General features: G+C 37.8%; 3 protein-coding genes across 3 annotated transcripts in view; 2 read left to right on the top strand and 1 right to left on the bottom strand.

The window, feature by feature from the left end:
• ASB15 (ankyrin repeat and SOCS box containing 15) overlaps positions 1–8,278 on the top strand; it is a 19,363-nt gene extending 11,085 nt beyond the window's left edge. The window contains exons 6-9 of the mRNA XM_021699405.1: positions 1–147; positions 1,781–2,351; positions 2,871–3,024; positions 8,106–8,278. The exon at positions 1–147 is cut by the window's left edge and continues 25 nt beyond it. Coding sequence (XP_021555080.1) covers positions 1–147; positions 1,781–2,351; positions 2,871–3,024; positions 8,106–8,278 — 1,045 coding nt within the window. The remainder of the gene's footprint in view (positions 148–1,780; positions 2,352–2,870; positions 3,025–8,105) is intronic.
• A 15,691-nt stretch (positions 8,279–23,969) lies between these two features.
• Positions 23,970–30,032, top strand: LMOD2 (leiomodin 2). Its single transcript, XM_021699299.1, has 3 exons — positions 23,970–24,242; positions 28,140–29,480; positions 30,006–30,032. The coding sequence occupies exons 1-3, from the start codon at positions 23,970–23,972 to the stop codon at positions 30,030–30,032; spliced, it is 1,641 nt and encodes a 546-aa protein (XP_021554974.1).
• Positions 30,033–46,251: 16,219 nt separating this feature from the next.
• Positions 46,252–113,485, bottom strand: WASL (WASP like actin nucleation promoting factor). The gene is given in 12 exon segments (XM_021699287.2): positions 46,252–48,868; positions 51,411–51,519; positions 54,949–55,158; positions 55,160–55,470; positions 60,757–60,910; positions 62,151–62,193; positions 63,448–63,616; positions 70,076–70,099; positions 73,404–73,500; positions 74,918–75,004; positions 77,133–77,267; positions 113,007–113,485. Coding segments are annotated over 12 exon segments (1,518 nt in total). The 5' UTR covers positions 113,124–113,485; the 3' UTR covers positions 46,252–48,806.
• Between the last annotated feature and the right edge of the window lie 30,694 nt (positions 113,486–144,179).

The raw sequence follows: 144,179 nt of genomic DNA on the forward strand, positions 1-144,179 counted from the left end.
TGATGGGGCATCAGTGTTGTTCGAGGCAGCAGGAGGGGGCAATCCTGACTGCATTTCCCTCCTGCTGGAATACGGAGGAAGTGGAAATGTACCCAACAGAGCAGGCCATCTTCCAATACACCGAGCTGCCTACGAGGGACACTACCTGTGAGTAATAAACCGTAAGATGATCGTTTTCAGTTGAAAAATACAAAATTGTATATAGTCTCAAGTCTATCTATATAATACTTCCCAAAATCTGAAAAGAAAAAGACAGTATAAATATTGGTTTGATTTTTTCCCTTTCTTTTTATTTTCACCTACCTCATGAAATTTCATGTGTTATTCCTAACTGCCCTGGTCCAGGGAACATTCCTTATACTACTTTTATAATAAAAAATTTTTCTTTCAGAAAAAAGTAAGTTACAACTGAACATTCTTCACAAGCCACCCAAATACGCCTTTCTGTTTTGTTTTGTTTTGTTTTTCAATGTGTTTAACAAAAGGCTACAGGGTTTCTAAAACTTTTGCCTTTGGCAAAGGATCTTGTGACAATATTACCAGTATTACTCCCATTTTTACTAATACCTACAGATATTATGATATGATGTCAAATTTATCCTTGACTAGAAAAGTTTCATTATAAGTTCAGGTTTCTTTATTCGAAAAAAAAAAAAACAAAAACGTTGGATAGATTTTTAAATCACAATATGTGCCACAATCAACACATCAGTTGAAGTCTATAATCACTATATTAAGCTACCCACCGTAAGAGGACAGCTTTAGGCAATTAAATATATTTTATAAGTTTAAAAACTTTGAAATCATTAGGCTTTATCATTTGCAGTGGCCACATTGGCTAAGTGGCCAATGACACATAATTGATGCTAAGTGACATGTTGTTAAAGTTTACCTGGATTTACTCCCAGCGTTCATAAATTCACACATGGTAGCTCTGAATTAGGCACAAGAGATCAAGTTTTCCTTGCCTGTGGCTCTCATGTGTGTCTAGTTATTCGGTCAAGTGTGAAATTCACAACTGTTTATCACAGGTTCTTAGAAACATAAGCTGTGGTTAGTTATCCCCATTGGACTGATAAAGATTGATGGAATAATACTCTTTTTTGTGGCTGGTAATTCAATTGCAAGTTTATGGAAGCAGGCAGGACGTGCATGGCCACTCCTGAAACATAGACTACTCAGGAAGCAGTGAAAGAGAAGTGAGGAATGAGAATTCAAAAGGCCTAAACCCTCATCCTTGCTCCACATCCAACTGTGTGACCTTGGACAAGTCATTTCACCCCTGCAGACTTCCTGTTGCCCCTCTGTTAAATGAGGGGTTGGATTGAGCAATGTCCAAGGTCACTTCCTGTGACTCCATGATTCTCATGGTCAAGATTATGAAGCATTCTTCTATGGCATCAGATGCTCCTATCGTTCTTTTATATTTTTTCCACTAAATAGCTTTGGTTGTTTATAAGTATCATGTTGTTCCGAAAAGGACTGGAAGACGGGGAGGGTTCCTGAGGAACCACAATTCTAGGACCAAATATAGGACCTCCAGCATGTTCCCCGGGAATATTTAGAATGGGAAACTAAAAACAAAACTAGATTATACTAAACTAAGTAGTCAGCCAATGGACAAAGGTTAAATATTACATGTTTTTGTATGAGGTTATCTAGAGAAAATAAAAGAAAGTAAACAACCTGCATTCACTTGTCTAGTGAGGAAGCTGGTTTATTTAAATTCTTCATTTTCTTCAGGCCATGAGGGTATTTGACTTTTTTTTTTTTTTTTTAGTGCGCTGAAGTATCTTATCCCAGTAACATCCAAAAATGCAATACAGAAAAGCGGGCTAACACCAGTCCACTCCGCAGCAGATGGACAAAACGTGCAGTGCCTCCAACTGCTCATTGAAAGTGGCTTTGATGTCAACGCCCCGCTCGCGGACCACATTTCTGGGAGCTATGATGACGAACGGAAGACGGCGCTGTATTTTGCCGTTTCTAACAATGACATCCAGTGCACAGAAGTCCTTCTGGCTGCAGGTGCAGACCCAAACCTAGACCCCCTCAACTGTCTGCTTGTGGCAGTGAGGGCCAATAACCATGAAATTGTCCGGCTGCTTCTCTCCCACGGAGCTAACGTCAATTGTTATTTTATGCACGTGAATGACACGCGTTTCCCCAGTGCCATTCAATATGCCCTAAATGACGAGGTGATGCTGCGCCTGTTGCTGAATAATGGCTACCAAGTGGAGATGTGCTTTGAGTGCATGCATGGGAACATCTTTGGAAATTCATTTGTGTGGTCAGAGATAGAAGAAGAGGTACTACCGGGGTGGACATCTTGTGTAATAAAAGATAACCCGGTGAGTTATATCCTTTTCTTCTTCCTGTTGGGTCAGCATCCTAACATTTGCTCATTTAGGGATGTTACAAGAAAAGAAAAATCAACTCTCATATTTTTCTTATTCTTGAATTTGGGTTGGCAATAATATGGGGATATAAGCATAAAACTAGGCAAACAAGATTTCTTCTTTTTCTTGAGCTGGAAATTGAATGTGGAAGCATGTGAAAATGTATGCAATTAATAATTTATGCTTCTTTGGTGGAATATTGGGTATGGAAACATGGAAAGAAGAATCATGGAAAGAAACACGATTCTTCCAGGTTATGTTGACTGCAATAACAGCAGAGTCCTGCATATAGCTTCAGGGCTCATAGTTTCACAGATACAAGCAATTTATTTTTCTTTTTCATTCATTACAAGGAGGGTACTTTATTTTCTGTAAAAAGACAAAGACAGTAATTTTTCATAACAAAATTGAGTGCTTATGTACATAGTATAATAAATGTATTACTAAATTAAATTTTATCAATTCTCTCAGTTCTGTGAGTTTATTACAGTTCCTTGGATGAAACACTTGGTAGGCAGCGTTATTCGTGTATTAATCGATTACATGGATTATATTCCTCTGTGTGCTAAGCTGAAGTCTGCATTAGAAGTACAGAGAGAATGGCCAGAAATCCGTCAAATACTAGGTAAAAAAAAAAAAAAAAAGGTTTTGCCTTTGAATTTTTTTTCCTGAAGAATGTATATAGGTGAAGTGTCTCAATGTCATCATTGTTACTTTTTCAGTGCTACTTCATTTTCATAATTATCTGGGTTTTTAAATCATCCTTAGTACTTCCTCTGATATAAGATGCTAATTTTTTGCTTTTCTTGATACTTTCCAACTCTTTAATTGTGTAATGAGTACTACTAAAACTATATTAACATTTTGGCTAGAATTCATTTTTTAAAAGGTTACTCTTATAATACCCTAAGATACCTGGACTGTAGTCTCCATGTGAACAGGCATCTATTTTGTTTATTTTTGTATTCTCAAGGCTTTGCATGATACCTAGTGAGTAGTAAATAATAAACACTGAGTAAATGAGTGAATGGAATGAATTAGAGTTATCCTTTTTGATATGCTCTCTCTCAGGTGTTTATTGACAAATTCTTAACAAAAGTTTGTCTTATAGGCAGGCCATTTTCTATTCTCTAGTTTAAAGTTCAGTTATAGTCATAAAAGTGATTCATACTATAAATACAAAACTAAGGCTGAAGGCAATTACAAAACAATCTGGGCCCTATAAATTCTTCTTCTTTTTTTTTTTTTTAAGATGTTAAGTGATTCTGAAGCTCACTAATGTTTGGGAACCAATCTTTATTTTTTTATTAAGTAAGCTTTATGCCCAACGTGGTGCTTGAACTTACGATCATCCCAAGATCAAGAGTCGCGTGCTCTACTGACTGAGCCAGCCAGGAGCCCCTGGACCCTATAAAATCTTGAAGCTGACCTGTCAAGGCTCCCTTTCTGAGCCACGGCCCGCAATGGGAATAAAATTGAAACCATAGGACAGAGTCATGAGAAAGTCCACATAAAAGGAGAGGCAGCAAAGAGAACAAGGCAACTTCAGGCAGCAAGCCACTATTTTGGATCATTACTAGAAGATAACAGAATAGGGAGTTCTGTAAAGTCAGAAGAGCTGTCTTGGACCAAGTATCCTTCTAAAACTTCAGGACAACTAACGTCACATCAAAATGAGCAACAGAAAATTATCACAGTCAAGTCTCATATAAATTTATTATAAGAAAATAAAGAAAGAGGAACAGAATAACATCCCCACAGACCAGAAAGCACACCAGAAAAGCATATCCTTAGAACAGATGAAAACTAAAAATTTCATTTCAAAACAAGCTAACCGGCATAAGGAAGATGATCCAAGATATGAAAAAATACAAGTTCAGAATTATAAAGATTCAGAAATGAGGTAACAGAACTGAGGGAAGAATTAGAAATAAAAAGAAAAAAATAATTTCAAATTTAAAGACTGAACTAGAATGAAAGCAAGAACTAATAATGCAATAGATAATATCTTCAGAGAAACAGAAGCTGAAATGGAAGGAAAACGTTTAAATAAAATAGAAATGAAGGAATAGATCAAAGGATTTGAAAGACAGTGCCAGACATTGAAGACAGGCAATAAAGAGTGAAGAAATGAACAACAGGATTCCTTAAAAAGGAAAACCAAATTGAGGAAACAAAACAAATACAAAAACCTATATTACAAAAAAAATCTGTGATAAAAAGAAAAGGCAAAGCTACAAATTACAAATTAATATGTCCTTTGATCATGTAGGCAAAAGGAACAACTGACTTATGAGGGAAAAAATCAGATTCCCTCAGACAATATTGTTTCTCTGATTGCCTTCTGAAGAATCCACTAGAAAATGAGCTTCAGACAAACCAAAATAACTGGAGAAGTAATGACATAAGGACTAGTACTGAGCATTAGACAGAAGACCAAGACCAAGTGTGAGCTAAAAGGGAGGAGATACCATATGTAGGGTTGCATGGTCAGATAATGTGCATATGACACAAATATTTTAAAATGGGGAGAGCACACACAAAAACATTTTTTAAAGATACCAAATTATATGGTGGTGGCATCATATTAATATTGTTATCTGAGAATGAGAGGCATTCAGTAAGTGAGTGATTGTGGGATATTCTAACTCTATTATTCTTTGTATCCTTGAGAATACAAAGGATTGTCAGTGTGGAAGAAAGGAAATACAGATGTAATAGGTTAAAGAAAAATCTTGTAGTCCTGAACTTGAATTGGAAATATCAATATGAACTCAAGCTATTTTACCTGGGTATGTCTGTCTGTCTACAGTAAAGTCTTAGAAATAATGGCAAACTGAGCAGCGATCAACATCCCCAGACTGTGGTCTTCAATGACCATTTCCTAGAAAAAAAAAAAGAAAGCATGATTTCAGGTCTCAGGAAGGAATGTGCAAGATGAGCCTGGAATATCTGTCATTCTACATTGCAAAGAAACTGTCTACCAGAGCATGCCAATAGAATTTAGGAGCCAACTTGAAGAAGCTCCTACTGGCCAAAGATGGGACAATTCAGCTTCCAAAGGGTAATTATTTTAGTGAATTGAAACCAACTAAATATGCTTAAATATGATATTTAAAAAATCAGTCTGCTCTAGAGAATAAGAAAATCAATTCATTATCTTGAAAATTGATAAAGGAAAAGATTTGAGCCTTTATTCTGCCTTACCTGTATGATTTGTGCCACTAGTAACCAAAGAGTAGATGAGCAAAGACGTCTCTTTATAAAAATATTCCAAATAATAAATGAAAAAGAAATGGATGTCACCACTTTGCAGCCCCCAGTCAACTAATGGACATAATCATTGAGCATCAGCTGCTCCTAATATCTCATTATGTGGCCCCTGATGAAAGAACACAGCACCAGCTATAGTTTTGCCAAAGAGATCAAACCTGAGTCTGCTCACGTCTCTGGATCCAGCCATCAATTTGTGAGAAATAGAAATGGCAGTGAAACATGGAGCTACACCATGAAAGGCAATCAATCAGCAAAATTTAGGCTGTGGGAAAATGCAGGGCTTTTTGGTTCTTCAAAGATGAATTGAAGGAAAGAGAAAGGGATGGAGAAAAGAACCTGTGGATTAAGAGACTTAAAGGTCCTAACAGATTTTTTTAAAAAAAATATTGTCAATACAATACAATATAGGGATAGAACACTTAGATGTTGGAGTTCTAAAGGAAGTGATTACCTGGGGTGCTGGCCTGGCTCAGTCAGTAGAGCATGCAACTCTCGATCTGGGGTTGTAAGTTTGAGCCCCGTATTGGGTGTAGAGATCACTTTTAAAAAAACAAAATCTTAAAAAAATAAATAAAAAATAGAGATGACCATAAAAGTCCGAATAGTGGTAACTTATAGGGGAGGAAGGAATGAAGATTGCAATGGATTATGGAGGGAATTCTTGGATGACTGGGGAAATTCTTCTATTCATGGCCTGGCAGGTGATTAAAGGTCTTCATCTCATAATCACTAATAATAATTCATGAAGCTATGCATGTATGTAGTTACTTTATATATATATATTTTTAAAGATTTTATTTATTTATTTGACAGAGAGAGACACAGCGAGAGAGGGAACATAAGCAGGGGGAGTGGGAGAGGGAGAAGCAGGCTTCCCGCCGAGCAGGGAGCCCGATGCGGGACTCGATCCCAGAAGCCTGGGATCATGACCTGAGCGAAGGCAGACGCTTAACGACTGAGCCACCCAGGCGCCCTGTTACTTTATATTTTATTTTGCAAAAAAAAGGTTAAAACATTTTGGAGATTATAAGAGGAAAAAAAAAAAAAAAAAACAACAACCCAGAAGTCTTAAATACGCAAATTACCCAAAGTTACAGACCTAGAAAACAACAAAGCAAAGATTTGAACCCTTGTCTATCTTACTTCAAACCACTCTCTCCAACAGCACTGTGCTTCCTGTCATAGGCAGAACAGAGTTTGCTTCTAACTGGTAATCAATTGTCCATGTGTTTTTATTACAAAAGAATAACCAATTCTGATAACTGTAGAAAGGCGATCTAAGGAAGAAGAAGACCAGGAAGTTGTGATATTGTTTCAGTCATCCATTAATGCAACTGGAGTGGAAGTCCGTTGAATGCTGTGAGTGTGATTAACCACTGGATGTCAGGATTCGTCCAGACATATGTAAGGCCATATATTTGTTAAAGAAGAAAATAAAATGTAATTTTTTTAAAAAGATGGGCTTATTTTGCCTATTTCAGTAACAATAATTTTGCCTCCATAGTTTTTGAAAAACATTGTTTTGTTTTTTTTTTAAGATTTTATTTATTTATTTGACAGAGAGAGAGTTAGCGAGAGAGAGAACATAAGCAGGGGGAGCGGGAGAGGGAGAAGCATGCTTCCTGCGGAGCAGGGAGCCTGATGTGGGACTCGATCCCAGGGCCCTGGGATCATGACCTGAGCCGAAGGCAGACCCTTAACAACTGAGCCACCCAGGCACCCCATTGTTCTAATTTTTTAAGAAGATAATTTGTTTATAATCACAAAGGCAATGGAAATATGATGTCTTTTATTACTGAATTGAGTGATAGTTCATATTATTGAGTGGTTACAAAGTGCCAAGCAGTTTTTCACTAGCTCATACTGCTGGGATAATATGTCAGTGTTGTAATATAGATAAAGTAAGAGTTGAGAATAAAGACTAATATCAAATATTTAAGTAACATTAGATTTTTTTTTAATATAAAATGTTTGGTGTCAGACACTGAAACAAACCTAAGATTGAATCATTTCTATCGCGTTTCCTGGATAATTATGCATTAGAAATATTGGTAGACGATAGAGGAAGTAAATAAATAAAACTCTATAGTACTCAATTCTAAAACATAAATAGGAGATGTGAGCATTTGCTTTCTTAAGTCAATTCCATTCATTCATTTAACATATCCTGGCTGAACACCCACTATGAGCCAGGCTCTTCCTGACACTGGAAGAAGCTAAATGCTTGTCTTCATGGAGACTGCATTCTGGAGGAGGGGTCTGGGATGCTTAATTACACTTTGAATTTCTTTTAAAATCGCTAATTGCTAATGGGTACATACCTGTTTTTCAGAATGACACTATTAATGTTATTCTAAAACAGTCTGTATCTTACAGGTTAATCTACTAATATTGTTTTTATTTTTTGCTTATTTTTTCCCAACATTTTAGAGAATCCTTGCTCATTAAAGCATTTGTGTCGGTTAAAAATTCGAAGGCTTATGGGACTCCAGCGACTCCGCCAGCCAGCCTCAATGAATAAGCTCTCTCTACCACCAACCATCCAAAGATATATATTATTTAAAGAGTATGATCTCTATGGACAAGAGCTAAAATTGCCGTGATTTAAAAGATAATATTTTAAATGTGATTTAAAAAATATTTTAAAATGGGGTTCATTCAGAATTTCTTGGAATCATTTTACATCCTTAAGTGTATTTAAATCCATTAACAATTTTATAATGATTGTGTGTTCTTATCGGGACACCATATTTTACATCTTTAAAGACTTTACATTGTGATGTTTTTAAAGCTGGTCAATATTTTGTATGTGAATTTCTAATAATTATCTTCACTTCCAACAAGTCTTCAAATTATCCATCTCTCCTGCATTTATAAAACAATGAACCACTTTCTCAAACCCCCATCTCCAGCCAGTTGCTGGCTCTTTCTTTTCTTTTATACCCACACCGAGCTCTTTCCAGCTTGCAGATGCACACATGGTCCTCGGGCTTGGGCTCCCTCCACTGCCTTTCTCAAGGTCTTTAATAATTGCCTTCTTGCTAATTTCAATGAGCATTCTTAGTCCTTTCAGCTGAATCCTGCGCATCTGGCACTGCTGTCTGCTCCCTCCTTGAAATGGTGTCCCTTTGTTTTCAGGACACCTTGCTCTCTTGGCTCACCTCCCCTACTGAGCGCTCTTGTCTCTGGCTTCTTTCTGTGTTGCTTATCTCCTGCCAACCCGTTAGGATGTCTTAAGCCCTGTTTTCTTCTTATGCTATGTTCTCTGGGAGAAATGTCATCCACATCTATGGTTTCAATAACTAACTGTATGCTATTGGCTAGACAATTTATATCAGAAGTTCAACTCTTTCTCTCATCCTATGTAAACAAGTGTTCTAATGGACTTTTGGTTTTTTTCTAAAGATTTTATTTATTTATTTGAGACAGAGAGAGAGAGCACAAGCAGGGAGGAGAGTCACAGGGAGAGGGAGAAGCAGACTCTCCACTGAGCAGAGAGCCCGATGTGGGGCTCAATCCCAGGACCCCGAGATCACGACCTGAGCCAAAGGCAGATGCTTAACCGACTGAGCCACCCAGGCGCCCCTCTGATGGACTTTTAAACACAAAGGTACCTCAAACTCAACATGTCCCCAAATGAACCCACTACCTTCCTCCACAAAGAGGCTCCTTTCCTACATTCTCTAGCTCACTAGTTAAGCCCAATTATGGTCAGTTCAGTTTCTTAAGAAAAAACCTGAACGTCGGATCTAACCATCCCATTTTTCTTACCCAATACAGCAAATCACCAAATCCTGGTTAAGTTTGTCCCTTGAAGACATCTTCTTCTACTCAGTCTTACTGATTTGGCCCTAATTCTAGCTATCTATTATCTTCTTTTTCCTGGGATACTCTAGTGCTGCCTAACTGGCCTTCCTTCCTGTTGTCTTGTTCCATCCAACACACAGTCTACCCACAACATCCCAGAGTGATCTTTTACAAATCTAAGTAGAGTTTGACTCCCCTGCTTAAAACCATTCCCATTGCTCTTAGGATAAAGTCCAAAGTTCTTCCTGGCCCTTCCCTATCCAAATCCCTGCCTTCCTCCTTAGCTTTATCTCTTGACTTCTCCGTTTTCCCTCTCCTTTAACCATATTAAACATCAGTTAGAAGTCTGTTCTTTGAACAGTGATTCCCAGATTTTCAGATTTTCTACACCTGTAGTTTTTGCTTTGCTAATTTCAAAAATAGGGTCATCTATTTTTTAAAAATCTATCATCTACTATCACTGTCATTTTATAAAAGAGGGACCATCTTAATGCCAGAAAGCCAGTCGGTCTTAAACCCAGTAATTAAAATTGAATGACTTTAGGTTTGAAAAGACTTACCACACTGTCTTCATTTCCCCATTGATGGGTGAAAATTTCATTCTGCCCCAACAAATATCTGAGGTCCTTTGGGAACCACTGTTGTAGCAATAGACCATGCTCTCTTATACTTCAGGGTCTTTGCATTTCTTTCTCTCTGTGCCTGGAATCCTCTTTCCATCCCCTGTCACCCCTTCTCCTCCAGGTCTCAGCTTAGACGATCCCTCCCATGGGAGGGGAGGCCCCAGCACAGCACTTCTCAGGCTGAACTGGAACCCTGATTCTCATCCGCCTGCCCCACTAGACTAGAAGCTCTACGAGGGCAGGATCTATGTCTGTTGTTTTCCAGTGTTTTCTTAGAGCTGAACACATTCCCTAGATCACAAAGTTCAATAATTATTTGTTGAATATAAAGAATGAGTACATTTTGTATAATACCCAGACAAAAGTAATCAGTGACCTCATCACTATCATGGTAAATTGATAGTTCTGAATCTGTGAATTGGCTATGTAACCTTAATCATGTAATTATTTAGATTTGGTTTTCTTAGATTTTAATAATGTGTTTTTCTTATTTTATTTTTATCTTTAGAGTTACTGTATTTTTCCAATGGCTGATTGGTTTGTGAATTTTTCACATTATATTTAGCTTCAGTTATCTCTAAAAGATAAATAAGCATAAAAAAAAAAAACCACCCTGTGCAATTAGAACTATAGTGTAAACTTCCTGTGTTCCCTAGAGGATATATTTTTATATAAATTGTAATGTATTTAATTCATAACCATAATGTTTTGTGTATAGTATTGCATGATTCCTCTATTGTTCTCCTAGTTGTGGCTAAAGACATTGTTACCTATAAGTAGCACTCTAAGTAAATAAAAACTAATACTGGGGATATAAGTCTGCTTTCTGATGTTTCAGATATTAAATAAACCAAAGCACTGACACTTTCTTTAATGTAGTTTTGTGTAAGTACATTCAAGCTGCTTCATATAGTAAATAAAGTCTACTACACTAAAGCTGTGACATTTTTCTTTAATGTGTTTTATGTAAATATATTCATGAAACATTTGAATGTAAAGATACAAGTTCCTGGCGTATGTTAGCGGTTTTGCAAATGGGTCTTCTGTTACTTGTGAAGCAGGAGAGAGATGTTTTCTATGAACCTGACACAATTGCTGTATCTGAAATGCATTTGATATTTTGTTCTTATATTTTGAAGTTTCCTAATTGTGCTTTTGTTTGTGTGTGGGCTGGGTGGTAAGGGAACTAATTATCTCATTAGGGCTGTCTCTCCCAGAATATGTCACTTTATCCGGGAGAGGACAACAGCTGCTTCTCCCCACTGAGCCGTAGGAGAAGCCAAACATGGTACCGTGGTGCCTGTTGAACCACTGTGGGATTGATGTGCTAGAGTTTTGATGACATCGCCCCACGCTGCCAAGATGTGCATGGTTGTTTGGGTCACTGGGAATTTTGTTTTATGTCGGACAGACAGCCTGCATGCAAAGAAGCAGCTCTGACCTCTCATTTGAGTGTGTTTCGTTTAGTTTTTCAGGAGGCAATCTTGAAAGAGTATTTACATTTCTGACTTAAAATAATTTTATAAGCACATTGGAACCAAGTGCCTCCTGAAGACTGTGGTTCAGTCATTTCAGTTGGTCACAGGACATGTTTCTAGGCAATAGAATGACAGTGCAAAAGATGGGAGAAGGAGTGTGTTAAGCAATGCCATACAGCAAACTTTCATAGGTAACACTCCCTTTGATGCAGGCTTTTGAAAAATCTGAACATATTAGTCAGACAGCATGGAAACTACAAAGAAGATGGAGTTTTTTATGACCCAGAGAACACACTTAAGCCTTGTCATTGACTTTTGCCACACATTCCTATCCAAATTTTGGTTTCAAGTCACATTATTCTCATGTATATAGTCACCTTTCAAGTCAGAAATTATGTAGGACATATAAAAACTCTCAGCTGCTTCAAGTTTTTTTTTTTTGTTTTTTTTTTTTTTTTAAAGATTTTATTTATTTATTTGAGAGAGAGAGAATGAGAGACAGAGAGCATGAGAGGGAGGAGGGTCAGAGGGAGAAGCAGACTCCCTGCCGAGCAGGGAGCCCGATGCGGGACTTGATCCCGGGACTCCGGGATCATGACCTGAGCCGAAGGCAGTCGCTTAACCAACTGAGCCACCCAGGTGCCCCAGCTGCTTCAAGTTTTTAATGGGTCAAAAATGAAACACTATATGCCTATGTCCATACTTTCAACACACACACAGTACATCTATGTGACATATACACATATATTCTACATACATACATGAGTGCATTGTAGTGTGGTATTTTCGTGCCATATAGTGCAGGAGGTGGAAATATGCACCTTGTCGTCAAACAGACCTGAGTTTGAACCAGGCTCCACCAATTATCAGCTGCTTGATTTTGAACAAGACATGACATAAGTATACAAACACCAGATCTAACCTAGAGTGAGTGTGTGTGAAACTCGAGTTCTCACCATTATTACTACAGAGTGGCGGCGTCAGTGCCAGACTTGCAAAAGCCAAGAACCTTGGCCTTAGGATATGTCTGCCAATTGTCGTGCTTGCATGTGAAAATATGAAAAATAATGTTAGAGATGTATATGACATCTCACTATCATCTATAAATACTTTGAGAAAATTCACAGAATGAAAACTGCAGAGGATTGTCCCAAGCACATAACACCCCACCTCTGCTTTTACTAGGAAACCCCTGGTCATCAATCGTTGAAACAGAAAGAAAGGTTTCTCAGGGGAGAAGATGTGTGGAAGGAATACTTATCTGACCTCAGTGGCCCATGTTTTGCAACCTCAGGGAGTGCTAGAGATGTCTGGGGATTTGCTGTTTTTGGAAGGGGACAGTCTAGTAATTTGAATCTGGGCACTGGGAGCGCCTGAGTTCTAATATCAGATTGGCTCGGGATGCCACCCGAGGCACTTGATGGGTACTCACATTCTGTGCTTGAGATTCCAGTAAACTGGGGACAGCCATTTCTCTGGCCTTGGAAGTCTTCCATCCCAGATCTCCCAATGAGATTTAAGATATAACTCCTTGGAAGCAGCCCATAGTGTTGAATAAGGTAGAAGGTGTGGAGGGCGCTATAAGTGATACTTACCTTGGGATTGAGTGGGTGTGAGAGAACAGTATCTGGTTCTTTCTGTCTGAAGTGAAGTCGGCACTGGCTTCTCAGAGGAAGTTTTGTTTATTTGTTTTTAATGCTTTGTAGAAGTCAAGTAACTAGACAGGACATTCAGTGGTCAACAATCTACATTCCCGAATGTCTGAATACCCCTGATCTAGTTACCCTAACTGGTTTAATATTGTTTCAGTGAAGTGACAATTTTAATCCCCTTTGACTGGAGGATGATAACATTTGCTTAAGTTTGACTCATGGGAAGGCCCTCAACCTGGCTCAGCTCTGCTCCCAGACCTTTCATCAGGGCTCTGCTCTGCACTGGGACCAGAAGTACCCAAGAGGCTATATTGAATTGTGGATTGGAGCATTCCCTGATCAAATCTGACCTTCTACTTTACTGAGTCCGATTTCCTACAGGGATTCTAGGATGTCTGCAAACCCTCTCTTCAACAGGAAACACAACCTTTTGTTTGACAATAAAAAGTAAGGTTTAGAATGCAAGTAAATTTAAGAGAAGTGGAATGATATTAAAAGCCTTTCTAAGTAACAGGCTTTAGTGAGGAAAAGATGGTGAGACCCCCAAGTCTATAGAAGGAAACAGGTAAATATTTCCTACAGATCAAAAGTTTAATCATTTGTTCTATGAATGTGGAAAGAATCTTGAGAAACAGCTAATTTATTTTAATACATTCTCGAAAGACGACTTCAATAACAGTGCCTTTCATTTTTTCGGTGTTTTACAGCTCACAAAGCATTCCACAGATCTCATCTTACTTGATTCTTACAACTCTTGGAAGAGCAGGGCAGGGAAGGCGTTAATTATCTGCACTAAGGAAAACAATCTTAGAGTTAACTAAGGTAGTAAATACCAGAGCTAGAGCTCAACCTGAAACTCTTGACTCCAAATCCCAAGCTCTTACCACCCCATCATTTTTAGTTCAGATTAGGAGGGTATTGTTCATAATAGCCAAAAAATGCAAACAATCTAAATGTCCATAAACTGATGAATGAATACATATAACATGGGGCATCTATACAATGGAATACTATTTAGCAACATGCTACAAACATGGATGAATCTGAAAAACATTAGGTTAGGTGAAAGAAGTCAGACACAAAAGAACACTTTTATATGATTCCGTGTATATAAAATGTCCAGACAAAACAAATATATTGAGACAGAAAACAGATTCGTGGTTGCCTGGGGTTGGGGGTGAGAACAAAGGTTGACTGCAGAGGGGATCTTTGTGGGGTACTGGAAATGTTCTAAATTTACAACTTGGTAAATTTACTGGAAATAATCATTGAACTTTAGACTTACAGTGAGTGCATTTTATAGAATATAAATTAATCTGAATAAATTGCTTTTAAAAAACAGGAGGCACATATCTCTCACCGACAGGTGATGCCACGTCTACAATCTCACTGAGGTAGCTCAGCTAAACAATGGAATCATCTGGCTCAGAAGCACTTGGTTCTTGTGCTAGCAGCACATGATTTATTAGTTTTGCTCTGCTGATAAGACCATTAAAAGCAGATGACACAGCATTCAAGGGCAGCACCATGCTTGCCGCCTTCGCCAGTCTTACTGGCCCTCAACCCAGGCAAATGTAGCCTTTCTGCCAACCTCTGAGATTTCATGCTGATTGTAATACGACTTTCCCATCTTTTTTAAATTGTTGTCATTGTTCTTATTGCTATTACAAAACGTAGAGAAACATACCAATTGGAGAGCTAAAAATGAAGGTTTCCTGTTCTATTGAGGGCATGAATTGGCAAGGAATTGTGTTACCAGTGGGTTGGGGCTTTTGTCACCCCTGAAAAACAGCTCCAATTCCCGGGGGACACCGTGGAAAGGGCAACAAGCAGAAGGGGGGGTGGCATTCAGAAATGAGGGCCAGGGGAAAATGAGGCAATCACTCAAGATCTCAAAAACACAGGGGAGCTATGAAGGTAAAAGTCAGTGAGGATCTGTGAGTCTGGGAAAAGACAGTGCCTTTGATTTGATACAACTGCAAATGAAAAAGCTCAGTAGCCAGATAGCAGCTCTCAAGCAGGAACTGGCCCGTGTTTGGGTACACCGAGTCGCCATATTCCTGTACTCTCACTCTGAATTTACCTTTTGAGCCAATCTTCATAGCAGGATGTCAGCTTTTCTGCCCTTTAAGATACCACTTCCCTGCAGGACTTGTCATGAACCTGACAGGGGAACCATCCCAGGGGAAAGATCCATGTCTTGGGAGCCGGCCCTCCATCTACATCATTCTTTCTGATACGACAGTGAGCAAATCTGTCCAGAAGGGCAATATCAACACTCGAGGTAACAAATAACTAGGTCCTGAAATGAGTGGAAGCTTCAGACCTTCCAGGACACCCCAAGGAAAATTTCCTTTATTAGAACTTCATATAACATATATCAAATATATCAAATCTGCTCTTGCTTTGCAAGTGCAATTCCATACCCATGATCTGCAGCTTAAAATGAAAGACCTGACTGATGAAGTTCAGCTGTTCAGTCCTCATTTTGGAATTTTTTCTGGAAATCGGTTTTTTGCCTTCACGGTTTTCACATTATCAGTGTATCTGTCCATCTGCTTGCATGGGACTCATGTCTACATGTTCGAATTAGTTCAACAAACGAAAATTGGACCTACTCTGCATAAGGCAAAGCACCAGATGCTCTATTAAAAATGTCTGTCTTTCATCCCATCTGTCCTTCATTTTGGTACGTTTTGAAATGACACGCGAGTAAATCTCAGTACGAGAAGCAGCTTGGACTTCTGACACATAACCACAGTACCTCTTACTAGCTGGGTATGCTTAAAGAAGTTTTTGGAACCTCTCAGAGCCTCAGGACCCATTTCCGTCCTTCACGAAGTAGAAGTAATGATACCTCTTTCAGCAAGGGCTGCCTTACCCGCGGTAAGTGGGAGCAACACACAATGACTCTGCGGAGACTGTATTAGTACATAAGGCTGCCTTGCACATTGTATGCAAAAGCATGTTGTGAACTGCAGATGTTATACAATTGCAAGATATTATTTTTATAAATAGCTCTAATAATTTTAAATTTGACTCATGCTCACTACCGTAAGCTGGCATCGCTTAGAGATTTGTTTGGCCGCCAGGCCTCAGAGAGAAGACTTGATAAGGGTATTGCCAGTTCTCAGCTGAACCCTGTGGCCTGTTGGGTTGTTGTTGCACAAAGCCTGACCTTTGCCTGACATTCCCCCCGGGGAGCTAATCTGAGACACTCCGGCAGACAGACAGGGAAGTCGGAAGCTTCACTTCCTTAGGGGTCATTACACTAGTCCAGGACCCTTGTGACACACCGTCTGTAGGAAATGCTGAAAACCCAAATCCTTCTGTGCAAATATAAAATATGTTAGATCGAGTTCAGAAAGCGATCTTGCACCTGTACATTGAAAGGGGTTAGATAAGCCTTAAAAGGCGGGAGGCAAGCGTGGAGGGAGGGTAGAAGTGAGGAACAACTTGTTAAAGAGTAGAGAGACCCTTGGCATTTGTGAGAATAAGAGAATTGCCAGTTTCCCAATTTGGCAAGTGACACGATCATGTATGATTTCCATGTTTCCTCACCGGCAAATTGAGGACAATTTAAATAAGAAAGGTCTCCATGAAATGAGCAGGAATGCCATTCTGAGATATGAACACTTCTGTGGCTAGCTGGGCTCGTTCATTAGTTGGAGACCACACTCAGAGGCAAACTGGCCATAAAGCAGGAGCTTCTGTGCCCCTGTGAGTATTGGGGTTCACAGGAGGAGTAGGGTGTTGTGGGGGGCCGGGGAGCCGAGGAGCTGGGTTACAATTAGGCAGCCCTCTTCTATAAGCCTTTTTGATAAACTGCTTAAAGAGACCTCAGAAGAAAGCAGCTCAGATCACCTAAGACCTAGAAGTTCGTCATGATTCTATTATTGTTTCAAATATAGCCTCACTTTCATAACTAATTTTGTATTTATAATTTTATATTATTCTTCTTAAAGAAGGCCTTAACACTGGATAATCTTCAGGCTCTGTAAGACTTGGATCCACTCCTGCCTATACCGTAATTCATCTGGTTTTTTTTTTTTTTTTTAAAGATTTTATTTATTTATTTGACAGAGAGAGAGATAGCAAGAGCAGGAACACAAGCAGGGGGAGTGGGAGAGGGAGAAGCAGGCTTCCTGCCGAGCAGGGAGACCGATGTGGGACTCGATCCCAGGACCCTGGGATCATGACCTGAGCCGAAGGCAGACGCTTTAACGACTGAGCCACCCAGGCGCCCCTGGTTTGTTTTTTTAAACATACTTCTTGAACACCTAATAACTATGCAAAGCCTTGGGGACAGTGAGCGGGGCAGGTGTGGCCCCTCCCTTTGGAGAAAATGCCTTTAGGGCAAAGACCAAATTGAAACAAGCCATCCTAAGTGGGATGCTGCGGAATGCAGTCTGTGGGAGCTGGGAAAACTAAACTGGACTCCGGCATCAGGAGAAGCCTCTCCTTGGGAGACGCACTTAAGACCTGAGCCTGGTAGAAGAGGCAAAGGCATTCCGGGCACAGGGTGGAGCATGGACAATGGCCTGGGGATGATGCAGCAGATGTGGGGAGTTCAGAAGCCCAGTGTGAGAGTTGCAGGAAGTGACCCCAGCTGAGAGTTGTGATGTCAGCAAGGCCTGGTGCTGGAGGGGCCAGAGGGCACAGTAAAGATTCTGTCCCAAGGACAATGGGAGCCATTCAAGGATTTTAAGCAGACAATGACCCAAGGAGATTTGTGCTTTTAAAAAGTTACTCTGTTAAGAGTACACTTATCTTGATGAGCACTGAGTAATGTACAGAATTACTGAATCACTATATTGTACTAAAATAATGATTGAAACTAATATAGTGATTGAAACTAATATAACACTGTATGTGAACTATCCCGGAATTAAAAAAAAAAAGTTACTCTGTCTATACTGTGGAAAAGGGAAAATGTCAGTCTTCCAAGAAAATGAGGACAGCAGCTTACACTCAAGTTCAGACAAAGAGGAATAGTCAGAAATGAAGCAGGAATTCAAGGGTGGTTTAAAATCCAGGAGTCCAGACCTTGTGATTGAATATGCCCAGGTTGGCGAGAGAGGGAGCCAAAGGTCACACACGGGCTCCAGCAACTGGGGAGCGGGGGAGGGCTGGAGGGGGGATGGGGCCATGAGGATAACACTTTCAGAAATGAGGACGTCTGCGTGTGGGGTAGGGGAGGCAGAAAGAGGGAATTCAAGGTACTGGTTTGGGACCAGTTGAGTTTTAGGTGCCAGAGAGACACCCAGATGCAGATAAATTTTAGCTCAGTAAAATAACATAACACCTCACTGTAAATCTGGATTTTTGAAGTCCTTTCACATCACTGAAACTACTCATATGAAATCTGTGACTGATAAGGTCCAATTGCAGAATAAAACAGAGGACCCGCGGAAATGAGATTTTTATTAAAGAGATTCCTATCATGCATTCATTTCACTCTGTTATGTGGTTATAAATAGAAATGCGTATATATTTTGACATACAAACTATTCCTAAAATGACCAAGTTCTTCCAGCAATTTGAAGGTTATTAGAGAAAACACAGAAACAATCGGTAGGGCCTCACAACACTTCCAAACATCCGATGACTGCCTACAAATACTATTTGCTGAAATACCAGATCTGCTGGCAGGACGGGTATTGCTGAGTTTTGAAGATGCTGATGAATTTTGCTCCTGTTGAGTTTCCATTAATATTAAGACACTTGCTGGGATTAACAGTTGCCTGTATTTAAGAGGGCAAACTATGGCTCGGGCATAACGTCAAAGACTTCCATTTAACAGTAGATGATAATGAAGTCCAAAACTCCTTGACATGGCCTTTCAAGTAAAAAGTATCCAACATCTTTATGCATCTACTGTGATGCTGTGGCTGTTAAAAAAAAAAAAATAAGAAGGGACGTCTGGGTAGCCTAGTCGCTTAAGCATCTGCTTTCTGCTCAGGTCATGATCCCAGGGTCCTGGGATGGAGCCCCACGTCGGGCTCCCTGCTCAGCAGAAGCCTGCTTCTCCCTCTCCCACTCCCCCTGCTTGTGTTCTCTCTCTCACTGTGTCTCTCTCTGTCAAATAAATAAAATCTTAAAAAAAAAAAGAAAAAGAAAAGAAGTAAGGTTGGGGGGCAAGATACCAAGGCATTCTATTGGAAATAGTCCATGAGCCAGGGTCAGTTTCTGCCCATCCCCACCCCGATGCGGAAGAATGCCCCAGGTTTTGTTTTTATTTTTGCTTTCATACTCCTATGTGTTTGTTCAGAGGCTGCTATCTCTGCCTGGAAAGCTCTTTATCAGCTTCTGTGCCTTCTCCAACTCCCCCCACATGGGCTGCTTTGCTTCTTCCTCTACTCCACGTCTCTCCTTTTGCTGGCACTTTGGCTGAGCTGTCCCTGCACTGTGTTACTGTCAGCTGTCTGCCTCTCTCCCAGGAGTGTGAGCTCCTGAGGGCAGGGACCAGATCAATTTCTATTTTTCTGTTTGTAATCCTAGCTTCCAGCACAGTACCTGTCCACACAGCCGGCGCTTGGTAAATGTGTGTTGAATAAACAAACAGATGATAGCATTTTCAAGAGGATACCAAAAGAGAAAAAAGATTCAAAGGGCCAACTCTGTTTTTACTAAAAAGGAAATCGCTGATATAATGTGAAATCGTGTGTATCTGTGAATCAAGAACCATGAAAATAATTCTCCCCAAGATAGATATTTTTTAAACAAAAGATGCTAATCATCAAAAGGCTTTTTATTATTGACTCTAAAAACAATTCAACCCCCAAAACAATGTAATCAAGTAAAAAAAAACTCCTGAAATAGAAAATGCCGATGCCTGGAAGACATTTGATTGGATTTTTTTCCTCAAGGAAAAAGGTTTTTTTTCTCAAGGTAGACAAAGTTGCAAAGAAATCTAAATTATTCATTATATTTAAGTCTGGCCAGGCTCAGGTAGTCATGTTTAATTGCTCAGCAGAATTTCATCCAATGGATTTAATGTTTGTGGAGAATACTTAGAGGGGATCCACTGAACTAAGATCATCCATGAATTATAATTGTTATGGTAATCAGAGTAATTTGTAACATATATACTAGGATATCTAAGGACCATTGTTCTGAAGGTACTGTCCTTGAGAGGCCATAATTTTTTTTTTCAGTGATGCTGTCACAGAGCAAAACTCTTCCAGATTCATTTCCAAAGTCATTCGTCAGCCATCCAAGATTTGAGAGAGGAAAGTCACGTAAGACTACATTTATTCTGGGTTGTTCCAACGAGAAAATTGAACTATATGGGGTGATTTTCAGGAGATCAGTTTCAACACAATAGAAAAAAAATTTTTTTAATGATCTGAGCTATCCAAATAATGAAATGGATTTTTGCTAATGTATAATTTTCACTGGAAGTATTCAAGCAAACCCTAGATGACCACTTACAGAAGTGATAGAAGATTAATGTACTTCAAAGTCCCTTTGAATCCTGAGAATCTGTGATTCCAGGAGTATTTAACTGTTTGATAGTCACACTAAATGTATATTATAATCTGCATGCATCAAGCCAGGTGTGTGCTCAAACGTCACCTTATTACAGAGATCTTACCTACATGAAATATTACCCCACAGTCTTCTTTCTTCTCTCTTACCCTGCTCTGTTTCTCTCCATAGAGTTTTTTCTGATATGTTTTGGTTTTGTTTATTTATATATTGTTTCCCCCCCGACTAAAGAATGTAGGGATGCGTGGGTGGCTCAGTCGTTTAAGCGTCTGCCTTCAGCTCAGGTCATGATCCCAGGGTCCTGGGATCTGTCCTGCATTGGGCTCCCTGTTCAGTGGGAAGCCTGCTTCTCCCTCTGCCTGCCGCTCCCCCTCCCCCTGACAAATAAATAAATAAAATCTTAAAAAAAAAAAAAAGAAGTAGAAAGAAAGAAAGAATGTAAGCTCCATGAAGGAAGGGATTTTGTTGGTTTTCTTCACTGCTCTAACCCCAGCACCTAAATTGGAATCTGGCATAAAGTGTATGTTTAATCGATTATCCAATAAAAATAATATTAAAATGTTACAGAAAAATTACAAACATGAGAGAGAGAACAAGAGGAAGGGAGAGAGAGAAAAACACAATTCCACTACTTTTTGGTATTTAATTATACACTCCTTGTATTTTCTTCTCATCTCTTTGCTTTCAAAGAGGTTTATATATAGTTGTAATCATCATTCATCTCTTTACCTAAAATGTTTTATACAGCTGAATAATTCTCACCTCATTTGCCAAATTTGGCTATAGTGATTTGATGTCATTTCTAAAAATCAAACCCATTTTCATATTGAAAAAAAAGATGTGTGACCAGTAAGGCTACACAAGAGGTGTATGCCACAGCCCAAAGAAAACCAACAAACTCACCATTTCTAATTTCATAATCATCTCTCTCATCAGTATCACTGAAAAGAGTCATAGTTATTTTTGGAGGCAGAATACCATCATGAGTTAAGATCATAATAGCCAAAACATTCTTGCAAAAAAAAAAAAAAAAGTTGGAGGACTTTCACCTCCTGATTTCAACATGCACTACAAAGCTATAGCAATTAAAGCAATGTAATATTGGCATAAAAAATAGACATACAGATCTACAGAACAGAAGTGACTCTCCTGAAACAAGCCCTTACATGTATGGCCAATTAATCTTCCACAAAGGCACCAACAAAATTCAATAGGGGAAAGTATATAGTCTTTTCCCAAAGACATGCTAAGCCAATCAGATATCTGTATGCAAAAAGATGAATTTAGACCCTTACGTTACATATACGCAAATATAAGTTGAAATGGGTGACAGACCTAAAATACAAACACCTAGAACTGTAGAACTCTCAGAAAGAAAACATAGGAATGATAATCTCTGATCTTGGGTAAGGAAAAGATTTCTTAGCTGTAACACCAAGAGCTCAAGCAGTAAATGAAAAAAAAATTGATAAATTGGTCTTCACTAAAATTAAAAGCATCCACACTTCAAAAGACACCAATAGACAATTCACAGAATGGAAGAAAATACCTGCAAATCATATACTTGCTAAAGTCCAGAATATATTCTAGAACTCTTACAGGCCACTAATAAGAAGACGACTCAATTTTAAATGAATGTAAGATTCCTTTCAAAAAACTTTTTATCAAAGTAGAAATGAACACATGAAATTATGCTCAACATCACTAGTTATGAGAGGAATGAAATTAAAACTGCAGGGAGATCTATCTCACGCCCACTAAAATGGCTATAACCAGAAAGACAAGCAGGAACAAATTAGGATGTGGAGAGACTGGAACTCACATCATTGCTGATGGGAACATAAGGGGGGGGCAGCCATTTTGGAAAATAGTTTGGCAATTTCTTGAAAAGTTAACTGTAAATATACCATATAACTCAGCAATTCCTCTGTCACGTATCTACCCGAGAGAAATGAAAACATATGGCTACACAAAGACTTGCGTGTCAATGTTCACGGCATTATCTATAACAACCCAAACCTGGAAACAACCCAAATTTTCACCAACTGCTGAATGTAATAAACAAAATATGGTCTATTATACACGTATTAAGAAGTGTATATTTCTATGCATACACATTTTAACAGCTCTTTATCTATCTGTATGTTAAAATGATCTATCGATGAAGTCCTGCAAACTGTGTATATATTTTTCACACTCATAAGAATATGGACATACATATATATATATATATATAATTTCATGTTAGCATCTCTTCAGTTTTCAGCCCAGACACAAATCTGGGTTCAAATTCTAGTTCCACCAGTTTTTTAGCTCTGTGGCTGTGGGCTAGTTACTTAACCTCTCTGGGGCTGTACTCGTAAAATCTGGAAGATAATATACCCCTGACAGGACTGTGGGATTAAATGAGATAAAATGTTTAAACTGCTTAGCACTAATAAGCCAGACCCAGTATTGTTATCTGTCGTTGTGGAGTTCTATTTGCAAGTCTAGCTGTTGACTAATACTCTTGGTTGAGGAGAAGGAAGCCATGTCGTGCAGTGGAGAAAGCCACTTCTGTCCTTCTAGCTGCCTGACTTCAACGTTTTCACATAAACTCTCAGAGCCTCCATTGCCAAAATCTGTAAAGGAGGATAATCATCTCACAGGACTTGTTACGATTAGTGCCTTGTAAACTGCAAAATACAATAAAAGTTTCAGGTGTATTAGGATGGCCTTCTGTTACCATCAATACCACCCACAGTATGTTTTTAGAAGAACCCGAATAACCACTCATAGAGTGATGTGTAGTCGTTTCTCAACCTCTGAGATTATCATCAAAGAATCTTTTCATGGCCATGGTGGTGGTAGCGAGTCATTTTCAAAATAAATTTTATTCTCCTGTTGCTTGAATATAAAGTGAGAACTGTGTTACTGCCTATCTGAAACACTCTCTGCCTGTCCTCATGAGCTATCAGGCTCAGCTAAATATGTCCCTGGCCAGTATGTTCATAATCCCCACTGGTTCTGAGACCTCCCTCCACCACCGATGTGACATTCTTTGTGTTCAAATGTCTAGCTGACGTCTGCTGCTTAAAACAGCCCATGCTTTCACCCCCTCTCTGCATTGTCACCGCCCTGTATCACCGCTCTTAAAAGGCCACTCCTAGCTCTGGTTGCTGACCACTTGCCTCCCTGCCTGTTTCTGGCCGCCTTGAATGCCTGCTTCTTCAAGCTCCTTGTGGCTCTGACAAAGCAGGGACCATGTCTACCTTTGGCTACAGGAGAGGACTTAGCAAATATGAATCCATCGATGAGGATGAACTTCTCGCTTCCCTGTCAGCTGAGGAGCTGAAGGAGCTAGAGAGGGAGTTGGAAGACATTGAACCTGATCACAGCCTTCCCGTGGGGCTAAGGCAAAAGAGTCTGACCGAGAAAACCCCCACGGGGACATTCAGCAGAGAGGCACTGATGGCCTATTGGGAAAAGGAGTCCCAAAAACTCTTGGAGAAGGAGAGGCTGGGGGAGTGTGGAAAGGTAGGCTCTCGGGTTTTTCCTTAGCTACTCCCGCCCTCGGCCCCCCACCCCCAACCCGGGAAACCTGTTTTTCCTAACTTCTCAGTCCGCTTCACTTGTCTTTTCTCATAACCCATTTGCACCTGCTACAGAACAATTCCTCAGGCCACCCAGTGGATCATAATATGTAATACTTTTAGCTGGGATCCTTTGATTGACTTTAGTCAGTCAAGATGGGATTTTCTAGAGGAAAAAAACCCACAGGCAAGGCATGGGTTTAGATATATTGCCAAACATAAGTCTAATTTGAGCTGTGAGTTGCTAATGAGGCATGATATCTGTGACTATATATATATATATATAGCAGTTGAGTAAATTTATTTCTTTCTATCAAGACAGAAGTGGGTACTCTGGTTGCTTTGACTGTGATGGTGGCTACAGTAAACAAAATTCTTTTTTTCCAACACTGAGAAGTGAGCAGAGGTGGAAAGTCTGTGGGACTGGGAGCCAGGGGACCTTATTTCGAGTCCCTTTGCTGTCCCTAAGTTGTTAGACCTTGAACAGGTAGTCATCTCTGCAGGGTTCTTTTTTCCATCTGTCCCTCGAGGGAGTTGAATCAGGGTTTCTCTTGTAAATCAAGAACCCCTTTGAGATTTTGATAAATTACAGACCTTCTCCTTAAGATAATGTGTGTGTGCTTGTACATACGTACACAATGGGTAGAGGGTGTAAACCCATCCCCACCACAGGACAAAGCTCCAGGCAGCGGGCAAGTGGGTAGGGGCGGAGTGGCCGTGTAAGTGAAGAGCAGTGCAGAATGGACCAGAAGGAAATGGGAGGCTTGGTTATCAGGCTGTTGGCTCTGTAAAGGCTTATGAAATTCATGTTCAGTGCCTGTTGAATGACAGCCTCCGTTCACTTGGGTCCACACAAATTATGCTGCCTTAAGCTCCAAGGGGCCTTGGAGACCAGAGGGTCTACAGCTCCCCTAACTTGAGTATCTGCTGGGTGTCAGGCATAGGTACCAGTCAGTTCACTCACATTATTTCATTTAATTCTCACCTTCTGCACATGAGAACTGAGACCAGGAGAGCTTAAGAAATTCAGTTGAAATGAATAGCTTATAAGGAGAGCAGACATTCTAACCAAGGTCTGCTGGTGCCAAGACCACCATTCTCAAAACCCCTCAGCATCACCTGGGAATTTCTCAGAAGTGCTCATTCTAGGGCTCCCCCAGACCTCCTGAGAGTGCGGCCCAGCATTCTGCGGTCTCACAAGTCCCCCAGGTGATTATGACACACACTGCAGTTGAGGACCACTCAACTAATACCATACTTTCTCTGAGACCTCTCAGAGCTTTAATGACTTGACTAAAGTCAACCAGCTCTTCAGGGATAGACCCAGACCCAGAACCAAAAGGCAAGCCTCTTGCCTCCTTGTTTATGTAATGATGCCAGGGAGGTGATCAGGAGACATAGTTGGCCCCTTCTTGTTGCCTTATTTATTCCCTAAGAGTGCCAACATTTGCCTTCTCTAGACTCACCCCTCAGGCTTCACCCTATCCCCACCTTCCCACCCCCATTCTCACAACATCCAGATAATACAGGAAGGAGGCAAAGATTTTTTTCGCATCCTCTTACCTCCCTCTCCAGACCCTTTCCTCCCTTCTGGTGTCCTTCTCCTAGATGTCCCCCACCTAGGGCAGCTAACCATCTCAGATCGTCTGGGGCTATCTAGGCTTAAGAACTGAAAATCCTGCATCCTGGGAAACCCCCAGCCCCAGGCGAGCCAGGACAGTCACTCACCCAGCCCAGGCCCTGTCCTGATCCTCAGTGGCTGGTAGCCAATGTCAGTGTAGATCCATTCAGTCAACAAATCTTTATGGAGCCCCTACTACGTGCTAAGCACTGTGCTAGATGAACAAACCGGACATGATCCCTGTCCTCACCCAGCTAACAGTCTTTTGGGAAAAATGACAAATAAGTAATTAAAATAGGTACTTTACTGGGGGCACTACCATGCCATATATGGCAAGGATAATATAAGGGGACAATGCGAGGAGGTGTCAAAGAAGGTTTCCTGGAAGAAGTGTCATGTAGATATTACACGATGACTCACTGCTGGATAACAGTTTCAGATTTTGTCTCTCAGACACATTTTGAGGGGAAAACATCTCTTGAAGATAGAGCCTAAAGGTCTTTTAAAAACCAAAGTGGATAAAATTTAATGGTGGCATGAAAGGCAGTATACCTTAGATTTTGAGACAGATCCCTTTCCTCCAAATACTGAAACAGCTAAAGCTTCACACAAACACACACGCACGCACATGCACACAGCATCCCCCTTCCTCCTGCTCCTAAAGAAGGTAGTAAATAAAGACCAGACAACCATCCCAGGAGTGGCTGACCCCTTCCCCAGGCCATCACTTGGTGCCTGCCACTCCAAACAAGTGGATAACTGGAGGCTGTTTTGTGGTAGCAACTGGGCAAACAAACCTGGAGACAGGCAGTGTTTTCCAAAGCTCATTCCACATGCCTCAGGCAGCAGGAGCCCTGGGGGTGAAAAAAAAAGAAAGTTGCCAATGTAGAGGGAGTAACCAAGGCTTTGGGGACAGAGGAGGGCTTGGGGCTTCAAAAGAGACAAAAGAAAGGAGTAAAAAGATTGCATTAGGAGAAAATGGACTCTGTCAGCAATTTCCAGAAAAAAAAATTTTTTTTTAATCAGAAAAGATGGTAAGAAAAAAGAAAAAGGGGGTCACTCAGCTTCTTAGTATAAAGTCTGGTAAGCAGGAAAGACAAAGATAGAATTGAGACTGTGTTTGCCCGAAAGTCTTTCATAACTGATACATGGTAAATAATTTAAGACCATCAGGCTGGGGCAATGGCTTGCTTCAAGATTTTTTACTGTCCTCTGCTGTTTCATGTTATGGTTAGACTCTAGTTAGTGCCAGGGGCGATTATCTTTCCCACCCTGTGTCTTCTGCAGTCCATCTCCTTTAACCCTGCACTAGCATGAGATTTCAAGTTGATTTGCAGCAAAGGGTGACCTGGATGCTTTTCTGCGGAGCTAGGTTTTGACCTGCTGCTTGCCATGAGCAAGCAGCCCTGCCCCCTTGGCTTCCCTTCCCCACAGCAGCCAGGGACAGCCGCAGGTATCGCGGCTATGGGGTCTCTGAGACCCTGTGCCAGGCTCTACCCCAGAGGTAGATGAATGTTGGAAAAACGAAGAACCCCCTGCCTCTGTCTACACGTACGCAAACCAGGGCATAGAGCACCTGGCAACTGTCACAGCTGCTACTGGAGGCAAATTGGAGGAAGACTTTTTGAACATTAAAAAAGGGAATCCATTAACATGTTGTATATTTTTGTTGTCATTTCTTTATTTGAGGTGGCGAAATAAGGAAGGATAGAGGAGTGATTCTAGAAGGGAGAGTTGAATTTGCTACATTCGAAGTAGACAGGGAGTCAAGTAGTTCAGAACAAGTAGTTAAGAGAATGAAAAATGTACCAAGGGTTTTCCAAAGCTGAAGTTCCAACCCATTTTTCAAATTGGCAAAATGATAGTAAGTTTTCTTAATATAATAAATAGAATTCTGGATATTTATTTCGCAGAAAACAAAAGAAATGTTTGTTTAAAAAAAACTGTTGAAAGTTATACAATGAAATGTTAACCCTGGTTGCCCCAACTAGAGAGGTCAGAAGCACGAGATGGACTTTTTCCTTACACGCTTTTGTATTATTTGCCATGTGTTATTTCCCTTTTTTTAGTTACTGAGATATAATTGACATATAACATTGTTTGGGTTTTAGATGTACAACATAATGATTTCATATATTGCAAAACCATGTGTGACTTTTGTAAATTAAAAAAAAATGTGCTTAAAAATGACCAACTTCATGATGATACCGTGCTCTTCAGGTTGCTGAAGAAGACAAAGAGGAGAGTGAGGAAGAGCTCATCTTCACTGAAACTAACAGTGAGGTTTCTGAGGAGGTGTATACAGAAGAGGAGGAGGAGGAAGAGGAGGAGGAGGAAGAGGAGGAGGAAGAGGAGGAAGAGGAAGGAACAACTGAAAACGAGAAAGGTATTAATGGAACTGTAAATTATGATGGCATCGATTCTGATAATTCTAAGCCAAAGACATTTAAAAGTCAAATAGAAAACATAAATTTGACCAATGGCCACAGTGGAAGGAACACAGAGTCACCGGCTGCCATTCACCCTTGCGGGAACCCTACAGTGATCGAGGATGCCTTGGAAAAGATTAGGAACAACGACCCTGACACCACAGAGGTCAACCTGAACAACATCGAGAACATCACGTCGCAGACCCTTGCCCGCTTCGCTGAGGCCCTCAAGGGCAACACGGCAGTGAAGACCTTCAGTCTGGCCAACACACGCGCGGACGACAGCGCGGCCATGGCCGTTGCGGAAATGCTCAAAGTCAACGAGCACATCACCAACATCAACGTGGAGTCCAACTTTATCACGGGCAAGGGGATCCTGGCCATCATGAGAGCTCTGCAGCACAACACGGTGGTCACGGAGCTGCGCTTCCACAACCAGAGGCACATCATGGGCAGCCAGGTGGAGATGGAGATCGTCAAGCTGCTCAGGGAGAACACAACACTGCTGAGGTTGGGCTACCATTTTGAGCTCCCAGGACCAAGAATGAGCATGACAAGCCTCCTGACGAGAAACATGGATAAACAGAGGCAGAAGCGGATACAGGAGCAAAAACAGCAAGAGAGCTATGATGGAGGAGCCAATCTTAGGACCAAAGTCTGGCAAAGAGGAACACCTGGCTCTTCACCTTATGCATCTCCCAGGCACTCTCCCTGGTCATCCCCCAAACTCCCCAAGAAAGTCCAAACTGTGAGGAGCCGTCCTCCATCTCCTGTGGCTCCACCCCCTCCTTCTCCGCCACCACCCCCACCGCTTCCCCCGCAAAGGCTGCCACCTCCTCCTCTGCTAGCACCTCCTCCACTCCCAGAGAAAAAACTAATCACCCGAAACATCGCAGAAGTCATCAAACAACAGGAGAGTGCCCAGCGGGCATTACAAAATGGACAGAAGAAGAAAAAAGGGAAAAAGGTGAAGAAACAACCAAACAATATCCTAAAGGAAATTAAAAATTCCCTGAGGTCAGTGCAAGAAAAGAAAATGGAAGAGAGTTCCCGACCTTCTACCCCACTGAGATCAGCTCATGAAAATCTCATGGAAGCTATTCGGGGAAGCAGCATAAAACAGCTAAGGCAGGTAAGTAACCCAAGAGCAGATTTGGGGCACGGATGTAGTACGTGAGTGAGCCTCCACTGCACGATGGTACCGAAGTCACCTCTAAAGATGTTTATTAATGTTTAAAATGTTTTAGTATGCAAGAGCAAGCCTCCAAATTTGGAACACCAGGAGCAGGTCACCAGTGAGCACATTTCCATTTGAGACGTGTGCTGGGACCACCTTCTTAGCATCTCCGTTCTGGACGGACCAGGACTATTTTAAGACACTCCAACACTTAAAAATCCTGATTTCCTTAATAAGAAAATGGGGTAATATAATTTACATTCCAAAAAAGATTCATCACTTGTCAACATTTTTACCTGAGTTGCAAGTGATTTACAACCTCATTTATAATATAAAATTTGAATATCGAATAGCACACAGCAATAATCAATCTATATCCGAGTTTGTCTCAGAGAATACTGCTTAGAGACATACCCTACAGATATTTTTCACTTTATCATTTGTGTTGTTTTATTGAAAGAAAATCCCCTATTTTTATAGGTGGAAGTTCCAGAAGCTCTGCGATAAAAACATGATCTTTAGAAGAGGATGCAGAATCATTCAGTGGTATTAAATAAGACACATTGTGAGATGTTTCTAAAATACCTTCTTCGATTTGAAATGTTTCCTGACTTTAAAAATAGCCTCACCCATTAATTCCAAAAAGAATTTTAAGAAACAATCGGCATGTTTCTTCTGTAAATATGAAAATAAACTACTTTTTTTTTATGTTATGAGATTTGTATTGGCAAGAAGCAGGTTATTTAAAGATGCTCTTTTATCTCTGGATGTGTTGATAACTCTGAGCTGTAATAAGTTAATGAAATGTGCTGTTATTTTTGTAATCCCAATAAATTTGAATTGAAGTTTTTTTTTTTTTTAAACAAACCAATTTTTGTGTGTGTGAGTTGATACATCTGCCAGGTATGTATGTAACATTGCCAAATATTAAAAATATGCATTCTCACCCAAAAAGGGCTTGGGTCCTTAGCATTTTCCTTTCTTTGCTTTTTCATGTCCAAGAAAATTCGATCAGAGCTCTTTCTAAAAAGTCTGAAATCAAAAATTTTCTTTTTAAAAAAAATTTTTAAAAGATTTTATTTATTTGATAGAGCACAAGCAGTGGGGAGGGGCAGAGACAGAGGGAGAAGCAGACTCCCCACTGAGCAGGGAGCCCAACGCAGGACTCCATCCCAAGACCCTGGGATCATGACCTGAGCTGAAGGCAGCCACCTAACGGACTGAGCCACCCAGGCGTCCTGAAATCAAAAATTTGCTTAAAAGTCTTCTTGGTAGTGAGATAAAAGCTCTAGAGAAGACCCCAAAGTGGCCGTTATCATAGTGGGTACATTGACCTTAGACCTAGAATGTCAGCTGACACTCCCACATTCCCAAAAGGCTGATAGGTACCAAGAAGTCAACTCAATATTTACAACTATTTCTGGAAGAAAAAAAAAAAAAATGAAGGAAGGCTTCTTGGTAGAGGAAATAGTGTCAGGGGAATTCCTGGAAAATAAGCCCTGAATTCAGAGCTATCTTGTGGCTGATACTAAAGATTCACAACTCTCAAGTTTCCCTTTGAACTGTCCTTAGATGAGCCTTGGGCCTCAGCCTTTTTGTGTCCTACACAAATGGTAACATAGGCATCCTTGACACACATCCCAGGACAAAGGCACATGTATTTCTGATCCCCAAATATCATTCAATCCCACCTCCCTCTCACTCAAGGAAGGTCTGAATTCAAAAAAGAGAAAGACATTTCCGAGATTACCTTCATCCCACTCCAGTGCTCCACTCCAACTTATGAAAGCTATAAATCTCTTCTAAAGTCCTTTGTATTAACTATGATTAGCAATGTTTCCTCTGTATCCTGCAGAGTCTAACAGTGGTCCTGGCAAGCTCTCTGGGCCACTCGTTCAATGATTGTTTGCTCTACGTACAAAGCTTTGGATTATCTCCAATCAAGAGGATTATGTTTCACTAGGAAATTTGTCCAATAGTTCTTGGGTCTGTTTCTTTTAGTCTGTTTCTATTGTTCTCTTACTTGGTGAGCACCACCTATATGATCTCTGAAGGAGGGGGCCAGAGGCCTGTGAGCTCAGTCAGTGCCCTGGCTCCATGTGGGGAGTGACTGACGCTTTCTGTACTATCTGAATTGTCTCAGGTATACTTTTCCCCAAAAAACTTTAAAAGGGGCAAAACAAACAAAATATTATAAAGTCCATCATAAGACAGGTATGATGTGATCAGAGACCGAGCGGGGACATTTTTCATTCAGGAAAGACATTGCTAGAAGGTTATTTCAGAATATAGTGCTTAAACATTCAAGGTGCTATGACTCCATTCAGCACAGGACAGGGATGAGTTCATCCTGCCTGTAAACTCATAGAGTTTGTATGGAAACTAATTAGTTCATCCTCTATAAAGAGCTTTCAGCTCACAGGGAGAGGAGTGTCCAGGACCAGATGAAGTGTTTAGGCTGTGATTTATACTTGCACATTAATCTCTTGAAGTACACATCATCCGGGTTTGAAACGGGGCCAGGATGCTGAGTTTTACTGCGCGTCAGGAACCCGGCTGCCCCAGGCATTTATAACTCAGTGTCAGCAGGATGTTGATTTAATACCTGCCCTGATGTAGTTGCTCCAAGCGAGAGAAAGGTAGAGGTACTAACAGGCTGCTGAGATGCACTGAGGAGTAGGGCAAATCCATAGATTCTTGAAAAGATTCCTTTCATGACGGAGTTAACACTATCTCTTATTTCTCTGAGGCTTGAAAGGTGGAGTCTTATTTTCATTAATCATCAAATAGCATGGTCTAAAAGACTAAGAATTGACCTAAGAATTACAGAACTCAGAAGTATGGTACAATGTTAATGCCTTTGACAATGTCCACAAAGATTTTCTAAGGGCCCACCATGTTCCAGGCACTTTTCTGGACGCTGAGGATACACAGTGAACGAAGGAGATACAATCCCTGTCCTCGTGTAACTGACATTCTCATGGAGGGAGCTCATCGTGCATTTACTTACCAAGGGCCTCTGCTCAGTGCTGGGGAGACCAAGTTAAATTAGAAAGTGTCCTCCACCTCAGAGCAGTGGGAATCCTGAGAAAACCATCCCTTCCTGAATATGTGGTAAGAACTGACTTAAAGACAGGTGTAGGGTCCTATGTGGGCACTGAGGAAGCCTCATCATCTAAAGTTAGTGTTAGCAAACTTTTTCTGTAAAGAATTAAGGAATAAATAGTTTAGACTTTGTGGGCCATTCAGTCTCTGGCAAAACTATTCAAATTTGCCCCTGCAGGACAAAAACAGCCACAGGCAATATGTAACTGAGAGAGCATGTGTGTGTTCTAATAAACTTCATTTATAGACATTCAAATTTGAATTTTATATAACCTTCCTGAGTTAACTTTCCTCTTTCAATTTTTTCAACCATTAAAAAATGTAAATGTCGGCTCCCTGCTCGGCAGGGAGTCTGCTTCTCCCTCTGACCCTCCTCCCTCTCATGCTCTCTGTCTCTCATTCTCTCTCTCTCAAATAAATAAATAAATAAAAAAATCTTAAAAAAAAAAAATGTAAATGCTCTTCTTAGTTCACAGTTCACAGGCTGTTGGATGTAGTTGACTTGTGAGCCACAGTTTACCATAGACCCTTGACCAAAAGCAGGTAAGTGGTCAAGAAAAGCTTCTCAGTGGGGTGGCTGGGTGGCTCAGTGGGTTAAGCATCTGACTTGATTTTGGCTCAGGTCATGATCTCAGGTTGTCACATTGAGCCCCGAATTGGGCTCCACACTGGGTGTGGAGCCTGCTTGGGATTCTCTCTCTGCCCCTCCCCCACCTCTCTCTCTCTCTTAAAAAAAAGGCAAGAAAAGAAAGGCTTCTCAGGGACAGTAACACATGATTTTTTTAGCCAGGCTAAAAAAGAGTCAAATGATGGGACTAGGGAATAAGGAAGGATATTTAAGTTTGAGGAAACAGGGCAATACAGAAAATAGTTGAAAATCATAGGGTTTAATGTAATTCTGTAAAAACAAAGATTTGGTAAAGAGTTACTACTTCAGTCTTTTTTTTCTAGTATTGATAATTTTGGTGAATTAAAAGTAGAACTATTGTATATTTTCTCTATGGGCTTCTTTTTTACAAAAATAGCATGTGATCATTAAGAAAAATCAGAATGTACAGGAATCAAAAGAACCTAATGAATCCCCATATTCCCACCCACACAGAGCAACCACTGATGACCCTTTAGTGTATATCTTTTAGAGTCTCCTTAATGCATATTTAAATGTACATATTGCTATGTTTTCTACAAAAAGGGGAAGATAGCATACATACCATTATACAACCCACCATATTTTATGTAAGAAAGTTCAATAACTATTGGATATTTAGGTTATTTTGATTAGTCCTCTGATGTTGGATATATAGTTTGTGTCAACCCATCCCTTTGAGTTATTCTGACTTGAAACTCTTCCAGAAAGCCCTTAGAAGAACTGATTGATGAATGATTGATAGCTAAAAAGCCATTTCCCAGATAGACAAGAATTGGGAGCCAACACTGTGGTACCAAAACTGGAAATTGGGTTTCAACCAAATTGTCATGTTTACCAACTTTCTCACAGCCAAATTATATGCCTATCTGAACTGCAGAGACATGCATTAGTAAGATGCTTTCAAAAAGTTCATACAATTTCATACAATTTTCTACTTCTGAATAAAAAAGGCTAAGAGGAATTGAGAGTTACAGAAGCCCAACCTGAACAACTTAGTGCAAGCTAAGGAATGTGGACTTAATTATGAAAGTCCTGGGAGCATCAGAGAATTTCAAGAGGAGGAGTGACATGATGTTTATATAGGTTTTGAAAATATGACCTGTGTAACCAAGAGAAGGATGGATTCTGTGAGGTCCAGACCATTATAATCATATCATTTGAACTGTGAATGCTGTCTAAGTGTAAAGGGGTCCAAACAGAGCAGAGACTAAGAAAGCACCTACTCCACAGAATTTAGTAACTGGCTAGGTGTAGGGGGTAGGAGGCAATGAAAGAAAGGAGTCTATGTTGACATTTGTGCTCCTGGCTGGGCCTTTTGGGTGCATAGTGGTGCCAAAACTGGGACAGGAGCAGGTGTTGGAGGAAGAAGATGACTTCAGTATTAAGTACATTGTGTCTGAGGTGCCGGTCCACTTGAATGTGTGGGTGAGTCTAGAATGATGGCGGTGGGCTTCCTGCTGCAAATAGGGGCTTGGGGGTCACATGGCTGAGTGGCATTTAAAGATGGGGTTTTGGGTGAGGTCACTCAGGGAGTGTGGAGAATGCAGAGGCAGAGTATAACCAGACAGAAGGAGAGGAGAATCGTGTGGCACAGCAGAGAGTTGCCCTAAGGAAGGAGCCGTTGGTCCCATAAAGTGTCTCAGCAAGTTCTGGAGCCTGATGGTGTTCACTTTCACTGGCAGTCAGGTGAGAGCAAGTCTGTGGGAGCAGGGGAGATGGACATCCGATTGTAGGGCTGGGGTGGGACACTTACCAGGATGAAGAGAGTAGTGCAATGCTTCGTTAGAGGGGATGCTGCTGGTGGGAGAGCAGAGCGTCCCCAAATCTCAGAATAAAAAAGGCACATCCTCCTGGTATGTCATTTTTACTTGACATGAGAAACAAAAGTTGTATTTTATACACACACATATACACATATAATCATTTTTACTTGACATGAGAAAAAATTATATTATTTATATATTTATATATAAATTTATATATATTTTTTATGTCAAGCAAAAATATTATTTATATACTTATATATAAATTTATATATATATATTTTATGTCAAGCATATGTGTGTACATAAATATATATATCTCCTGATTTTTTAAAGTTTGCATTATGCTACTTTGTTTTTATGGAAGATGTATATTAGTACTTGTTTTCACTGACCAGAAGGAATCCAAAGAGGATTGTCACTTTTACAAAACAGTGAGAATAACCATTCAGTGTTTGTTTGGCAGCGAGCCGTTGCAGAGGTAGCATGCACGCCAAGCAGCGAGAGGGCCCCCCAAGTCCCCTCCCCAGGACCTGCACTCGGCGTCTCAGCATCAAGCCTCCATAGCTTTGAACCATGTCTGTGAGCATCTGTGCTTTATCTCAATTTATTCTGTACCTCTCTTAGGAAGATGTGTATTAGAAAAGCCTAAGAAAGGTTATTTTTGGGGTCTGGGAATACTCACAAGTTTTTCCACATAAATTAAGTCATTGCTTCTTTGCTTTAGGCCATTTCTGCATGTGGAAGTTTTTATAGGAACACTACTTTAGGATAGTGGGGGAAACCTGTGTGTATGTTCTAGATAAAGTCAACTGGAAATCTCATTCCATCTCTGTGACAGGCCATGGTCTTCTGCAAGATTTCTGAGAATTCCTGGGATGGAGGAGAATTCCTGCTCATAGTTGTCTCTGCATCCCTGGTTCCAAGCCCGCACCTTGCAAACCTATGATTTAATGGCCCTGTTCCAAATTATATTGACCTAATGTGGCAATTAGCCCTCTTTCTCCATTTCCACAGCCTCAACATTGCATGACAATTTGGGAAACAAAGGAAGGGCTGACATTAGAGCAACACAAACGACTTCAAACCAAACACGAGACGTTTCTGTTGTGAGAAGTCCTCTGCCTCATTGACCATCACAGATTTTTTCCCCACTGGCTACTTCACCCCACTTATTAGTCTGTATTTTCTTGCTAGTGTATCACTTCCTTCCTCTCCCCTCAAGCTTCTGCATCACTACTGTCCTCCTACGTTACCCCTGGGAATTCCAGATCCGTTTCACTCTATTAAGCACAGCAAATTCAGCTGTCTCTGGTCCCCTCCCAAGGTGCAGTTCCTGTCTACCTTTGCACCTCCAAACTCATTAGTGTGGTGCAGATGCCAGGAGGCTTTTATTTAACAGGAGCCACCCCTAGACTTATGGCTCTGAAGAGAATTTCTTCCCCCCTGGAAGATGGCATATGCTTTCTGTGAACACCACAAAACCCTCAGAGTCACTCACAATCTGTTGGCTGGACTGTTGCTTCTGAGCTGGTTTCTTCCAAACTGGCTTCTCCACTTCCATTCTCACTCCTCCCAACTTGTCTATAACATGCTATAGAGGGATACTTTTTTACAAAATGCAATTCCGATCACAACAGTCACCTGCTTGAAATTCTCCAGGGGTAGCCCATATTCTCCAGAATGAAGTTCAAATCCCCTAGCATGGCAAAACATGGCCCTGATTATGTTTCTGCACCACTTGTCCTCATGTACCCTGTGCTTAAGCTGGACTGAGCGACCTGCAGCTCATCGGACAAGTGGTGCCCCCTCTTGACACACCACCTTTCACATACCGTCTTACCTGCCTGGAGTTCCCCTCCCACCCTTTATATCTGGTTAGCGCCTAATTCCTCCTTCCAAAGAGGCCTTGAAAGACACGTAGCTTATTGACCCAAGTTGATGTAGACAAGAGCATCCTTCAAAAGAGCCTCTGTTCTCCACATTCTCCTGGATGATCTCATCCAAAGTGCTATCTTTAAATACTACTCATACCACATGACCCCCAAATCCAGCACAAATAAATGCCCCCCCCGTGATTCTGAATGCAACCATTCACATCAGACACCATGTATTGAAAACTGAACTCATCTACCTCCTTCAACACCTGCCCTCGTTATAATCAATTTCCCACAGTCTCACAATACATTTTGCCTTGCGTTATACACTATTTGTGTACATGTCTTAGTCTCCCCACTATCTTTACTGGACTATAGATTCTGGAGACCAGGGACTGTATCTTATCTTTGTGCCTAATAAAGCCAAGCACTCGATACCCGTATTTGAATAGACGGATATATTAGCTACCCAACAACAATGAAGAGACAACATGACAGTGTCTTTTCATCATTCTTCCTGGAGCGGCCAACAGTGGTCTGGGATCAAAAAGGAACATGGTTGAGAAATGAAGTTCTAGACGCAAGACCGGTCCCAGATCCTACACATGGAGCTAAAGGGCTCCAGTGAGCACCCAATGGTACCATTTCCTTTGTGCACGTTGTAGGCCAGAGTTCTAAGAATATTAGCATCCACTCTTGCTGCTCAAAGCCCCCACACCTTTTCTATGTGTGGATCTGGATTTCTATGTGTGATCTGGATCTAGATTGCATAGTGGCTATGCAATCTGCTGTCAGGAGAGCATTTGAGCAAGCCAGGAAAAACGGGAAAATGAAAGTCCTATTCTCTAAATGAACGATCCTGACGTAAACTTAGTCTGATCTTTAAAACCCTAACGACAAATTTGCACTCTAAAGTGGAAGTTTTTACTTGGATACATTATCTATTTGTATATTAATATGCTGCACTAATTTTCAGATGACTAATCACTTGTTCCAGATTGAAACACTGTGTAATTAGCTACATAACCTTTATTATAAACTGAACAGTTTCTTAGCAACGCAACTTTTGTGGGGTTATATATTTTGAAATTTTAAAAATTAGACATGTAATTGAAAAGCATACTAATCTGTGGTCAAAATAGTGTTGACACTAACACAAACTGCTAAATTTTCTCTCTTCCTGAATGGAATCTCAGACGATCCATCTGAGTGGTCACTGTCACATAAACACAAAAACAGATGATCAAAAGTCAGCCTCAGGTTACAATTTGCAAGTTACCCTCCGTGAATTTATCCTGTATTGATTCCTTTTCAAGCCAGTGGCCGGGTGGTGGCAGCACCCCGGATTAAAAACCAGTACATCCATCTGAACATAATCCAACAAATAGCGGCTCAGAGGAACTCTTTACAAACTCTTCAGCAAAAGTGGGAAAATTAAAGGACATTTTTTTGGATATTGTTTTTGGACTTTGGAAGGAGGAATCAGAGGGAAAAATACATGTATTTATATATATTTATGATTGTCTTTTTAGAAGTTATAGTTTAGTCTTCTGCGGCTTTACTTTTTATCCACATGGTACCATCTGGGAGTTGTGGAGCCTACCCAGGAGACCAGCAGAAAGCTGAAAATATCACATTCAGGAGGAGCAAGGTAATACTAACACCCTCATTTATTTTTCTCTAAATGCTGCCAAGAACGTTTCTGTGACTCTTTTCAGAGACACTCATAGGAAGTTTAACAGGAATCTTGATTTGTTAGGAAGGATAATTATGCTTTTACCTCAGGAGCCATTAGTGGTGAATGTTGTTTTTAAAGAAATGTGAATTTTTTTAACATAAGCAAAAAAAAAGGCAAAACAAATCCAATTTTGTCTCCACATATGATATTCTTAAATTAAAAGTCACCATTGGGGTGATAAAAATATGAAATAAATGGAAAATGCTTAAGGAAAGGAGACACACTGGCAGAGATTACTTTGAGTTCAGAGAGAGGACTCTGAGGTAATTCCAAATAAATTCTTGTGTCATCATTTATTAAGCATTTGGGATTACTCAAACATGTTAGTTACCTCATCTAATATTTCAAATAGAAAAAAAACATTTTAATGCTGACGGAAAGGGGAACGGGGGTTGGGGATGAGCAAACCAAAGACAGATGATAAAAATACTCTATTTTATTCACTGAATACTCCCAAATACGAGCCTGTACACTAATCTCACAACTTGCCTTGGGTCTTGGCTTGCTTCAGTTGCTGCTGGATTAGCTGTGTGATCATATTTTCCTTTCTGTTGAATTGTTTTTTTTTTTTTTCTGGAAAACAGAGAATGACAGCGTTTCCCTTTGGGCTTTGCACGTGCATAACCAGAACAATCCCAAGCCTTCTACATCTGAAGTAAAGCTGCTGGAGTAGTATTTTTATTTTTTACCCAGACTATCACTGATGACTTAATGCACCTGCGAGGCAGGAACCGTAGTGGTAAAGGCACAACCTCTGTATTAAGACAGACCTAAGTCTGAGGCTCAGCTCTGCCAGGTACCAGCTATTTAACTTTGTGCAAATTGTTTAACCTGTTTTGTTTGCCTTGGCTGAAAATTGTGACAAGTTCCTCACGTAAAATATTTTGTGCAGTGTCCAACTGCATGTTAGTAAGTGCTCTAATAAATACTGGATAGTATTAAAATGGATACTTTTAAATACGACTTTCCTCAAAGGAAAAATATCTCCAAGGAAAAATAAATGGGCACAGAGTAAGCACGGCCATGGGGCTTTTGGAAGGCCCCTTAAATGGCTTCATCATTATCATCAAAAAGTAGCCCAGTCTGAAACTGGATGAGTGTCCACTTTACAGTTCACCCTGCAGAAGGGAGACAGGGTTCAGGGTGTCTCTGCGAGGAAGTCAGAGAGAGCAGTGGACACTGGGGATTGCAAACTAAGTGGGCAGGTGTTGACTATGCCCTCTGGGGAAAGTGTTTATTAGAAAAACACTTGTAGCTACACTGGAATTAAAATTAAAACTTAATTTGGGGCGCCTGGGTGGCTCAGTTGGTTAAGCGACTGACTTCAGCTCAGGTCATGATCCTGGAGTCCCGGGATCGAGTCCCGCATCGGGCTCCCTGCTCAGCAGGGAGTCTGCTTCTCCCTCTGACCCTCCTCCCTCTCCTGCTGTCTCTCATTCTCTCTCTCTCAAATAAATAAAATCTTAAAAAAAAAATTAAAACTTAATTTAAAAAAAAAGTGAAAGCAAAAAAAACCCCAAAACACTTGTACAGGTTAGTAAATGTATTGCCAATATTTCTTCCTATTACTTACATGTCTATGGGATCTTCACCGTGTTACTTTCCAATATCAACTCACAAGTTTCAAGAACACACACATGCAAACCCAATCCTATTCTGTGCATTTTATATTCCCAGCCCTCTTAATTATCTGACAATTACTGTTCATTTCTGTGACGGGGGAAGGAAGTAGAAGGGAATGACAGGAGCCATACAATAAAAAATTGTATTAGATAATTTCTAGGAGGGGTAAGCACAAGGGAGGTTATTGCTACCATATTAAGAGAAAGAGTAATGCTGGAGAGTGATTTAAGGGGACAATGCTTTCAAGAGAAACATTAACTCAGGAAAGCAATCCCCGTAATTTTCTGAAACCTGTTGTTTCTTCTGGTTTCCTATTCAACATAGTGCAGTAGTTTCTATCTTTGAGGGAGATGCTGTGAAAAATTGTCAATGGGAATTTAAATCTGGAAACCAAACAACTTGGGAAAAATTTTTCTTTATTTTGAACTTTACACAGCATCATTTTTATTCCCCCAAAAGATTTGCCAGAACAGCTCTGGTAAGTCAATTAATACCACTGTCAAGGTCACATTAATTCAGGCCACTTATTTTAGAAGAAATAGATTACAGTCTACATGTTGTCAGCACCTACATTTTGCGGGACAGTATGTTGGATATTGACAGCCTGCATGCCCCAAATGCCATGCCTAATGGTTGGTCCTTTTCCCCAATTACAAAAGAAAAACCAGCCATGGAGAAATCCTGACTTAGCACTGACAACTCTTAAAGGATATACATATATTTCCTATGTTATATCAGTGACTTATTTAAACTCTTGCCATATTTATAAATTATACAGTAGACTGATACTAACAATCCTGTTTTCAGTAGCCAGTAGTCGGCGAATCTTGAAACTAGCCTAAGTCTTCACCATTTGACCTGTTGCCAGTCTTGTGGGTAATGATTACAAATACAAATCTTTTCCTTATCATTTTGTTTCCCCCCAAATTTTCTCATTAGAGGCTGAGTGCATTAATGTAAACTTTCTACAAATCCTGACCTATGGCTCAAACGCTATTTCTCAATCTAAATGGAGCCAGTCAAGTCCTTGTGCACTAATTCCTCTTTCTCCTACCTGGGCAAGCTAATTTCTGCAGGTCAGGTGGATCCATGAATACATTTTGTATACATCAATATACATAAATGTTCCTGCTCATGCCCACTAACACAAAGACAGTTTCTTAAATAACATTAAATGGCTCTAAGGTTGCATCTCCAGCGACCTGCTAGAGCGGACCTTTTATTTTGAGACAGGTTTGGAAGGGGCTCACATGCATTGGTAGCCACACAAGAGAATCTCCAGCATCCAGTGTCAAGGTTTTTCCAGCCTCCTTTCCTGTTTTACTGATGCATGCCTGTCAGCCATTCTCTCATGATCAGTCATGAGCATACCTTCTATTCCTAAACTATATCAAAGTGATTTAATAAACTACCTGTTACAAAGTTGGCAGGGGAGGTGGGGAGCCTGATTTCTCAGTGGGTCTTAGCATTATGTGGCCATGTGAATTTCTATTTTCCTGATCTAGAGATGATTAGTACCGAACAAAAGAATTGTTTTATTCTGGGGCCTACTTCCAATTTACAGTAACAATAATTCATTTTAAGTAGTTTGGCTAAGCATAGGACATTAGGATAATAACACTTGCATTCAAGTGCACTCACCCAGTAGCTCCAAAAATAAGATGTCGGAATTTTTGAAGACTCGGGAACTTGATACAGGAGAACATTTTCTTATGTTCCTGTTCCTTCTTGCTTTAGCCACCAGTTCCTATTAATATTTTAAAAAAAAACTTGTGTATTTGGAAGCTTTTTGGGGGAAAAACTCTCAAAAAATTCCTTCATAGTTTTTACACTGCCCATCCCTATCCTCAGTTTCGTGGTGTTATCTTGTCACGGTGAAGATACAGCAGTGGTTTCCAAGTGTTGAAAGATACTTGCGGGTGCCTGGGTGGCTCAGTTGGTTAAGCGACTGCCTTCAGCTCGGGTCATGGTCCCGGGGTCCTGGGATCGAGTCCCACATCGGGCTCCCGGCTCACCGGGGAGCCTGCTTCTCCCTCTGACCCTCTCCCCTCTCATGCTGTTTCTCTCCTCCTCACTCTCTAATAAGTAAATAAATAAATAATCTTTAAAAAAAAAAAAAAAAAAAAAAAACTTGCTTTATGTCAAGCAGTTTGTGTGTGGAGTCATTACTGAAATTCTAACTTACCATGCATCACAAACCAAGACCCAGATACGAAGAAAATGCTACACCTAAGTGTTAACCAGCCATGCGGTGGAAAAAATACCACATTCCTGCCCCCGCCAAGTTATCCTATCTTTTCCAATGACCCGCCAAATCCCATCTGAGTTCAACTGTGCATAATGATTAGAGAAGTAAGCTTGACAAAGTCAAGACTGAACTCAAATGCCCAACGTACTTGTTTCTCTCTGCCCTTCTTCTCGGTGGCATGACGCTTGGCTTCATATTTAGAGTTGGGAAAGGAAGAAACATCTATGAAAAATAATACAGCGACTTGCCATCAAACCAGGTTTTCTGTTGTCCTGGAAAACCAAGCGATGCAAGTGGAAAACAAAAGGAGGATGTTGAGAAGGCTCAGTGGCACACGGAGCTCTCCACACCCAGTCTCATGGCATAAACCACATCAGACTGACCCAGACATGGTGGCCGTAAACGTCTGGGCTCTGGTGAGGCAGACCTAAAGCAATTGTCTGGCTCAGAATCAAGTCAAACTTTCAGAACATTTTTAGGCAGCAGGTCCTTACAAACATGTTCTATAGCATCCAAGCATTCAACCAGGGACAAAACAAAGTCACTTAAGTTTTAGCAGAATATGCAATTAAAAAAAGATGGCTTTTCTACATTTACAGCCTTGCTTTTTTTTTTTAGAATTTAAAAAAAATTTTTAAAGATTTTATCTTAGGAAGAGAGAGCCAGAGAGAGCGAGGGGACACATGAGTGGGAGGAGCAGAGGGAAAGAGAGAGAGAGAATCTCAGACTCCATGCTGAGAGCCCGAGGCAGGACTCGATCCCAAGACCCTGAGATCATGACCTGGGGCAAAATCAAGAATCCGATGCTTAACCAGAGCCACCCAGGCACCCCTACATCCCTGCTTAATAAGCAAACATAAACCAAATACCCGATTTCATTAGCTTCTTAACTAGTTATCACCCTTCAAAATGGAGATTTTAACACTTAATTTTACTCGCTAAATGTTTTCCCAATCCCAATCTTTAAATAAAAATCTGCTTGCAAACAAATTCTCCTTCCTATTCTCTGCCTCCTTAGACTCCCACCCTAACTAAAAAAATAAATAAAAGTTGTTTCTTTTTAGGCTCAGAAGCTGATTTAAGGAACTAGTTAGAGTTCTCTTAACAGATCTCTACAGAATTGAGACATTATTAACAGCTTTATGTCTTCCTATAGTTAACTGGACATGACGACGCCTTTTCCTTTCACTTAATTTGTTTCTTTCAACACCAACACTAGAATACAAGCTTTATTTTCCTGAGTTTTTTCCAGTAAGGGTGAAATACATGCTACTAAATTAGAATCTCTCCTCTCTCACTAATAAGAAAACCAGGAAGCTGGATTTAAAGCGTTCGGTTTGTCCTTCTCCTCTGGGAAGAACTCCCGGTCTTTAAATTGACAGTGCAGCTGTTGACTGAAAATTATACAGAAAGATTAATACATTCTCAAACTGATTTTCCTGTCAGGAAAGTTGAGTGTTAAAGGTTTACAAAATACTTACGTCTAAATAAGGGCAATGCTCTTTACATCCATAGGAAACAAAAATAATGTCGATGTAGAATATAAAGCTCAATTTTATTAACCCAGCACTAAATGACAAGAGTGTCCTGTGATGACCGAATGCTTGGACAATGCAGGGTGTCCGCCATCACTGAGCCAAAATACGATCACATGCTTCAGAGGCAGAGGCCGGTTCCTCAAAACAAGCCAGCTTTCCTCGGCAGAGACAAGAACAGGATGCCAGTGGCTTCTATCAACATCCAGATGACAAGTACGAAAGAGTGAAATTCATAGCCATAAATCTTTCAGAAGCAAAGTAAATCTCCAACTTATTAGTAATTTAAGAAAAATACAGAAAACAAGGATAAAACAGTATTACGGTGCACAGAAAAAAGCAACTGAACTAGTAGTCAAGGCTGAATTCTAGTATTAGCTCCTTCTAACAGAACTCAGGCGAGCCCCTCTACCAGTCTGATGAGTTGGCCTGATGGAACTTGATGGTCTGCAGCTGTCTTTCAGCTGTGAAGTATTTTAAATGTAAGGAGGGAGGGGATCTACCTTACTGCAGTTATATTTTAATGTCCATCACCTATTCAGTCTTAATAAATAATTGTTTAAATATGGCGATATTGATGCTTAAAAATTCTTAGACTTGGGCTTGGATGAAAATCCTCACACATCTAGCCATAACCAAGATAAAACTGAATTCAGGTCAAGACATGCCAACCAGTCCAAGACAGAAAGTGATGTCAATATGACACCTGGAAATTCCAGTTCCATAACATAATTTGATACTGTTAAAATGGAACTTCCTCTTGAATAGAAAATTTAAAGAAAATCCTTACTAAAGTAAGTATAAAAAATGTTTGTGGTTGTTAAAAAATTAAGGGACTTCAAATTTACTAGAAATTCCCCAATACATAAATACCTAACCTAAAAACCACCTATAAGCTTCTTAACTGTTAAATTTTACTCAAAAAAATTGTGTGCTATTCATATATTGATTTGTTAATCTTGATGGTGGTACAGACCAGTTTAGATTTACACTGGACTTGTGTGAAATTAAATACTGCACCAATAGTTAGGATGACCACTGATATAGACTTAAAAAAAAAAAAGATATGGCTTATTTATGTAGACATGTTTTGTTATAAAGCCAAAATTTTCAACGGGCTCCTTCATGCAAAGGAGGATACATGTATCACATGTTGACGTAAAGGCAGTCTTAGCATTAACTGCAAAGTATGCTCCCCATCATATTCATAACACCCAATTTATTACACCTTTTTCCAGGGGCTTCACTAAAAAGCAAAGGTTAAAAAAAAAAATCCATCAATGAAAGACCAAGAGATTATAAGAGAATACTGTATTTTGGAGGTAAAATCTAACAATGTCAATAAAATGTGTGCAAAGTGAAATTTCTCTTTTCCATAAAGAATTTTCTATTGTATATAAATAGACCTTATTTCTATACTTGTCCTTTAAGAACTCCATTTCTAAAGGACAGTAAGTTATTTCAGGAATTTCTCCTTTGATTAGATGAGTATAATATGACAAGAGCAATTCTGAGGCATTTGTCTCTCAAAAAAATTTTTTTTTAAAAGTTTGGTTAATACATTCTTAAGTGTTCACATCTGCACAACAGAAACGAATTTTTAATAGAACATATTATTGAAATGTTTAAATTTGGCTAAAGTTCTTAGAAGGCATTTTGTAGCATCCTACACACTAGATTCCATAACTCAGTTTAATCTTCAGACACCCACTTGTGCCAAAGTCAGCAGCACAGAAAATTCTATTTATCAAAACTGAGGTTCCTGTTTAATGTACCATCTTTGATACCATTGATTAAGAACTATTTAAGTCCCACATGAACTGCTGTATTTAGCTTTTACTGAAATGACCAGTAAACTGCAGTATCATTCTGATTTTAGGGAACTGCAACATTTTCAGTATGCCAAACAGCTCCAGTTTGACCTTGCAATGTGAATGCTCTGTACACCACAGCAGTGGCTTCCAGGGAGCTGAGCAGCTGTCCCATTTCCCAGCAGAACAGGGTGTAACATTCTTTTTGCTCACCGTGTTTATTTAATGGCACACTCTCTCAGGGCATGCAGTCTGCTGAAAACTTCAACCATCATCATTCACTGCTGTGTACCCTTTACTATAATCTACAGTTAAAAAAAATGTTTTTATCCATTTTAATCTCTTCACAATAAAGAAAAACACAGCATTTTAGCCTATTTGGGTCAAATTAATTTTATTATGCTCCATGATGAATTGCCACCAGTGCAACATCCTATCACTATACATTTCAAAAAAATTCACATACTAAACAAAATTTCAGTTGATAAATGGAAACGAATGATTGAAAAGTCTTTATGAATCTCACACATACAATATGTGGCTAGCTGAAATTGTCTATCACGTAGCATATAAAAAGCCTCATGCTAAGTTTGTTAAATGCGAAGGCTATCAGACAATCATTTAGCTGCAGAATATATGGGAGGCTTTCAGACAACGCACAGGTACAGTGCTGCCCACAGTGCAAGGTGGTGGAGGACCGAAACATGCAACCTTTACATCTACAGTGGACTTAAGTCTTCATGCCTGGACTGAACTCCACAGCTGCTGTGTTTCAACCAATAGTAATTTAGACTTTGTGCAACAACAGAAAGCCTTTTTTTCCTCAAGAAGAATAAACTCAATTACCTTTGGCAAATTTTATACTCATATTACATGTTTAAAATTGTTTCCAACTCAAAGAATTGATATCCTTTTATTTAGAGCAGCTCCTGATAAATATCATACCGAAGTTAGCTGGAAAACCCTGAATTCCTTGGCCAAAAGTTAAGAGAGATCTTAAACTGGCATTACCTTAAAGACATTTCTAGGATATTTAAAATGTTTTTTATAATGTCAAGTGAAAAAAAAAGGAGGATGCTTAATATTACTTAAAATAATTATAATGTTCTATTTACCATTTGCACAAATTCCTAACTCTATTGGTTAGTAGTTGTCCAGCCTCATCCACACCAGACTCAGTGTCACTGAGCTCAAGCCACGATAAAAATGAGAGTAAGCAGAAAAAGGTTTCTAGCAGCAGAGGGCACTGTTTTTGCAAGAAACAAAAAGTCTAGAATCTTTCCCATGTGTTTAAATTACTCTTGCAAGAAAGGTAACATTCTTTGAATAACTTAACTATCTTACTGCACCACTTACTGCTTTCAGCAACAAAACCTTTTAAATTATTTATGATAACTAGATGCATGATCATTAGAGATTATGTGATAACTGGTTAAAATTCAAGCCATATCTTGCAGGTCCAGCCTGTCAAGATCATGCCAAATACTAGATTTTGGTCGGTACAATTCTAGAGAGCTTAATTTTTAGTTGGATATTGTGATTATAGTACTGAAATACATTTGGAACTACATTCTGCATATGACTCAATGTGAGAAAAATACGTGTCTGTATTTAAATCAGATCGTTTTCCTACCTAAAATTTAAAGTAGGTAGGTATGATAATTAGCACTATAAATATGAAAACAACCACCTTTAGGCAGATTAGTGTATTGTAGAGAGGCAAGGAAACCCTAATTTTAACACATCATTTAGTATACATAACAAATGTGCAGGTTGTAAAGTTTTATTTAAAAAAAAGAATCTATCATTCAGTTATGTGTTTCAAGAAATATGACACTGGGACCACCAATCTTTTAAGAAAAATGTAACCCTTCACCTGACATTTGACAAAAACCTTGAGAAATTATAAAAAAAATTTTAAATAGCGTAATAGGTTCAGCATTACAGCGTTTACCTTTGCCAGCTAGATTCGATTTGTATGGCTGGTATTTCTGAATACCTCAATCCATACAGACTACACAATAAAAATAATTCCACATCATTTTTATAATGTTCTGATTTTTATAGTGTATTTAATTAGATACTGAAGTAACCATAATGTATAGCCTCCTTCAGTTCATAGAATATTAGCCCTAGAATCCCCCAAACTGCAAAAACTTAAACTACTGTTTAAGAGTAATACCAAAAATATTTTTAAATTTTTGCTAAAAAGAGCCTGACACATTTGCTATAGCATAAAAATAATCTCAGTCAAGTACAGGTATGCAAGGTCTCCTTAGATTCCAGCCTCCAAATACCACTTCTGTACAAGAACGGGCAATACTGTTACAAGAGGTGTGTTACTGATTTTCCCAACTAGCGTCTCTGTAGTGACATTATGCAGAGCATACTGCTACAACTTGAGAAACTGCATCAGTGTAGTGATGTCTAGAGAACTGTGCAATGTGTCAGCTTCAACATTCATGTAGCATGGTGTTCAAAATGAAGGGGCTAAATAAACTAAGGTCTGTATCACTTAAAAAAGAATGTAGTGCTATACTAGATTTTAATAAGAAAATTTAGGTACAGAAAAAGTAGGGTATGAAAATAGTGTTTTTCCTTCTGGCATTATAACTAAATTACATTAAGGTTTTTGTCAGTCTCACATATAATATTTAAACTCCCTTGTTGATGGAATGAAAAATATTCACAAATTAAGTGAGCATCCTGGTGTAAACTTGCACACAATAACAGGGAGTAGCTTTGTAGAGGATTTTGACAAACCTTTACAGATTAAATGAGGTATTGCACAGATTAATTAAAAAAAAGCAAAAAAGGCAACAAAAATATACAGCAAATTGGTAGAACATTTACATGATAATTTTACAGAATCCATAGACAGAAAGTAGTGTTTAGTATTTCACCTTAAAAATATATATATATAATATATAGATCAGTCTTCCCATTCATCATCATCCTCAAAATCTTCTTCGTCATCTTCATCCTCATCTTCGTCTGGAAAAAAATCACCAAGGCAAACAATCAAAACATATGTATAAATAAAATAACATTACATGATTCTTGGATGATTCCTCCAATTATTTAACTTCTGAAACAAAACCATTCGATTCTGGAGGAATCTGGTTACTAGGACAATTTAAAATGAATCAAATAAAATACATCTAAAGAGTAGGATGGTCAGTTGAAGATTAGAACAGGAGTCAGAAGACTTGGGTTCTCGTTCCGTAGTATCTATGTAGTGAATTTCAACCAGTGTTTCTTTATATGAAAACCCACATTTGCGTTGGCCTCTCTGAATTTTCACACATCTCAAATCCAAGAGTGGCCCCTTTAATGACTATTTTTAAAGAAAAGTTGTAAAAAATACACCTGACAGATTGTTCAGCTACCAATTCCAGTTATAATTCTAGTGATAGGCAGGAAACTCATTGATACTGAGGACACTGAGACACTAAGGAACAGAGCAGGCAGTCCAAATACCCAGCCTCCCCTTCCTACCCTCCTATTCTCTCCTGAACCCAATGACATTGCTCTTTCCAGGTCCCCAATAACCTACTGTTGCTAAAGCTAAAGCTCAATTTCCTGTTCTCGCTTTCTTGTCCGATCACATACATTTGACCCAGATCGTCACTCCATCCTCCTTCAAACACTTCATGTGGCTTCTAAGACACTCACTCTCCAGCCTTCAGACCTTATTACACCTTCTCTTCTCTATTCACATCCACTTCTTTAATGATCCCATCCCATTCTGTAACTTTAAATACCACGCCTATTTTAATGACATGCAAATTTATTTTAACAGTCCAGACCTCGCCCCTCAACTCCAGGCTCATAACCAAATGCCTGCATAACATCTACGTTTGAATTTTTAGTAAGTATCTCAAATTTAATATTTACAAAAACCAATCTCCTGATCTTTCCTCTCAAACCTGCTCCTCCTTAAATCTTATCCCACTCTGTTAATGAAAATTTCACCCCTTTCATGCTCAAGTCAAAAATCTTGGGAGTCATCCTTCACTCCTTTCTTTTTTCCAAACCTCACTTCCAACCCATCAGCAAACTCAAGGATCTCCACAGTCAAAATATACCTAGTATCCAACCCCAGCTCATTGGTGCTACCAATCTGATTCAAACTTTTGCTATCTCTTGCTTGGATCATTGCCATTCCTCAGCTAAGGACCTTCCAGTGGCTTCCCATCACATTCATGGCCTCCAAAGCCTTACTACTGGCCTCCTACCATCTCTCTTACTTCATTACCTTCCTATTCTTTCCTCAGCCACACCGGCCTCATTGATGTTCCTCAACCTCAGGGACTTTGCATTTGCTGTTCTTTCCATCTGAATGAACACATTTTCCCCAGTTTTCTGTATGGCTTACTCCCTAAACTCCTGGTCTTTTTTCAAATGTCACCTCAGTTAGGCCTCATCCTATTTCAAAATGAACTTCCCTCCCACATCCTTTAAGTCCTTATATCTCCCTTTCTGCTTAATTTTTGTCCTTAGTACATATGACCATTTAACATATATTTTCCTAACTTTGTTTACTGTTTGTCTCTCACTGGAATGCATCCATTCATGCTCCATGAAGGCAGGGATTTTTTTTTTTTTTTTTTTTTATTATTATTCCATGATAAGTATTTGCAGAATGAAATAGCCTATTCTCTCTTTATCACACAGTACGAGAATAAATATGTCTATTTAAGGAAAATAAATATTGGTAATAGATCCTAGATATCCACATTCTTACAGAGAAACAAAGAGAAGAAAAATGACATTTATTGAGCACTTACTATGTGCTAAGTAATCTGCTGGTTAGTTACATATTATTTTATTTATTCTTCATATCAATCATGATTCATGAATTCTCTCCACATAACAAGTAAGAAAATTGAGCTCGATAGAGAGTAAATAATAGATTTAATAAGAACAGAGATCTGATTCTGGTACATCATGCTGGGGAAGCTCTTTAGTAAACCTCAAGCGTTATATCAAGACCCATTGCTTTCTCTTTTGAAAGTAATATCCACTTCTATGGTGGTGTACATATGCTTAATAATGGGCTCAGAATAGGGACAAGTTTATTCAAATAAACCTTTTAGGAAATCACAAGAGGACACAAAAAACTTCAAAATTCTTTAGCAAATCCCAGAAAACCCAATTTCTCAGCCCTGATTCTCACAAATCAGGGAAACCTGAATTTCTCATGTCACAAGAATGTCACAGGAATGAGATCCAGAATCTCAAGCCTAATTTAGAGAGTTGCTAGGCATTCTATTAGTATTTCCAGTATAGGAAATGAAATTGCTATTTTTCTGAAGTCGTTCTTCCAGTTTATGGTTATGGCTATGGTGTCCTGGAATCCATTAAGCTTCAGACAGACTAGTCACAGTGGCAGTAACTTTTAAAAATTTGTCCTAAAATCCACATCAGTGTTACTCAACAGCAGGGGAAAAGCTAGCAAAGACTATCATAAAATCAAAAGAAAATAGAACTTCAAATATTAAAATTAAATACACATATGTACATGTAAATATACCTGAAGAATGAATGGCTTTGCTCCTTTTCTGCATCACTTCCATTAATGCACCCACAATTCCTGAAGTGGGTGCAGGTGTTGGTGGTGTAGACTCTTGGCCATCAGATACCTTGGAAAAGAAAGTTAGAAAAATTTAGAAATAAATTCTTAGCAAAAAAGTTTTGTCTCCAGAAAGTCTTACGTTTTTAGAATCACTTCCTATTTAAAAAAAGGAAAGGGATAAAAAAGAGCACACAAACCCAGGACAGGATTAACCAAGTTAGGAAGAAATAAACTGCTGCCTTAAAATAATTATTCATATACTTCTTAATGTATAAAGCCAACAACACATTTGTTACTAGAATAACAAACCCTTCCCTAAATAATACTTGTTCTTGCAGATGGATTACTTCTGTTCATTTTCATTCTAGAACACAAAGCCTTAGCTGATGAAACTTTAAAACTATTATCAAGGAACATCATTTTAACAAAACTAAGGTAATGTCCAGATCCCTGGAGTTGTTAGGTGAGGACACTTAAGATATCTAAGAGCAAATGAAGAGACTTCTGCTCTCCTAGAAAAACTCAGCTTTACTAACAAGCTTATCACCTTATATACTATATTTATACCTATATGTAATTTTAACTCAAAATGAATTTTCTTTCTTATAGCATTATGAGGAGTTAATCTCTTTAAGGAGATCAGTTAGGTAGCTTTCAAAATATACCTACCTCACAAGGCAACCAACTATCCCTAACTAAAGTACTTCTATCTAGTATAAACTACATTCAAGGGGGAAAAAAAAATCAACCTCAAGGGGTCTCATTAAAATCTAATTTCCATACAAAATACTCCCTGATTCCAACTCTCATTAAAAAAGAGAGAATACAGGAAATCTGTTGAGATTCAGGGAAAAAAAATTTAGAAAGTACTCCTCTAAGTGTACTTTGACTAAAATGAACAGTCATTTATACAAAATATTCATTTTGTTAATTTTGTCTCTGGAATTATATTACCTTTGTAAAGGTAGAATACTGGTATAATTAAAAATGAAATCACACAGCTGTTTCATTTCAATTCTAAGTCATTCTCCACCCCTACCACCACCCCCCTTGCCCCCGCCGAATTACTTTGTTATGGCAAACTTCTTATTTTGGTCTTCACAACTCTTCTCCTAATACTACTTGTCTTTCTGGATTTACAGATCTTTTTCTTTTAAAAATAGTCAAAGTAATTCCCCATAAAATACTGACTCATTCATTAGTATTTAGGTTTTTAGAGACCAGATGTTAACTATTACTGGTATAGAAATGCCACAAATGAAAAAGACAACAGAAATAGTTTCAGAGCTCTGAATGTCAGCATGAGGCTCTCAAAGAAGTATAGCAGCAATAAGGAGAAACAGACTCCCCTTAAGCAAGCTGGTAATATGAGGCAGGGAGCACTGCAGGAGCACGACACTGCCATAAACATGTTTTCTAAAGCACGGACTTAGACATGGTGCTGTCCGAGGTACTATGAACACAGAATTCAAAATATATGTAAGTGAATACTTACACCTTTCCTGCCAGCTCTTTATAGTAAATCTGTGATCTTATGTTAGTAATTTTCATCACTGAACAAATGATTTATATAGACTGTTAAAGAAACAGAGAAATTTCAACCACAGAATGGTTTCTTAAAAAGGAAATAAAATTATGGACTCAGATCACATATACAGCATGCTAATAATTCACTGATTCATGCCCTCCAGGATATTACTTTGCAGTTAATTAAAAAAAAAAGGTGATTATTTAGGGTAAGGATGGCTTACACTTAGAATGGAACACACATTTCTTCTCTAAAAGAAATGCAGAGATCAATTTACAGGGTTTTTTGGACAGGGAGAGAGTTGGGATGGGAAGAAACGATGATGGGGAAAATAAAGATGGAATTTAATTCAGCAACTTTTTAAATTAAAAAAAGAGGACACAACTTAATTCATTAAATATAACACCTTATTAGTATCAGCAAATGAGAGAAAGAAACAAAGTTGACTGTGGAAGAGAGAGGAAAGAGAAACAAAAGGTAAGTTAAGAGTGGCAGATGTGGGGATGAGTGACACATTAAGTGGCACAGATTCTAAGCTGCAAGCTTGAAAATGACTCCATTAAAACCTGTTATTCACCGTGGCTGTGGTCATTTTGACACTAATTCTTCCCACTAACAACTGTTCAAAATTCTTCAACTGTTCCTGAGAAACCTTTAGTCTAAACTAAAGGGGGAGAGGGAGCAGAGACAACTGCTCACAGCTTAATCATATGGTAAGAAAAAGCTCTAGATACATTTTAAAGATCAGAGTTTTTTAAATCTGTGCTATGCCAATGTTTAAATGTTTTCATTCAATCAGCTGTGTTCCCTATCCACCATTCTCTTCCTAGCTAAAGTTTTGGTGATTGAGAAAGTTACCATAATTCCCTAGGTCACAAAATAATTTTCAATCAAAATCCCCTTCTTTCATCTTTATTTACTGCATAGAAAAATCTACCGTCCGTTACCTGTCTGAAGCCCGGCAGAGCAAATGTTCCTGTTGGAACTGACAGACTACATGTACTCTCAGAAGGAAGTATGTCAACGCTGGCAGTTTAGGTTCTAGAAAAGCGGCCAGCAAACTATTGCCCATGGGCTAAATCTAGTGTGTCCTATTTTTGTAGAACTTTTTAAAGTGAAAAATGAGTTTTACATTTTTAAATGGCTGGAAGAAAATCAAAAGAATAATATTTGTGACACGTGAGAATTATATGAAATTCAAATTTCAGTGTCCTAAATAAAGCTTTATAGAACACAACCATGCCCATCCAATCATGCATCGTCAATGCTGCTGCTTTTGTGGTACAACACCAGAACTGAGTGGTTGTGACAGAGACCACATAGCCTGCAAGCCTAAGATATTTACTATGTGGTCCTTTAAAAAAAACCAGTTTGCCCACTTCTGCCTCATCCAGTACAGAGATTTCTTTCCTTTTTCTGCAGAGTCGGATTTTCTACTAATCTAACTTTCAGAACACAGGAACTTTAGAATACAGTTTAGTTTTCATAAAGGTAATGGTCTGAACTTACCAAGGTGATTACAATTGGTCTATAAGTAGAGTTTACTTCTCTATAGTTTGAAGATTTTTCTTTAAATTTAAAGCAAATTTTATTCAGAAGTGAAGTCTAGAACAACAGCAAACATGTTGGAATATTCCACTTACCTGAGGTTCTAGAACAGGCAAAACTAATCTACGGAGACAGAAATCAGACTGGTGATCTTTTTGAAAGGGGGACTAACTGGAAAGAGGCATGAGGGAACTTTCTGGGGTGATATTTCGATTACAGAAGTATGGGTTACACTGGTAATAGGTACAAATGTGTGTGTTTTACCATATGTAAAAATATCAGAAATTCAAAGGGTTAAAAATATGAATACCAAGAGAAAGAGCAAAAAGTGAAATAAAAGACTTTCCAAGTTGTCTTATAAATTACTTTAAAAATTCCATTAGGACAGATAGTCTAAACTGAAAAGAACAGATTACTTACAGATTTCAGCTGAATACCCTGTCGTATCTGGTCTAAAAGTGCATCCCTTCCAGAACAGGATACCGGTCGACTGTTTTGTTCCACTTTTTTTAGCTGAGCACCCTCTCTAATTTGATCTAAAAGAGCTGCTTTGTTTCCTGCAGGAGTTGGAACTTGATGGTCACCATCAGAAGGGAGGCCAGGGGGAGGTGGCGGCCCCGGTGGGGGGGGGCGGGGGTGGGGGCGGGGGCGGGGCTGCTGACCCCGCCAACGACAGAGGCGGAGGTGGTGGCGGAGGCCCTGCTGGTGCTGAGGAGGGCAGGGCTGGAGGTGGAGGAGGGTACATCCTATTTGGCGGCGGTGGAGGGACTCCTACACCTGGCCTGGACGGAGGCGGTGGTGGAGGTGCAGCTGTGGGAGCTCTAGACGGTGGTGGAGGAGGAGCGCCTCTCCCCCGGGCAGGAGGTGGGGGAGGGCCTGAGCTATGCGGAGGGGGCGGAGGGGGAGGCGGCCCTCCCCTAGATGGTGGTGGAGGAGGTGGTGCTGAAATAAAAACAGAAAAAAAGAAAGCATACTTTTTCCCCCCACAAACATCATACTGGAAAAAAAAACTTAACTTCAACATATATAAAAAAAAAACTATACGAGGAAAAACAAAGGCCTCATCTTTGTATCTTATTTTACAAAGATAGGTGAGCACAGATGATATCATTCTATTTGGGAATACTCAACTGAAGATCACCTTCTTGTCGTTTCTTGAAAAATATTAGCTAAAACTGTAGAATTTAGTTTTTAGGAATCAGCATCACTTTTGAAGGTAAGGGAATAAGCACTTTCTTAAATAATAACAAAAATATCACAACAAAACTAAACACTGGTCAATTAGCATTATTTAACATTTTCATAAAAATTAATGGATACCTTCCCTCTTTAAAGAACTGAGTTTTAGTTACTTTATAAAATTAATTTACATTCAGAATTAAATAGCTGATGTAGCATAACCTACCAGAGTTTATTCAAGTTAATCTGAGCTAAACCCAAATTGAATACTTTTTCTTTTAAAATTTAAACCTTTGCCACCTTATGTTTATATTTTATGTCTTCTATTTTCTATACAAGATGGTCAGTAATTCTAGTGATGGCAGTTAGGGAGGCTTACTCAGGTGAAATATTCAACTACTTATTCAGAAGACACAACTAACTATTAATAAATTAACTGAGAATTTCTACACACTGAAAAACCAAACTAAAGTTATTAATAAAATATTAAGACTATTCTGGTATTAATGATATTCACATTCTTTTTCTACTTAAGTAAAAATGTAAGATATAACAAGGAAAAAATTCAAGGTACACATTTACTATATTTCTGGAGGCATGATTTTACCAACAGTATACACAAATTTACATAATAATGAACTTCATTACTTCTCCATTCATTTAAAGACTAGAGAGAAAAATTAACTATTTTTAGGAGTAGAGAAATCCTAGAATTCATAAAAACCATTTGTATTTACTGATATAAACTATATTATTGATGGATAGTTCTACAGTCTTACAAAATACAAATGCCAACCCTAACTACAAATAACAAGTACCTTTAGATGTTCAATAACACAATGATACCAGAGAGGGGGAAAAAGCCCTCATTTCAAAGGAAATAGAAGGTATCTTCTAATTTAACTTGGGGCAATCATGGGAAATATGCTACCAAATATAAACATTAGATAAAATATGCAGAAAGACCAATACTCACAGGGTATTGTCTCCTTGCATACAAACTTTTAAAAGTAGAAATAATATATATCTCCAAACAGGAGAGTTACCCCACTTAGATGTCAGCCATCACAGAGGAAAGTTCCTATGATTTACATTCAAGGCACACTGGAGGTCTGAGTGTTGCAGCTAAGGTCCACCCAATTCTCTCACTGGATCCAAAGTGAGGAGACTTATTAACCTTGCTAAAAGCAAAGTCCTTTTCTAGCATATTTTGTAATAAAAGAGCAAAACCAGGAGGATATGACATAAATGTATTACGTATACTCTGAATAGGGACAGTACATCAAATCCTTCCAGCAATTTTTTTTTTTTTTTAAAGATTTTTATTGGGGCTCCTGGGCAGCTCAGTCATTAAGCGTCTGCCTTTGGCTCAGGTCATGATCCCGGGGTCCTGCGATGGAGCCCCGCATCGGGCTCCCTGCTCGGCGGGAAGCCTTCTTCTCCCTCTCCCACTCCCCCTACCTGTGTTCCTGCTCTTGCTGCCTCTCTGTCAAATAAATAAATAAAAAATCTTAAAAAAGAAAAAGATTTTTATTTATTTGACAGAGAGAGACACAGTGAGAGAGGGAACACAAGCAGGGGGAGTGGGAGAGGGAGAAGCAGGCTTCCTGCGGAGCAGGGAGCCCGATGTGAGGTTTGATCCCAGGACCCCGGGATCATGACCTGAGCCGAAGGCAGACGCTTAACGACTGAGCCACCCAGGCGCCCCTCCTTCCAGCAATTTTAATCAGTCTAAGGTTTATATTTCAAATAGTTATGATTTACTTGTTTTTTAATTAAAAGGAAAATAACCACCGTATCCTACTATAAAAAGTATTAGTAAATCATTTCTCATGGTCTCATTGAGGACTCTGAATCCACAATCTTTTATACTAAAATGATCTATTTCTTCAGTAGAGAGAATAAAAGTTCTTTCGAACTTGTAGTAAGTACTTTATTGGAATAATTTGCACTCTAGCTATTATTCATTGGAATGGACGTTAAATCACTGCCTAGAGGAAAGGAAGCCTTAACTGACTGTGTAAATTATTAACTGCATCCAGTTTGGGTACAGCAGAAGTTCAGCATTTCTATGATCTTGAAAAGTGACTGGAAACATCTCTATATTTTTATGATGAAAATCTATTACCAACTTTCTCTTTTTTTTATAGTCCGTATTATTTCTACATAAAAATAAGTATGCAAAAAACATGCCTTATCCCAACGCAAAAATGTAAAAGAATTAAAAAAGGAGAGGAAAGGGCACAATGGGAGTTAGATGTTTCCATGCACAAATATGCCTGCTAAGCAGATACCACACAGACCAAGAGAAAATCTGATGGCCTAGAGACTTGCAAAACTCTATGAGTCACCATAAACACCAGAATCACAATGACAATACTTCTTAGATTTCTAAAAAAGAAATAAAGTGAAAAATATGAAACAAAAGTTACAACCAATAAAACTTCTTACTATCAAAATTTAGTTAAAAAGGAAGAAAGACTGGCATCTATGGAAAAAAACCTTGTCTTGAGGTTATACTACAAAAAAGCTCATATACTTAAAAATTATTATTATTGCAGATCAACATTAAGAGTAATAGGTAACTCTCTAGATATTTGATATTTACAGGTATTATACATAGAAATTATAAAGCAATATAAATATAACTAATATTTAAAAGAAATATAGTATTACAGAATTCAGGAAACATTAAAGAACTGCTCTCATGTACTCTCATCAAAGTAAAGCAAACAGAAAAATGCTACTCAACACAAATTTAAATTTATGGGAATACTGACAACTCCCTGAGTAGAACTAACTGCATGTATTTATATTAAGTACCCCCTCCCTGACCCAAATTAATGTAAAAATCTAAGTATATCTTATACAGGTTACTGAAATAACACCAAATGTGAAAAGCAATCACTAGGAATAAGTATGATAAACAACGATAAAAACAATGGTGCTGTGGGTAAGAGGTGTTTTTAAAATATCCACATAATTTCATTACAATTATCTAAAGTCAGATGAAATATGAGCTCAGACTCATACAGAAATAAATTAGTTTGAGTAGAGGACAAATAATCTCACTGGATGTTTGGAAGCAGGATAAATGAACTCTAGCTTCTTTGAAAGTAAACATATCAAAGCATACATAATTTAGAGCACTGGGTCAAATAACATCCCACATACATACCACTCCACTGTGGTGGACCTACACAGATTATTGAGTTAATGGCCTTCATTTTTTTTTTTTTTTAAGATTTTATTTATTTATTTTGGCGAGAGAGAGGGAGGGAGAGAGAGAGAGCGAGAGAGTGGGCACGAGCAGGGGGTGGGCAGACTCTCCACTGAGCAGGGGGAGCCCGATGTAGGACTCGATCCCAGGACCCTGGGATCATGACCTGAGCCGAAGGCAGACGCTTAACTGAGCCACCCAGGCACCCGAGTTAATGGCCTTCAAACAACTGCACAGACACACAAAAAATATGTTGGAAATCACAAGTCTACTACTTTTAAAAACCTGATTACATAATTTTACAAAACAAGTTTCAAGAGATTTGATCAGCAGATTTTACTATATATATATTTTTTTTTTCACAAAATACATTTTTTAAGGCAACTTCATAAACTTCTCTAATTTTTTTTATACTTTTGAACACATATGTTCTGCCTGGAAAACATTTCCTTAATAAATCATTAGTCTTTTTACCCTTCCATTGAAAAAATTTACCTTCTATAAAGTAATTCTTTGGTGTCTAAAAGATTCCACATTGGGAGTTAGGTTCTTGAGTATGACAAGAATTTAACTTTGTTCCCAAAGCATGTTTTTTTAATGCCTGTATATTTTTTTGTTTTAGGTAATTCAACTGAGGACTTTGCCTAATTTGATGCTTTAAAAGCAGCTAAAATAAAAAGCAATCACAATAAAGTTTAAAAAAACAAACCCAATCAAGTTAATATAGTCAACTCTTAGTCACCGGAATTCAGGTGTAAGGGCAGATGTATGGATGGTCTAGTAAATGTCAAGAGTAGATTTATAAACTTATAAATTCAGAGAGCTCAGAGAGATGTCAGGCGACATCTGGTAGAGTAACACCAAAGTGTGTGGTAACAGTGGACAAAAAGAGAGTCAAGGAACACATTAATAGTAAATGTGACTCACTCTGGGAGCATTTAAAAACAACGGTGCTATGCCCAAGGTGTTATTAAAAATCCATTCTGGAAATGTAATTTTTTCAAAAAATAAGATAAATTAGCATCACACTAGTTTCATTAAAACTAACACTGTGTTTCTACAATAGCAGTTATTGACTATATACTTGTTTAAGTATCTGTTTCCACACTAGACTGTAAGATTTCTGAGGACAGAAACTGTTTATTTATATCTAAATATCCTGAGTGAAGACAAGTGCTGACATAATAATGTTTACTGAATATATGAATGAATGAAACGCCGAACGAACATCAGTAGTGAAAAAGATACAGGTAAGTCAAACCCCTAATTTAAAATGACAGTTAAATTCCTCAGAAGAATGCTTTAACTAGAGCTTTTGTTCCAGTACACAAAAACTGGGGAGAAGAAAAGCAAGCCCAAATGAATAAGGTGGCAAAGAAGAGTTTTTATTTTATTTTATTTTTTTTTTATTTTTTTATTTTTTTTAAAGATTTATTTATTTGAGAGAGCGAGAATGAGAGAGAGAGAGAGAGTACATGAGAGGGGGGAGGGTCAGAGGGAGAAGCAGGCTCCCCACCGAGCAGGGAGCCCGATGCGGGACTCGATCCCGGGACTCCGGGATCATGACCTGAGCCGAAGGCAGTCGCTTAACCGACTGAGCCACCCAGGCGCCCAAGAAGAGTTTTTAATAAGAAAAACCTTATCAAAATTTAAGTTATATCAAAATAATGCAAAGCAACCAGGCCAAGCTACTTATCTATAAATTCAAATATTCTGCTTAAGGAAAGTTCACATGAACGTGTGTAGCTGTCTTCCATGAAACTGACCTCAAAAGATTCACAAGGAAAAAAAGATTTGAATGCCTGAATAGAAAAAAAAAAAAAAGTTACCTTGCCTTCGTAGTTCATTTTTAACAGCTTCTACACCTCCTGTTTTTTCAATGAAATCATATATAACTTTTGATGTTTCTCGGTCTTTAAGTTGTGCCTCTGAGATTCCACACATATCAAAAAGATTCTTCAATTCTGGATCCAAATTATTCAGCTACAAAAGATAAAGTAACTGTTAACTATAAAATCTACCCCAATTTTTAAAAATAAGCATGATCAAATTCAAATTTAGTTCTCACCTGAGTCCTTTATGAAATTATTTTAAATTTATACACTTTTAACATGGTTAGATTATTTATAAGCCAACTAAACTTTCTTATTTAAAAAACAGAAAAGATAAGAACAAAGAATAAATTTTTCATTTTTTTGTTCCCTATCTTCAAAAAGAAGGCATCTCATTTAGAGTTTTACTAACCCATTCCTGATTCAGATCTCCAATGTTCACCTGTTACTAAATAAGATTTAGGTATAAACACAAATAAACAAAAAAAGTAAATCAATTTGAAAATTTGAAGAAAGGACCTCCTTATAACTTCAGCATCCTGTACAGAGCCCAACATAAAGAAGCATTCAATAAATGTTGTGGAGTTAACATTGTAGTTAATAACAAAAAAAACCCAGAAGGATTTCTGACCCCAATCACAAATATTTCTCTTCAAAATAATTTTTCCAAATCCTGATTATCTGTCAAATGTGAAATACATATTACTTAAGCAACCAAAATAGATTAAAAATGTTAAAAACACTTATTTTTGCCAGCAGTTGCCTACCTTGCTCATAGTGCTAAAAATTAAATAATGACAAAACTGCCAAAAAGAATAGAATGAAAAGATTTAGATAATTTAACAACTGGATATTCAGAATTTGATTATAGTACTTTCCAGTAATTTGGTATATATTCCCCTAAAATGATCAGTTAGCAGAAATAATTCTCTTGGCTGTCAACACACAAGAATTTTATATTATAGTATGTAAGATTTTATCTATCTATCTATCTATCTATGAGAGAGAGAGAGCGAGCAAGCAGGGGAGGAGCAGAGGGAGAGGGAGAGAGAGAATCTTGAGCAGACTCTGGCTGAGCGCAGAGCCGACACGGGGTTCAATCTCATGACCCTTAGATCATGACCTGAGCTGAAACCAAGAGTCAGACTGAGCCATCCAGGCACCCCTGTATTACAGTACATAAATCCAAGGAGTATAAAACCTTTGTCTTTACAGACATAGCCATAAATGACAGAACAATACTAAGGTTTCCAACCTCAGTGGTATATGTACATAAACACATTCAAATAAACGCTAGAATTCACAAAAATGAATAATAAAAATCTACCCATAGGCCACAGCATTACCACATATTTAGAGCAATAATATTTATGGCTTGAAAAGACACTTACATCAAAGCCAGTATTCGGATCCCAACCAACATGTCCAATGTGCCTAAAGAAGTAGACCAAAAATATATATAAATAAAAAATAGAAAATACATAAAAAGCATTTAAAACATAAAATATATGAAATCCAATCCAACCAATAAATTTTGGGGCTGAACTAATAGTTCTCACAGACATACCCATATTCAGGGAAAAACTGTGTGAGGAGTCAGGAGGCCAGGATTAAAACTGAGTTTTAACATTTTTGCACAATCTTTCTGAGCATCCATTTCCTCAACTGTCAAACTAGCAGAAGAATATAAGCATATATACATGAGAGGATAGGAATTTTGTAATGAGCTAATGAAATGATGTATATGAAAATGCTTAAAATATGTCAAATAAATACCAAAGGTTTGATGCCTACTACAGACTAAATGTTTGTGTCCCCTAAAAATTCCTATGTTGAGACTTAATCCCCAATGTGATGGTATTTGGAGATAAGGATTTGGGGAGGTGATTAGGTTTTGAGGGTGGATCCCTCAAGAATGGGATTAGTGCCCTTAAAAAAAAGGCCCCAGAGAGTTCTCTTGCCCTCTTCCTCTTTTTTTTTTTTTTTTAAAGATTTTATTTATTTGACAGAGAGAGCACAAGCAGAGGGAGAGAGAGGGAGAAGCAGGCTCCCTGCTGAGGAAGGAGCCCAATGTGGGACTCGATCCCAAGACCCTGGGATCATGACCCGAGCCGAAGGCAGGCCGCTTAACCGACTGGAGCCACCCAGGCGTCCCTCTTGCCCTCTTCCAACATGTGAGGAAGACAGCTAGAAGACAGCTGTCTATTAATCAGGCAGTGGAACCTCACTAAATTTTGCCTGCCTCTTCCCAATCTCCAGAACTATAGAAATAAAATTCTGTCGTTTATAAGCCACTCAGTCTACGGTATTGTGTTATAGCAGCCCAAATGGACTAAGACAGTGCCTCTAGGCAATTTCCAAATACCATTTATAGGGAAAAAGTGAGAAATCATTATGTCCAACAGTTATTTAAAGAAACAACTTAATCTGATATTTCTTTCCTGATGAGAAGGGTAAATAAACTGTAAGATGCACAGGAAGTCTACTGAGCAATAGCCTTAAAAAAAAAAAAAAAAACATATACACACACAAAAAAACCCAACTCCAACAAAATCTATAGCGAAAAAAGTATGCAGATGATAAATGTAAGGGTCCTCCAAAAAAGAAAACAAAATTTTCTAACAAGGTAAAAACCAAGAGCAGGAGTGAGTAAATGAAAAGATAAGAAAAACAAAAGAACTCTCTTACTGGAAATTGCTTGGTGTTCCAATATCTGCCTTGGTTAATCTCTTCTTTTTAGCTTTTCCTTTTTTCTTTTCTTTGGTATGGGAGATGTTGTTGACTTGTGGACCATAAAATCTATTGGTTGTGATTTCTGGATTTTTTATGTCAACGGTTGCCATGGGTAGATTAGGACCTGCAAAACAATATGAAAAGGATATAATTTAAGATAACAATTATTACATTCATAATTTATAATTTAAGTATCTTTCTCTGAAGTAGGACCACTTCACTAATATAAATTATTTAAATTTTAAAGTTGCATGTTAATTTTTTATAAATAATGGATAAAGTACTGCCAAAATTTCAAAAGCCTATAATAAATTCTTAAACACATTAGCATAGGTGGTATTTCAAAGAGAACTTACATTTTTGTAACATTAAATCTCATGGAAAATAAAAATTTTCAATAAGAATTTAAATTTAATTGGTCTAAATCCCTTAAATTTTGACTATAATAGCCTTACACACATCCCATTACTTGTGGGTAAAGTGGTATATATGACATAACAAGCATAATAAAAATTAAAAAGAGCATATACTTTTTTTTTTTAAATCTGACACAGAAATCTAGTCTTACTTCTTTGTTTCAACTTTATTAGTCCATGAGGGAAAAAAAGTACTTATACAATTATTACTACTATTTTTTCCAAAACTAACATATATAAGTCCAGTAATATTTTCCCTATCAGTATACGTACACTTTGACTTTGGAAGTACAGGGCTCAAAAATGAGATGGAAAAATTCTCAAAACACTCATCTTCCACAAGAATCAATAGTGAAAATCTCCAGCATCTTCAGATATTGATAATAGCACCTTTAGTAGTGACACTAAATATAATATACAAAACCTGTTTTATAATTCACAAAAATATCCTTGGCTTTAAAAGCATGACAGTCTAAATGAAATGTATTCAATTTAAAAATTCCTTATAAATTTAACTAATGGCATCACATGTTCCTATTTTAATATAGGATTCTCTGACAAAACCTCTTACTAGAAAATTCCTCTGAGATGAGTATATTAATGACAACTTTCAAAATGGTGGATAAAATGCAACCACTATTGCACAGAGAAACAGTTAACATAGCAGGCCCGAGACTGCCATCCTTAGAAAGGGCTGCTTGTAAGATTTGCTCTGAGCTGGCATCTGGAAAATGGGATTGCAAGAGGGTTTTTATCATTCCCTGATAAGATGGGCCCATTGTGCCTCAACTATTCATGCTAACCACGTGCTTAATGCTAAACACCTGCGTTCCTTCTGGGAGTCTAGTATCTTGGTATGTGCTAGAAAGAGGAGGACTACGTGATTAACCCCCAATAAACTCTGAGCATTGAGTCCCTAATGAGTTTCTCTTTTAGACAACATTTACCATGTGTTGTAACAACTTATTACTGGACGAATTATGTGCATTCCCCACCACTCCAATGGGAGAAGACTATGGCAAAGTTGTATGTGGTTTCCCTCAGACTAACCCCATATGTCTTTCCCTTTGTTGATTTTGTTTTATATCCTTTCACTGTTGTAAATCTTTGCCATGAGCATCCCACTATATGCCTGGTCCTGTTGAGTCCTTCTAGCAAATCAGCTGTGGGGTGGTCTTGAGGACCCCTGACACAATCATAGAATGGAAAACAGAAATCCCAAGAAATTACAGGCTAATGTGTATTAGCTGATAACTAAATGCGAATTTGACTGTATTTCTTCAACTGCATTAAAAACCTCAAATGTAGCCTATTCATTAAAGTTATATGAAAGAACAATGTTTATCTAAATGGGTATATTATATATAACCCATGTTCTCTCTTTCAACTCTACTATTCAAGATGAAATAGAGCTAAAATAAAATTTACAAAAGCCATCTACCACCTTATCGGACAAGTAAACAATTTGGAAAGATTTGTATTTTTAATATCACCAAAATTCAGCTATTTTCCCTCCATATTCAAAGTCTACTTACATGTAAGTGTCTAAAAGTTCTATTTGTATTTTCATATAAAATTCCATGGGAAGTTGCTCATATCGGCAAGAAATAAAGAAACTGTTATTTGAAAAAGATGGAAGGTAGTGAATAATATGGATAAGACCATTAAAATAAGCTGATTCAGTGTCAAGGAATAATAAAAATGACTGGATCAAAAGTTAAAGGTTATGCAATACAGAAGGCTTATGAAATAGTAAAGGCTGGATTTTCAAATTTGTTCAGGTATCAGATTTCAGTGTTTACTATAGTTTCACAAAGTAAGGGACTTATTGAGAATACCCAGAACTCAAGTGTTGGAGGGTTAAATTGGTGCCATACTCAAAGGCTTATCTACTGATCTGTTTCTACTTCTCTTCCTTTCTTTTCTGCCTTCCCTCTTATTATTTAGCTTTACAAATCAGTATCAGCAACACCATCCATGGTAAGATGCCGCAAAACACTACCTACTCTCTTATCTTTATACTTAATAGAATTTAAGAGTTAGCTTAAGACAGATTTAGGAGTATCAGAATGAGGCACTTTCCTTATACATTACCACCCCTCCTGAAATAGGTGTTCAAAGAGCAACTATAAAGAAGCAACCAGATTCACCATTTAAAAAATAACAAAACTATTACTAGTTTTTAGAAAAAAACAAAGATGAAAATATTTTTATGCTGCTTTAGGTTATATAAAAGTTATTATTATACCATGGATGTTTTAAATGGTAATAGAATGGGGTAAAGTGAAGTTTAATAGTTTAAATTATCCAAGCTAATAAATTCTTTTCTGGGAAATTGAATAAAGTTAAGATTCTTGTAAGCCTGATTCATAACTCACTAAAGAAAATAATTCAGTCATCTCTGAAGAAAGTTTAAGGATAAAGAAGACAGGAACAAAATGTAAGTGGTATGTGGAATGAATAACAAAGTTTAACTATTACTGTAGTCAGACTGTTTCCCCTCCTCCCTCTACCCAAAACGAAGGTGTGGATATATTGTTACTGCCACGCAGTTTATAAAGCCTTTGAATTAGCTATTTAGCGTCATTACACATGAATTTCATTAGTACTAGTTAAAACATTACTTAAGTCTATACAGGAAAATTCAAATTATACAGAATACAGAAAATTAGTATTAGCTGAGAAATTAGAGTGTTTTTCTACACTTTTCATCTTATAGATGAAAACTAAGGATGAGAAGGGTCAGGTGACCTATCTAAAGTCACACAATTAGTGGCAAAAGCAAAGGTGAACTCTGCTATCTTGGTTCCTAGTCCACTACCCTATTAATTACTACTGTACTTTTTACACTAAAGTCAAACCATAAGGTGACTGATAATGCTAACGTTACCAATGTTATCATATATCATTTCCTTATCAATTAGTTCTCTCAACTTATATAGTTCAACAGTCCATCATTCAATAAATATAACTTCCAAAATTTAGAAAAAAAAAACTCCTACATAATCATGGGATTTAGGTACTTGGTTATTTCTGTTGACAATAGTCACTCACTTTAGAGTTTGAAGATGTTTGGAAGTAAGTTTAAAATGGTGTTCTAAAGCCCAATTAAATATTTGTTTCAAAAGTGACAACCTGTGTAAGGCACGGAGTCATTTTTTAATAAAGTTTATGGAAGATCTGGTAATACAGATACTCTTAAATCACTTCTAGTAAAAATTAAATTATTCCATTTATGAAATTGTACTCATCCTAAGAACATATACTAAGTAAATATATAATGGAGGGGGCTGTTTCCCTTCTTTAAAAAAAAAAAAGTCAAATGACAAATTACCATTTTCTGATTAAAGACAACTGTCACAGAAAAGGCTTTTTAATATTCTCACTGAACAGCATTTCTAGTTAATCTTTAGAACTAAAAGAACAAACTAAAGTCTTCCCCTTAATTACATAAAAAGCAGAGAACTCTCACCAAGGTAAAATAGTTGAGAAACAGGTGGCCCAGAGGCCTCTGATGTCAAGCAGTCATGAAGCTGAGAACAAATCATTGGAAAGCATCTAAGCTAAAAGGTGAGACTGACCGATAAAGAAAAAAGAAAGATGTATGGATTAGGAGTTAGTGAGGAAGACACTGAATTGCATTTCAGGAATATATGTTATTTCTACATAAAGTGTCTTTTTAATAGTTACAATTTGACAAAGTCTACTAAACTGATAATCCAAATGCGGATTTAAGACAAAACACCTGAGTGGACACAGCAAGGTGGTTAAGGTGTCCACTGCGCCTGATAGTAGTGTACCAAATGCAGAAAAGTAATATGCTGCCCTCAAAACAGTAGTCTCCACATAGTGGGGAGAGCAAGACAAATGACTGCACTGCAGGAAAAAAAAATATGGAAACTTCTATTAATTATTTCATCCTTTATTGTGTATGTAATATGTTAATACCATATTATATGTATATTTTATAAGGAAATATACAAATGCTGGCAATACATGCCATATAATTTTGCCTTTTAATGATACTATTTTTTTAAACTCTCATTTAATGAAAAGAAGTTTGGGATCACTGTGCCGAAGGGTTAAAACTACAGATGTAAAGATTTAAAACCAAGAGCAATCACAGAGAAAGAAACTCTATTTATTATGAGTACCTCTCCTACTAGGAGTAATAAAATTGCAAGACACCACTGTCACCAAATTCATGAGGTGCCTGGTAGCTCAGTCGGTTAAGTGTCAGACTCTTGGTTTGGGCTCAGGTCATGATCTCAGCAGAGTTGGCTTGTCCCTCTCTCCCTCCCCTTCTGCTCCTCCTCCCGCTCAGAGCTCTCTAATAAATAAATAACATCTTAAAAAAAAAAAAAAGAATATCCAAATTCTGTGTATTCACGGATTAGGTGCCTCTTCAGAAGTACATTTTATATGTACTGAAAACTCCATAAAGTATTTATATTGTTAACTTTAATTATTTATACAACATCTACACTTTAAAATCTCAGGTTACTTTTCCCAAAGATGCCACTTCTAGGAAGCCTTCCCCACTGGTACTCAACACATGCTTAGAGAATGCAGAATAAATTCAAAAGGATTAAAATATTGAGCATGCAACAAGGGAAAAAAATTCTAACACTGCTGTAAGAGTTCACAGATGAAGGACTTCTGACTCAGCTGCTTCTGCTTCCTTTGCCTCTGCCTCGTATCAGCTGTGTAAGTTAAGGCATGTTATTTACCCAGTCTAGGTCTCAGTTTCTCCTTCAAAATCTTATGGACATAGCATAGTGATTAAGGGGCCAGGCTGTGGAGTTAGACTGCTTGAGACTGAATCCTGCTCTACCACTTACTAGTTTTGTGACCCTGAGCAAGTTACCCACCTTTGCCCCTGTGTGCTCTTCTATAAAATGGGGATAATAGCAGCCATTTCATAAGACCGCTGGACAGTGCGTGGCTGGTAGTAAATGATCATTACATAGTAGCTGCTAAAATTATTGTTGTCATTGTCTTCATCATAACCAGTATTTAGTTATACTATGCTAAGTACTTTGATTATTTCGTTTAATCTCCACTGCAGTCCTATAAAAAAGTATTAAAATTTCCACTTAAAAGACAAAGTCAAAGTATACAATACTTGGCACAAGGTAAGTCTTACTGAAGGTAGTCATTTTTTTAAAAAATTATAATAAGGTAAATAATCCAAAATTTAATACAGCAATATTTGGTTCATGTTTTTATATCAGGAAAACAAATTTAGACAAAATCAGAAATATATCTGATTAAGAGAAACAAACCCTAACAATCACCAATAGCTGTCACATATTGTTTGTTTCCTGGAATAAGCTATCTAAATTCTAATGAGAGGATGTGAGATGCTTTAAAAAAAAAAAAAAAAAAAGCCATATTTTCCATTATAATTAAGGTTCCTGGAGCAATGGTTCCTTTCCTCCACAGGGTCAGGGACCCAATTTAAATGCGATGAAAGTTCTGCATCCTCTCTCCCCAGAGAAAATATATACACTTAAGAATTTACCACACTATTTCAGGGAGGGTTTATGGAGTCCAGGATGAGAATCTCTGCCCTAAAGATGTGGGACTTTGTCCTTTCTATTTTGGAATTCCTCTTTATTTTGGAATGTACACCTTTCTGGTATATATGTTTTTGTTTTTTTTAAATGAATTCTCAATACTTCAAGTGCTCATCATCAAATTAAGGAGGGTAATATACAGCTACTATTACTTCTAAACACACCATTAAAGTCAGTGCTCATTCTCACAGAGGCTAGTTTCATATTACCAGTATGAAATAATATTTCAAAATAAAAAAACATAAATCTTAAAGTAAGAAATGAACAAGTATGCTACACAAAATTTACTACCTTTAAGGAAGATATTAAGTCAAGATTATACAGTTCCTAAACTTAATCAATTGTCAATACAGAATGAAGATGTAATAGTGATCTTCACCCTAACATAGTCCTCCTTCATCCTATAAAAAAGCCAAAGAATAGTACATTTCTAAGACTCATCTTTGTTATTTTTAAAATGACACAATAAACTACAGTATTTGATCACAGATATTAAAAATTAAGTATTAATGTATGATACATGTTTCTAAAAGGATTAAACAACCATCCAAAATCTTCTAGATCAATAATTTGTATCAAAGAGCTTACCATTTGGGGGGTCTCGTCTCTTCTCTGTTAGAAAGTAAATTAAAATAGTATTATTAGACATACACAATACAAAAATCAACATAAAAAATTAATTCACCTAAATTCTGTCTTATTCCTAAATCAATGTATAAGTGGCTAAGAAAGGTTTCTCTTAGGAACTGACATCTGAATAAAATAAGAGAGGGAACAACATATTTAAAGGCCCTAAGGAGGGAACAGCATGAAGGAACATCATGAAGCTTGGACTAAAGTGAGCCAACAGAAGAGTAAAAGGAGACCCAGGGACTGGATCATATAGGGTCCCACAGGCCATGGTAAGGAATACAGATTGTATTCTATATATGATAGGAAGCTATTATAGGGTTTTCAGTAGGGCCAGTGACATAATCTAATCTATGTTTTTAAAAGTTAACTTTGGCTACTATGTGGAAAAGAGATCGTAGGGGGCACTGAGTGGCAGCAGGGAGACTAGTGAGGGAGTTATGGTAGTCCAGATGACAGATGATGGGGGCTTAGATGGGGGAGGCAGCAAAGGTGATGAGAAATAGATCCGGGATATGTTTTTGAAGGCAGAGACAACAGACACACTGATAGGATTTACGAGAGACCATGGTAAGCCAGAGCAGAGCCTTTTACCAAGTTGGGGAAGATGTGGAGAGGAGTAGGAACAGGTCTAACTAGGGTTAAGGAACATGGCTCAAATGTTCTGCTCAGACATGTTAAGTTTGAAGGTTATTCTGATGCCCAGTTGAAGTAAACAAGTCTGAAGGCTGGGGGAAATGTCAACAAATTTGGGAGGGCATCAGCATATGGAGAGTTTTCAAAGCTACAGGACTCAATGAAAGTGCAAGGGTAATGAGAGATCTGATCACTAAAGCAGACCAAAATGATAATAAAAAGCTATAGAAGATTAGGAAGGAGTAAATCGAGGAGAACTATCAATCCTTTGCACTCAGACTCTTACATACCGAGTTTGATGTCATTTTGGCTTTAAGAAATTCAAAAGTGGTTGAAGAATTTTAAACAAATGTAATTTCCACAGATTTTCTAATATAAAATTGCCCAAAATTATAAGAGAAATACCCATAAATAAGGATATAATAATTAGTTTATAAACAGCCATAAACTAAAATTAATAGGATTTAACTGGGGGACAAGTTAAAAAATCCTGGCAATGGGAAACACAAATTTATTACTCCATCTGGTGGTCTGATGAAGTAACTTTCTGAAACACTGGACATAAGCAAGTCCTATCTATGTCAATGAATGTCAATCTCCCATTTCCCAGGTGATGTTATCTCTGCAACCACAGAGGAAATACTTCTTAAACTGATAACACAGATATGGAAATATACTGAGATAAATATAAAGTTCAGAGGATAAGTTCTAAAAAGTAATTTACAAATAAGACACTAACCAGGCTTGAGAGCCATTCATATGAAAAAACTGAGAGTTTGGTTGAACAAAGAAGAATGGGAGCTATTGGTGTGAGGTATTTGCTAGAAACATTTGCAGAACAGTGTTTAATCAAATCAAGAGGTATTTTAGTATCAACTAGTAAAACTACTTGTGGAGTACTGTGTTCAAATATGACCACATTATTTGAAGCTGGATCATTTCTTCAAATCTGGACCATCTGAAGAAGACATAAAAATCTATAGTGGATTCAGAGCACAGTATTCGGGATGATGCGTCTAGAAACTACATCATGTGAGGAGTAAGAAATTGAAACTGGTTAAACTAAAGAAGTAAAGGCATGAGAACATGATAGATGGCTTCCAGTATTAAATAGCTACTGGGAGGAAAAGAAAACAGACTAATTCTTTGTTGCTCCAAAAGTCAGACTCCATGCATCTAAGAAAGAGAGGGGAGGCTGGAGTTTGACTTAGCATGAAGCACTACCCAATGATCAATCAGCGGCCTCCCTGATCTTTCTGCTTCTGAAACACCATGCTTAAAAGTTTAGGAACTACATAAAACAAAATTCCTGTACCAGCTGAAAGACACCTTTAAGTGACCTTCCTATTTCAAAGTCAATTAGTCTATATTTTAAGAAATATTTTTTACTTGTTTTGATTTGGAAATGTCACATATTTTGACTATAAGGAGCCCCACAGAGCCCCTGGCCTAGGACCTGACTATGTCACTGAAGTAGAGCACTGAACCATAAATTATTCTATACCTTTAAATCCTTTCCTAGCATGGAATCAAGTAATTCATGTCCTTGGTCCCAAAAAGAAGTAACAAAAAACAGGTCCCTGATAATTCTGTTTACTCATTACAGTTGAGGTATAATAAGGCAATTGTGAGGCAAAACTTAGTTCATTTTATTTTCATTTTTTATCTCACCTCCCTCTTGAAAACCCATTAAAATAACAATAAAGATGTACAAAATGGAATACATGATTTTACATTTCTGTTTTCTGGATCCAATGTCTTATTTTTTCAAGGCTTAGTTCCTGGAATACAGTGATCTTCAAAACTGTGGTAACATGTACCCCCAGATGTACAGAAAAACTTTCCAAGGAGTGTACGGCATAGCTAGTTTGAAGGGGATCTACTTGGTGATCGCAACTCCCATACGTCCTTTCTCCTAAAACTCATCTTCTTAAGATGATGATTTTAGAGAGGTTCACCTTTCCTAATCACCCTTCTCCCACCTGATGACAGAAAGGCCTAGTACACTGTTGTCAAATATTTCTATATCAATAAATTTAAAATTCTATACTAGACTGCATCATTCTCTATTTTATATGTATTACAGTCTCATGCATTAAACTACATTCCTTATGGTTTTATAATAGACAACATTAGGGACAAAACAGAGACAAAACAATGTTAACAGATTTTGTTTGCAATTTCGCTTATTTGCTTCTAGGCTTACCTAAAAAGTCTTTGTTGACAAAGTATTAAATATTCTAAGAATGTAAGTTAAGAACAATGCCATAAAAATGCAAGTTTAAGAGTCAGTATACATGGAATGTTATCAACAAAAAAGGTTATCAGAATGAGTTCTTCAGTAAATTTGAGAAAAATTAGTTCTTAATAAAAATATTTCTCTTAAGGATTAGTGCATTTTTTTTTTCTTTTGTAAGGGGCCAGAGAATAAATATTTTAGGCTTTGTGTGCCATAGTCTTTGTTGTTACTACCCAACTATTGTGGCACAAAAGCAGCCATTAGATGTATTATACAGACAAAATGGAAACCAATGAGCGTAGCTGTGTCTCGCTAATACTTTATTTATAAAAACAGGTGTGGGCCAGATTGGTCCCATGAGCCATAGTTTGCCAGCTCCTGTTTAAAAGAATTAAAAAAAAAAAAGTTTACCAGATTTCCTTTGTCGCCGGCCCAACAAGTCTGTAACTGCTTTTCGGAATTTTTTTGCTTCTTCTTCATTGGCAAAATTAAGAGCAACTTGACAAGTCTGAAATATTTTTATTAAAAAAGGTAAACAACAAAAAACATGAGTCTAGCTTTATTTAATAAAAAAGTTGATAACAAAGTACATTTCTAAAGAAGGAAAGCTGAGTTTACTAGCAGACAAGAGCTTAGTTTAGCTTAGTTTTAATTTTATCTGAATAACTTAAGAATACTGAAAGCATGGAGAAGGCAAAGTAAAAGACTACTATTAGAAAAGTAGTAGTAGTAGACATTCAAATATTAAATGGAATATTCCATCTTCAACAACAACAAAAATAGCAAATTGAATTTGATCTTTCAATAGAACTCTACAAAATAATTTGGATTTCAGAAAAGGCAAACACCGGAAAAGTTGGTCAAATGCAGGTCAGCTCTATCTTCACTAGGTTGTATGTATTATTTAAATTATAACCTTAATTCAGATAAATTATTAAAGATGTGGAAACACACTGACATCGATTATGGCATTTTATGCACACTTTTATATATGTACATATATTTATATTTTATTAAGAAAAATGTGAAAAATAACAGCTAGAGAAGAAAATACTTTTTGAAAAGATATATCATCTAATCTAAACTTTTTTCTCATTATACAAAACTTAGGAAATACAAATATGAAAATAAAGAAAATTAAAATCGCCTATAACCTAGTTAGACAATCCCTGTGAGCATACAGTATGGAAATGCTTCTAACATCTTCCTCAAGTTTATGCAATAAATTTTTAAAATTCTATTCTCCCCTTATACACATTTATTGTATTTTTGCACTCTTCTAGGCCATGAACTATTCTTTCACAAAATAATTTGAATGGCAATATAACATTCAATATTTAAAAGATACCATGGATTAGTGGGCAATTAAGACTTCATTTTTATACATAAGAAAACTAAATACTGGAAAGATTAAGCTATCTATCCAAAGACAAAGATGACAAAAAACCAAATTTCTTTTCTACATAGCAAATTATATTTACAGTACTCTTTGGAATCTTTTTTTTTTTTTTTGGCCCTTTAAAATCTTAGACATTTCTGGGGCACCTGGGTGGCTCAGTCGTTAAGCATCTGCCTTCGGCTCAGGTCATGATCCCAGGGTCCTGGGATCAAGCCCAAATCAGTCTCCCTGCTCAGCAGGAAGCCTGCTTCTCCCTCTTCCACTCCCCCTGCTTGTGTTCCCTCTCTCGCTGTCTCTCTCTGTCAAATAAATAAATAAATAAAATGTTAAAAAAATAATAAAAATTAAAAAAAAAATCTTAGCCATTTCTTCCTATTTAGCTATACTATCTATGAAGAAGCTTTTAAAAGTAAAATAATTCTTTTTACTTTATACAATGTTTACACGGAAAGCTCATCAATGCTTTCCACAGACAAATATAAAAACATTTACATTAAACAGGGCAATAAAAAAAAATATGACTTACATCTCCAGCAAAGGTATGAAAATATCCTCTAGGACTATTATATACAAAGTTATTGTATAGCTCTTGTTCCCACAATAGTTTCCCATCCTAGAAAAACGTTAAAATAAGAGTTACCAAAAAGATAATCTCTAGGAATAAAACAAAATAGATGACTCATATTCAGGGAATTAGCTTTTACATGCACAGAAAACACACGTGTGTAAAACATAAATAACATAATTTAATCAGTAATTTCTTAACAAAAGAGTAAATTCTGGATGTTTCTTTCAAAAAACTACATAGCAAATGAGTTTAATTCAGTATGCTAAGACACAGTCTCATTAGCCTTGTATTCCCAAATATAGTTACTCAAATACAAAACTAGAACAATTACTAGATCATCAATGTTAGATAGAAGGACTAGAATACTGTTGTACATTCACTGATTATCAATGCATAGTTCCATCAGCAATAGACTGTGTGCTATCAAATATTACAGAACAGTTCATGCTCTCTTCCTCAATTCTGTAGATTCTGGGAGGGTCAAATATACCTTCTCTGTATTGTTCATTAACAATTTTTGAATTCCTAACTTATACACAGTGACCCTCTAATTAAATACTGGTAAAAGCAGTTAGTGTTGATCATGTGCAGAAAAAGACTGATGATTAAAGTGCACCGAGGTTAGAGTATAGTTAAGAGAACCATGGATGACTGGATTGTCATATCTATGGCTGCAGTAGAAGAAATATAATTAACCTAATACCAAAGGTGGCTAACTGCAAGTATTCAGCATTGGTTATCTATAATTAGAAATAAGTGGTTAGAGAAATATAAGTATTGTCCTATTCCGAAATCAAAGTTCTACCTAGACCATGACTTAAAGATATTCAGAAAACACTGTATGCACATATAATGCAATTCCTTTCTTCTCAGTGGAGTTATATGCACACTTGATTTCTAAACAGTGCTTCTCACTGGTGTTGAGAAATATGTCATAAAAACTAAACAGTTTTTTTCGAAACATGCATGTGTTCCCTATCGCCTAGAATCACTGCCATAGTGAGCGCCCACTACAGGAATATGCCATGTCTCTCAGCTGTCCTGGGGGATGGAGAAGCGGATGTTAAGAAGCACAGTTACAAAGTACAGTAACTTAAATCTTATTTAATCTCAGGGAAACACTTTGCATTAGAACCAGATGGTTCTCCCATTTTACAAATAAATAAGCCAAGGCCCAGAGAAGTAAAACAGTTTGACTACAATCTATCTATCCTTAAGCATCATCCAGGAGAGTTCACAGTCAGTTTATTTTTGGTAATTATTCCATTATACTTATCGCCATATCATATAAATATTACAAAAGCCTACCTATAGAAAAGGTTTTGTTTTTTTTAAATTTATTTATTTGCTAGAGAGAGAAAGAGTGAGGCAGGCAGAGGGAGAAGCAGGCTCCCCGCTGAGCAGGGAGCCCAATGTGGGACTCGATCCCAGGACTCTGGGATCATGACCTGAGCTGAAGACAGACACTTAACCAACTGAGCCAACTAGGCGTCCCCTATAGAAAAGGTTTTAAAAGATAAATGGAGGCTTCATCTCTGCACAAAGGTAATTACTTCTACAGTAACTGTAAGAGGGTGAATACCTGAGAATGGGCATTGAATCTAGGACAATATGGATTTGTGTTTGAATGTGAGAGGTACAAAGCTGCGAAAATCTGAACATACCTATGTTGAGACAACATAAGGAAAAATGGGTAGCAAACACATTATTATAGATACTGTATCATGCTTTAAACCTAGGATGAAGTAACTAACAGTACATACTAAACTAAAATATACTTCTATAGTTCCCTGAAAGGACTATATATGCTACTCTGTAATGGACAAAATGGAATGAAAGAGTACCATTAGAAAAAGAGAAAATATAAGGAAAGCCCACGATGTAAAGGTATTAAAAACAAAAACAAAAAAGTCCTTTAATATGTGGTGGCTGTGGAAAGATAAAATAGGGAACTATTCATGTTCTGGCTTACAACCTATTCCTATTTGGTTGCAATGCCCATGCTTCATTATCTAAAACCAAGCTTCACTCTTCTAATATTAAGTATAATTTAACAATACATACAGGATGAACAAAAATTATATATATAACAATATATATAAATATATATAAAAATTATAACTGAGGTTAAAAAACCTATTCACCTACAGTTTAAAGTGGAAACAAAACTCACCTTAATATCAAATATTCTTAAAAAATAAGATCTCTGTGGATTGTCCTTAACAAGACAAGCGACACCGCTGCACTTCTTTGACCACATACAGTTACGATCTGCTGCATATAACTGTACCACTGCTGAAGACATAGTCTGGAAAATATAAAATTTATAGCCATTACGTTCAAAATAACATTCAGATGACCACAGCCCCTGCTGACATCTTCACTGCAACCTCATGAGAGACATGCAACCGGAACCACCCAGCTATGCTGCTCCTGATTTCCTGTCCCACAGAAACAAGGAGATAATAAACATTTATTGTCACTTTAAGCCATTACTTTTTGAAGTAATTTCTTATGCAGTAGTAAATAACACAATATCTACACTAAAAATAACTATGGAAAGCAAACATTTACTGATGCTTAGAATGTGTCAAAAATCATGTTAAGCACTTTAAACTCAACTCCATTTAAATTTATTACTATTATAATCTCATTTTATGCTTGCAAACCCAAGGTTAAAGGGATAAATAATTTGCCTCAAATCACACAGCAAAGTGGCAGAGTTCCAAAGAAGACAATCTGTGACTTCAGATCCTATATTCTTACTCCCTGTAATATACAGTAGTCCCCCTTTATCCATGGGGCATACATTCCAAGACCCCCCCCAGTGGATGCCTGAAACTGCAGATAGTACAAATCCCATATATACTATGTTTTTTCCTACATATCTATGATGAAGTTTAATTTATAAATTAGGCATAGTAAGAGATTAAAAACAATAATGAAAAGTAAAATAGAACTATTACAACTATTGTAACAAAAGTTATGCAAATCTGGGATCTCTCTCAAAATATCTTATCATACTATACTCATCCTTCTTCTTGTGATGATGTGAGATGATAAAATGCCTATGTGAGCAGATGAAGTGAGGTGAATGCCGTAGGCATTACGATGTAGCGTTAGGCTACTACTGACCTTCTGACAATACGTCAGAAGGAGGACCATCTGCTTCCAAACTGCAGCTGACTGATCATGGGTAACTGAAATTGTAGAGAGCAAAACCGTGGATAAGGGAGGACTACTATACCATTTTCCAATACAGTGAACATTTAAGTAATGAGGTAGTAGTGTTAGTAAAGGCTGATGTCCATATAGCAGTTAACTACTTCAGTACGGTACTAAATCAAACCTGAGGCAAGATTTGAAGGTACAAATTATAGGGCTGGGCACTCTGAACATACCATCATCCTGGAAGATAGATTCTAATATCACCTTTTTATTATTTTTTTTTAAGATTTTATTTATTGGACAGAGAGACAGAAAGAGAGACAGAGAGAGAGCACAAGCAGGGGGAGCGGCAGGCAGAGGGAGAGGGAGAAGCAGGCTCCCCACTGAGCAGGGAGCAAAATGCGGGCTTGATCCCAGGATCCCGGGATCATGACCTGAGCCGAAGGCAGACACTGAGCCACCCAGTGCCCCTCTAATATCACCTTTTTTAAGGATGGCAAAACTAAGGGAAAAAAGACATTAAGTGACTTGCACTTGGCCATGCTTGAGAGCTATACATGAGAGCTATACTGAACAGATGAAGAATTATTTGAGTTATTATTGTACTAATTTTCTCTAGGATATACCTAACTAGTACCCTTTTAGATGTGTAAGAGAAAAGCTAATTGTTACAAGCAAGGAACACAGCACATTAAGTTTTACCATGTTGCCACCTCCCTCAGGGCAGCATCATGAAAAAATGGAAACTTTAGTTTAATTCTAAATTAAAGTTTTTTTTATATTATAATCCCGGACGTAACTATTCGATTTTAGTTTCTGTAAGAGTGATACACAGCACTTAAAAATCCTTTGAAAATAATAATCATGTTTTCTGGTCTAAATCTAGTGATTTCACTCCAAAACTAGAAACCAACGAAATAATTTAAAATACAACAAAAATTTATTATTTGTAATATAAATATGAAACAAAATATCTATATAAATAATTAGTTATGGGTTTTTTTAAATAAAAGGAATTTAAATAACCAGAAGTGACGAATGATTTAAGTAAGAACAGTACATAAAAAAAAAAGAACAGTACATCAGTTCAGTGAATACTGGGCATTGTTAAAGAAAATAGACTACATTAAGATTTAGAGATAAAGCTGTTTTGGGTTACTTAACTATGGCTAGGGAATGCCTTCCTTTGATAAGAGGATTCCAAAGAGCTAATATACACACACACACATACATATGCAGGTCTTTTATAGTAATAAAGTCAAAAGTGTAAGATCAGTGTACTTTTGGGGACCAAAATATATAAAGACTTTCCTAAGTAACACTACTCCATGTTATGTTTTTAAGTTTTGTAGACCAAACTCATCTCTGAATTTCAGAATCATGAATAGGACACAAAGCAGCAGGAAAATTTCCACAAGAGCCACTGAAAAAATTATGAAGATAGCTTAGAAACATAAAAAAATGTATATACTAAGATACTGGGCTTAAAAAAGGACACTGAAGAAAGTTGAGTATGCCTTTGACCTGCTCAAAACATACTTTGTTCTTCTGCAATTGTAATACATATCATCATCTACTTGGGCTCCCTGACCCCAAACTCCTAACACTAAAAACTTAAAAAAAAAAAAAAAAAAGAAGAAGGATTTTGCATATATTATCCAAAGGTATTAAAGACCAGGCTGAAGGATTCAAAATCAGATGAGTAAATTCATTCTAAGTCAAATTCATACAAATTAGAGCTCTTTTAGTATGATGCTGTCAAATGCATTCACTTCTAAAAAGAGAAACAACAAGGAAAATAGATACCAAGAAAAAAAAACATCAAAAAATCCTTTTAGGGGCACCTGGGTGGCTCAGTTGGTTGGGCGTCCAACTCTGGATTTCAGCTCAGGTCATGATCTCAGGGATCATCTGAGAGAGCCCCGTGTCTGCTCCCCACTCTGCAGGGAGTCTGCTGGTCTCCCACTCCCCCTACCCCTCTCCTACCTCACGCGAGCACGTGCGCACACTCTCTCTCAAATAAATAAACCTTTAAAAAAAAAAAAAATCCTTTACTTTTTTTTTTTAACCAAAAAACAAGAAGTAACAGCTTGCGAAAGAAACAACGTATTATCAAATAGAGTCTGAAATTCCATTATGGAAATTCCCTTGCCAAATGACCAAATATTAACATGTACAACACTGAATGTATATGTGAACTTAAGAAAAAGTAACAAAAAACTAAAAATCCACATTTAAACATTTATATAAAATTCTTAAAACATCTGCTTAAGAAATAAAGACCTGTGAAACAGTTCAGTAACATTCCACATAAACGTGGTTGGTACTATAAACCTCATTCTAAAACAATTTATAAAATTTTAATACTGAAGAAACCACCTAATCATAAGCTATTTTCAGTAACTGGATTTTCAAAATTTTGCTACAATCGTATTATCAGTCTAAGTATGCCCCTTTCACTCCCTTTTATCTTAAACTAGCAAAGTCTGAAAATTATATAAATTTTATATAAATTAATCATTATATAAATGATTAATTCAGGAAAATTACAGTGAATGCAAGAATAGCTTACACGCATAAAATTTAATATATAAATGCTAGAAATATAAAAACAGTAACTATCCCTTAGGCTCTAGATTGACAGTGTCTTAATTAAGTTTTTAAAAACATTCCTTCCATTCCTTTAAAGTAATTACAGCTAATCAACTCCATTACTTCTTGTCTTTCATAACTGAGAAGGTATTATTAAAAAACAACGGAGGGACAAGTACTTAGGAAAGGAAATCTATTAGCCCAATAATGTTAGGGTTAAAATTTGTTAATTAAAGGAAAAAAGTACTATATCAACTTTTGTAGAAATAGAACCTGTCTTACCTTACGCATTCCTGATATTTCAATACTAAGTTATTGCCATAGCATATTCATCCTCAGAACTTTGTCAAGGGCGGAAATAAGATAAAGGATGAATTCTGGGATGTGAATCCTTCCCACTGTCCTTCAACGGGGCAATTTACCTCTCAGGCTTACTCTGCACTGTTAGGAACGATTTCCCTGATTCGCTATGTTAAATGACTCTTTTTTTTTTTTTCCATATTTCTAGAGTACAGAATACCTTGTGTAAATCTTATTACATCACAGACCTTATTCTAAAATAGGATATTTTTTTCTATTGACTTATTACCCATTAAGTAGACTGCTTAATTCCCTTAAGCACCTAGTTTCTATACCACAGTATAGAAAGTATAGTTTCTAGACTACACTTTCACTTCACCTACACTTTGCTCGAAGTAAGCAAACATTTGCTAAATTAAAAATTACATATTCTGATCTTGATAATAATACTATGATAATGCCCTTGATTTTCGGATCCAGATCTTGGGGATATCTGGGTGGCCCAGTTGAGTTGGTTGAGCATCCGACTCTTGGTTTCGGCTCAGGTCCTGATCTCAGGATTGTGATATGGAGCCTGGCAGAGCCTGGCATCAGGCTCTGTGCTCAGTGGGGAGTCTGCTAAAGTTTCTCTCTCCCTCTGCCCCTCCCCTCTGCTCGCTCACATACACTCTTTTTCTCTCACATAAATAAAAAAACTTTTAAAAGGATATGCATCTTGAAGTATTATAAAGGGTATTATATTGGCAACTTACTCTCAAGTGATTCTGAAAATAATAATATGTATGTGTATATACATAGAAGAAACCCTGGTAAAATGTTATAAATGCTTGACAAATCTGAATGAAAGATATGCAGGAATTCTTTGCACTATATTTGCAACTTTTCTGTAAGTATGAAATTATTTTGAAATTAAAAAAATTTTAAAGCCCAAATGATTCATAAAAGTATAAGACTCTCAGCCTCCTTCCACAGCCATGACAGTCTTGGGAAGGTGGTTCTCTTCTCAGAGCCACTGCTACCTGTCCACATATAAAGCACCACCCACACTGACCCAAAACTAAGAAAACTACCACTTCTTCAAATTCCTTCTATACTGACACCAACTTTGTTAAAAGAAACTTCATCCTGAGTTAAGACTTAAATCACAAATATACGTCACTTCTATAGTTTAAATTCTTTTCACATTATCAGAACAACCGTGTTATATAACAGGTCAGAGTAAGAATTTTAGATGAGGAAAATAGATGTTTCTTTTATTACAGAATCAGCTAATAACAGGAAAAGACTGGAAGATACTAGGTCTTATAGATTCTTGCTTGACAACCAATCGCCTACAAGTACTAAGGGGACTTAACAGTGAATAATTGTCTACAACTATTATTATTTTAATAGTCCAATAAATAAACAATGTTGTTAGAGGAAATAATTTTTAAAGATATATATTCAATTAATATCCAAAATAAACTGAGTGTGGAAAAAAAAATCCCATGATTGAATAAGTAAGTCTTTTCTATGGTTGCAATGGCCTAGATTAATAGTCAAAACACTCCAGCTTTTATGTGTTGTGTGTACCCAAGTACCTAAAAACTAATCCAGGAAAATCCACCGTAAGTTTTCTTACTATATAAAGCTATTTTAAATATGTTCCTAAATACTCTGATGATATATTCATGTGAAATGTCCCATTCGTATCATGAATATGAAATTTTAATATGAAGCATAAGAGGAATCACAAAAGTAAAGAAAAATAAAGAATTTGGTTGTACTTCAAATAAAAATTAAAAATTATTTAAACAAGGAATCTGGCTGAATTCTTATAATTACTTTAACTATGCAGTGATCTCAAGGAGCCATTTTCTAAATAATTAAAGTATAAAAACACCTCAGTTACATGGTCACCTAAAAAACCCAATACAGAAACCAGCAATTTAAAAAACAGAAGCAAGAGTCCTGATTGGTGAGTACCAATGAAAATTATCCAGAAAAAGAAAACACAAATCATTTACTCTGGAAAGGAGAGATTTCATCACCTGGTAATTTCCACAGTGTGAACCAGAAAAAGAAAGAAAAAACAACAGAAAAAGGAAGAAATTAAAAAAAAAGAATACATCAAAGATAGAAGACTCCACAAGAAACAGTAATTTTTAAAAAAGCAAAGTTGGAGGACTAGAAGAAGAAGAGGACGAAAGCAGTAAGTAACAGAATCTCAACAGTGGAAAAAAAATGGAGCCACGTGAGAACAGCTGCTGTCTTGTGGATCAAGCAGAAATAGTCTTTTAGGCCTTAGGAGCTGTTTAAGAAAACAACCATGTTAGGTATACTCATTTACCAAATGTTTACTGAGTACCTATTGCATGCATGGAACTGTGATAAATGGGGGTGGGTGGGAATGAAAGTGAGGTCAAGTAAAAAAATTTATTACACAGGCATGGTCCTCATGAAACGGGTTCTAACGGGCACACAGACATTAATAAATATTACAAACGCTATGAAGGAAAAATTCAGTACGCAGGAAAAATGTAAAACCTACCCAGCATGGGAAGACTTCCCAAAAGTAACAATTTACCTAAAGGATGAAACTGAGTCAGGTGAGCAAAGGGGTGAAGGGAAGAGGGAGTGGAAACAACGTTCTATGCAGACATATCAACAAAGACCCTACCATGGGAAAATGCTAAGGGAGTTTGAGGAGCTGAGAAACAGAACAGTGGCATGGAATGAAGCTACAGACTTCATATTAAAGTAACATAAAAAAATAGCTCACCTCTGTGGTTTAGAGAGATAAACAGCCACGTGTAGTTTGGAAAACCTTGTCTGGAGATGTGGTACAGTGGTTTATTATTCCTATAATGGCTTTTGATGCCCCTTAGTATACCAGTTCTGGTATACTCTCCTCCCCCACTGACCCTGGGTTTGTCCATATAACTTGCTTTGACCAACAGGACCTCTGCAGATATAAGAAGCTTGAAAAATACTTGTACAATGTGGCTTGCCCTCTTGGAACTGCTGCCCTAAAATCTTGGGGTGAAAGAGCATATGGAGAGCAAGGCCCCCATCATATTACTTGACTTTGCTGAGTCCAGTTCCAATCAGACCTGCCAGCTGAATGTCACTGCATGAGTGAGCACAGGTGACAAAGTAACCACTCCACCAATCCACAGAATCATAAAAAATAAACCGATGCTGCTTTAAGTCCAACATTTTTAGGTGGTTTGTTTGCAGCAATATGTAGGAGATTATTTTTTAATATAATAGATGGTGCTAGCTCCTTTCTCCCATTCATTTATATTGAACTTGTGTTTAAAATTACCAGTGAAGTCACCAAAATTTTTTATCTACAAATCATAAAGTTCTAGAGCTCACTCTCACTATCAATGCATTTTCTTTTTTGGAATCATTTTTAAAATGCACTTTATATCCAAAAGGCTTACTAAAAAGTATGTACTGAACAAGAGACTAGGCTCACTTACTAAACCACTCATAGACACACATCAATCTCATATGGTGCCTGTGATTTAAATTCATACATCAAAAAATTATAAATTATATGGCAAAGACCTTTAGCATTACCTACAATCAAAATTATAGATGCTAAAACCACAAATGGCAAGTTTTACTGTACTCTTAATTTTCTACTTGAAGGATAACCATATATAGATAAAGGTGAGAGTAATACTGATCTCATTACAGACTGGGTTATGCTTGCGAATAGGTGAGGACACTGTGTTAAAAGAGCAGCAAACAGGTGTTGGCTTGCTCTCCTCTGCCTCTCCCTTCCCTGCAGGATAAGCGGACCTGCTGCAAGGAGTTTTTCTTCCTTCCTCTTCTGTCTCCTCTTCCCTTTGTCTGCCTCTCTCTTACAAGGTCAGTAAAACCTATGGTAAAACCTGAAGTGTGGGTTTCAATTTTCAGGGAATGAAGGTAGAGGTAGGAAGGAGGTTCCCTAGGATTACCACCTCAGCTGACCGAAGGTTAACATTTACCAGTTGAGACCCAAGCCCTGGTTAACAATATGTGTATAAGTGTATAAAATATATTATAAAATTATAAAATATATAAAGTATATTATAAAGTATGTTGTTTCATAAAATATGCATTACATATTTATAAAATGGTACATATATTTTATGTGTATAAAACATAAGTATATATATTTATAATTATACATTTTTATTATAAAATATACCTATTCATTATAAAAATATATTTTTTATTCTACCACTTTCCTGTGCAAATAACAGTTTGGGAAGAGAAGGTGGAAAGGCAGGTAGTTTGGTCACTGACAGGATTTCAGTGTTCCTGAACCTAATACCACTTCACCATAAATTTATCCAGAGTATAATCCAAACCCCTCATTTTACAGAAGAGGTCAATTTATTTGCCAAAGGTCATCTTGGTCAGCTCTGGATGAACTTCACAATCAGATGCTCATTTTATATTTACCATACACTACTCACTGATTCATCTCAGTTCCTAATTTGTTATATTTTTGCCCTATCCCATCTAAATGATTCTCAAAGAACTGTGTATCTTTAATATAATTTTATTCATCTACTAATCCCATTTGGTTTACCTTATTTTGGGGGAGTGTGGCGGGGGGTTAGTGGTGGTGGAAAACAAAGGGTTGCTAGTGCATGAGAAGAAAGGATCTTTATGAAAAAAAAAAAAACTTCAAACAGATGTAAGTTATACGTCCTGGGGTCATAGGTAGATTTACCATGAAGTCTATTAGTTTAAGCTTTACTTGGAAGCTTTAAGCTTTACCTTTACTTGGAAGGGCCCCTTACAAGGTTTGGCTCATTCTCCTTTGGGGATCACGTGAGGTAGCAGCAACCCCAGCCTCACGCTTAGGGACTCTTCTCTAGCTATCCTTGAAGGTTATCCTGGTACTTCCATCAAGGCTGTACTATCTCAACATCTGCCCAGCCCCAGCAAATAACCTGTCCCCTCTTGGACCACAAAATGCATCCAGACCCAATCTTTAACCCCAAGGAAAAGGTCTGAATGACTGCTGTCTAGCTCCCTGCTGGGGGTGGCATACTAAGACCAAACTTCACAAAGTGGGGATGGCGATGGGGAAGTGGTTCAGCCAACTGAGATCAAAGGGCTGGAGTTTTCCCCAGGTAAGAAGCACCCTCTAAACAAACTGAAGGAAATTAAAGATGTATTATTACCAGTAACTGGTTTCAGGAAATTTCTTTCAGCTTCACAACTATCAACATTTTGATCAAACATACTAGAGCAGGAGTCTTCTTCTGTAAAGTGCCAGACAGTTAATATTTTAGGCTTCGCTGGCTATTTGGTCTCTTTTACCTCTGCTGCTACATGTGTACAAGAGCAGCCATAGATAATTTGGAGATGCATATGTTCCAATAAAACTTTATTTACAAACACAAGAAGGCTGGATTTAGTATGCAGGCTATAGTTTGCCAAGCCATGTATAAACAGAAAGGTTCTCTCTAAAAAAAATATAAAATTGTTGTCATGTAAAGAGGTGTTCAGTGAATATGTAGCTAAATTAGATAGGAAAAAAGTATCAAGGTGTATCAGTCAATTAATAATAATAGCAATAAGTTATAATAATAAGTAATAAGCTATTATTCTGGATTTTGTGATGCTTATGGTATTTTTTTGTTGTGATCTTTTCTCATACTATATAACTATTCATTTTTATATTAATTTTGGATTCTTTTTTTGAAGAGAATCCCTCCAAATTGTCTATGTTTCAGGCCACAAAACCTGGGTCAGCCTTACTGGGAGTAAGAAAATGATGCATCAGTTGCAGCAACAGAACTTTGTATCTAAAAAAAAAATGAATTATCTAAGTCAATATATTCCTTTTGCCTAACTAAACTTAATGTAGTAACTTTTTAACATACAATGACCTTGCCCACATAAGAAAACTGTGGCCAAGCAACTTCAAAAAACCACTCAATAAAAAAAGTATGAAAAGCCAGTGGGTACATATGTGTGTATGTGGATGGGCTATAAGTCTTTTATAGTCAACCTTCTATCCAAAGTAAAAATCCTTCATATAACATTCTTAATAGATAATTAAATAACATTTGCTTGAATGCTTGCTGTAATGAAGAGTTCACAACTTGAGGGGAAAAACTCCTATTGTTGAGCAACTCAGAAAATTAATACTGAATCTAATCCTGTTTTCCTGGCAATTCCCACTCATAGGTATTTAATTTTTAATCATTCATTTAAATATCTGTTGAACATGTGCTATATGATAGGCACAGGGCTAGTTACTGTAGCTATGATGCTATAAAACTGGAAATGTACACTGTTCCCCACTAATTGCAGCATACTTATATCTGTGTAATGGTAATAACATTTTCACTTCCATGAAGATGTATGTGTTCCAACAACCCTACTTCTCAGGTCATCTCTTTTTCAGCAGGAATTTATTTTGATTATTCTTCATCTGACCTGATTTATGGATTCCTTATCAGTCTGGTAAAATGAAACAGATAATATTTACATGTGGTCTGAACAGTGCAGAACGTGAACAAAATGATGGAGGAAATAATTTGTTTCTAATTGCAAAAGAAATGCATGTGTGGTCTTATTCTCCTCTATCACATGGTATACAGAAGACACATGGGACCATCTTTTTCTAAATCATTATCCGCTCTCACCTCCTGATCTTCCATTTCAATTCTGTGCTCTCAAAAACAAAACACTCTCTCTCACCATCCTTTTCCCTGGCTAATTCTGCTCACCTTTCAAACCTCAGTTCAGATGTCATCTATCATATCCCTTCCCTGACTTCCTCAAAGTGTTACAACTTAACTAACTATTAATATCTCACTATTTATTAGAATAACAACATAAGCTTGCCTAACAAGGCCCCTTAGTTAGCTTCAGTCATCAAAACTCGGAAGGAGGAATCACTTTTTCTTTTCACTGGGCCTTACCAAGAAGATTCTCTTAAAAAGTCACTGGACTGGTTAGATAATTAGTCCTCTCAAACTACACCAATGGTCAGGTTAAACATTTTTTAGTAGACAGGAAATGCTAAAGAATAAAATGAAATATAGAATTAAAAAGTCTATAAGCAAACATGCTGAGAAACTTAAAGTTCATTAAAAAAATACAAGGAGGGGCGCCTGGGTGGCTCAGTCGTTAAGCATCTGCCTTCAGCTCAGGTCATGATCCCAGGGTCCTGGGATCGAGCCCCGTATCGGGCTCCCTGCTCAGTGGGAAGCCTGCTTCTCCCTCTCCCACTCCCCCTGCTTGTGTTCCCTCTCTCCTGCCTCTCTCTGTCAAATAAATAAATAAAATCTTTAAAACAAACAAACAAACAAAAAACACAAGGAACACAGTCAATAATATTGTAATAACGTTGTATGGTGACAGATGGTAACTACACTTTTGGTGGTGAGCATATGTTGTACACCTAAAACTAATGTAAGATTGTATGTCAACTATACTTCAACAATAAATAATAAATACTTGGAATAGGAAAAATTATGATCTCTGATGTAGCTAGTGTAAGAGTTTTCCCACTAGCACACAGAGATACTAAAAATAACAATTCTCTGAACGGAAGCCCAGTTGAGTGCTGCCTGGACAGAAGATCTGCCATAAATCCTCTGCAATAGAGCCCACATACTCAGAAAATATACGCAAGCATTACTCAAACAATCTTGCTTATGCAAAACAGTAGTAGATCTACAAGATACTGAGATAAAAGTATCTAATAACTAGCAGGGATGAGAAATATTACATAAACAAAGATAATATAACATACAGTGTGAAAGAAGAGCTGTAACTGACTAGCAATAACCCTAAAAAAGTTAAGTCTTAAGCATAGGCAAAATGAACAAATTCGTAAGATGCAGCATGATATGACAATTTGTATCCTACAATAATGGTATACTTCCTTTGGAGCAAGGAAACAGAGCATAGTAAAATATATGGTACCCAGATTGTTCACACAGATGATCTAGTTTATCATATAGAAGTTAAAATAAATTTAGTAATGTGTTTGGTCTATTTTACTAAAACTAAACTAAATTGTGTGAAAAGAGTAACATATTTTAGAAAGCCTTCCATCAAAATCACTGGAATACTTCAAATCTTACATCTGTTAATTCAGATCTTCAAAACCTTAATATTATCCAAAATTATTCAGGCAACTGGAATTTTCTAGGTCATCAAGAAAAATAAACACTCAACTCATTAAATTCAGCTATACAATGAGATACTATACCGCTGCTAAAAAAAAAAAAAGAGAGAGAGAATGAAGAAGCCCTAAGTAATGATAAAAATTCTCAAGATACATTGTTATGTGAGAAGCAAGCAAGCTGTAAAATGAAAGGTATAGCATGTGAACATTTGTGCACAACAGCAGGAGCAAGAATCTGTATTTGCCGCAGTATGCATAAAACTGGAAAGGGACACAGTAGCTAGCTGTTTTATGTATGTACAGGGTGTTTTGTCAGGGAAGAAAGGACTAGGCAAATCCAAGATAGGATGGAAAAGAAACTTTTTACTTTCATACATTTTGATTTTAAACCATGTGACTCTTTTAGCTTTTCAAAAAACTAAATATTGATTTGAAAATACGCAAGACAAAGAAAAAGACCTATTCAAGTCCTATCATGTTATAAGTCTGGGGGAAAAAAGGTCTTTGTGAACTGTAAACTGTAACTCAGGAGGAATTTCTAGTAGCTTTTAAAAAGCTTTCCCCTTAAAAATTAAAAGTGAACACTGCTGAGGGGCGCCTGGGCGGCTCAGTCATTGAACGTCTGCCTTCATCTCAGGTCATGATCCCAGGGTCCTGGGATCGAGCCCCGCATCGGGCTCCCTGCTCGATGGGAAGCCTGCTTCTCCCTTTCCCACTCCCCCTGCTTGTGTTCCCTCTCTCGCTGTGTCTCTCTCTGTCAAATAAATAAATAAAATCTTAAAAAGATAAATAAAAGTGAACACTGCTGAATATAACACTACACATAACATACTGTAGTATCTGAAGGCATAAAGTAATAAAAAAGCAAACTTTGGCTACTATAAAGAGACAGCAAAGGCCAATGTCTATGCTTTCTTTCACAAACTTTCCCTCTGAGTCTTCTGAACTTTTAAACATGATTAATCAAGACAAGCAAGTTTAAATAAAATTCAATTGGCTTTGTCTTCCCTATTTGTTTTCTATATGCAGCAACTCATAATTATCCAAGCTTTTATAGTCACAAGGATGTGTGTACATATTATATACACATACGTATATATGTGAGTACATATATTATATATACACACATTTCTTTTGTACACATTATATATTATATCCATAAACACATTTAATTTGCTTGACTTTCATATGTACAATCAAGGTGGGGGAAAGACATGCAAAGAGAAGGTTAATCTGAGAGTAAACCGATAGTTTAAATTCAACATACAACCTAACTAAGGACTTTAAATTCAACATTTGAATAGACTTTTTTTTTTTTAAAGATTTTATTTATTTATTTGACAGAGAGAGACACAGCGAGAGAGGGAACACAGGCAGGGGGAGTGGGAGAGGGAGAAGCAGGCTTCCCGCTGAACAGGGAGCCCGACGCAGGGCTCGATCCCAGGACCCTGGGATCATGAGCTGAGCCAAAGGCAGACGCTTAACAACTGAGCCACCCAGGCGCCCCTAAATTCAACATCTGAGACTCATACATTATGTGTAACAATTAGAAAAAAAAAGGGAAAGGCAAGAATCTTTTTTTTTTAAGATTTTATTTACCTGAGAGAGAGAGAATGAGAGAAAGAGAGGGAGAGCACCTGAGAGGGGAGAGGGTCAGAGGGTCAAATATCCTCAGAAAGCTCAATATTGCTACTTTCAAAAGGCATTTTTTATTCAAAATGCATGAACCAATATTTCTAACTGCAGTTACCATTACTGAAACTAAATGAACATGCCTAACTAGATGTTTGACTGCAACTACCACAAAGGAGTAGGAAGCAGACTATATTAAAATAAAAGGAAGATCATGTTATTTTTTCTTTTAAAACATCTTTACTATTAATAAACCATAAACTTGGGGGGGGCAGGGGAAAATGTTAAGATTTTATACAATGTAATTCTACTCTTTAATATTACACTAAGTGCTGCTATAAAGGCAAAAACAACAAGCTAATGATTTTCTCTCTAAATGGAATAAGTGGCATGGCTCCCATGCAAATATTTAATAACTTGAATGTTTTATTTTTTAACGCTTAAATTATTTGGGAACTAATTAACTTTGAGCCAAACAGATTTTACAATGGTGTTGTTCTCTCCAGGTGAGTGCCTTATCTGGGTGGCTAGGCAGGAGGTGGAAGGGTGCAATATATTAGGTTCTAGGTTCCTCTCTGTTCTTTGGAGCTGCACTAATAAGGAGGTCAATAGCCACACAGTAGCTATTTAAAGTTGAAAATTCAGGTCCTTGGTCATACTAGCCACATTTCAAATGCTCAATAGCTATGGGTAACCACTTATTAAATGGTACAAAATATGTCCACCATTATAAAAAGTTTCATTGGACAGTACTGCTCTGGAAAATCCTAGGGAAGAGATTTTATATAAATATTTTCTTAGAATAAGACACGGAATTTATAAGGTCAAGGGTAGAAGAGAGTCAGGATCATTAAACAAAGAATATTCATAATAAAAAGAATAAAATCAGGGCGCCTGGGTGGCTCAGTTGGTTAAGCGACTGCCTTCGGCTCAGGTCATGATCCTGGAGTCCCTGGATCGAGTCCCGCATCAGGCTCCCTGCTTGGCAGGGAGCCTGCTTCTCCCTCTGACCCTCCCCCCCTCTCATGTGCTCTCTCTCTCTCATTCTCTCTGTCTCAAATAAATAAATAAATAAATAAATAAATAAATCTTTAAAAAAAAAGAATAAAATCATATTCATGAAATGTCTGGCTAACTTAGAGACTAAGTTTGAATAATAGGTCATTAAATTCAATTTAACAGATACTTATGATATGCTGAAAATGGAAAAACAATTAAGGGCTGGTCTCTATCTTTGATGAGTTAATAACCTAGTTAGGGAGATATGTTTAAAAAAATAACAAAGTATGCTACCAAATAAAAATGTACCACATGAGATGTACCCAAAAGCAGAAATAACGTGCTCTGGGAAGGCTGAGAAGCAAACCCTGAATTCTCACTGGGGACAAGGTGAGGGCAGAGAATCAGAGATGTCCCAGGGAAGAATAATGTGAGGACTAAAGCACTAACTCTGGGATAGATCCCACCACTTACTTGCTATGTGATTTTAGGTGATTATGCACTTCTCTTCCCTATCCATTTCCTGATCTGCAAAATGGGGATAATATTACTAACCTCATTTTGTGCTATAGAGCAAATTAGTTAATACATGTAAAGTGCTCTGAACAATTTCTTCATCATAGGGTGATTAAAATTAAATAATACACAGAAAGTACTTAGAAAATTGCAGGTCATTGTATGCACTTACTGAATGTTATTATTATGACACTGCTATTATCAGATTATCAGTTGCTACATTTCCAATCAGATCATTTTAAAGCTCTACTACTAGCTTACAGAAACTAGTAATTAGAGGATTAATATTTCCTGTTTTCAGCAAGATGGTCAATTAAAATAAGGAGAACGAGAAAGAACCCTAAGCTTGCAAAACATGAAAGACACCCTTACACCTTCACGGTCTGGAAATCTAGGATCAGAATTATAACTAAAGAAGCACCTCAGTTACAGTAAATATTTTTTTAAGATTTTATTTGAGAGAGAGAGCGAGCTGGGGGGGAGGAGTGGAGGGAGAGAGACAAGCAGACTCCGCACTGAGCACAGAGCCCAACACAGGGTTTGATCCCAGGACCCTGAAATCATGACCTGAGCCAAAATCAAGAGTCTGACACCCAAACGACTGAGCCACCCAGGCACCCCCAGTTTAAGGATGGCACCTAAAGCAGGTTTAGGTCAGTAACACACCAAATAAATAATCATGTACTATATCTCAACAGAATTTTCACTTTTACACACATGGTAAACCTATCTTAAGCAGGGACTGCCTGTCCCCCATCCCTAATACTTCTGATGTTAGAAACTCACTGCCTCTCTCCAGGGACAAGCACCTGGGTTGAAGCTCAACAGAGATTCTCTCCCCAAAATTTAGAATTATAAACTGAGTCACAGGACTGAGGGTTGAAGGAGGAGATGACTGGAATTGAGAGAAATTCCACCAACTCCTGCTATTGTTCTCAGAACTTCCCAGCGTCCTGCTGTTCCTGAAGTTTTATTGTTCAATTCTGTTCCGGATTCCAAGGGATCCTGATAGCCAATAAATTCCTTTTTGCTTAAGCCAGCCAGAATTAGTTTCTGTTATTTATACCAAAGAACCTTAACTAACGATACACTTGTTAAAGTAAATTTTTATATTCAGTATATTCTCATACCTCTGAGTTCTTAATGGAACGAGAAAGGACACATTTTCCACTATATGTATATGCCCAACTGTATAAATGGGGATCTGAAATTTATACTTTCCTTTGGCCTGAAGTATTTTAATAGCCTAAGAGGACACTCTGCTTTTATTTTATTTTCCATATATTCTTGTCATTTTTAATTTTTAAAATTTTTAATTTTTTTTTTTTTTTAAGATTTAATTTGAGAGAGAGGGAGAGCAAGCGCATGCAGAGAGAGGGAGAAGCAGATTCCCTGCGGAGCAGGGAGCCTGATGCGGGGCTTGATCCCAGGACCCTGAGATCATGACCTGAGCCGAAGGCAGATGCTTAACCGAATGAACCACCGAGGCACCCTGTCAATTATCTTTTAATGTATAGGTTCATGCTCAAAAAACATAATAGGTTCCTATTTGACAAGAATAAGGTCCAACTGTTTGGCAAGGATTCAAGCTTTTTTTTTTTTCCAAAAAAATTTTTTTTTTTTTAAGATTTTATTTATTTGCGAGAAAGAGAATGAGAGACAGAGAGCATGAGAGGGGGGAGGGTCAGAGGGAGAAGCAGACTCCCTGCTGAGCAGGGAGCCCAACGTGGGACTCGATCCAGGGACTCCAGGATCATGACCTGAGCCGAAGGCAGTCGCTTAACCAACTGAGCCACCCAGGCACCCTGATTCAAGCTCTTTCTTAACCTAAGGTAATTAACAACTTTACCTTCATCTCCTCCTATTAACCCAATATATATCAGATAGCAACCAAATAATCTGCAGATGCCCATCCATACATACCATACTTCCCATCTTAACTCATGATGTTTGTTTACTCTGCTGTAATATTAAGTTTGAAACTTTTCAAATTCCACATACCTAGTTCAAATATCACACTCTTTGATCTAGTTTTTCCTCAAACACTTCTCCCTCTGCATATTCCCATGTTTCATTTACACATCCAATGAAGCACATATCATTGAATGACTTGTGATAGGTCCCTACACAGGGTCTGCTTCACCAATACACCATTCATCCTGTGAAAACAAGGGCCATGTATTCTCCAATTATGTATACTTAGCCTGAGGACAGTATCTTATATGCATTTTGCACTCATTCATTAGCTCAACTAAACTGAAAGCGGTGTCTTTCTTAGAATCATATCAGTTAGTGCTACATTACCACAATTATTTTAAATAATTTTTCAGAAAGGTAAAAACTGCTAGTCTGTAGTATATAAATTATTTTTAGAAGAATGACAACAGTTCTCTTCTTGGCATTTCAACTAGTCATAAACATCAGTATGAAATGGTGAAAACCCCAAATTAATGCATCCCCATTTCTAATATTTTAAAGCCACAAACCATAGAATTTGCTTCCATTTCAACCTCCATTCATAGACGAGAGAGGCAAGCCTTATCCTTCATCACTGAATTGACTTGGAACCTTTTTTCATAATGCCAATATAATAATGATTTGATTATTGTAGCTTTATCAAAATCTTAAAGTCAGGTACGGTGGACCAACATTTTTCTTTGTTCAAGATTGTTTTGGCTATTCTAGGTCCTCTGAATTTCCATCTAAATTTTTTAAAAAGTGTTTCAACTTTTTCCTTCTGCGATTTTGGTTGGGATTATGTTAAATCTATTGATCAATTTGGTGAGAATGGGTATGTAACAATATTGAGTTTTCCAATCTATGAACATATCTCAATATTCATTTATTTCTAGGTATTTTCTTCATATGGTATTGTAAATGGTGTTGTTTAAAATTTTTATTTTCGGGGCGCCTGGGTGGCTCAGACGTTAAACGTCTGCCTTTGGCTCAGGTCATGATCCCAGGGTCCTGGGATCGAGCCCCACGGGGAGCCTGCTTCTCCCTCTCCCACTCCCCCTGCTTGTGTTCCCTCTCTCACTGTGTCTGTCTCTGTCAAATAAATAAAATCTTAAAAAAATTTTTTTTAATTTTCTAATTGCTAACATATACAAGTATGTAGTACATTGACCTTGTATCCTGAAACCTGTTAAACCTGCTAAATTCAATTAGCTCCAGTAGCTTTTTTTTTTAAGATTCTGTATTTTTTTAGATTCTGTAATATTTTTATGCATATAACCATGTCTTCTGTGAATAATGGAAGTTTTATTTTTTTCCTCCCCATCTTTATGCCTTTTATTATTCCTGCCTTATTTACCTAGTTTGGATAGAAGTGGTAAGAACAGACATTCCATCCTTGTTCTTGATATTGGTGGGGGAAAGTATGCTTTTGTCATTGACATCCTTTTTCAAATTTAGGAAGTTGCTGTTTATGCTTAGTTTGCTGAGAACTTTTATCATGAATAATGTTCAATTTTGTCAGCTGTTTTTTCTGCATCTATTGAGATGATCTATATGATTTTTTTTTTCTATTTTGTTAATGAGACAAAGTACATCGATGACCCTACTTGGTCATGATTCTTCTTCATGAATTACAATTGTCAAATGAATAACTATATGGAAAAAAATGAATCTCTAAAGAAAAAAAAAATGAAATGATCATCTCATCTGACCCCTTCTGCACTCCATATACAACAATGAATTAGAGATGAAAAAATTAGAAATGAAACCTAAACATAAAAAGTTAGAACCACAAAACTTCTAGAAGAAGCATTTAACTATCATTGTAACCTTGGCATTGGCAAAGACTTCTTAGAACACAAAAAGCATTTTCTGGAAAAGAAAAAAAGGTAAATCAGACCTCATCAAAACTAAAAAATCCAACCCATCAATAGATATCACTTAGAAAATAATTAGGCAAACCACAGACTGGGAGAAAATATTTGAGGTACATAAATGGCCTTGTGTCTAGAATAGATAAAGCACTCCCACAAGTCATCAATAAACAGAAAACTCACTAAATATATGAGGAAGAGTTGAAAAGCTACATAAAAAACAAAGATACATAAATAGACAATAAATACATGAAAGGTTGCATAACATTATTAACTGTCAGGGAAATGCAAATAAAAAACACTCTGAGACATTACTTCACACCTACTAGAATGGCCCAAATCAAAAAGACTGACCATACCAAATGGTGGAGGAGACATGGAACAATTAGAAGTCCCATACATTGTTGGTCAAAGTGTAAAATGGCACTAGCCACTTAGAGAACTACCTGAAAGTTTGTTATAAAAGATAAATATATATCTTCCTACAACAATGTAATTCTTCTCCTAGATTTACCCCAAAGAAATAAAAACATGTGTGACATAAAAAACTTGTACAAGAACATTCACAGAAGCCTGACTTATAACTGTCCCAAACAGAAAACAACTTAAATATCCATCAATAGGAGAATGTATATTCCTCAATGGAACACCACTGAGCAATAAAAACGAATACCTATGCAGTAACACAAATGAATCTCAAAAACATGCTGAGTGAAAGAAGTCAAGCAGGCAAAAACTAGGCCACTGTGATATAAATCAAAAAGTGATTGCTAGGGATGGGGTGGGGGGTAAGGAGAGGTAAGAATTAGAAAGTAATTAGTTCGATAGAGACACAGGAAACTTTATAAGGTGTTAGAGATATTCTTCTTCTTTGTTTTTTTTGGGTGCTGGTTACACAAGTGTATCACATGTCAAAATTCATCAATTTTAGTATTTAGGTATATAAAAATTAAGTATATAAATCTGTGTGTTTTATTGTATGTAAACTATACCTCAATTGTTTTAAAAGTGAAAAATACCTTACTGTGATGAGTTTTAAAAACAAACTACCAATTACTTATGCTTGACATAAACTTGTTTGCAAGGTGGCTAGATAAAATAAGGGGAAAGTTGTTAGTAATAAATAGTAACACAAACTTCTTACTTGCTTTATTTGAGAAAAAACCCATAATATCTTACTTTACAAGGGAGATACATAAAACTTTGTTACATTTATCTTCTCATTCATTCACTTTCATTTTATATTTTTTTCCCCAAGATTTTATTTAAATTAAAATTAGTTAATATAGAGTGTAGTATGTGTTTCAGGAATAGAATCTAGTGATTCATCACTTACGTATAACACCCAGTGCTCATCACAAGTGCCCTCCTTAATGCCCATCACCCATTTACCCCATCCCTCCACCCTCATTCCCTCTACCCTCAGTTTGTTCTCTATAGTTAAGAGTCTCTTATGGTTTGCTCCCTCACTATTTTTATCTTATTTTATTTTTCCTTTCCTTCCCCTCTGTTCATCTGTTTTGTTTCTTAAATTCTACATATGAGTGAAATCATATGGTATTTGTCTTTCTCTGACTTATTTTGCTTAGCATAATACACTCTAGCTTCATCCATGTCATTGCAAATGGCAAGATTTCATTTTTTTGATGGCTGAGTAATATTCCATTGTATATCTATACACCATTTATTCTTTATCCATTCATCAGCTGATGGACATATGGACTCTTTCCATACTTTATTGTCAATTCATTCACTTTCATTTTAAAATTGAAAAATCTCTAATACTTAAGAAAAATCATATCCAGGACTCAGGAAAATCACATTTAAGAAATCAAAACAGGGGTGCCTGGGTGGCTCAGTTGGTTAAGCGACTGCCTTCGGCTCAGGTCATGATCCTGGAGTCCCAGGATCGAGTCCCGCATCGGGCTCCCTGCTTGGCGGGGAGTCTGCTTCTCCCTCTGACCCTCCCCCCTCTCATGTGCTCTCTCTCTCTCTCTCTCATTCTCTCTCTTTAAAAAAAAAAAAAAAAGAAAGAAATCAAAACATTTTCATGGAATTAAATTTAAAAATTTATTGCTATTTATATTTGTTTAATGTTACTTAGTATTAATGGTTCCATAAGTAGGGCTATATAGCAAATGGGCACTTTCAAGAACTACAAAGAACACACTAGAGTATCATAATAAAAGGTACAAGGACAGTGTAATTTGATAAAGTCAAATTTTAAATGTGCTTATCCCTTTAAGCAATTCTATTTCTTTGAAATTATCATAGTAAAATAATAGATCAAGTCTGTGAAGATAGATGGAATATATGTATACACACACAAATGTTAGGAAGAATGTTAGGAAGAATAAAAAGAAAAGAGAAAATTAACTGTCTATCTCTAGGAAATTGGTCAATCTTCTATAATGTGTCCATCCACTGAAAACAGTATACTTACTGACATGAAACAATGTCAATAAAAAATTAACATCTATATTTGTCTGGGGGCGTCTGTTGAGATTAAGTATACGTTTTTATTTATCATTCACTAATTCATGAAAAACAAAACCTACAAGAATATACACAAAAACATTAATAAGAGTTATTTCTGGGTGATGGGGTTTATAGATGATTTTCCATTTTTATCATTATTACCTTGTGAACTGCTTAAGTCTGCACTGCCCAGTAAAAATACAATGTGAATCATATAAGCAATTTCAGATTTTCTAGTGGCCAATATGTAAATGAAAAGTAGATGAAATTAATTTTAATAAATTTTATTTAACTGAATATATTTCTTAAACTATCATTTCAGCATGTAATCAATATTAAAATCTTTTTTTAAAGTTTACTTATTTAAGCAATCTTTACACCCAACGTGGGGCTTGAGCTCATGACCCCGAGATCAAGAGTCACATGCTCTTCTGACTGAGCCAGCCAGGCATCCCAATATTAAAATCTTAGTGAAATATTTTGCATTCTTTTTGGTACTAAGTCTTAGAAATCCAGTGTGTATCTCACAGTTACTGCACATCTCAATTTGAACTAGTAATACCTCAAGTGCTCAACAGACACATGTGGCTAATGGTTACCAGGTATGTTATCAGACAGTGAAGGTCTTCATCTTTGTAATAAGCACTGTATTTTTAATGAAAAGGCAAAGTCATTTTTTAAATAATCAGTCACTTGACTTTTCCCAAAGTCTCACACCTGAATATTACATAGTTTTTTGAGTTATTCAAACTGTTTCCTAGCATTCTGTGGGAAAATTCTGTTTTTAGAAATGAACAGGTTGGTCTGAGCTCATGGAAGAAAGATACAATACAAAAATTAAATAAAAATGGAGCACTGTCTTTCAGTATATAGGTGGGTGTACGCATAAAGCCAATTCCCTGATTTCCACTTTTTTTTTTTAAAGATTTTATTTATTTATTTGAGAGAGAGAATGAGAGAGAGAGAGAGAGAGAGAGCATGAGAGGGGGAGGGTCAGAGGGAGAAGCAGACTCCCTGCCGAGCAGGGAGCCTGATGCAGGACTCGATCCCGGGACTCCAGGATCATGACCTGAGCTGAAGGCAGTCACTTAACCAACTGAGCCACCCAGGCGCCCCTCCACATGTTTTAATAGTGAATTCCTGATGGTTAAATTCAATAAATATTAACTGATTAGCTATATATTATGAACATTATTTTGAGGTCATTTTTTTATTATTATGTTATGTTAATCACCATACATTACATCATTAGTTTTTGATGTAGTGTTCCATGATTCATTGTTTGCGTATAACACCCAGTGCTCCATGCAGAACGTGCCCTCTTTAATACCCATCACCAGGCTAACCCATCCTCCCACCCCCCTCCCCTCTAGAACCCTCAGTTTGTTTTTCAGAGTCCATAGTCTCTCATGGTTCGTCTCCCCTATTTTGAGGTCTTTTAAAGTGAGATTAAGATTATTCAGAGTATGGGGGGCGCCTGGGTGGCTCAGTTGGTTAAGCGACTGCCTTCGGCTCAGGTCATGATCCTGGAGTCCCGGGATCGAGTCCTGCATCGGGCTCCCTGCTCGGCAGGGAGTCTACTTCTCCCTCTGACCCTCCTCCCTCTCATGCTCTCTGTCTCTCATTCTCTCTCTCTCAAATAAAAAAAAAAGATTATTCAGAGTATGTTTAATCAAATAAAGAATTAAAATAACTTCTGCTTTAGAAACTTCTCTGAGTTCTAAAAAATAAGAAAAAGATCATAATCATTAGATGTATCAAACACAGGCTTGAAAAATTAAGGATTCATTCAGTATACTTTTAAGTAAACCTAAGAATTCCTATTGGAGGAATTTTCTCTCCTACTGGAAGTAAGAATTGCATCAAATGTCTCTTCAGAAGCCACACAAACAAGAGAGTGGAGTAAAATATTTAAAGTGCTAAAAGAAAAACCCACAATTCTGTATCCAGCAAAATTATCCTCAAAAGTAGATAAGTACTTTTTAAGACAAACAAATTGAATTTGTTCCCACTAGACAAGAAGCCTACATGCAGTAAGTATTAAAAATTCTTAAGAGTGAAGCAAATGATAAAAGTCAGAAACCTGAATATACTTGACAGAAAAGTGTTAGAGAAGGAATAAATAAAGGTTAAATAAAATTTTTTATTTTTATCTAACAGGTAACAGCAACAATGTATTCAGTGATTATGGCTTATAGATCAGTGAAATGAATGAAAGCAATGTTATAAGGGATGACATGGAAGAACTGGGAGTACTCTGTTATAAAGTACTTATATTACCCATGAGGCAACAGTGTTATTTGATACTGGGTTTAGAGTGACTGTAAATGTATACTGCATGAGGTAGGAAAACCACTAAAAAAATTTTTTTAGGAAATATAATTGATATGTTGAGAGGAAAGAAAATGGAATCATATAAAATGCTCAATTAAAACCAACCAAAGCTTGGGGCACCTGGGTAGCTCAGTCAGTTAAGCCCTCGACTCCTGGTTTCAGCTCAGGGCATGATCTGGCAGTCCTAATATCAAGCCCCACCTTGGGCTCTGAGCTGAGCCCAGCGGCTACTTCAGTTTCTCTCTACTTCTCCCTATACCCTTCCTCCCCACTCACATGTGCACATGCTCCCTCTCTAAAATAAATAATAAATAAATAAATAAATAACTTAAAAAGAAACACAAAGCACAAGAAGAGTGGAAGAGAAAAAAGAAACAAAAAACAAGGGCAACAAAGAGAAAATAACAATATAGTGGATATTAATCCAATTATTATCAGTAATCACTTTAAATGTAAATGCTCTAAATATACTAATTAAAAGACAGTGACTGCGAGAGTGGATTAAAAAATAGAGCCAAGTATATACTGTTAACCAAAAAAACCACTTTAATTATAAAGACACAGATAATTAAAAGCAAAGAGAGAAAAATATACCATGCTAACACTAAATGAAAGAAACCTGGAGTAGCTATATTAATTTTGGGCAAAGCATGCTTCAGGGCAAGGAAAATTATGGGGAATGAAGAGGGATATTACATAATGATAAGGAGACCACTTCTCCAGGAAAATATAACAATACTTAATATGTCTGCATTTAACAACAGAGCATCAAAATACATGAGGCAAAAGCTGATAGAACTGCAAGAAGAAACAGATGAATCCACTATTTAAGCTGGAGACTCCAACACTATTCAATCCATAACTGACAGATCTAGCAGGCAGAAAATCAGTGAAGACTCAACACTATTCATCCATAAGCTGGATCTAGTTCACACTTATAGAATACTTCATTCAACAGCAAAATACACATTCTTCTCAGGTCCATATGGAATAATCACCAAGAGAGACACAATTCTGGGCCATAAAATGCAACTTAAATTTAAAAGAAGAGAGGGGCGCCTGGGTGGCTCAGTCAGTTAAGCATCTGCCTTTGGCTCAGGCCATGATCCCTGGGTCCTGGGATTGAGCCCCTCGTAGGGCTCCCTGCTCAGCAGGGAGTCTGCTTCTCCCTCCCCCACCCCCACTCAGGATCTCTCTCAAATTAATAAAATCTTTAAAAAAGTAAAAATTAAAAAATAAAAGAACAGAAATCATGCAAAGTAAAATCAATAAAAGAAATTTTCAAAATATTTGGAGTTAAACATACTGCTAAATAACAGGGGTTAAAAAGGTCTTGAGAAATTTTTTAAAATTTATTTATTTATTTATTTGAGAAACAGAACAGAGAGAGAGAGAGCACATGAGTGGTGGGGAGGGCCAGAGGGAGAGGGAGAAGCAGACTCCCCGCTGAGCAGGGAGCCCCCACACGGGGGTTCGATCCCAGGACCCTGGGACCACAACCCGAGTCAAAGGCAGACGCTTAAACAACTGAGCCACCCAGGCGCCCCAGGTCTTGAGAAATTTAAAAAATAATTTGGAATTAAATGAAAATGAAAATAAAACTTACCAAAATTTGTGGTATGAAGCAAAAGCAGTGCTTAGAGAGAAATTTATAGCACTGAATGCATGTAAAAGTGAAGAAAAAAAGGGAAACAGTCAGATCAAACCATAAGAGCTTTATGTGAAGCCTAATTGTATTGGAGGCTTAGAGAGGTAAAAGGGTATTTTAACTTTTGACACTATATAGTGCATTGTGTGTGTGTATATTTTAAACAACAGTGTAAGTGAATATTACTTTTGCACTCTAAAACAACTTTAAATGGCTAATACATATGTTAAGAAAATTATAAAACTACAGAATGAAATAAGAACTAAATAGTAAATAAAAGAGACTTGCTTTCCAATGGGAAGCCACAATATGTCAATTCTTCCTAAATTAATCTACAAATTCAGTGCTATTCCAAATCAAAGCAAATATTGTCTGGTGAGGGACAGAGGTGGGAGGTAAGTCCTGAAAAAATACAAAGCACAGGCACATAAAAATAGCCAGAAGATACTGAAAAGGAGAGTAATGAGGGACTTAATGATAATCAAACTGTACCATCATTATAAAGCTACATTCATTAAAATTCTGTAACAGGCAAAGAAACAAACAAATGAAATAAATCGAAGAGAATGCAGAACTACACGTAAGTAAGTACATCTGGAAATTTAGTAAATAATAAAGGTCGCATTTCAAATAAATGAGAGAAAAAATTGTTCAATAAATGGTACTGGGACAACTAGCCATTTGTAAAAATATAAAGCTGGATTTCTACTATACTCATTTTCCAAAGTCATTTCCAGAAAGATCAAAGATAAGATGTTCACCATAAAAATACTAGGAAAATTGAGTAAATATTTTTGTAATTCTAAGCTAGGACAGTATTAAATAAAAAGTTGATATAATAGCAAGATTATTATATCAAACTGTACAAAACTTTGAATCCCATGCAATGACCAGAAACACCAAGTATACTTCTGTCAAAAGATAAATGACGAACTGCCAAAAAAATACTGTAATATACAGTAACTATCCCTAAAGAATTCTTCAAATAACTAAGAAAAAAAACAACCCCACAGAAAAAAAATGGTCTAAAGACAAGAACAAATAATTCACAGAAGAAATATCAATAACAGACATGAAAAGATATTTAACTTCACTAAAAACTACAAATCAAACAAGATTTTTTTTGACCAGTAAAACTGTCAAAATGGAGGGACGCCTGGGTGGCTCAGTCATTAAGTGTCTGCCTTTGGCTCAGGTCATGATCCCAGGGTCCTGGGATCGAGCCCCGCATCGGGCTCCCTGCTCGGTGGGAAGCCTGCTTCTCCCTCTCCCACTCCCCCTGCTTGTGTTCCCTCTCTCACTGTGTCTGTCAAATAAATAAGTAAAATCTTAAAAAAAACCCAAAACTGTCAAAATGGAAATGATTTTGCAATCCTAGTGTTGATGAGAATATATGGAGTTTAGAAAATGCTTTGTAGTTGTTGTTGTTTCTAAACAGCAGTATATATTAATTTTTTTTAAAGATTTTATTTATTCATTTGACAGAGAGAGAGAGCACAAGCAGGGGGAGCAGCAGGCAGAGGGAGAGGGAGAAGCAGGCAGCCCGATGTGGGGCTTGATCCCAGAACCCTGAGATCATGACCTGAGCTGAAGGCAGACACTTAACCAACTGAGCCACCCAGGTGCCCCAATACTTTTAATGTTCATGTCCTCTGACTTCATTTCTTAGAATTCATTCCATAGAATTAGTTTAGAAAGGATACATAAAAATATGTATTTGGATGTTCACTATAGCACTTTTTCTTTTTTTTTAAGATCTTATTTATTTGTCAGAGAGAGAGTGCACAAGCAGGGGGAGCAGCAGGCAGAGGGAGAAGCAGGCTCCCCACTGAGCAGGGAGCCTGATGCGGGGCTTGATCCCAGGACCCTGAGATCATGACCTGAGCTGAAGGCAGATGCTTAATTGACTGAGCCACCCGGGTGTCCCTTATAGCACTTTTTCTAAAAGCAAAAACTTGGAAAGTAAAAAAATACCTATTGTTCAGGACTGAATTATGTCTCCTTAAAAGATATATTGAAGTTCTAACACCTGTATCTACGAATGGACCTTACTTTGAAAGAATGGCTTTGCAAACAAAACCACGTTGAAATGAGGTCATTAGGACTGATATTAATCCAATAACTGGTGTCCTTGAAAGAGAAAACACAGACAGGTAGAGAACACCATGTGATTACATAGATAGAGATTAGAGTCATGAATCTCTAAAACAGGGAACATCAAGGATTGCCAGCAATGCCAGAAGCTAGGAGAGAGGCATGGCACAAATTCTCTCAGTGCCTCCAAAAGGAACCAACCCTGCTAACACCTTGATCTGACTGCTAGCCTCCAAAGTGAGCAAGAATAAATTTGCCTTTTAAGCTACCCAGTTTGTGATACTTCATTATGGTAGCCCCAGAAAACTAATATACCTATCAACAGTTACAATAAGTTACAAGAAACTCACGAAACAGAGGATGTAGTAATAAGAAGGATGCAACAGATATAAACAAACATGGAAACATATGAAAGATATATTAATATAAGTGAAAAATTGTTTCAGAACAGCATGTATATCATTTTTCAGATAAATTAAAGAAAACATCTTTCTCCCCCTCCAACTCCTCACTGAAATCCACCCTTCTCAAATACTGGCCAAGTCAAATTGGGTCAGACTACTTCCCTCTGTAATCCTGACCCGCACCAACACCTTCGTAGATGGAATTCACTCCCAAGGCCTCAATAATCAACACTCTGCAAAGGATTCCAAAAGCTCTACTCCTACAATTCCTACTATCAGGAGTTTCTGTTGTTATCTGCAATTCGCACAGCCAACTAAATATTGCCAATTTTTTCTTCACAACATTTCTATTATATAGCCTTGGCATAGCAACTAGATTTCATCTATGTGAACTTGGACTGATTGGTAGTGGCTGCCTGTAGGGATATGCTGAGTATTCAGAGACCATATCTGGACATAGTAGGAAAAAATGCTATGAGTGATAGTGGTGTCTGCCATGTACACAAAGACCATGGATTTACTATACCTCATAACCCTTTTTTTTGTTCCAGATGCTGCTACAATTCAGGTTCCTTAGCCAGGCCAGGTCAGCTAAGATAATGAATATGAAAATGTTTACTAAACTTTAAACCATTACTGAATTATTTCCATTATGAATGTAATTTCTAGTTTCCCCCATCTCTAGATCCTTCTAGCTTGACACTTTTTGAATCAAAAATCTTTCTGACCCTTTACTACTTAAGGACTAAAGCTCAACCTCTAAGTCTGAAGGTCAAGATCTTCCAAAATCTGGCCTCAATTTACCCTTCAAACTTACCATTCGTTATGTTCTCAAGCAAATATCATTCTCATTTCTAGCCAAGCCAGTCTATTCAATATTTCCCAGTACTCCATGCAAATTTTCTACTCTAAACGTACACATTTCCCTCTACTTGAACTGAGCTGCTTCCTTGTTCCTGACCATTGAAGTTCTCATATTCAAGCCCCACAAGGATGTACCAAATCCCACTGTAATCTATCTATCTTTCCTATTATTTAAATCTTTATTATGTGCTGGCTTGTGAAACACATCTTTTTGTGCATGATTTTTGTCTTCCCCAGCTAAGGTGTAAGGACTAAATCTTCCTTACTCCTTTCACGTATTCCAAGATGCTGAGAGGATGTTATGTTCTCAGTAAGTCCTCAATACTTGATCATGATGACATTTCACTAATAAAAACATAGGAAATCATCTGGGTTTCTAACTAGCTTTATGCATTACATACAAATCAATCAGCACCTTTACTATAATGAAAACTTCTTAGGCATTTAAGGATCCTCTAATATTTTATGGCAACAAAAATATTCATCATAGTAGAGGGACAATTTCACTTAAAATTTTTTATTTTGGAACCAAAGACATGATAAATAAACAACTTCACCTCTATCTTAATAATTAAAAATACTAAATAGTTTTAGCTTCTCCAAATTTAATATAAAATTTAACTTTAAAATGAAACTTGAAAAATATTTCATTGTCCAAAGGTTGCTATATATTTGGCTTATGATAATTTTGACCTCCTCATATCATTTTTAACAACATTTTATATTCCTAGGTATCTTTCATATTTCCCTTTTGTTTGAATTTATCTGGTGTTTAATGAGCACCCCTTTACAAAGACAGATTTCTACAGTAATCTTCAAAACAAGTTAAAAATAAGTTTAAAAAATCACTATGGCGGGGCACCTGGGCAGCTCAGTCATTAAGCGTCTGCCTTCGGCTCAGGTGATGGTCCCAGGGTCCTGGGATCGAGCCCCGCACTGGGCTCCCTGCTCGGCAGGAGGCCTGCTTCTCCCTCTCCCACTCCCCCTGCTTGTGTTCCCTCCCTCTCTGTGTCTCTCTGTGAAATAAATAAATAAATAAAATCTTTAAAAAAATAAAATAAAAATAGCTAAACTTATGTTATTAAAAAAAATATCACTATGGCAGAGGAACCAAGGGGCCAAGGAAACTGAGAAACCAAGAAAACTAACAGAAATCCATAGTAATTGAACTATGAAGTTACTACAAATCTTTCATTTGATTCCATCTTCTAAAGGGGGCTTTTCTAGATTTGCCTCTTCAATATTACTCTAAACCCAATTATTTGGTCTGTTTAAAAAAGGGTCACAATTCCTCTATAACACATTAACTCCAAAGTGAAACTAATGTTGCTTATTAATTTCATTCTCCTATATTGATATTAGTCATTAATCCTCCACTACTAAGAATACACATATAGATACAATAGATATGTTATGATAAATAAAAACAGGATATATTTCTGTTACATATATTTATGAATAAAGTTAAATACACCAAACATCTTCTAGTTACTAAATAATACATAACCACTTAAAAGTACTAGATTGCTCAGTCATACACCAATAAGAGTTACATTTACAGTTAACGATATATATGACTATGAAGTTGTTTTTTTTTTTTTTTTTTTTTTTTTTTAATTTTTTTTTTTTTTTTTAATTTTTTTTTTTTTTGACAGAGAGAGACACAGCAAGAGAGGGAACACAAGCAGGGGGAGTGGGAGAGGGAGAAGCAGGCTTCCCGCTGAGCAGGGAGCCCGATGCGGGGCTTGATCCCAGGACCCTGGGATCGTGACCTGAGCCGAAGGCAGACGCTTAACGACTGAGCCACCCAGGCGCCCCGACTATGAAGTTGTTTTGCTTCCAAAATCTTTACAGTGAAAGTGACCTCTGTATTAACGCTGGGTTCTATAAACTCTTAGACAGATTAACTTACAATTAATTACCTATATCTGCTCTTTTATACCTCAACTTTGAATCAGTCTCTAAAATGACCAAGTCAGTTCACTATAACTGTTGAATCTAACACTTAAACAAAAACTTTTTAAAAATCTTCTTTACCTTCTTTCACATGCTTCTCCAAATAGCCAGAACACTTCAGAAGTGGCAGGTACTCCAAGTGCTATACATACATTATAGCATTATTCTCTGAAATCCTTGAGTAAGCCCATTTTACAAATCTAGACATTAAGGCTCATATTGGCTAAGAAATTTGCCTATAAGCTAAGAATAACAAGAAACAGGATTTATAACCCAAATCTGCTAGATTCTTCTAAATCTCCTCCTATACTTATAGTTTATCCCATATGACACACACTTTTACTCACCTTTTTCCTCTATACTAGACGAGGTTGCCTTCTCTGCTTTGTATATTCCAAATCCCATAAATATTAACCTTTTTTCTCTTTCCATACTCAAGGTGAAATACATTCTCAGCCCTAACTTCCCACCAGTGCTGCCTTAATTCAGGCCCTAATCAAAACAATGATCCATCTAGGGACCTCTCCCTGTAAACCTATTTAAGAATTTAGAACAGAAACAAAGTAACTGTTGGACAGCTACTGTTACCACCTGTATTCAGCATCTGACTTAAATCATTTTGTTCTAATAAAGGAAGACTTATGTCCCAAATACAAACTGCATCAGAAACTGAAGATTTTAACAACCTGATTGAGCAATGAGAAATGCTAAATGAACTCCTAAGGAATAAAAGAGTTAGCAATTATAATTAATAAGTATTCAGTGATCTGCACACTAGATGTTATAAAAATTATAGAAAATTACATAGACATAAGGTCTAATCTCCCAAAATTATATAGGGTGAGAAAACAAACCAAAAAACTAACAAAGGAATATAAGCAAGTTAAGACAAGTACTGAGGAATCAAAAGAAATGAAGATGGTTAATAAAAATGGCTTCTTAAGCACCACTAACTCTTGAAACAAACCAGGTGAGCATGGCAGAAACAAGTAGCAGTCAACATTACTAACCTCAACCCATTTGGACCAAAGATGGTTATAGAGAGCTAGTATGAGATTTTATTTTTCCCAATCCTTATTTCTTTTTCAGGACTATATATATTAAACTTCACTTGGGAAGACAGCATATACTCTATAGAAAGTAAGTTAAATCACGGTACAACAAAACTACAAAATAAGACCTGATAATCTTTTTTTAAAAGATTTTTATTTATTTATTGGAGAGAGAGAAAGAGACAGAGATAGCGAGAGAGCACAAATGGGGAGGAGAGGGAAAAGCAGGTCCCCTGCTGAGGAGGGAGCCTGAGACAGGGCTCCATCCCAGGACCTGAGCAGAAGGCAGATGCTTAACCGACTGAGCCACCCAGGCACCCCGAGACCTGATAATCTTGTTTTTTAACTCTTAATTATTCTAAGAAAATACTACCAGCTAATGAATTGCATCAGAACTATTTCTTTTAAGCACGTAACATATACTGATTTATTATATATAACTTTAAGTGAAACCTCATCTTTCACAAAATCTGTTTTTTAAAACTGTGGCAAAATAGATTTAAGATGCACCTCTTCCATGAAACCAATCACCAACCTGTAGTCTAATATAAGGCACATTTCCATTTAGTAAAGTATGCAGGTTTCTGCATACTTTTTCTGCTGGTGGTTATACCTGTCTTTAACCTAATTCTCTTCCCTCACCCACTAAATCTAAAGGGGATGAAATCCTACTAAAGACTTTTTAATTGTCCTGGAATTTCCACCAGCAGTGCCTTAATTTAGGCCCTCATCATATCTTATGTGCACTACTCTTAAACACCTACCTGATCTCCTTTGCCTCCATTCTTACAATCCTCAATCCACCTTCTACAGTGCCTTCACCTTTCTCCCCAACTTTCTAAAAGTCATCCCTAATCTTGTGCACTAACTAGTGCAATACTTCCTCAACTGTATCCCTCTCTTACATCTATGAAATACACACTGATATCTTAACAGGTTAGAGCCTGTACTAAAAAAAACAAACAAAAAACCAAAACAAGACAAAACAGAACCCCCCAAAATCCCTTTGTTTTAATTTAAACTTAACTTACAAAATATACACCCAAGATTGAAGGGAAACATATAAACATTTCAAATATGTTTCAAGATTACCCTATCAGAAAACAGTAAACTTCATAAGCTTGCTAAAAATAGAAATGCCCCAGTTTCCCCTCAGACCCACTGAATATTATCTAGGAATTCGGGTTAGCAATATTTGTAATCTCCACAATGTTTCTAATGCATACCTAAATTTGAGAACCCAAACAGAAAACCCTCCTTGCTCCATAACAAACTACTAGTAGGCCCCCACCAAGCTGTTTCGTTCCTCTCATCAATCTGGGAGCATACTAATCTTAAATATTCAGGTATCACCCATCCTAAAATATTTTAACACATCCTCTTTTAATCTCCTAAACTTTTGCAAAAATAATAATATCTATATATTTACATACGGTCCTTCTAATCCACAAAATCATCCCACAAGACAGTATCCCTGTTTTAGAAATAAGAAAACCAATTCTACCACAGGAAGTTAAAAAAAATAGAAAACAAGAACAAAACTTGTCCTAAGTGACCAAATAAGTTTGAACTCTGGTGTGCTGACTACAAAGCCAAGACATTTTCCATTGTGAAATGCAGCATCTTACACATCACTCTGAAGTACTGACTTACTCATCAGTTTGTTTCCCTTTTGAGACACAGTAAAGCTCCTTGAGGGTAGGCATCAACCCTGATTTTGACCTCAACATTTAGTTACTACATATATATGTTGAGTCAAAGAAGGAATGCAGTTCCTCCAGAACTGGGACTATAAGTACTTCTGTTTCATTCCTTGAACTCTCAGGTAGGGCTCTGAATACACTTCTTCCCTAACAAATTTGGTCTGACTTATAAATGTTATTGCTGATTTTTTTAATGAGATAATGTATTTCACTATTATTTTAAACTACAAAAAGCTGCATAGTCAGCAAAGAAGAAAAAAGGATTGTTCAAAAAAATTAACTCTCAAGTAACTGGAGACTTCAAATATTAAGGTTAACCTTCGCAATAATTTCAAACCGTTTAAGAATGTGGTTTTAAATGACATATTCAAAAGATAAAGGTGATTAATAATAAATGACATAAAGATATAGAGCACTGAATACTGATGGCTTATTCAGCAATCCGCTGATGCTAACCAGAAAGCAAGGCTATCTTTCTCAATCACAGTATTCTTTCACATCTTTCATTTTTTTGAAACCAGTAAACATTACAGGTAAGCATAGAGAAATTAGTCAGTGTACTCGTGTTTAAATGTAATGTCCTTCCTCCCTAAAGTTAATGTGTCTGGTATGTAAAACATAACACAACTACTTCCTTTCTGACATAGACTACATAGCAAATGAAAATAAACCAGTGAAATTTTAATTTTTTTTTCATTTGCAGATAATGTTAAAATTTAAAGAGTTGGAGATTTTCCTAAATTGAAAATATGCAAAAATTAGTGCTGCTTTAAGAATCTTGCACTCTAATTATATCAAAAAGAAGTGATTATTCCTTTTGCACCACTTTTTGAAATAAATCAATAACAAGTAATAAAAAAACCCTTCTAAAACAACATAATGTAGTGAAAGTACAACAGACTAGGCATCAGGAGTCCTGGTTTTTCTAGTTCTGGTTACATCACTAAATTGCTGTGTGACTTAGGGTTCACTGCTCAGTTTTCTCGTTTGTTTAAAAGCGGTGGGGGTGGGGAGGGGACTTGATTATCTTTAAAGTTGTTTCCTAAAATATTGGTTTTAAGCCAGTCCTCCTATTTCATTCTTCTAATCAGTAAAATATGAAACACATCTGAATTAAATGCAATGATTCAATCTCCAGGAGGATACAAAAGGTTGACTCCTATAAAGTTAACAATTAACCCACAGGGTAACTTTCCGGAAATTGTCTAATACTAACTTCTTAAACAAGCAGATGTAGCCTAGTTTGACATATTTAACACTACTAAGAAAAGTTGTAAAATGGTACTGCTCTGTTGACATTTCAGTAGGGGTTTCCTGGGTTCCCGTGACACATACTGTGCAGGTGCTAACACGTAAGGAGGGGAGAAAGAGACCCAAACAGCGTTTCAACAAACTCAACCACAGTTCAACCCAGCTACCGCAGTAAGATGCAGCCTGACAAGGCCTACACCACAGAGCAGAACCTCCCCACCCCCAGAAGTGCCAGCAGCCAATGTAATGAATGCTTCCGTCAACAACACACATTCCCCTTCCCACAGCAAACTGCCTGCTCCCAACCGGCCATCTGGGGTTGGAACAGGCCGCATAGCACCAACCTAAGAATCACTCTCAGGCCCCCAAAGGCCAAGACCTACTAGAGATTGCGGTTCCCCTGCGCATGGTTGTGGGGAGAGCAGCACCTCCTCCCACCAATGAAAAAAAAAAAAATCAGTGGGGAGAGCAGAAACCAGGCCTGGGCGAGATTGCTGGAGAAATAAACGCTGTTTCTCTGCAATGGGGAGCAGTAACATTTCCTGCCCTCATTCTGAACCGATACACTCGACTTCATTCCCTCCTGGGATCCTAAAGGGGGATCAAAAACCCCATTCTGGTCCTCTTCATTCATATCTCGGCTTCATTCCCCGACCTATCCACTCCTGAAACCTCTGCCATTGTCAAAGAAGGTACCCCCGGATCAAGCAGCAGGAGGTGAAGCGAGGGCCAGTACAGAGGCCCGGTTTTTAAGATCGAGCAGCTCGTGCAAGAATAAAATCCCCTTGTGGCCTGAGAGCAAAGTTTGAACCAGCAGCAAGGGCGCAGACCCGGGCCCGGCCAGGCAGGGTTCCAGGACAGGGCTGCGGAGGTGACACTTCCCTGCTCACGGGCAGCTTCGGGAGGCGGTGTCCGCCCGCCCCGGCCCGCACTGCCCATACCCAGGGAGCCGGGCTGGCTGGAGGCCCGGCCGGCAGCCGGACCCTCCCCGCGCCGCTCCCGCCTTCTTCCCCCCTCCCACTTCCCGGCCCTCAAGCCCGACCCCGTGAGGTAACGTCGGGGACGGCGACGCGGGTCTCGGCCACTGACCACACATTTCTTGCCGAGGAAGGTGAAGAGAGACTCATTCTCCTGCGGGGTGAGCAGCAAGGACCCCACATTGGTGACCCTCCGCGGTGGCGGCGGCTGCTGCTGGCCGGAGCTCATGGTTTCGCCGGCGGGGTTGCGAGTCCAGGGCCGTCTCCCGCGAGTAGGCGAGCGCTCTTTCCCCTCTCGGTGACAGGGGTGGGAGGAGGGGAATCAGAGGCGCAGCATCTCGCAGCTCCTCGGGCGCGGGGAGGAGGAGGCCACGGGAAGGAGGAGCCAACGACGGGCCGCGCAGAGAAAGGGAAGCTCCCTGCTCCCGCCCGGCTAGGCTCTGGCCGGATGGTAGTTGTCCTCGTACTCCGGCGACTGCGCTAAACTCCCAACTCCTCCTCCAACCCTCCTTCGGCGGCAGCGGCGGCGGCGGCGGCGGCGGCGGTGGCGGCCGCACAATCCAACATGGCAGCGGGGGCGGACGAGACCACAGGACGCAGGACGCGGGGGAGCGCGCCGGAAACGCGCGGCTGCGGGCCGGGCCCCGGAGGAGCCCCCCCCAACCCCACGCCGCGGCCGGCCTCGCCGCGCCGGCCCGAGGCCCCGCCCCCTTCCGGCCGGGCGCGGGCTGCGAGGTGGGACGCGGGGCGGTGATCACGCGTGCGGGCCCCGGCCTCTAGCCTCGTTTCTGCGGTGTTTGACCCCGGCGGCAGCCGCCTGCAGAGAACCGGAGCCGCCCGCCCCTGTTGTGCGGATGCACACCTTTGCGAAGCGTCAGTGAAGACCCAGGTCTCCCCTCCCCACAATAGCTCTTATTTCTGGGGCACGGAAGCAGGACGTTCACATTGCAGGTCAAAAAGATCTGGGATCTGGAAACGGAAAACTGTAAAGAAGTGACGCGCTCCGCTGTGCTCTTCGCCGGTTTCGGTCAGAGCCGCAGGTGCCTGGGGTTTCTCAAACTTTGTCCAAACTTCAGCAGTGGGAGTGGAGGAACAAACAGGCCTCTCCCAGTATTGTGAAAGAGAGATTTTGCTGATGGATGTTAACAAAAACCAAACGCACTTAAAAAAAATTTCTACTGCTCGCCTGGAGTGTTGCGAGGGATAAATGTATTTGGAACATTTAAATTCAAGCTCTTTTCTTTGACGTGCCCTGAACACATTTTTCCCCATCTTGTGGCTTGGAAAATAAACTCCCCCTTCGCATTTTTTCTTTCTCTCAAACCCCAAAGACCCTGTTTTCTTTTTATCCGGAACGAATGCGCCCATTCGGGGGTGTCACACAGGAAAATACGTACTCTGATTTACTCCTTAGAAGTAAATCTCAAGAATTTTTGTTAAAATTTGTATGCCTCAGAATATTTAAAGTTACTTAGGATAATGCCCTTTGTTCAGTAAATTAAATACTAAAATATTGTTAAAGGAAGTTTTGCACTTACCGAAATGTAAAGAATAACCTCCGCAGCAATGAGTATCTGACTTCTCCACTTTAAACATCATTTATTGTATAATCTTCGCCATTATGTTTGCTAATTATTCAGTTTCAATAAACAAAGAAGTTGCCATATATTAAACTTGACGTCCATGTTACGCCAGATAAAATTGGGTAAAACTATTTGATTTTAACATCTCTGATAGCTTCCAATACAAGTCTCCTATGTTCTAAAGAAATTGGTAAGCCATTATCAATGAACTTTGAAAATATTATAAAAATTCAAAATTAAAGGTGCCCTTATGAAACTAGCTAAGCAGGAATAAATCTAGAAAGGAAAATGAGATACGTAGTCCTGGGAGTCCTCTTATAAAATATGGATATCTCAAAATTAAACTTGATTAGTAATGTTGGGGGGAAAGGGATTCAAGAAAAGCAAGCTGACTTTTTATAAAATAATTAGGTTTAGAAAGGCAGTAGAAATGTAAACCTGGAGTTGCCTCTGAATTAGGAAACTAACAGACACTAAATCAGTTTGTCTCTTACATCAAAAGTGAGGTTCCTTGAAAACCACAGTGACAGCAGAAAGCAGTACAAATTCTTGAGAAATAATGGAAATCAGAGTCCTAATAATTGTCAAACCTGTGAACCACAGTGATAAGAAATACACACTTTAGATAGGCCTGCGTGGAGTTCTTGTTCTGCCATGTATATATGTATAACCTTATGGACCTTGGACAAGTTGCCTCTGAGTCTGTTTCCTCATCTGTAAAACGAAAATAATTTCTATTTATTAAAGGTGTAGTATAGAGATAATTAAACCTACTTCAAAGTTGTAAAATTTACCAAGAGAGCATATGTGAAATACCTGATACATAGTGGTTACTCAAATATTACTTGTTCACCATTGACCATCTTTGTCTATGGTCTCCTTGTCTTCCCTTTGCCTAAGGTCAGCTTCCCTTCCCTTAGCTAAGGATCAAAAGTTGAGTTGAAATGTGTATTTTTACCGTTGTGCTATCTGTGATATTTCAAAAACTTTCTTGCATTTAGAACTCTATGTACTTCTCCAAATATATAGTGGTGAATTTGGGGCATAATTTCTTTTTTAGCAGAATTTCTACTAAGGCTATATATTATGCCACATAGACTATATATGTCCCACTATGCCAAAATTACAAACCTTTTAAAAACTATAAATCTAGAGACAGAATCATATTTGTTTCTAATATCTTTTTAATATTAAGTAATATTTTATAATATATTTTCTAATATTAATTTTATTTGTTAATAAAAACTGAAACGCAGCAATTTTTATGCTAGAAGGCCAACTTTTAAAAGCTTATAGACCACCCAACTATTTTGAAGATGGGAGAGAGAGACGTGGAAGAGGACTAAGGGGAAAAAGCAGGCAGCATGGAAAGCTAGTCGAAGGGACATCAGCTATGAGTTAACTACTGGGCTCTAATCATTTCACGACCTCTTGTTAGCCTAGACTATGTATTGTTTTAATTGCTTTTTTTTTCTTTCAGGAAATATTAAATGTCTTATCTATTTCTAGGTGCAATTTTCTGACTATTTGCCCCTGTTCTTTTTTGTTTAGAAATGATGATGGAAAATTATAACCACCATAGGCTTTTTTTTTTCTCAAGCCCAAATCATTTCTTTAACTTTGGCTCGAGATTTGAAATATGGTTATTTTGTCCACAAAATTGCAATCTAAGTTCTTATTTTCTACCCCTTCTTTGTTATTTTTGCTTTTCTTTGGCCTTTTTCCAACTCCCTATTCATAAAATGTGGAAAATGTTACCGTGAACGTTACATTGGAAATATGACTTCCTTACTCTTATGAGCATGTGAACAAGCAATATTTGGGGTTTTCCCTTCTTAGGGTGCACACAAGGATTTTGTTTTTCCATGTTCATCCTGAGACCAAGCAGTAGCAGCTTGATTTGTTTCAAAGTTTTAGTAAGTCTCTTCTTTTATTCTCGATAGTGTATCCTCTATTTGGCAGAACACAAGACATCTTTCTCTCTGTTTTCTTTGGCAAGTTACTTTCTTATCTCAAATTCTTTTTACCCAGTTTGAGAGATTGGATTTGGTCCAGGAAATAAGAAGGATTCTATTTCCTTTCCACTAAGTATCTTGAAGTTTATAAGCCAGGTTAAGAAGACTGTAAGGATTTTATCTTCATATGGGTATAAAATGCATACGCTGTATTAAAATGTCTGAATATAAGAATAAGGCAATTCTTAAACTTAATTTCTTCCATTTGACTTTCCTTGACTCAAAATGTATTCTAACTACTTTTATTTTCTTCTTTCTTCACTATGATTCTTTAAGGTAAAGTCCTCATCTTAACAGAAAACATTAGGGTAGCTTATTTACGGAAATGAGGGCATAATTTCAGATGGATTACCTGCCATTATCATTATACTTTGAAAATTTCTCCTTTGTTAATCCACTTTTCTTCACAAATATAATTGTTTATAATCTATTATAAGTCCTTTGAAACACCCTGTTCTCCTTGCTAATGTTAATAATTCAAACTGTAGTGACACCTATCATTGTAGAGGAATGTGGAGGTAGCTGCACGTGGGATCAGTTGCATTCAGCAGCCATTGTAGCTTAATTACCAGTACTGACTAGCTGCTTTACTTGGCAGAACTGAGTTATAGAACAACAGCGAACCTGGATACTGCAGGGGTGACGAATGTGACTTCTACCATGCAACCTCCAAGTGCCTTGGGTTTAAAATGTGCACATTGTAAAATGTCTCTGTGCATGTTTATGTAAATATTGCCTATAGCAATGTTTGAGAGAATTTGTCCTAGTATTTTCTCTCATTAAATACTGAATGTTTTGTTTTTCATCAACTAAAATCTTAAAGAGCTAACAAACTATTTTCCCTTCCCTCTTCCTTTTATTTTTTTAGAGAGGGAGAGAGGGGGAGGGGCAGAGGGAAAGAGAATCGTAAGCAGGCTCCACAGCCAGCTCACAGCGCGCAACACGGGGTTCAATCTCACAACCCTGAGTTCAATCTCACAACCCTGAGATCATCACCTCAGTCAAAAATCAAGAGTCAGACGCTAGCCAACTGAGCCGCCCAGGTGCCCTTTCCTCTTCCTTTTAAATTTGAGTATAGGCCTCTCTGGGGCTTACTTTTTAAGAAATAGCTTATTTACAATTCGTTCTAATTTCTTATTGATGTTAGTAGAAAATTGGAATTCTTGTCTACGCTACGAATTACAGTGATAGTCACTACCTCTATATGGCATAATCTCCAGATACCTAATACATATCTTTATTGAAGAAATTATTTAAACAGCTAAGCACGTTATAGTTCCCAGGGTGCTGCTTACTGTTTTTTTCTGCTGTTGCTCTTTAATGTTAATGAATATTCAACGGCTCTCAGTTTAATTATTTCAGATGAGAGGGGGAGAAACATTGGCTCCTTTATTATAATGTGTTTGATGTCAGTCTACCTTGACTGAATTGGTAGGCATCTTGGATACTCGTGATGATTTGAAGATGCCATGTATCCCCATTACCTCACTAAAAGTATCAGGGTGAAGGATATGGTCTTCTCTATCATCCAGTGTGTTGTTGTTGTTATATTGATCAGGTTTATTTGATTTTCTATTTCAATAATTTTTGTGTTTTTATTGCTCTTTTCTACTTCAGGCTTAGTAATTCGTAGTTCTTTTCCCATTTCAGAGTTGAAATCAAGGCTTTTTATTTTTTTATTGAGATATAAGTGACATGTAACATTAAATTACTTTCAGGTATACAACATAATGATTTGGTATTTCAATATATTCCAAAATGCACTTTCTAAAATCAATTTTTAGCTTTATAAAAGTGATACATGCACAAATTAAAAAAACAAACAAACAATACTACAAAGTTTATAACAACAAAAAACAGAATCTTCATGCTTCCTTCTCTACCCTCATTTACTTTCCCCAGAGACATCTACTTTGTTTCTTCTGGTTTTTACATATGTATTTATAAATAAGAGGTTAAACTACTATGTACTGATTGATCAATTTAAAGTATTATCTATTAACTTTCTATTATAAATGGTGAGGATTTATCTCTTAAACTACCACTCCCACTTTTCTCTCTCTTCCCACAGAGTTACAGCACAATTTGTGTTTAAGTCATTATCACACAGAACGATGTGTGTTAGTCTCTAACAAGTCAAGTATTGCACTATGATTATATTTACATTCTTGTGCTACTTTAACTTTGTTGGTTTTTTTTTTCACCTCAATGATTTCCTCAAATTTTCTTTTAATTTTTTCATTTCTTCCATATTCTTTAACAGCTATAAAATCCCTCTCCATACTATTTTCCAGGTAATCACGTGTATCAGGAATCTATGTTGTTTGTTTGTTAGTTTGTTTTTAATCAGAGACCTCTCTCCCTGAACCCTCCCCCATCCTATGTTAATCTAGTCTATGACTATCTTGACTACATGGCTATTATCTGGGATTTCCCCTCAACCCTTTTATGTCTTGGGCCCTCTGTTTCTGGATCCTATGTTATCTACATTGGTTTATTCCCTCATTTTGGTAGTGTATATCCATTAGTGACTTCCTGAGGAAAAAAAAATTGTAGAAAGTAAAATTTTTGAAACCTTGCATATCAGATAATGTCTTATTCTAACCTCACCCTTGGCTGATAGTTTAACAGGATATAGATTTCAGACTGAAAATCAGTTTTCTTCAAAATTTGAAGGTGTTATTCCATTGATTTCTAATTTTCAATGTTGCTGTTGAAATATGGTGATGTTATTCTGATTCTGATCCTTTGTGTGACTTTTTATTCTCTCTATAAGCTCTTAGGATCTTTGCTCATGGAATTCTGAAATTTGATGATATATCATAGTGGCATCTTTTATATATATATACAGTCATTGTACTGGATATTCCAAAGGCCTTTTCTATCTGAAAACTCATGTTCTTTGGTACTAGAAATTTTTCTTAGGTTACTTTCTCATCATTTTCTCCACTCAGTTTTTCTCTTCTCTTTCCAGAATGCCTGTTGGTCAAACGTTAAACCTCCTGATGTATTCTTTTTTTTTTTTTTTTAAAGATTTTATTTATTCATTTGACAGAGAGAGACACAGCAAGAGAGGGAACACAAGCAGGGGGAGTGGCAGAGGGAGAAGCAGGCTTCCTGCGGAGCAGGGAGCCTCATGCGGGGCTTGATCCCAGGACCCTGGGATCATGACCTGAGCCGAAGGCAGACGCTTAACGACTGAGCCACCCAGGTGCCCTCTCCTGATGTATTCTTTACAAAACTAGGAACTACACATAAGTTTCACTCTTTGCGATTGCTCCAGTGAACTCTCACCCGTCATCATCTCTGAACACAGACGCCATAAATCCCCTACTAATATTGGGAACAAGAAACTAGAATCTAAAAGCTGTATATTTCTTTTCTTTCTTTCTTTTTTTAAAGTGTATGTTTCTGCTACCACCTTTGCCAGAATGTATTCCTTTGCCACCCACTACTTTGTGCTTTGAAATCACAGTTGCCCATGGGTTTGTCTGTTTAGAGAAAAGTCACATACCTGTGCCCTAGCTGCAAGAAAGGCTGAGATTTCAGGTTCAACTTTAGGGATCTACAGATTCACAAGGTCAGAAATTCCCTGAATGTAGGAGGAATATTTATAGGCACTCAGCAGCAAGTTGATTCAGTTGGAGAGAAGGTGGCAGTCGACAGTCAGGACTTTAGGACACTGGATGACTAGAGAGGAGATCTTTTTAAAGACAAAACAATAGTATTAAATATTAAATACAACTAGTATTTGCTTTCCAATTTTATGAAGGTGATAGCATTTGTACATGCATATCCCACACATAAAAAATTGTAAAATTGTCTCTAGAACGTAAGCAGTCCTTTTCATTCCTATTTTTTTTTGTCTTTAATAAGGATTATCAATGTTGTCCCCCCCACCCCACCCCAACCCAGGTCAACTAGGTTCGTCCTTGGAAAGTTAGTAATGGCTGAGAGGATTGGTACTATAAGATTATACACTTTGATGTCATTCGTCTATGAATAGCTGCTTTACCAGTCCATTAAAGAAAATTGTGTGTCATTTTATAATATGCTGTCAAAGCCAGTGACATACAAATTTTCTATTTGGTAAATATAATTAGTTTGTACATGTCTGTCTCCTCCATTACTAGCCTAAAGGCTCTGTCTTATTCATCTTGATATTTCCTTATTCTTAATATTGAACCTATACAGTATTAAATGTATATTCCTAGATCAAATGATCACCTCTGATTCAAGAAACAATATATGAATGTTTCTCATAAGGTACAAAGATAGTTATACATGCTCTGAAATCAAGACCAGAAAACTTACTGACTTGTCCAAACTCTTCCACACAATACTAATCATGTAGTATTCAAAGAGTATCTGGAAAGAAAATACAATACACAGAAATCTGCATACAACCTAGTGGGAGCAGGGAGAGGGGTTGTAACTTAGAGCAATAGACATGGATGGCTTTCACTATAGGTGGCCCAGCAAACGAAGTCAAGTCCCAAGCATGAAGTGATTTTTTTTTTTCCTGAGCAGTATCCAGGGGTCTGGTTCAGAAGAAATGTGGAATCTTTTGTTAGGGATTTCTAGGAATAATAGCTTTTAGCATGAATCATTTGCCAGAATAGTAAATTGAGGCCTGACTTGGTCTGGGAAAACAAGACTGAAAGCAAGCCCAGTACCCAGGTGTATTAAAAATGGCAGTAAGAACAAGGACCAGGACAAAAAGTCAGTAGACTGGCCATCCATAGGGACTAGGTGAGATAGACCAGTTCTCAAAATGTGGTTCCCCCAACCAGAGGCAATAGAATCAACCTGGGAACTTGTTAGAAATTCCCATTCTTGAATTAGAAACTGAATCAGAAACAATGGGGACAGAACTCATCAGTCTATATTTTAAAGATTTTTATTTATTTAACAGAGAGAGAGAGAGAGAGAGCACAAGTAGGCAGAGCGGCAGACAGAGGGAGAGGGAGAAGCAGGCTCTCCCCTGAGCAGGGAGCCCGATGCAGGGCTCGATCCCAGGACCCTGAGATCAAGACCTGAGCTGAAGACAGCTGCTTAACCAACTGAGCCACCCAGGCGCCCCTCATCAGTCTATATTTTAAAAATCCCTCCTTGTGATTACAATGGACTGACTTTCAAGAAGACATCTAGGGGGTTAAATTTACTACTACCAACAACTACCTTCCACCCCGTCCCCCAGCATATAAGATATATAGCATTCTACACACTGTATCTGAATTCCATTCCTTTTTGGGGAGGGAACTAAAAACCACGGGGGTTTATTCTTGTCAGCATAAGGCCTAGATAGTATAGTACCTGTAGGCACAACGTATTCATTGTTGACATCTGGCAAAACAGCTGCTAGGGCAAATGGATTAGCTATTCTAATCTGAGTTCTGATATTAACTAGCCATGTAATCTTAGTAAAGTCACTCAAATTCTGTATGCTTCCATTTCTGATTTCTGAAATGAATGAATTAATGATTGCTAAGGTCCTTTACAGCTTAAAATTATATAATCAATTCCATATTTTTGGATTGAAAAGACATCCAGCATTTTTAAAAGTAAGGGGTAAAGGGGCGCCTGGGTGGTTCAGTCGTTAAGCGTCTGCCTTCGGCTCAGGTCATGATCTCAGGGTCCTGGGATCGAGCCCCGCATCGGGCTCCCTGCTCCGCGGGAAGTCTGCTTCTCCCTCTCCCACTCCCCCTGCTTGTGTTCCCTCTCTTGCTGTGTCTCTGTCAAATAAATAAAATCTTTAAAAAAAAAAAAAAGTAAGGGGTAAAAAGGCAGTGCATAAGAGAATATAAGCAATGCTATTTTTTGCATTATTACAAATGCCCTTTGGTGGTATAAAAATGAATATATAAGCCTTATGATAAGCCCACCTCTATTGCCCCAGGAGAGGGGCTGGTAAGAATTTCAATCTCTTGAGCATAAAAATCCTACTTCTAGGGCACCTGGGTGGCTCAGTCGTTAAGCGTCTGCCTTCAGCTCAGGTCGTGATCCCAGGGTGCTGGGATCGAGTCCCACATCGGGCTCCCTGCTCGGCGGGAAGCCTGCTTCTTCCTCTCCCACTCCCCCTGCTTGTGTTCCTGCTCTATCTATCTCTCTGTCAAATAAATAAAATAAAATCTTTAAAAAAAAAATCCTACTTCTAATAACCACAGCAGAAAGGAATGGGTAATTAGTGACTGTGGTTTCATGGAAATGTCACTCTAATATGTATCATTTATATTCAAAACTAGATTATACAAAACTTGATAATTGCTAAATCAGTCATGCTTCTCAATTTCCCACGGCTGAGAGTTAATATTATTAGTTTTTTTTTTTAATAGATGAGAAAAACATTGAACACTCAAGAATTTAGCCAGAGTCAATGGTTATATTAGGATAAATTCCTTATTCCTTGTTTGGAAATTATTCAGCTCAAATCCTTGTGTTAGAGGTAGAAGGGACCTTAGCAATTATATAGTTCAAACTACTCATTCATCTTTGTCTAAAAATGGAAAAAGCAAAAAAGTATAAGAGAATATGTGGATATATTTGGTTTGCTACATAGCAACAGCTGTTGATTAAATGTATCTAAAAATTCCATTGAGAGGCAGCATAATATAATGAAAATAAGGTAGACATTATAGTCAGACCTCTGTTGAAGACTAGGTCTGCAGTGGTCAAACTAACTTCACTGTATCTCATTTTTCTCATCTGTAAAATGGAGATAATACCTATCCCATGGGACTGTTGTAGGGAGTAAAATTGAAATTATGTATATAACAGCACCTGCCACAAATTTGGCCTTTAATTGTTGCTCAGTAAATGGTAGCTATTACTACTTAGAATGTAAGCACCTCCCACAAAAAAAGATTTTCAAGAATGTTGATCAAACTACTCAGCCATATTTATACGTACTTTATACATATAAACACGTGTAACCTGAAAACCCTATGGCGTGTAGATCAAGTTTTAAAACATTTCCTTGCTGTGTTTTCTCAATTCTTAAGTTACCCATCCAAGAAAAATATTTTGCCATCTCATCAATAAGTACAAATTTGCCATTTGTTTTAAGATTGAATCCTTAAATCTTAATATTAGGTTACTAGTGATATCTTATTAAATCATTACTGTCTTTCTCCAGAATCTATTTGTCCTTCTCTAGAAGTTAAAAAAAAAAACAAAAACCCAATAATTAGTGTTTGTATTAGACCAGGTTCCCTAGAAGCAGAGCCTGAGATAGGAATTCAGGCACACATGAGTTTTCTTTTTTTTTTTTTTTAAGATTTTATTTTTATTTATTTGACAGAGAGAGAGACAGCCAGAGAGGGAACACAAGCAGGGGGCATGGGAGAGGGAGAAGCAGGCTCCCGGCCGAGCAAGGAGCCCGATGTGGGGCTCGATCCCAGGACCCTGGGATCATGACCCGAGCCGAAGGCAGACGCTTAACGACTGAGCCACCCAGGCGCCCCCACACATGAGTTTTGAAGGGACTGTTTGTCAGAAAGCACTCAATAATGGAATGAAGGAAGCTGCAAGGGGGAGGAGAAATAGCCACGAGAATGACATCTCGGATGAGGTCTGGCCTTAGTTTGATCCAGAGTATGAGGCTCTGAAGCATAAATTATTGCACAGAAATGTCACCTTGAGGCCGAGGGGATCAGCCTTTTGTGTGTCACAGATTACACACTCAGCCATTGGTTTTGGGAGGAGGGAGCAGTTTGAGTGGTGACGCCCACTAGCCAAAGGCAATGTCAAGTCTCTGGAGAAGGAGAGCAACTGTGAGCCGTTAGCAGGCAGCACTTTCAACCCTGGGAGCTGGGTGCCTGGACTGGTCAAGGGGAACAGGATAGCTCCTTCCAGGAAGGTTTCTAAATCCATGATTTTTCCTTTGCACTCACAGCATCCCGAATAGTAATTTCTAGATTTCTGTAAGCTGAAATCTAATTCACGCTCTATAGCCAAGTCATGGGCCCCAGAACCCAGAGGAGACACTTTTTGCTAATTCCTACAAAAGCACTGAGTAGACTAGCGACAGTCGTTGAAGCGTAAACTGCAAGTGAAGGGCCTCAGTACCCACTGCTCAGCAGGGCCAGGAAGGCAATACCGACAAATGTTTAAGGAAAAAATAACAGCTGGATATAAATTTTCCTTTCATGAAAGCCCAATTATTGTTTTTCTCTGTTTGGTCATCACTTAATCTTGATTTCAATTGTTACCAGTGAAAAACAATAATTTCTTCGTCTTTAAAGCATCTGGAGGGGCACCTGGGTGGCTCAGTCGTTAAGGGTCTGCCTTCGGCCCAGGTCATGATCCCAGGGTCCTGGGATGGAGCCCCGCATCAGCGGGAAGCCTGCTTCTCCCTCTCCCACTCCCAGTGCTTGTGTTCCCTCTCTTGCTGTGTCTCTCTCTGTCAAAACAAAAATAAGAAAAACATCTGGAGGCTTATATTTTGTTTGGGTTTACACTCTTGCCTTTGGTTCTGACTCTGGAGTACTATGAGACTTCAGAGAAACTGTGGCAATCAGAAACCCGCAGAGGGCCGCCTGGGTGGCTCAGTCGGTTAAGCGTCTGCCTTGGGCTCAGGTCATGATCTTCAAGTCCCGGGATGGAGCCCCATGTTGGGCTCCCTGCTCAGCGGGGGGTCTGCTTCTCCCTCTCCCTCTGCTCCTCCCCCTGCTCGTGCTCTCACTCTCAAATAAGTAAAATAAAAAAAACCAATACCCGTAGAGATGCTCATTTCAGTCATGGTCCACCTAAGGAATTACAGATTAAGTATTTAAGACAGAATGAATTTAACCCAGAGTAAAGATAATATGTAGAATCTGATTATCCATAAGTGATTTAAAAGCTAGTAACGAGCAGAAACCCTAAGTGATCAAAGTCCAGTCAAGAGAAAGTGAATTTGGAAATATATATATATCTTGCTATCTCTGAAGGAGACATAGGGACTGGGAATTTAGAAGGCTACATACAACCTTCTACAGTTATTTTAGCAAATAATACCATACCTGTCCTTGAGATTTTGCTATCAAACCAATTTCTCACCCTTCCTCTGTTCTGTTCTGTATTGTAAGGGGTGACTCCTAGAAAGGTATAATTCGCAGCTTCCAAATCAGCTGATTTCCAGCTAGGTTCGGCTAATGAGAGGCACTTTCAGGACTGGAGGACTGGAGAGAGAAGTCAGGAAATTTCTCCCGTTGTTTTTGTTTTGTTTTGTTTTGTTTTCTCCTGAGAAGGCCTCCCTGACAGTAGAGCTTCCACTGAATAGGGCAGCTGAGGATCCAGCTACTGCTAGGTATCTCTGGGTCCTCCTTCTCCCTTTGTCTTTCCAGACTCAGAATTCTAGTGACTTTCTCTTTCTGCTAATCTCTGTTTCTACTGTCCCCTATTTGGTTTTTCAGCATTCCTAGCACCTGTGAAAACAATAATCAGATTCCACATATTACCTTTACTCTTCCATATTTTCCTATAATAGATAACTGTTCTTCTACAAAAGCTAATGTCCACACTGCCAAGTAGTGGTAGTCACGTTTATATTTTGTGACCTTGCCCTTAGAAAGTCAAATCTAAGGTCTAAGACCCTCCCGAACATAGAAAATTGGACCAGGGCTGAACACCTAATCTCAACTGGGCCAATCAAATTTGTTTCCTGACATCTGGGAATCATATGTACTAGACGTTAGTGCATGCTAGTTCCATAAACTGAGGACATACAAATGCAAGGAATGTGTGGTGGCCAAAGCAATTTGCAGAGAGAAGTTGGAATGAAGCAGAATTAAGCAAAGATGGAAGCTCCTGTGACCCCCCTCCCCCAGGGAGGGAGATCCAAGGACGAGTAGCCTGAGTCCCTGCTAGCAATCCAGTTCCTAGTTGGGACCCTGCATGACTTCCTGCTCTTGGATACTGAGAAATACTCCATTATCCTATATAAATTCCTCTTTTTTGCCTTATTTCAGGGAGGGGGGAGGTTCTATTACCTACGACTAAAAGATCCTTGCCTAAGCTAACATTTTAACTAATTTAAACAAGTAGTTTAAAAATTAAGTTACATATTTCCTTCCTCATATTTCCTTTTCTTCTCCTTTAAGATAGGGAGATATACACAGTGGAACACTGGTACTTTTTTTTCATTTGGATACTCTTCATACTGAAGTTATTGTATGTTTACGTTATATTCAGCTAGACTGGGACTTTGAACCAATGAAAGAGAAAGCTCTAAAAAGCATCAAAACTGACTTGGTGTGTTGATTCAGTTCCTACATAATGATGATATCTACATGCATGCACATTATAATGTTCTGACACACATAAGGAGAATGTGTCACTCTGTCACAATTTCCTGTCTTAATGAAGGTTCACACAACACATCCCAATCTTCCCCAGGCTCTCCAAGCACCACTGGATTTACTGGGCCATAAGAGACAATTGGCAGACCACTTTACCTCAGGCTGAACTTACTGGAGAGCCTTCTTTTACTGTCGGCTCCACTCCAAAAGAGCAGTTTGCAAACACTGGATAAATAAATTGAAATAAGGCACTCAATTATATCTACTGACATAACCATCCAAAGAGGTCCACCAAGCCTCCTTTTTTACTGGAAAGACATGTTAGGAATGGCAACATGCCCTTCATTTTGAAGAAGATATTTTTACATGTCCTCCTGAAACGTCCCTATGGTATCAGACTTCTGTATTTGGTGGTATTCATTTCCCCATCACGTTCATTTATCTGACCAAGGCACCTAGGATACTTGCAACCTCCTGATCTACAGGTCAGTTTCAGTGTGATGTTGTTTTACACAGTGAACTAACCCGATATCAAGTGGAATGGGAACATGGTCCAGGAGGTCTGACCTAGGCTTGAGAAATGAGCCGATCTGTGAGCCTCACAATATCCTTCCAATAAATTCCTCTTTGCTTTAGTTATTCAGGGTCAGTTTCTGTTGCTGGAACGAAACCCTAGGTGATTCTAACATTTCTAGCATAAAGCTGGTTGCAGGTAACATATCATCATTGGGTTATTTGGAATTGGTTATCTGGCTGTGAGGAGCAAAAGGCAGTGAAACTGTCATTCACATTCTAAGTTGGGAAATTAGCAATGAAACAGCATCACATTATTGCCCAGGCTTATTACAATCGAGAATTTATTAGGATTCCAGGAAGCTCTAGGGCAGGGGTCAGCAAACTATAGCTCAGTCTGGCCTGCTGCCTGTTTTTATAGATAAAGCTTTTTATTTTTTTTACTTTTTATTTTTTATTTTTTTAAAGATTTTATTTATTTATTTGACAGAGAGAGACAGCGAGAGAGGGAATACAGCAGGGGGAGTGGGAGAGGGAGAAGCAGGCTTCCCGCGGAGCAGGGAGCCCGATGCGGGGCTTGATCCCAGGACCCTGGGATCATGACCTGAGCCGAAGGCAGTCGCTTAACCAACTGAGCCACCCAGGCACCCCAAGATAAAGCTTTTTAAAAGATTTTATTTATTTATTTGACAGAGAGAGCAAGAGAGTACAAGCAGGGGGAGCAATAGAGGGAGAGGGAGAAGCAGGCCTCCCGCGGAGCAGGGAGCCGGACACCGGGCTCGATCCCAGGAGCCTGGGATCATGACCTGAGCCGAAGGCAGACGCTTAATCATCTGAGCCACCCAGGAACCTCTATAAATAAAGCTTTATTGGAACATAGCCATGCTCATTCTTTAAGTATTGTCTATGACTGCTTTCATGCTACAATAGCAGAACTGAGTAGCTGCAACAGAAACATGTATAACTCACAAAGCCTCAAATATTTACTATCTGGCCATGCACAGAAAAAGTTTGTTAACCCTTAATAGGTAATTAAGTGTTTTTTTTTTGCCATCAAATAATAAAGGTATGAAGAATTCAATAACTGTGAGACAGCACTGAATAAATTAACCAGTGAGAATGACAAGCTCTTGTCTATAAATTCCTGCCTCAGAGCACAGCCTGATACTCAGGGACATTCTGTGATAATTCTGAAAAAAATATCTCTCTTGGACAGATAGGACTATAGGACTGAGATAGCCAGAAGTGAAGTTCATAATTTTATCCACGGTTGCTGAACTAATGACTTGTGGATTAGAGTATCTTAAATACTTTGCAATGAGATAGGAATAACCATTAAAATTACTCATAACAAAGGAACGGGCTATTTTATTGTAAATTTCTTATAAGAATCATTGACCTTAAGAAGTTATACCTTTTCTGGTCTTTTTAAATAATATAGACAGCTTGAATTCTATCCTTCAAATGACAACAAAGGTAACTCAACATGCACTGTGTCTGGCATCTCTGTGCTCACGGAAGCCTAACATTTTGCCCTTCCTAAAGCCTTCCACCTGCTATACTCTACACTTCTCTGTATTCTTTCATTGGCTTTCTCCAATCAATATATAAATATGCTCAAATATTTCTCAAGTTAAAATTAAAACTACTCTGATTGTTTAGTTACTATCCTGTATCTCTCCTCTTCACAGTCAAGCTTCTAAGAAGAGTCATGTTCATTCACTGTCCCCATTTTTTCCTTTCTCTTTCACTCATCAAGCAATGTGAGCTTGTTTCCACCCCTAACATTCCAGGGACTAAGTTCACCAATGACTTAGTAACTACTAAATCCCCCCAAAATTCATTAGTTACGTGACATATTGGTAGAATTTGACATCTTCTCTTCTCTACAGGCTCTCTACCGCCAGTCAATACATTATCTATCTCTCCCAGTAGTGTTATCACTCACTCTTTTCTCTATGGGCTCTGCATCTTAAAAAATATTGATCCAGCCAGAGTTCTATCATTTTGCTTCTTTTCTTTGGCCTTGAATATAGCAGGAGTCCTAACAAGATCTGGTGAATAGATTGATTCTGATGTGTTAATCCTGTTTGTCAGAATAACATAAGCAACCATTTACTGAGGACTTATTACATGCCAGATACCATATTGAGTGCTTTAGATACATTCTCATTTAATTGAATTCTTTCTTGGCTTATGGGAAATATTTTTAACATCTCTTTTCAGATTTAGACAACTTGTACAAGTCAGTGAGAGAAAAGATCTGATTCAAAGCTGGTTATTCTGACAGAAAGCCTACACCCGTAACAGTGACATTATTAATGTCCATGGCTTTTTACTGTCATCTTTGTGATTCCCATGTATCTCTCCAGACTTCTCTCCTGAGCCCCAGATCTGTAGCTTCAACTGATAAGCTCCTCCAAGTCATCAATGGCAAATCTGAACTCATAATCTTTGTTCCCAATCTTTCCTTTTCAGAGCGAATAGCACTGCCATATACTCTTTCTCAGTCAGAAACTTCAAAACCATCGGGTTCTCCTATCCCTCACACTGTCCCTGTCCTCTAAACTCCAGTCACCGTATCGTGTCAATTTTACCTCCTTTAAGCTCTCTATCCATCACCTCGTTCATCTCCCCTGCCTGTGCCCCAAATCAGGCCATCCTTGACTGCCTTCATAGTCTCCCTGTTTTTACTCTTGCTGCCCTGCCCCCAATTCACCCTGCACATTATTGCCAGCAAGCACATGAGAAGCTCACCATGTTACCCTCCCTCCTAGAAATTCTTCAGAGGTTCTTCATTGCTTACAGGGTAAGATTTAAGTTTCTTACTTGGATGTATAAGGCCCTTCAGTGTCTCTCCCTTCCCACCAATTCAGCCTCGCGCTCTGGTAGCTCACTCTCCCTCACCCCTCATACTTCATGCCCCATCAGTACTTAGGGTTGCCCAAACAGGCCACATTTCTTACCCCTTATTACCTCTGCTTGGAATGTCCTCTCTCCTGTTTCCTTGTTTGTCTGTGTGGCAAGCTTTCCTTCAACAACGAGGTCAAGTATTTACCACTTTTGTGAAGCCTTTACTGAATTTCCCAGCGGAGGTGCCCCTTTCTCCTCTATGCCCACATTGCAACTTGCGTGCAATTCCACTACAGCTTAGGATGAATTAAACGTGTCTGTACTTACTTGTTTCCTCATGTGGTTCTAAAGAGATGGAGCCTGTATTTTTAATGCATATGTAGATTTTTCTTACACATGATCGCCTACTGCCTGGCACAGATTCTCAATAAATATTTGTCGATTAACAATTAAAGAAACACAAAAGGGAAGGGAGGAAAGAAAGGAAGGAAGAGAGAAACAAAAGGAGGACTTTCAGAGTTCTAAGAAAAGACTACAGATTCCTTGTAGTTCTCTATCTCCTTTTCTTTTAAATAATCTTGGCCCTCCTGGTGTTAAATATCTGAGTCATGACTAACACTTCTGTTCTCACCCATTTGGATACAAATACCGATGTCACCCTCTGCAGCCAGGTAGGTTCCTTCAAAATTTTCCTATCTTTATTGGAAGGTCTTTTGCGAGATACCAGCTTCTCCAATCTTACTTCCTTTCCACTGACACTCCTGATGCATAACAATTTCATAAACAAAGAAAGCCAAACTTTCTTTTGAAAGTGGCAATGACTCTTAATGACAAAAACACATTCAATAATAGTACTGGATTGACCAGGAATCATATATTATATCTAAATAATTTGTCTGAATATATTTCTCCTGCAAAAAATGCAACATCAAAGACTTAGAAGCTAATTGTTTTGAACATCTTATTCATCATTCAAGATATATATTAATCAAAAAACTTGTCAATTCTCAAGGAAATTTTTGCATCTTATTTCTTTTGAATTAACAAAGCTACAAGTGATAAATAAAGAAAATGAGTTGTCACTCTGAAGATGAATAAAGGTGGTAACCAAGTGGTGATGTTGCCTATATAGAACAATGTTCTTGCTTTCTGACAATTATCATATGGTTTCACTCATATGTGGAACATAAGCAATAGCACAGAGGACCATAGGGGAAGGGAGGGAAAACTGAAGGGGGAGAAATCAGAGAGGGAGATGAACCATGAGAGACTATGGACCCCAGGAAACAAACTAGGGTTTCAGAGGGGAGAGGGATGGGGGATGGGGTAACAGGGTGATGGGTATTAAGGAGGGCACATGTTGTGATGAGCACTGGTGTTATATGGCAACTAATGAATCATTGAACACTACATCAAAAACTAATGATGTACTGGCTAACTGAACATAATAAAAAAAATTTAAAAAAGATAAAAAGCAGGATTCACAGTCAAAAAAAAAATGTTCTTGCTTTCTAAGCACGTTGGGGCAGGGGTAGGGAAGAGAGACCAGGTCGATATAGGTAAAGAGAGAAATCGACAGTATACAATTGTCAGGGATGCAATATGTTGGGCATTTTTGCAAGTCAAGGGTTTAAAACATAATCATTAATTGGAGAAATCACTGCTCTTAACATACAACAGTATTGGGTATCTGTTAATTCTATGGGAAACATGGTAAAAAAGGGACTTACAGTCTCTTTCTCTAATATTTTGCCCTTAATTCCCTTCTTAGTTTTCATTAATTTCTCAAAAGCAGTATCTGCTAATGAAATAGTTTGTCTTTTCAAAATTAATCCATTAGATGACAAATATTTATGTATGTAAAAGAAAGCATAACTTTTCAGTATTGAAATGATCAAAAACTAAGACTTAAAAGAACAACTGCTTTTGCAGTCCCTCTTTCTGTAGTCAGCATTTCTTCAGCTAATGCATTACCAAAACAGTGCAGGTCTTTATCTTAGTCTTCATATTTATTTAAACCAAGGCTACGAGTGAAGCAAGCAATACGCTCTTCCTGCTTCCGTAGTGTAACAAAACATTGTCCCAAGGAGGTTTATTCTCTGGATATGTTCTCTCACTCTCTCCTGGTAGGTCAGGTTTCATTTTTTTATCATTCTACTCTTCCTTTAGCTATTCTAATTTCCTTCCGAAGATATGCTTTCCAAGGCCAACTCCTGATATTTCTCTCATTTGCCCATTGCTGTTGTTCCATGACATTACTTACTCTTTTTTCAACAAATAGGTTCCTAAGTTTCCCACTCTCCAGCTTCTGTTCCTAGAGTTCCTGATTCACAGTGTCTACAAATTTGGATTACTAATAACTTATTTTCTGTTCTGAAGGACACTATGTTGATATCTTTCTTATTATGAAACTGTTCTAATTGTAGTTGCTACAGAACTCTTTGTATTACAAAAAGACTTTTCTTTTTGTCATCAATAATAGTTGCCTTCTGTTCTCTTGATTTTCAAAGCATATGAGTCTGTCCTTAATTGGAAATATAGAACATCAGTACTCCAAAACCACCTCAGGCAGCATAAACCATAATTTTTTGCTATTCAGCTACTCTCAAACCCAGTAAGAAATGTGAGAGTTAGAAAAATTTTCAATGAAGTGCTCCCCATTGAAACCCCTAGGTAACCTAACTTTTATTTTTGTACTCAATTAGATCCCTGGAAGGCTACATAGTTGTACCACATTAACTTAAACCTCTTGTGGGATCAGAATGCACGAAGTTATACTTTCAAATGCACTAAGTTATAGTTTAAAAACTCTTGACTTCAATAGAAGATTGTTATAAGAAAAAAAATTCACTTTTATATTGAGTATAAAATTATTGTTTGGGATATTTTTCTTAAGTAATATGAGTTAGTAGGCTCTCTATAGAAGTGCTTACTGAGAAATTTCTTTTGGAATTTAGTTGAAGGGAATAGGCTCTCCGGAAGTGGTGACATGATTGCTCTTTTCTGATAAGAGCTGTAAAATAATGTACTTATACCCCATCCCCCATAGGCCCCACCTGCCCCATCTCAGCCTAGTAGGATACTCAGGGGAAAATTTGAAACTCAATCACATGCACTATCAGTGTCTTCAAAATTTCTGACATTTGCATACCTTCTGATGTTTGCCACCTCCTCACCCTCCCACAAGAATTTATATTCCCACTTTAATCAGATCTCTTTGTTTTTGCTTTAACAAATGTATTTTAAAAGAACACTTGGGTTTGATTTGCTAGCTATATTTTTAATTCACATTAAAATAAATATTAAGCTATTAAAATAAAAAGTTTATTATACACATCATGCTTAAAATCATCTCACATATAATCCATGGTATAATTATCATCCATTGGAAAACATTGAACTGTGTTAACTTTTAGGATTGACTTATTTTGGTTCTGATTTTCTACTTAATAACTTTATTGTATATATCTTTTGTTGCCTCAAGATAACTTGCTAAAAGGGGACTCAACTATAGGTGGTAGAATTCTAAGTATAACAAGCTCATGCAAAACAAAAGAAAAAGAAAAAAAAAAAGATTGGGTTTATTGGTTCTCATAATTGAAAAGACCAAGATAGATTTCTTAAGGCTTAGCTGGATATCTAGGGCTCATTGATGTCAGTAGGTCCCAGCCCTTCATTCTCCACATTTCAACTTTATTCTATGTAGCCACGATTCCTGGGCAGGTTCTATCCATGTGCTGGCTCCCTGCAGTTCCAGTTCTTAGCACCTGCCAGCTTAGCAATTTGAAGAAAAGCTACACTGCTCTTTTCCCACAATCTGAGAAGTCTTTAGTCTGACTCTCATTGCCCCCAGGGTCATGTGCTCGTCACCACTGCGGCATATGGTGTGCTGTGTTCTAACTGGTAAAGTTTGGATCACCACCTAGGGGAGATGGGCCAGTTCTACCCACACCACACATGCTTGTAGAAAGGTAGATAGTTTCTAAAGTAAGAGAGGGGTGTGGTAAAAGAGCTAGTATGGACTCAATGTTTGTGTTGGCTCATCCCAGGAAAACTGGAGCTAAAATGGCCCTTTCGAGTATTCCCATTATGGTGTCAATTAGTCACTGGATGGAAGCCACCACAAAAAGGGCATTATCTTGGGTGAGGTGGCTCTCTATAGTTGATGCAATCCCTGTCGAGGCTGGCAGCAGAAAGCTGCCTGCCAGTAGCCCTTCCAGGAGCTGGGGTAACAAGTCCTCCTCCTCGGAGGATCTGAGTGACTTGTCACAATGTCCACCACAGTTAACCAGCTCGTGCAAAAGGTTGAAAGATGCAAACATCTGTCTACTTCATAGTTTATATAGTCCTTTTGCAAAGAATCTCATGGAGTATTATAGCCACCTCAAAATCATAAGGGAAAGAGATTTGAAGGGGAAAAAAAATGAACATTTACTAATATAAGGTAAAATATGATAGGCAGATTTTTGGATTTCATAGACCAAAGAAATTGCCCTTAAAAATTGAGAAGACAGGGCGCCTGGGTGGCTCAGTTGGTTAAGCGACTGCCTTCGGCTCAGGTCATGATCCCGGAGTCCCTGGATCAAGTCCCGCATCGGGCTCCCTGCTCGGCAGGGAGTCTGCTTCTCCCTCTGACCCTCCCCCCTCTCATGTGCTCTCTCCCTCATTCTCTCTCTCTCAAATAAAAAAAAAAAAAAAAAAAATCTAAAAAAAAAAAAAATTGAGAAGACAAACATAAAGTTACCAGCTTTTATATTTACCAAGTAAGAATTTTTTTTTTACATCGTCATTAAAGAAATAGGTTATTTTAAATGAAAAGTTAAGATGGACACAATACCAGAATAAAGGACAACTTATGTTTAAATAAATCTACTTTCATAAAAATGTACTGTCTTGCTATTTACCTTATTTCATCATGGACAGGAGAAAAGTATGTCACCAAAAGTGTCACTGTGAACTGGTATTTAGGAATCATTACCATATGTGAAATTAAAACAAAACAAAAAACCAAACAACCTACTGCAGAAGTTCCCTGTAGGATACGGGGGAAAACTTTGTAAGAAAGGTGACATTAAATCTGGACAGTTCTTGAAAGCTAAGTAGCAGGATGAGTCAGGGAAAAGGTTTCAGGTTATGTGAAGAATGTGGGCAAAGACATGGAGATTGAATAGAGTAGGTGTAACATCACATAATGAAATGAAGTAATCCTGCTCAGGAGGGACATTAGTCATATAGAAGAGTGTTGAGCAATGAAACCAAAGTATGTTGGGACTTGATTTTTCAGTAAGCAATAGAGAAATATTAGAGGTTTCTGAGCTAGGAATTTACATGATTAAGTTTGTGCTTTAAGGAAAGTAACTTATTAGTAGATAGGTTTTATTCATGAAACATGCTAAAAATGGATTATATGGTGGAGTTTCTATGTCTTGTTATAAAGCTATTGTTGTAGTCTGTGAAAGGTAAAAGGAAGACACAGATTAGGAATGTGGCATTGAGAATATTAAGGAGGAAATGGATGTGGTAAATAGAATAGGAATAGAATCAACAGGATTTGGCTATATATTGAACATAAGAGCTTCATGAGAAGGAAGAAAAAGATAGTGGTAGTTCCATTAATAGAGAAAGAGAGTGAGCAAGAGACAGACTTTGAAAAAAGATAAAATGTTCAGCTGCAGGCATTATGAATTTCAATATTGTGCCTTAGGAAGAGTAGGCTGGAGAGAAAGTCTATTTCTAAAAATGCTTGTCCTTGTTTGCTATTATATTGTGAATTGTTCAGCTCCACCCAACAACTAAATGAAGGCAGTCTTTGCTCTGCACGTTCACTGAATCTTGTTGATATCAGAACTGTTTCCTCACTCCTCACTGAGATCAAACTTCAGTCAATACAGCACCATGCAAAATGAGAGCTGCCTGTATGTAGATTTCAGTAACTGTCTATCAGGGTTGCTGTACCTCAGCACTTGGTGTTTTGAACTGGATAGTTCTTTTTTTGGAGGGCTGTCCTATGCATATCCTATGTACTAAGTTTAGCAGCATCTGTGTCCCTGACCCACTAGATGCCAGTAGCCTACTCCATTGTGACAGTCAAAGATATGCCCAGACATCACCAAATATCCCCCTGGGAGGAAAAATAGCCTTAGTGGAGAACCACTGTGATATATGTACAAGTAGATATAGATTTACAAATATAAATTGACCTTTATAGTGAGAGATGAACCTCCTTATTTTTGATCCATGTTGTGATTGATGGTAAAATGCCAGTTGATGGTACTATGACCATTCCATGACCAACATTTCCGTCCTCATTACATCTACACAAAGACTAAACTTTGTTGAATGGCCACTGATGGAATGTATTGAATTTATTGCTTGTACTTCTGTGTCTTTACCTCATGGAGTCATAGTTACTTTGCTCTAAAAAGGAGAGAAACTAATTTGCTGGATGTCGGGGGAATCTGTCAGCTCTCACACATACTTCTACAGCCATTACTTATATTTGAAATTGTATTTGATTTCAGTCTACCCGAGTTGTTATTCTCTTTACCTCATCATTCATGGATGTTTGTAATCCTGTATTTTTCCCCCATGTAAATTCAAATAATAGAGTTAGGCTATAATGTTTCACCTTTTTGCTAGTATAGTAGTTGCAATCTAGAAACCTTTGGTTGTTATAATATTTTGGCATTTTTGTTATGGGTACTTTGTACATGATAACAATTACTTGGATTTGGAGAGAAGTCACTAAGACCAGAAGCAGAGTGGTTAGTGGGTAGAATCCATGGTAATAGCAATATCTAGTCGGAGTTCAGGCAACAGTGAGCACCAACATCTAAAAGTGGGGCATCTCGATGGATGGCAAGGGCATCTCAGTGGGTGGCAAGAACATAATCAGGCATGTGATACTCTGACATCTAGATGCAGTTGCCATCTGAGAGGCTGGTGCACAAATAATAGGCCTTCCAACCATTACAATGATGTTTCCAGTACAAAATTTCAAAACCAGAGGCTGAAGTGGTGGGAATGAGCAACTAGGCAAAACACTAAGACTGAAGTTAAGAATTCGGGACAACACAGAGGTCCACTGATTTGAACTACATGGTAAAAATTGTGACTTATGGAATAGTAAATGAAACCAGAAGTATGGTATCTTTGGAACAAAATTATAGAAAATTGGCTCAAAACCAAGCTTTGCCTGATGAAAAGTGCTTGGTTACTTACTGCCTGAAGTCAGAAGGAAATGCCATGGAGTGGGCAAATCAAAGGGCCCAGAGGACTATCTGTCAGCTGATGGCCCACAGAAGTCGATAGCTGATGTTACAGTTAAAAAATCTTAAAAAAAAAAACCAAAAACCAAAAAAAAAACTAGGTTTAATGGCAGGCTACACAACACCCATGAAAAAGAATGGATGCCACCTATTGATGACACACCATGATGTCTCCTAAGATTCATTGGTTGTCTTGATTTGGTTTTCTTTTTTCTATGTCATTAGAATCTATATTCTCTCAGTAAAATATTTTTATGACGGTCTAAGTCTATTCTTTTTTTTTTTTAAGATTTTATTTATTTATTTGACAGAGAGAGAGACACAGCAACAGAGGGAACACAAGCAGGGGGAATGGGAGAGGGAGAAGCAGGCTTCCCGCAGAGCAGGGAGCCCGATGCGGGGCTCGATCCCAGGACCCTGGGACCATGACCTGAGCCGAAGGCAGACACTGAACAACTGAGCCACCCAGGCGCCCTTGGTCTAAGTCTATTCTTGACTATAGAAGCTACTGGATGTCTTTAGGCTTTTTCCTGATTCTTGCTCAGACTTTCTTTGCTTCTTTAGATTTTACAATCAATTAAGAAATTTTTGCTGTTAATAGAACAAATGGTCCATGTGCTCTTCTTGGATGAATTTCTATTTGTTAACCTGCATAGGAAAGAACTATGCAAACTGTGATTTATCAGATTTGAGTCTAGTTTTATATTTTAAAAAATTAGATATTTACTATTTCAGCTATTTAGTAATTGTATTTAGGAATAATAAGTTTGCTTTGTTATTCTTAATTCTTTCCCTCTTTTTAATGGAAAATTAAGATAAATATAACTTGATCACTACATGAGATTATGTTATTGGTTTATAAATTTCACGTTAATTTGTACTAATTCAATTTTTATACTAGTTCAAAAAAAAAGGGGATAACTACAGTGGATTTATATGCTCCTGGGGTAAATTTCATCATATAGAATGTTTTTACTTAGCATGCATTTCTCTCATGGTATTAGCTTTCAACAACTCCGTTTTACCAGTATGTATGTGTTCTTTGTATCAACCAACTCATCTTTTGAGTCAGATCTTTACTGCTTGCTTTACTTAAATCCCTCAAGCTTGTGATTCAGAGCTCATAGAAATCTCAATCTAGATAAAAATTTTTAATTGTTCAAATTGAGCTTTCTTCTTCTCTAGCAATGTTCATTCTTTGTTTTAACCTCTCCCCTCAAGTTCTCTGTTTTTTGTTTTTTTTTTAGATTTTATTTATTTATTTGACAGAGAGAGACACAGCGAGAGAGGGAACACAAGCAGGGGGAGTAGGAGAGGGAGAAGCAGGCTTCCTGCGGAGCAGGGAGCCCGACGCGGGGCTCGATCCCAGGACCCTGGGATCATGACCTGAGCCGAAGGCAGACGCTTAACGACTGAGCCACCCAGGCGCCCCAAGTTCTCTGCTTTTTATTAATGAATTCATTTAGTCAGTCAATCAATAAATCTAAATCCATCCATCCCTTCATCAAACACTTGTTTCACACTATGTCATGCATGGTAGTTAGCTAGGCAGAGGAGAATCAAGGGGAATAAGACATGGCCTCACAAGCCGGATTCTTGCTTCTATGCTTTGCTCACTCAGTGGCTTACCCTTCAATTAGTGAGCAAATCCTGTCTATTCTGCCCCTTTTCCTGCCAAATCTGTCCCTTGCTGCTCCAACTAGTCTCCATTACCATCACCCTATATCAGATGTCTATCTTTTGTCATTGGGATAACTGCAACTGCTAATTATTGAAATTCTCTTCCTCTGATTCATATTCATCTCTGCAGTCATAGCATCTTCCTGAAATGCAAGTCAGATCTTGTCACAAGCAACTCAAAGCCCCTTCAATATCTTCCAGTCCCCTTACAATGACATCCCAATCTTTCACATTCTTTTCCTGATCTGGCTCATGTATATCTCACCTGCCTGATCCCTTGGCATTTCCTCCCCAAAACTGCAGTAATCTGAGCATGTGCTATTTCACCTTTGGGTGTTCTGATGAGCTTTCCCTTCTGACTCTTCACCTTGACATTCTTTATCTTCCCACCTCCTTCACCACCCTTTTCCTAGCTAATTCCAACTCATACTTAATGTCTCAGCTTTGGTATCTCTACTTTCAGGTAGCTTTCTCTAGGTTAGGTATCTCTTCAATGTGCACCTTTACCATAGACAGTACTGAAATTGCTTCTCATCTTTTACTGTTGTCCTTTATATCTCTGTCTTGTTTTTATGTCTCTTCTTGTCTTTATAAGAGACAGGGAAATGTCTATGTCACTCCATATACCTGGAAACTAGCTTAGTGCTTGTTACGTTGTAGGTGCTAAATAAGTACTTGTTGAATGAATGAATGAACATCCCAACAAATATTTCAAGTGTTTTAAGAAAACACTTACAGGGATGCTTGCGGGGCTCAGTCAGTGGGATGTGCGACTCTTGATCTTGGGGTTGTGAGTTTGAGCCCCACGTTGGGTATAGAGATTTACTGTAAAAAAGTTTTAAAAATACTTTATTTTTTTTTAAAGATTTTATTTACTTATTTGAGAGAGAGAGACAGAGACAGAGGTAGCGAGAGAGAGCGGGAGCAGGAGGAGAGGGAGGAGCAGGCTCCCCCACTGAGCGGGGAGCCCGACATAGAACTTGATCCCAGGACCCCAGGATTGTGACCTGAGCCTAAGGCAGACACTTAACCAACTGAGCCACTCAGGCACCTTTGGAGAATGATTTTAAAAAGGTGGGAGGGGGGCTCTTTTTGTGGATCATTTAACGGGGAGAAAAAAGAAAATGAAATCCAGAGGTTGGAATTAAGAAGTCTAAATCTAGTCCTTGTCACAAATGTGCTGCACTCAGCATTTTACATATGGCTGTGTAGAGAAGCAGGCTCCCTGCTGAGCCGGCTTCTCCCTCTCCCTCTGCCCTTCCCCTGCTTGCGCTTGCTCTCTCTAGTGCTCTCTGTCTCTCTTTCTCAAATAAATAAAATCTTTTTAAAAAATAAAAAAATAAAATAAGATAAAATCATGCTCCATACACATTTTTAAAATAGCAAACTTCCCTAGGCAACTGATAATGGAAATCCACTCAACCAGGAGTGGAAGACCTGTAGCAATACAGAAAAATAGAGGGGACCATATTTACCTCAAGTGCAGGTGGATACTGATCAGGCAACTTTATTCACCTAGAAAATTAGAGGAGTTGGATCACCTAATACTTACTATTCTGTAATACATTTTAAGTAGGAATTAATATACAAATTTTCAACTTATATAGAAGTTTCAGGAAAATATCTACTTCATAAAGTAAGGTATATTTCTATATGTATCTGCATTTGAATTATCATAATGTGCATGTAAATCCTTCTATGACAGGAATCTCAGCTTTACACTGGACTGGGTCCATTGTTGGAACTTATGCATAAAGGACATCTTTTGAAAACTAGTAGGACAGGCCTAAGAAGAGCCTGATTTTTATGGGTGGATTGTGATGAGGATTTTTGTTTCGAACTATAGGAAGTCTGAGGGAGTTTTATGCCTGGGCACCTGGGAGCTAGAAACAAATATTATGGGGGGGGGCAACATGTCTCTTTCCTGACCTCTTATTAAATCGGAGCCTTTTGGGGAGATGTGTTTTGGGTGGAAGCTGAAGGAGCATTTTCATGAGAGAAGACAAGGTTTGGGAGAGGAATATTTTCCACGTTTTGGAGCAGGACACATTGCCACACAGGCACAATGAGTTGTTACTGGAACGAAGTACCATTTCTGATCCTTCAGACTGAAGATGTGGGATGCAGTGGGAGACACAACTTTTGACAGTGACGATATGTCCCTTGAATGGGCTTCTCAAGGAAGGTTGGAAAGGGGATTGGTATGAACACAGGCAAGACACCCCTGGAGACTTTGAAAAAATACTGCAGTGAAGAATTTTGCAACAGATCCTTGTCCCATGAAGTACAAAGGGAAACAACAAGGTCATTAAATTTGATTAATTGCTATGAATAAAAACTGTTTTGTATCCCCAAGATGATGAGGCTGGGGAAAACTCGGATTAAATTTACAAAAGGGTCACCCAGATGCAGTTTCTAAGCCATACACTGCCATAGCGCTATTTTTATGGAAGAAATTCTCCCATCATTCTCCCATCACCTGTGCATGCTCTGTGCAAAATTGTAGCCAGAGGCCGTAACGGTCTGTTGAATACTTGAAATGTGGCTGATCCAAATTGAAATGTGCTATAAAAGTAAAATGCACACCGATTTCTGAGACTTCATATGTTTCTTTTTACTTCTTAAAATGTAGCTACAGGGAAATTAAAAATTACATATCTGGCTTACATTATATTTCCATTGGATAAGACTGCCCAATAATGAACATTTGGACACTAAATCATATGCCATTTATTTTACATTTTTTTGTTTCAAGTTTTTACTTAAATTCTAGCTAATTAACATATAGTGTAATATTGGTTTCAGGGGTAGAATTTAGTGATTCATCACTTACATACAACACTCAGTGCTCATCACAAGTGCCCTCCTTAATCCCCATCACCCATTCACCCCAACCCCCCACCTTCCTTCCCTCCACCCTCAGTTTGTTCTCTATAGTTAATAGTCTCTATGGTTTGCCTCCCTCTCTTTTTTCTTTTTCATTTATTTTACTTTTTAATTCATTCATGCAAAAATTTTTAGCTTGATAAAATTATAAGTTCCTGGAGGATAGATTCTAAGTTTCTATTTTTCATTTTCCGAGGTACTGAAAGCACTGATAGCATGTGATAGTTTTTACTGTCTACTTATTGATTTAAGTTGATTTAAGTTGATTTAAAAAGACTATTCATTTCCATAAATCTGTGAGCTACTTCTAGATTGTGTCCTAGATAAGTGTATTTTGATTACAAACAGAACTTTGTATTGCTTATAAAAAGTATTCAGGGCGCCTGGGTGGCTCAGTCGGTTAAGCGACTGCCTTCGGCTCAGGTCATGATCCTGGAGTCCCTGGATCGAGTCCCGCATCGGGCTCCCTGCTCGGCAGGGAGTCTGCTTCTCCCTCTGACTCTCCTCCCTCTCATGCTCTCTGTCTCAAATAAATAAATAAAATCTTAAAAAAAAAAAATAAAATAAAAATAAAAAGTATTCAGTTCAGAAAATGTGCTAATGAATAACAGAATTATTTTAATTCCATCATGAGCTCATTTTTCCATCTCTTGCTTTATATTTCTAAAATGGGAATTTTAAGAAAGAAATCAGGGCAATTTTCTTCATTAATGTGTTTATTTCTATAAGCCTTTGATAATTTAGTATAAGTGGGAGGAATGTTAGCTGAATTTCTAGAATTGCAAATTATGATTTTTATTTTTAACTATTTATTTGGAAATAATTTTCCTCCAAAGACTTATAAGAATAGCACACCCTTCAATCAGATTCATCATTTATATTTTGCCACATTTGCTTTATTACTCTCTATCATCTATTTATCCGTATTTTTTCTTTTTCATGAATCATATGAGGTGGTTGCTGACATTATGTTTCTTTATCCCCAAAATACTTCAGTTAGTATTTCCTAGGAACAAGGATATTCTCCTATAAAAATCATAGCACAATGATCAAATTAATGAAATTTAACATAATTCAATTCATTATCTATTATATAATACATATTGATATTTCACCAATTTTCTCTATGTTATTCCTTGCTCTCCCCTCCCCCATCTAGGATCTGATTCAGGAACATGCATTGCATTTAACTGCCATGTCTTTTTTTTTTTTTTAAAGATTTTATTTATTCATGAGAGATAGAGAGAGAGAGGCAGAGGCAGAGGGAGAAGCAGGCTCCCTGCGGAGCAGGGAGCCCGATGCGGGACTTGATCCCAGGACCCTGGGATCATGACCTGAGCTGAAGGCAGACGCTTAACGACTGAGCCACCCAGGCGCCCTATATTTTTAAGATTATTTATTTATTTGACAGAGAGAGAGACACAGCGAGAGAGGGAACACAAGCAGGGGGAGTGGGAGAGGGGAGAAGCAGGCTTCCTGTGGAACAGGCCCGATGCGGGGCTCGATCCCAGGACCCTGGGATCATGACCTGAGCTGAAGGCAGACGCTTAACCGACTGAGCCACCCAGGCGTCCCTGCCATGTCTTTTTAACCGCCTTTCATCTGAAACAATTCCCTGGCCTTTTTTTTCTTTTTTATTTCATGACAATGATACTTTTAAGAGCCTGAGCCAATTGTTCTGTACTGTGTCCTTTGTGTCCTTTGATGTGAATTTCCAAGTGATTAGAAGCAGGTTATGAATCTTTTGACAGGAGTACAATTTAAGTGATGCTGTGACTTTCTCATCTCAGGCACCACATGAGGAGATCATGTCAGTTTCCCATTTTGGTGATATTAGTTTGGTAAATATGGTGTCCACTACATTTCTCCACTATAAAATTACAAATGCAATCGAAAAAAAGGTAAAACTTTTAAAATTAGGACGCCTGGGTGGCTCAGTTGGTTGAGCGACTGCCTTCGGCTCAGGTCATGATCCTGGAGTCCCGGGATCGAGTCCCGCATCGGGCTCCCTGTTCAGCGGGGAGTCTGCTTCTCCCTCTGACCTCCCCCCCCCCATGTGCTCTCTCTCTCTCAAATAAAGAATTAAAATCTTTTAAAAAATTAATTTGTAATTTATAAATAATTAGGATGAGATACTTTACCTATCTAAATATCCTATTCCTCTTCAAATGTCCACCCACATTTTTAGCCTATATTGAGGATTCTTA

This window comes from Neomonachus schauinslandi, chromosome 12 (assembly GCF_002201575.2).
Source record: "Neomonachus schauinslandi chromosome 12, ASM220157v2, whole genome shotgun sequence".
NCBI lineage: Eukaryota > Metazoa > Chordata > Mammalia > Carnivora > Phocidae > Neomonachus > Neomonachus schauinslandi.

Excerpts from the sequence above, each read along its gene's own strand:
- LMOD2 (XM_021699299.1), top strand. The coding sequence starts at position 23,970 with ATGTCTACCTTTGGCTACAGGAGAGGACTTAGCAAATATGAATCCATC. Across the intron at positions 24,243-28,139 it reads GGCTGGGGGAGTGTGGAAAG|GTTGCTGAAGAAGACAAAGA; the intron begins GTAGGCTCTCGG and ends CGTGCTCTTCAG. Across the intron at positions 29,481-30,005 it reads GCATAAAACAGCTAAGGCAG|GTGGAAGTTCCAGAAGCTCT; the intron begins GTAAGTAACCCA and ends CTATTTTTATAG.